The sequence below is a fragment of the Mustela putorius genome, unplaced genomic scaffold (assembly GCF_011764305.1).
Source record: "Mustela putorius furo isolate JIRA1106 unplaced genomic scaffold, ASM1176430v1.1 tig00003845_pilon_pilon_pilon, whole genome shotgun sequence".
NCBI classification, from domain to species: Eukaryota; Metazoa; Chordata; class Mammalia; order Carnivora; family Mustelidae; genus Mustela; species Mustela putorius.
The window spans coordinates 73,478,955-73,623,133 of record NW_025421998.1 but is presented as its reverse complement, the minus strand read 5'-3'; the positions used below and the strand labels follow the sequence as shown (position 1 = coordinate 73,623,133).

The 144,179-nt window shown below is 38.1% G+C and overlaps 2 protein-coding genes across 5 annotated transcripts; both read right to left on the bottom strand.

The window, feature by feature from the left end:
- Nucleotides 1-46,808: 46,808 nt before the first annotated feature.
- Nucleotides 46,809-82,734, bottom strand: CAV1 (caveolin 1). 2 transcript variants are annotated; one of them, XM_004741919.3, is made up of 3 exons: nt 82,579-82,734; nt 80,993-81,157; nt 46,809-49,041 (listed from the first exon to the last, which is right to left on the bottom strand). In XM_004741919.3, exons 1-3 carry the CDS (start codon nt 82,606-82,608, stop codon nt 48,700-48,702), a joined length of 537 nt encoding a protein of 178 aa, XP_004741976.1. In that variant the 5' UTR covers nt 82,609-82,734; the 3' UTR covers nt 46,809-48,699. The 2 variants fall into 2 exon arrangements, with proteins under 2 accessions (XP_004741976.1, XP_004741978.1); XM_004741921.3 differs by lacking the exon at nt 82,579-82,734 and adding an exon at nt 81,868-82,093.
- Nucleotides 82,735-98,833: 16,099 nt separating this feature from the next.
- On the bottom strand, nt 98,834-108,132 carry CAV2 (caveolin 2). Of its 3 annotated transcripts, XM_004741922.3 has the most exons (4): nt 108,004-108,132; nt 107,677-107,763; nt 106,242-106,429; nt 98,834-101,057 (listed from the first exon to the last, which is right to left on the bottom strand). In XM_004741922.3, exons 1-4 carry the CDS (start codon nt 108,115-108,117, stop codon nt 100,907-100,909), a joined length of 540 nt encoding a protein of 179 aa, XP_004741979.1. In that variant the 5' UTR covers nt 108,118-108,132; the 3' UTR covers nt 98,834-100,906. The 3 variants fall into 3 exon arrangements, with proteins under 3 accessions (XP_004741979.1, XP_004741980.1, XP_044918839.1); XM_004741923.3 differs by lacking the exons at nt 107,677-107,763; nt 108,004-108,132 and adding an exon at nt 106,748-107,058; XM_045062904.1 differs by lacking the exons at nt 106,242-106,429; nt 107,677-107,763; nt 108,004-108,132 and adding an exon at nt 106,748-107,297.
- Nucleotides 108,133-144,179: the final 36,047 nt, after the last annotated feature.

The following is a 144,179-nucleotide window of genomic DNA, read 5'->3' as shown; positions in this document are numbered from 1 at the left end:
ATTTGTCATGAGTTGTATTGACCAATAAAGAAAATGAAAAGTTTGTGGATTAATATTTTAAACTCATACCCTGAATTAGAATCCAGCAAATCAATGCCAGGAACCAGCAAATGTACTTAGCAATTAGCAGGAGGAAAAAAAAAATGTGAGCTAGTTAATCAGCTTTGGAACCTACGGTGGTTCAATTTTACATTCTGATTAAACAGTTTCAATCTAGTTGTCATTTACTTTTAAAGTGCTGGTACAAGGAATTTGCTGTAAATAGCAGTACTAATTGCACAGACTTGAGCCAAGCACACATACTGCATGCTGTGTATACTTATCCTTTGTTGTGCAGCTCTGCCAACAAACCTGCTCCTGCTGCTACTACCCTTTCCTTTCTTGGGCACAGCACACCCATGTACTAAGTTTTCAGGTGTGTACATAGGTGTGAATGTGTGAGTGTATATGTGTGTCTTTGTATGGTGTGTGTGTGGATGTTCTTCTAAATGAATAATAACATGAACATTCAAACATTCGAAACAATTCCTTTTCATTTATCCCTAGCTCTTGAAATCCTTTTTCCTGAAATGTGAAACCTACCATGCTAGCCTAATGAGCTGTTTATATCCTGTTCTGACTTTCCTTCTTTTATAGATGATTTTTGTTTCTCTTCAGTTTCATTATTTTCCCTAAAAGTATAAAAGGATTAGCCAATGCACTGCTGTGCATTTCCCCCTCACTCAGGCCGCTGCTTGTCACTGAATCACTGAGCTATAACTGAGAGAAGCCTTTATGTGAACTTGATGGAATTGCTGATAATTGAGAACTGGTATGTTAGGGCTCAGGTTGGGGCAAGACCAAAACTTGTGCTTAAAGTGAAACCTAACTGCATATATACTTCCAGGAAATTCTTGGAATGTGAATTCAGTAAGTTATGAAAAGAATTGTAAAGAAATAATAGTTTATACACATGATATAATGATTGGCAAGAAATGAGGTAACATTCTTTTCTTTTTTTCAAATCAAGCTTACTTAAAGTATTTTTATAATGTGGATGAATTGCAGCCCATCAAGGATGAACAAAGACACAGGTGAATTAACACCAAACCTCCTGACTATTGACAAGGAAGCTATCCGTACTTCCATTCCCCCATCAGGGGAAAGGTTAAACTTACAAAGCAAATGCATTAATTACTGTACTTTATTTTATTATGGTGTGCAGTATTCATCACCTAGACAACTAGGTCCTCAGGAAGGCCATGCCAATAAAAAAAAAGTCAAGATAAAGTACAGACATCAATACTGAGAGTACAACATTTAAATCAAATTAAGCAAACACTACTGAGGTTGCCAACATTTTGACTTGTCTTGTTGTGTAGGTCTCAGACACCAGAGAATATGACATAACAGAGATTTCTTTTTTATATACACATGGATCCTCCTTAAATGAACTGTCCATGCATTTGTTAGGTCCAGAATTGAGTTCTTTCCAATTATGAATAAGCTAAATTCTTTGACACTCCCTTCAATATCTTAATATATATATATTTATTCTTAGTCTATGAAGATCCTAGAGGACACTCCTAACAGTCCTGTCTGGGCACATAGGGAAAACGGGGCTCACATAGGACACTCTCCTGCTATTCTGCTCCCTGCTTGCCCTTAGTGAGTGGCTTGTACACCTGCAACCTCAGCTGAGGGGAGGACCATAGCCTTTCCCTATTCATTTGTTACTAACTGGCAGCCAAGGATTCACAGCTTTGCCACAAAGCCTGGGCAATGTGATAGGCTTAGACCTGAGATGGTCTCCTGAAAGTTTCAGGAGACCATCTCAGTCTTTCTTCCTTTTGTAGAACAGGTTTTATGCTGATATTCTTAAATGTACAAGCCCAGGCTGTTTATAATTGAATGGATTAATAACCTATACTTTAAAAAAGTCAAAGCACTTAATTTTACTTCTTTTTTTCAAAGCTTATAAATAATATTTTCCCCTAAATTTAACATCTTCATGCAGAAGCAGTTCTTCAATTGTTAGCCCCTAGCTTTTTCTCTTTGATATGACTTTTAGTCATTGCAGTATACTTATATAGAAAATGGTTCAAGTCTTTTCTCTTGTGTGGGTCCTACTACCTTGGTACTATTTGGCATAGTGAACATTTACCCTCTGCTCATTTAACTATAACATTCTCTGTCCTGTGGCCATACCATTCTTGGCTTTGTACTTACTCTTCCTTTATTAAAGTATTTGGCTATCTGCAGCGCTAACTTTCTTGTTGCAGAAGCCTAGAGCAGAGTTGAGCAGTGGGGTGGAAGGCACTGGATAGACATGGAGCCTTACCAAATCTTTACCATGGTGGAGAGACCATTGCTGAGAGCCAGCTTCCAAAATTGACTTAGCAAACCTTATCTCATGGAAAATTTTACCAGAAGTTGATGCTTAAAAACTCTATTAAATTAGGCTACAGTGAGATAGGGAAGGGCTGAGGGGCTGGGTGCTCCTGTCTTCTGGTCACTGCATTCTTTTTTTAAGGAAAAGTGTAAGGAAGCCAAGTTACCCTCATCAGGGTTGCATGGTGAATGTGGGGAAGGAAAATGAGGAGCAGATTATGTAATTGATCTTCACAATGGGGATGTTTTGGTCTGGATTTGGAAAGGATGAGTTCATGGATCAGTGTTCTTTCTCCCTGTGGATAGTACTTGAAGTTGGGATGAGCAGTGCTCTGTGCTCCTCTTTCATCTTTGCTTCATTAGCTAATTTTCATCATACCATGTCCCACTTTATGTTCTCTTCACATATTCTTTATGAATGGTCTTTCTTTAGAGTACAGTCATAGATATGAGAATCCCTTTATCCTCTGAGTTATTAAAAGCAGATTGTATCAAGGATCATTGATTCAATTTATAAAACTCTCATTTGCTATCTTATCTCTATGTTTCCCAAAGGAAATAATGATTGTCATAGGTGCCTCCTTCCCTTCTTTCTTTGTTTAGTCCCTCATGCAATGTTATTGTGTGGTCAAAGGAGCTTAGATTTTTGCAGTCATGAAATTTCAGAGACAGATATGGTCTATGCTAGTTGGGAGACTATAAGATATATAGCTATACATATGTAGCTGGCCAGCTATAGGATCTTGGGTAAATTATTTATATCAGGTGACCTTTAGGTTTTTAAAAAATTAGTAAAAATGTATTATAATATCTATCTTTTAATGACTTTAGCAATGTGGCTAATTTCCAAATTCTCATCTCTAGCCCACAGCATCCTCTTGATATCCAGAACCCTGTTACCAACTGCTTACTAGGAATCTCTACTTGGATGCCTCATTAGCAATTTATACTCAGTGTTCTGATGGTGAATTTTATCTCCCTTCAACCCACTGCTACTTCTTTGTAATAGGTTGTTTTAGATGCTGAGTGGGACTTAGCTCAAAACTGTGACTAAGGCCCAAAGTTAGAAATAGAAGATTCTAAATAGTCTGCATTCTAAATGCAGAGACTATACTGTTGTAGAAATCAGGCATTTTCCCTCAGTGCTTGATGAATGGTTTTTTCAGAGTCTGCTGTGTATCTAGCTAGGCCTCTCTGACTACTCAGTCTTTTATCGCCTCCATCTCTCTCTAACCTCTTTCTCCATCCTTCCCCTAGCAGCAATAGGAAATTGTAAAATTTGGTCTGGAGTTATCAAGTGAAGATACTTCTTCCATCTTTGTCCTTTCTTCCTATACTAAGAGCAGAGGAGAAGGATGGGTAATGCTGCGGGAGGGAGGGTGGTTTGAGCGGTGAGGGATGTATGTGAAAGAGTCCATGCCTCAGCCTCCACCCTGAGCTGCAGGTCTAACATGGCATGATGGGAAAAGAGTGTTCAAAGAAGAGCTATAAATCCATGTGATGTTGAGGTTTCTAAATTACCAGAACTTAATTTAGAGAAGTAGAATAAAAAGTATAGAGAGGTAGAGATGATACCGAGTGTTAGAATATAAAGCAATAATATCTTCAATATCTTAACTAGAGGGAGATAAGTTGTCAAATTACCTGGGAATTATCTTACGATGTTATAGATATAAATACCCCATGACTGACTAATTCTACTTCCAGGTATGTCTCTAAGATAAACTCATGAATATGTGCACCAGGACACAGATACAAAAATATTGCTAGTGGGGCGCCTGGGTGACTTAGTTTGTTAAGTGTCTGACTCTTGATCTCAGCTCAGGTCTTGATCTCAGAGTTGTGAGTACAAGCCCCACATTGGGTGAAGCCCACTTAAAAAAGAAAAAAAATATATAACACCACTGTTCATAGTAACAGAAACAGACAAAAATCTTTGGACAACTAAAATGTTCGTGGCAAAAACAAAAAAGCATTAAAAGAAGATAAATGACAGTTGTTTACATGATGGAATATTATACAACAGTTAAAATAAATTATATCTCTATTCAAAAATGGGATTGAATTCTAATAGTATAATGTTGAGTGAAAAAAAAAAACAACCCAGGCAGCCCTCCAAGATTATAAAGCTTTACCACTTTGTTCTAACCCAGTATTTATAGAAAATTATTTTTTAAAAATCAGGGAAATGAGGGGTACCTGGGTAGCTCAGTCAGTTAAGTGTCTGCCTTCAACTCATATCATAATCCTGGGGTCCTGGGGCTGAGTCCCACATCGGACTCCCTGCTTGGTGGGTAGTCTGGTTCTCCCTCTCCCTCTGCCTCTCCCCCTGCTCATGCTGTCTCTCTCTCTCTCTCAAATGTATAAATAAAATCTTTAAAAAAACTTCTAAAAAATGATAAACATAATTTAGTATAATGGTCATATTAGATAAGAATAGGCAAGAGATAGAATAAGATAGTGAACATATGTAGATGTAAGTTTTTGTCATTGTTCTAATTCTCCAGTTGGCTGAGTGATTTGTGGGTATTGATTATATCATTAATAAGTACTTAATACATAAGTAAAAAGGGGGCCATGAATGATGATAATATGTAATGAGCAAAACACTATGCTTCAGCCAATGTTATAGTCCTAAAATCCATTAGAAAAATAAATAGAAAAGTTGTGAAGCCAGGTGGGGATAAAGTGAGCAATGGAGCATAGCTAAGGCCATTACTGGAAAAAATTAAGTTGTCTTATGTTTATTCTCCAACAAGTTGAGACTTCTCAATAAGGTATTTTCAAATGCACAAAACCACCCTTCTCCCAACTGGCTGCATTTGAATCTGAGTTACCTTCATTGCTATCATTTAATGTAGTGTTTTTTTCAACCATAGTTCATGACCCAACAGATTACGGAATCAGTTTAGGGTTTATTCTTTGCTTTTAAGTAAAAAAAGAAAGAGAATAAACAATAGAAAATAATAGTGTGCCTTACACATAGTAAGGGCATGTTTTTGTGAAACTTCTGTTTCAGTTATTTATGCATATGTATCTGTGTTGAATTACAAAGTAATCAAAGGGTGCATAAAATAGTAGTTGGAAGCCAAGTTCTGTAGGTCCATTTGTAACAAACCTATTCCCTCCTTACATTTTCACTGACCCAAACTTTAGGCAGTTTCTCCATGACCTCCTTTGGGTTTAGTGGCCTTCTAATTGGAATCTTAATTCCAGGCTATCCTCTCTTCAATCTGTCACAAACTCTGGAAGGATCTAGTGAAAACGTAGTTCTGATCATCACATTCCTACTCAAAACCCTTCAGCGGCTTCCCTTTCATTATTTGCTGAAGTCGATAGAACGCTCTTCCCATGAAAAATTCTCTGAAGTATAGTCGAAACACACTTTCGTAGACTTATACACTGACACTCTCTCCTGAAACCTCTCCAGATACACTCAATTTCACGTTATTCTTGTGACACCTCTACTTTTTAGAGTAATAATTTATATACATGTTTTGTTCTACCACTGGGGTTTAAGCTTCTTGACATCAGTGTTTAAAGTAGCGCTTTGCATATAGTAAATGTATAATAAATAATCATATGAGGAATGCAACTTGCAATATAGTTTTGGATTACTTGTGTGTGTGTGTGTGTGTGTGTGTGTGTGTGATTATTATTATTTTTTTTAAATTTCTTTTCAGTGTAATGGTATTCATTGTTTTTATACCACACCTGGTGCTCCATGCAATACGTGCCCTCCCAATACCCACCACCTGGTTCCCCCAACCTCCCACCCCCTGCCCCTTCAAAATCCTCAGGTTGTTTGTTTCAGAGTCTATAGTCTGTCATGGTTCACCTCTCCTTCCAGTTTCCCTCAACTCCCTTCTCCTCTCCATCTCCCCATGTCTTCCATGGTATTTGTTATGCTCCACAAATAAGTGAAACCATATGATAATTGACTCTCTCTGCTTTACTTAGTTCACTCAGCATAATCTTTTCCCATCCCATCCAGGTTGCTACAAAAGTTGGGTATTCATCCTTTCTGATGGAGGCATAATAAAATACTCCATAGTGTATATGGACCACATCTTCCTTATTCATTCGTCCGTTGAAGGGCATCTTGCTTCTTTCCCCAGTTTGGCAACCATGGCCATTGCTGCTATAAACATTGGGGCACAGATGGCCCTACTTTTCACTAATCTGTATCTTTGGGGTAAATACCCAATAGTACAATTGCAGGGTCATAGGGAAGCACTATTTTTAATTTCTTGAGGAATCTCCACACTGTTCTCCAAAGAGGCTGCACCAACTTGCATTCCCACCAACCAAGTAAGAGGGTTGCCCTTTCTCCACATCCTCTCCAACACATGTTGTTTCCTGTCTTGCTAATTTTGGCCATTCTAACTGGTGTAAGGTGGTATCTCAATGTGGTTTTAATTTGAATCTCCCTGATGGCTAGTGATGATGAACATTTTTTCATGTGTCTGATAGCATTTGTATGTCTTGATTGGAGAATTGTCTGTTCATATCTTCTGCCCATTTTTTGATATGTTTGTCTGTTTCGTGTGTGTTGAGTTTCAGGAGTTCTTTATAGATCCTGGATATCAGCCTTTTGACTGTACTGTCATTTGCAAATATCTTCTCCCATTCCGTGGGTTGCCTCTTTGTTTTGTTGACTGTTTCCTTTGCTGTGCAGAAACTTTTGATCTTGATGAAGTCCCAAAAGTTCATTTTTGCTTTTGTTTCCTTTGCCTTTGGAGACATATCTTGAAAGAAGTTGCTGTGGCTGATATCGAAGAGGTTACTGCCTATGTTCTCCTTTAGGATTCTGATGGATTCCTGTCTCAGGTTGAGGTCTTTTTTTTTTGTTTAAAGATTTTATTTATTTATTTGACAGAGATCACAAGTAGGCAGAGAGAGAGAGAGAGAGGAGGAAGCAGGCTCCCTACAGAGCAGAGAGCCCGATGTGGGGCTCGATCCCAGGACCCTGGGATCATGACCTGAGCCGAAGGCAGAGGCTTTAACCCACTGAGCCACCCAGGCGCCCAACGTTGAGGTCTTTTATCATTTTGAGTTTATCTTTGTGTACGGTGTAAGAGAATGGTCGAATTTCATTCTTCTACATATAGCTTTCCAGTTTTCCTAGCACCATTTATTGAAGAGACTTTTTCCACTGTATATTTTTTCCTGCTTTGTCAAAGATTATTTGACCATAGAGTTGAGGGTCCATATGTGGGCTCTCTACTCTGTTCCACTGGTCTATGTGTCTGTTTTTATGCCAGTGCCATGCTGTCCTTGTGATCACAGCTTTGTAGTAAAGCTTGAAATCAGGTAACATGATGCCGCCAGTTTTATTTTTGTTTTCAACATTTCCTTAGCAATTTGGGGTCTCTTCTGATTCCATACAAATTTTAGGATTATTTGCTCCAGCTCATTGAAAAATACCAGCGGAATTTTGATTGGAATGGCATTAAAAGTATAGATGGCTCTAAGCAGTATAGACATTTTAACAATGTTTATTCTTCGATCCAAGAGCATGGAATAGTCTTCCATCTTTTTGTGTCTTCTTCAATTTCTTTCATGAGTGTTGTGTAGTTCCTCGAGTACAGATCCTTTACCTCTTTGGTTACGTTTATTCCCAGCTATCTTATGGTTCTTGGTGCTATAGTAAATAGAATCAATTCTCTAATTTCCCCCTTCTGTATTTTCATTGTTAGTATATAAAAAAGCCACTGATTTCTGTACATTGACTTTGTATCCTGCCACGTTGCTGAATTGCTGTATGACTTCTAGTAGTTTGGGGGTGGAGTCTTTTGGGTTTTCCATATAAAGAATCCTGTCATCTGCGAAGAGAGAGAGTTTGACTTCTTCATTGCCAATTTGGATACCTTTTATTTCTCTTTGTTATCTTATCGCTGTTGCTTGGATTTCTTTTTATTGATTGATTGGTCAATTGATTGATTTTTGATCTAGAATGTCCACAGCAGCTTTATTTATAATAGCTGAACACAACCCAGATATCTATCAGTAGGAGAATGTATAAACAATTTATGGTTTTTTCATACAAGTAGATGCTTCTTAATAGCAAAACAGGACAAGTGATATGCTCAACAACATGAATGAATCTCAAAAACATGCTGAGAAAACAAGCCATATACAAAAGAGTATATACTCTATGATTCCATATTTAGGAATTTCTTGAAGAAGCAAAACTAATTTTTGGAGGAAAATAAATCTTACTAGTGGTTGCTTCTGGTGGGATGAGACAAAGATTGAGAAGAAACATAGGAGAACTCTGGTTAATGTAAATGTGCTATTGATAAATTCTGCGCCACATGTATGCATTTGTCAAAACTCATTGAATGGAAGACAAAACTGTAGTGAGAGTAAAAAGATCAGTGGTTTCTGTGGGTTGGGGAGGGGAGAGAGATCAAGGGACAGAGCAGAGAAGATTTTAGGGCAGTGATAATACCATGTATGATACTGTAATGATGGATGCTTGTCATTAAACATTTGTCTGGACCCAAAGAATGCACAACACCAAGAGTGAACCATAATGTAAACTGTTGAATTTGGGTGATTATGATGTATTAATGTAAATTCATCAATTTGTAACAAATATACCATTCTGGTGAGGGACGTTGACAATGGGGGAGGCTATGCATGTGTGAGGGCAGGGGGTATATGGGAAATCCCTTACCTTTCTCTCCATTTTGCTGTGACCTTAAACTGCTCTAAAAAATGAAGTCTTAAGAAGCAACAGTAATAACAACAACAAAACAAAAACTTACGGAATGGTACACTTAATATTTGGGCATTTCATTGTATGAAATTTTCCTTAAAAAAGAGTTTTGAACAAATATTAAATTCTAATTAATGATATGCATGTTGAAGCACTTAGGAAGAAGGATATTATTGTCTGCAACTTATTTGATGGATGAGTAAAGAGATACGTGGATGGATAGATAACATGAAGTAAGTGTAATAAAAAGTTAATGGCAGAATCTAGGTTGTACAGTGTTTACTATAAAATTTTTCAAATTTTCTTTTTTTTTTATAGTTAAAAATTTTTTTAATGAAATGTTATGTAGGAGGAAGACAAGTAGAAAAGTTTAAAATGCCTTGTGGTTTATAGTTTCTTGTTAGTAATGGATTTCTCTCTCTCTCTCTATGATATGTCTACCTTTATGGTGCCAGGAGAGGTGGGTGGATGGGATATAAGGCAAGACTTTTCAGAGAGGAGTCTTAGAAAAAGGAGACTTTTCTGGGGAGGCTGGCAAGAGTGTTGAAGAGTGTTTCAGTCAGAGTTCTACTAGAGAAACAGAACCAGTAGGAGATACATATTCTTGTTTATCACAAGGAATTGACCTAATGCCACTGTGGGGCCTAGCTGACTAAGCCCCAAATCAGTAGGTCAGACCCTCAGGAAGAGCAGGCTGGAAATTCTCAGGCAGGAGCTGTTGCTGAAGTCCATGGACAGAATTTTTTCTTCAGTCTCAGAGTTTTTAATGGTCTAAAATTTGAGTTAAATTTAATTATTGAGAGCAGTGGGAAATCTTAAATGAATTTACCAGTGATAAATTCCCAAATTTGCTCTTTATACGATTATACTAAGTGGCTTGAATGCGAATGTCATCTGACTTTCCCAATTATTGATGATTTATAGTGCATGTAGCCAAAGTTATTAAAAATGAGAAAAACCCTAAAAAGTCTTACAGTGGATGTTGTATTTACATAGGTAAAATAAACTATAAAACTTAGACAAAATTACAGAAAAATGCAAGTACTAGAATATTTAAGGTAGAATAGCATTTGTATTGATGAATGTGTTTCTTTTTAACTTAACTTGATTGGCTGTTTGAAAGGCACTTTCATTCATTTTGTCTTAGTAGGAAAATATCTAAGATTTTCCACTGTAAAATTATTACAAATAACTTTAACATTTTTTTTTTCTTAACAAATAGTAGCAGAAGAAACCCATGTTAATCCATGGTTTGAAATTTTCCGGTCAAGTAACCAAGTTATCAGATAAAGACTGGTTTGGATATTTGGGCTAGACCTTCTCTTTCACTCCTTACCAAATGCAGTGGCTGAGACTGAAAGCAATTAAATGCCCAAAATGCAGCCAGGGAAAGAAAATTCTAGAAAAACAGGGTTCATAAAAAACCTGTGATTTGGATTATCAATTTCTAAATCACCAAGAATTGGGTGCACTTACATCCTATCAGTCAGGAGCTTTAAAAGAATTAGCTATGTAGTCTCCTAGCTTTTCTAAATCACTTTCAGTTCTGTTAAGTAAGATTTTACAGTTCATGTGGTAGCATTTCAAAGTTTTAAATTTTAATTTATATGAAAAATTTTTGAATGATTTCTGGGCACTAGGCTTTTCAATTGGATAAGAAATTATTTAGCTACACAATCTTCCTTTTGTCTTTTGAAGAAAAATAAACATTATTGAAAGGCCTTTGGCAGGTATTTTTATAGAGACATTAAAATTTTTTTCCAATTCTGTATTATAGGCCAGCTAGAAGTCAAGCTATTTCAGCTAATGAAATTTGCTTTGATCAGAGGAGGCCAATCATCCTTCAAAGCATTGTTGTGTTTTGAAATGCAAGCAAGTACCTAATAAATTGAGGGTTCTGCAGCAGCAACAGATCAAAATAGAGGCTGATGTTTCATTAGATCACATTAATACCTGACAAAAAGAATGACTGCAGATTAATGTGGGGGAAGGCAGACATTCTCCTCCCCCTCCTTCCCTGTCTCTCTCCCACCTTTCTTGTCTCTGTCTTCTTTTCTCCATTCCTTCATCTATTTCCTCCTTTTGCCAAAGTGATTTAGATTATAGAAGTATAGTGACTTAAGGCCAGGTATCCCTTATCTTTCACTAGATATTTAGAATGCTAAGTATTTCAGTGGGCATTTTAAAAAGAAGTATTATAATAAATTTTTATGATTATATGAAATCTTTTATAACCCACCTCTCCCTGATATATATATATCTGTTTTCTCCTGAGGAAAGAGTCTTTAAGTAAACTTTTCAAAAGATACAGATTCCTCATGGAAAATTTCAGATACAGCTTTTATTATAAATATATCTTCCCATTCAGAGTAGGGTCAGATGACCTTAGTGATTGGGGAAATTTTAATATTATGTAATAAGTAAGAATTTTCTGTTTATTTTTTCTAATTTCTAGAAATACAGGTTACTTTGCAATTTACAGAGTAACTTATACCACTCCATTTTAGAAATACCCATCTCTGTCCCTGAGCTTGATTTAGCCAATTAATTAGCCATTGGGAATATTCCCCCCCGCCCAAAACAACCAAATCTCCAATTCCCTAATGCCAGCTGGGTGTTCTGGAATTCAATTCAGTTTTTACATTAACTATGTGAAGTTAGTGAACCTCGAAACTTAAGGGCTCAGTCCCACAAGATTGCCCTTAGTTCAAATACCAGCTACAAATGGGGACACCAGACTACCCACATTTCTGCCTGGTCAACTGCATAGTCAGTGGTTCTCATAATTGCCCCTCAGGTTTAAGTTTGCTAGAACTACTCATGGAACTCAGGAAAATGCTATACTTACAGTTCTGTTTTCAAAGCTACAACTCAGAAACTGTTGAATGGAAGCGATGCCGAGGGCCAGGTATCTGGGTAGAGCTTCCACACCCTCTTTGGGTGTGCCACCCTTGCAACACCTTGATGTGTTCACCACTCAGGAAGCTCCCCAAATCTCATTGTTCAAGAGTTTTTAAATCAAGTTTCATTGTGTAAACGTGATTGATTAAATCATTGGCCATGGCAATTACACTCAATCCCCAGCCCCCAGTCCCTTCCCCTGAGATTGAATGGTGAGGCCAAGTTCCAACCCTCTAATCATGTGCTTGGACTTGCTCTAAGGGCCTCACGATGAGTCACCCCATTACCAATTCCTATGGTAGAAAGGGGCTAGCTATGAATAACAAAAGACACTCCTATCACTCAGGAAATTCCAAGGGTTTTGGGAGCTTTGCCAGAAACCAGGGGCAAACTCAAAATTATATGGTGTGGTGTTTTTTGTTTGTTTGTTTGTTTGTTTAACGCCACATATATACATCCTGCTTGTAGTGTCCTGGTGCTGTTTTCTGTGTTAGGTTTTAAGGCCTCTTCCCTTAGCTGGCACCACTTGAGATCAGCTCCATAATCTATAAGAGGTGAGGTTAAGCTGGCCTGACACCTAAGGCCACAAAAAGAAGGGCAGCTGATACCTGTACCTGTCTCATAGGATTGTCCTAATTGCTGAGAATAGTTCCTGGTAAGTAGTGAAGGCTGCCTAGTTGTTGGCTATTATTATTTTTTTTTTTGTTATTACTATCATTATTATTGTCCTCACTTCACACATGAGAACACTGAAGCTCAGAAGTTAAGTGATTTATGCCAGGCCCCCGTGGCCTTTCTGTACCTGGAGCCCAGGTATAAACTCTACTTCCTAGGTAAGAATTTGAAGTGGCTCTTTTAAGAGCTGGATTTCATTTGAGGGCCTCATTTTGGCCATATTCAAATGGCTACAGAAACTTAATGCTGTGTAGCGTTTACGAGGCACCACCTGCAGAGTGCTGTTCGTAATGGGGTTTTATGGCTGCTCTTGGTGTGTATGAGGCATTGAAGTAGCATAGTCACCATGTTTGGAGCTCTGTAGCGGAACAAGAATTTTCCTGCATTGCCTATTAGATGGCTTGTCGTAAAAGCCAGTAACTTGGACTGTGGTGGAAATGAGTCTGTGATGATAGTAATTTAATGGGAAAGTTACACTGGAAGCCAAGTTCCCTTTCAGCTGCTTTAAATTTTACCTTTATTGTCTCATTGCCTTTTGCATCTGAGCTTGGCAGTTAATGGCCTCTGTAGTAAATTCAAAGAAGAGAGTTTAAAACAATAGGGGCTGAATTTTCCTTTCTTGTGTCTACATAAGACCATCATGCCATTATTACTTAGGCTCTGTACTAGCAGTTTTCACCAACATGATCTTTCTGTGTAATTCTGTGTAATGTAAAGTGTAATTTATTAGTTATAATTTGAATTGTGATAGCAGATAGCAGATAGCTATCTATAGCAGGTAGCTGATAGCAAATAGCAATTTATATTTAATAATTTGAAATCTGTAAGCTTTGTTTCTTATTTTGTTGCTGTTTCCCCTTACTAACTTCTAAAGCTTCAAAATATACAAATTCAAGTTAAGAGAGATGCTCATATCTGCAACCTCTGATCTTGTGATTTTTTAAACTTACCTTCAAGCTCATGAGAAGTACTGAAAAATGGGAACTGCCTTAGAAACATTTTTGTCTGATGAGAAATGCTTTAAAGGAAACATTCTGCTTAAGAGGAACTGAAAAAGAGGTCTTATTAATGTGCTGAATGTCACATCTTAGCTATGTTCAGCCCATAAACCTTTACTCGTTGCCTCAGTCCTTCGCCTGATTTCTTTAATGCACAACAATACAGGAGCTGGAGTGATGTACCCAGTCTCCTTCTGGTTGCCTTGATTCTGGCTCCTGACCTACATAGATATGAGTAGCTTTGAATGCCCCTCCCACCATCCGGGCTCTTTACACTTTCTTTATCCTCTTTCTCTGTCAGTCTGGGATATGCGGGCAGACATTCCAGTTTCACCTCAAATATCAACAAATGTTTTTTTTCAATTAGAGAAAAAAGACTATAGGTCAACCACACAGACAGGCATAATAAAAACACAACTTACTGAAAATAAAGACAGTTGTAGCCTTTTTCTCAGGTTACCTTCAACTGACTCTATGGAAAAACCACCGTAATGTTTTGTCTTTGTTGGACTTCTATTTATAAATAATTGTCAGAAGTTTGTCTTGTGGGGCACCTGGGCAGCTCAGTCTCTTATGCGTCAGCCTTCAGCTCAGGTCATGATCCTAGATCCTGAGGGTCCTTGACTAAGCCCTGAGTGGGGCTCAGTAGGGAGTCTGCTTCTCCCTCTTCCTCTGCCCCTCTCCCACTCTGCACTCTCTCTCTCAAATAAATAAATAAAATCTAAAAAAAAAAAAAAGTATCTTGCATGCGTAAAATAATATGCTCAAACATTTACTACTCATTGGAAGAACGATGGTCTATAAATCAAATTAGTCACTACTGCTACTACAGGTAACAAAATTCTCAGACTGAAAGTTGGTCTTTCACTGAGGCACTTCCAGCACATCAGGAGACCACAGGGCCCTAATGGGCCACTGTGGATGATAGGAGAGAGTGTGAAGCATGACTTCTGCTCTGAAGGACCTAGCTAGGGAGATAAGGAAAGCTTTAATTATAACACATAAATCAAACCAGAATTAATGTGAGGATGCCAAAAATGTTCTCAGTAGGTATGTGATTTACTGGAGGCAGGAAGAGACTGGGACAAGTTACAGGGAAGAAAAGGCAAAAGATATTAGGCAAAAGATATAGAAGATACCACAGGTTTCAAAAACTACAGCTTTCCTGTGTCTGCTAGTTGCAGTCTCCTTTGTCCATTATGAGCAGAAGGAAGTTTGTTGGACTGATGTATAAGTCGAAATGGGTGGATTTTGTAAAATGTAATTTGTGCTTTTATGATGCTAATCTGTGTGATAGATCTAGGAGGAGCTGATGCAGCAGCTTGAGTCTAAAGGCAGTTTGCTGGCAGAATTCCCTCTTAGGGGGAGGTCAGTCTTTTTTCTTAAGGTCTTCCACTGACTGGATGAGGCACATCTCATATTATAGAGGGTAATCTGCTTTACTCTATCTATTAATTTAAATATTAATGTCATCTTAAAATACCTTCACAGAAATATCTAAAATAATGTTTGAACCAATATTTGGTTACCATAGCCTAGATAAGTTGACTAATCTGGCCTATCTAAAAAGAGGATCTTGCCATGCCAGATTAGCCTGCCACCATTGAGAGCAGTGAAGAATCTGGCAATCAAGAATCAAAGTCCTGGGGCGCCCGGGGTGGCTCAGTGGGTTAAAGCCTCTGTCTTCAGCTGGGGTCATGATTCCAGGGATCTGGGATCGAGCCCTGCATCGGGCTCTCTACTCGGTGGGGAGCCTGCTTCCTCCTCTCTCTCTGCCTGCTTCTCTGCCTACTTGTGATCTCTGTCTGTCAAATAATTAAAAAAAAAAAAATCTTAAAAAAAATCAAAGTCCTGTTTGGTCACATCTCAATCATATGCCCGTCTACCACTATAGCAGGGTGAGGAAAGGGAGGTTCTTACTCCTTCGTTTGCATTATGGGAGTGTGATATTACCTTTATCGAGATTTTACTTAAAGGGAGACCAAGCTATTCAAGGAAAAGGAGGTATACTATTTTGGACACTTGAAGAACAAACTTCTACTTCACTTCTTTGCTGTGTAAGCCCATATTTCAAAAGTTCATTGTTTCAAACTGTTTTTTTTCTTGAATCCTCAGAGACCATAGATCTTCTTATTTATTTACTTGTTTATCATTTAGCTCTCTCCCCTACAGAATGTAAGTTTAACTCTCTCCCCCACAGAATGTAAGTTTAAGAGGGGAGGGGTCTTGTTTCTTTTTTCCACCATTGTTATTTCCAGTACCTAGAACCATGTCTGACACATAGTTGGTGTTTAATAGATATTTTTTCAATAAATAAATGCATGAATAAATGTTTGACTATGGGAAATAGACAGTTTATGCTGTAGACTAAATGTATATTCCCAAAATTCATATGATGAAACCTAAACCCCAATGTGAAGCTATTTGGAGTTGGGGCCTTTGGAGAATCTAAATAGATCATTAATGTGGAAACCTCAGGAGTAGGATTAGTGCTCTTGTAAAAGTGACCCCCCAGACTCCCTTGCTTCTTACATCATGAGAGGACACAATGAAAAGATGGCCATCTATAAACTGGGAAGTGGGCTTCAGCAGTTACCAAATCTGTTGGAGCCTTTGTCTTTGACTTTCCAGCCTCCAGAGGAGTGAGAAATAATTTCTGTGGTTATAAGCTACACTTTTTATGGTATTGAACTTAGATAGTTTATAAACAAATGAATAGTTGATCTTTAAACAGCCTGGGTTTGAGCTATGCCAGTACATTTATACCTTTTTTATATAAATATAGTACATTACTCTAAATGAATTTTCCTTATGATTCTCTTAATAACATTTCCCTTTTTCTAAATTATACAAATATAGTATATAATACATATATATATACAAAATATGTGTGGATCGACTATTAATGTTACTGATAAGGTTTCCAGTCAACAATAGGTTATTAGTAAGTTTATGGGGAATCAAATTATATACACAGATTTTTGGCTGCACAGAGAGTTGGCATCCCTAATTCCTGTATTGTTAACTATATGGTTACAAGTCTGTAAATACATGCATAAGGTTATATGTTCTTCTTGACTTTAACTGCTTGCTACTATGATAGAAAAATGCTGATGGGACACCTGGGTGGCTCTGTGGGTTAAAGCCTCTGCTTTCGGCTTAGGTCATGATCCCAGGGTCCTGGGATCGAGCCCCACATCAGTCTCTCTGCTCTGTAGGGAGCCTGCTTCCTCCTCTCTCTCTCTCTCTCTCTCTGCCTGCCTCTCTGCCTACTTGTGATCTCTGTCTGTCAAATAAATAAATAAATAATCTTTAAAAAAATGCTGAAAATCAATAAAAAATTTTATCCTTATGTTTTAGTTCCACACAACCAACAGATTTACTAGATGTTTATATTGTTTATTTTGTTGTTTCATGGCCACAAATACACACACACACACACACATAACACATATATGGTATATGACACTGTGCATGTTAAAGAAATATGAAAACCTCATATTTATGAGTCTTTGTCTTATACTTCATAGATTTATCTAATCTTTTCCACAGTTTAGACAACTTCTCATTTCTTGTGCACTGTTATCTACATAATAGGGACCAGGGGACTATTTTTTAAAAGTTCTGAACATAGCCTAGACTTAAGAGAAACTGCTTTTGTCTCATAAGAAAATGAAAAGCATCAGTAAAATACTGATAAAGATTTTTCCAGATGATCAGTGTTTTTTACTAAAGAATGTTTTTTATATTTTCCATGGCAGTGAATTCCATATCCAAATGTTCCACTGTTGCCAGTAAAGGTTTTCCCGGCCCAACATGAACGATACTCGGTTAACAATAACCTAGTAATGTGTATATTGAGTCCCCCAGCTCAAGATTATTATGTGAGAGACATGCATTTAGATAAATTATGTGATAGAGTGTATTTTCTGGCATTTGAGGCTGTTTGTCTAGGATGGCCAAAAACTTTGCTTATGGAGTATTTGATCTCTTAGCCTTCTTGAGGAATTTCTAGAATTATCTGTTCCTGCATAACAAGTCACACCAAGTCTCAGGTGGTGAAACAACAGCCTTCATGTTCCGCTCCTGATTCTGTGGTCAGGAATTCAGCCAGGGCACAAGGAGGATGGATTCTTTTGTTCTTTCATGTCTGGGACCTCAGTTTGGAAGACTCAAACAGCTGAGGGTAATTGGAATGGTTTGGGTTGGAATCCTCTGGAGGGTCCATGCGGGTACCTGGGTTGGGATGACAGAGAGTTTGGGCTCAGCTGTGATTATGGACTATAGCACCTACCAGTGGCTTCTCTGGTGAGGCACTGGTTTCTCACAGCATGGTGACTAGGTTCCTGGGGTGAGTACCCCAATAATGAATATTCCACATTTTGAATCACAGTGAGTTGTGTGTGTGTGTGTGTGTGTGTATGTTGAGGCACATAGCATCATGGAGTTAGACATGGGTTTGAATCTTTGCTGTCTCACTAACTAGCTTAAAGAACTTAGGTGTGTTTTCTCCTTTCTCATCTTTCTTTGCTATGTTTCTGAGCTTTAATTTCTTTATCTGTGTATGGAGAATCTGGAAGGTGGGAAGCAAACCTGCAAACCTTTTTTCTTCCCCTGTGAGATGAATAAAGTTAGTAATTTTGGGAATAAAGTTAGTAATTTTGTAATTTTGCATAAGGAGCCCAGAAGACTTCTGGGAGAGAAGAGGCCAAGACTCTTCGCTGACCCTTTAATTCCAGTCTTTCTGTGATTCAGTCAGCAAGCCTACCAGAGTGGACTGGGATTGCCTTGATCAAGGCGCAAGGACAGGGATAGGTGATAGAACTCCTGAAATTAAATAATGATGAGTGTAGAAAGGGAGAACCACTGACCTGGTCACAGTCACTGTTTGGGAGAAGTGAAGGAGAACTTGCTTTTGCTTTGGTGGGATTTCTGTGTGAACCACTTGAAAGGGCTGCAAGGTTAGCCTGGGCTACTTTGGCTTGGAGTCTCCATGTCTGAACTTTTGCAGTAGGAGAGAGGAGGGCAGATACCTTCTTTTCCTTGGCAGAGCTCAGGGATGTGGAGCACAGTGGTGGCGGAAATCAACCCTGGACGAAACAGGAATGATGTCCTCTAGTGGTAGAGGAGAAGCTCTTCAGGCTGCGCATTTATACTGTGGCCTCCCGTTTTTGAGGTGAGCATTGGTGTACTTCAGGGCAAATGCTACAGATGCCAGTTATGAGATTCCTCATTCTTAACTCCACTCTTTTGAGTGAAGCTCAAGAGACACTAATAGGTCTGGGCCTTTGAGTATTTTATATACTGGCCCAAAACCTTGAATATATCAAGGAAAAGTCTAGAGTAGGTGAAAAGTGATAGGTGGGGATAAAAGGGGTTGTGGGACCCTCAAAGTCACACAAGAAATCACAGTTATAGATGTAAAGTAGAACAAAAATAGCAACTGTACCTATTGTTTTGAAGACTACATAAAATAAAAATAATAAAATAATAATAATAAAAATAAATAATAATAATAATAATAAAAATAAATGCATATATATATATATATACATATATATATATATATATGTATATATATATATATACATATATATATATATATATATATATATATAAATAAGCTAGATAGACAAACAAAAATAAATATATAAAGTGCCTAGCATAGAACTTGGTCTATGTTAGAAACTCAACATGTTTTCTTCTCATTCATATCCTTCTCTATTTTTTCTTCTTTCTTATGAAGGGAAAACATAGATTTGGGCATCAAACAACTTGACTTTTGAATTTTGACTCCTTTATTTGCTAGCTGTGACCGTGGGCTAGTCTCTTAACCTGAGACTTAGTTTTGTCATTAGTAAAATGGTTCAAAAATAATTATTTCAGAAGTTTAATAAAATTAAAATAAATAAAACTATGAATACTGAATAAAATGTTATTTCCATCACATTTCCAAATCTTTCTCTTATCTCCTCTTTACTACATACTCAACAAAAACTCATGGCTATTTTATAGCTCCAACTTCCAGGGGAATTTCAAATGCATTCCTCTCTACCTTTCCTGATTGGCACTGGCCTTGACAGGAATTTCTTTGGGACCACCCGAGTTTGCTAGACTGAATTTCCCTAAATCTCCCTGACTGAACACCCGAGGGGCCATACTCACTTCCTTTCCTTATCCAGGAGCAAGGTCACCTCCTGTAAACTTTGGAATGTGTCCATTTGGGCCTTCATGTTCATCATCCAACTACCACCTTGAAGGAGTTAGATAGGCCACAAGGTTAAGCTTGCGGGTTTTCTGATTTATTTTTGTTATTTCCCCTCAAAGTATTATTACCTTTGGGGACACTAAAACAATTAGGAGTCCCACAAGGAGCCCCCAGGTTCTCAGCATATGTCACAGTATATTGGGTGACCAGGAGCTGAAGGCCTCACTATAATCAAAGCACTTGAAGCCAACCTTAGATTTGACTGCCTCTAAATCCAGCATGCAAGTGTTTCCATGGGTGTCCTGGAATGGAGAGAAAACTTAACTCCAGTCCAGAATCAGTGCCTCATAATAGTAGAAAATCCACTCAATCTTTTGAATTTTCTCTCTGTAAATAGGCAGTTGTAGACCTTTCATAGCTACCTTATCACAGGACCAGATTTGTTAGATAGTGTGTGATCGATACTACTGGGAATTCAGCTCCTGTCCAGATGTGACTCCCCTGAGATAGTACAAATTGCTGACTTCCCTAGCAGTTACTCTGTCTTTTATTTTGGTGTTGATCCCAAAGAAGAGTCTTTTAAGTATTCCAGTGAAAGGTTGTGGTGCAGGAAATATGTTAGAATGACACGGTTGTGACAGATACTGCCTTGCATTGTGAACAGAGGATTTCATTATTTGGGGGCTATTATCTAGAATTCTCTTATAATTACAGAGCTCAAGTACCAGAAAGAACAGTTTAAAAACACACCCACACCCACACCCACTCACATACACACAACCTTAAACAAAAACCAGACCGCAAGAAACCTGTCTACTCTTCACAGTCCTTTCTTTTTCTGACACTAGGAATGCAAGAAGAGGGTCCCATAGGAATACAGGAAGACAAAGGCCCATGCTTTGAGGTCAGACCCTTTTGTGGGTTATTCTGGATCACTCATGTGCTAGTAATAATGATCACCTGAAGGACGTTTAGGAGCCCACAGTGAGGACTAAATTGAATCGTCATTTTTAACTTTCCAAAGGGGAATTGGAATAATGACACACAAATGATGTTGATAAATAGGTTGGTATCACCTGGAAGAATAGTTTTTTTAGGCAGTGGGTGCCACATGACTTGGTCTTTTGTCTGGATCTCAAGAAAGCAAATAGGGATATATTGGATGAGAGAATCAAGCTCAAAAAGGTACTGAAGGAGAGGAATAATTTCACAAGATTAAAGGAGATGATGATAAATACAAAAATCTGTGTTTGGGTTCAAGAATCCCCTTTGATTTTAAGGGGATTATTTCAGTTAGGCATGTTTTAACAATGGCATGTATGAGAAAGACTTTTGTGTCAAAAAGTTGACACTGTAGCGGCCATTAGGAAATAAGTAAGCAGAGGAGGTTGTTCCTGATTTACTCTGAACTGGTCACATGATGCCTAGGACACTCATCGCAAGCTTGGAGAAGCAGAGAGACAAGCAAGTTGAAGCAGGCTCAGAAGAGAGGGACTAGGATGGTGATTGGGCTTTGAAATCATGTCAGGAGAATACTCAAGGAAGCTAGGAGTGTTTGGACTGGAAAGAGAAAACTCATGGAAATGTTAATGTCCCAGCCAAGAGGCTGTTAATGTGAATTTAGTTTGATTTGTTCTGCTTGGTTTCATGTGGTTGATGATGAAAAATAGATATAGTGTCAAGGTGATAGATAGTTTACTCTAAGAAAGGGTATTTCATAACTAAAGATGTAACAGGTGATCTGAAAGGTAGTAAATTCTGTTATTGGGACATTTACTTATAAGTTGAAAGATCAATTACAGTAGGTATTTAAGCATAAGAAGCATGGTTGGACTAATAACCTCTAAGTTCCTAGTGAAGCTGGAAATCCTGAGTACGTGATTCTAACATTTCCATGTCTAATTGGAACATTCATTTGTTATAAAGCATTTGAATCATCATGATAAAGAAGGGTCTAAACTCAGGTTTTTTGTATGTGAGATTTAAACACTAATCTGGGTAATTTAGCCCAAGATTGTTAGTAGTTTGAAATGAGTGGTGGGACTGTATTTTGATGTGATGGTCCTGAGATCCAGTTTTGGTCTAGCTGCTAATGAGCTGTGCGGAAGTGTGCTGGAATCAGCTCACACTAGCTTGTGAGAGTTGACTGTATCATTTCTTCCCAGCTTTTGTATTCAGAGACTTCATGTTGGCAGGTTGAAATTGGCCCTAGTGGGAGTACTTACATTATGGCAACTGGCAAACACTGCAAGTCAGGGCTTTTTGCATGCTCTGGAGAGCTGGTTGTTAACATTTACCAGTAGAACCATTAATTTTTTTTTAAAATATGAACTCTCCAGTATATAACATAGATAAAAGAAGAATGAAGCTAAGGGATTGAGGCCTTAAGCCACATCTACCTAGCTTCTCCCTTGACTGAGCATGTCTTTCTCCCATAAAAAATTCTAAGGTACCTCTGTGGCACCCTATAACTTTAAAAAGCTCTGGAAAATAGTCTTTTCTGCCCATGCTATGACTATATTCTTTGAACCATTATTTTGCTTTTCCTCAATCTAAAATACAGACATAAAACAGCAGGGTTTCCCTCAGTTTTACGTGATTGTTTTTAAAATCTGTGCCAAAGGGATCAGTTTGAGAACATTGGAAATGTGATTCCTATAAACACAAGAAGAAATGAACATAGGAAATAGTGAGTTTCCTCACTTTGTAAATGTTCCTAATGGGATTGTGAGTTTTCTTTTGGGATATATGCCCAGCCCTATGTGTATTCATAAGTTTTACATGTTGTAAAGCACCCCAAACCTTTCATGTTAACTTTTTTGTTCTTGTTGTTAGATATAATACCCTGAGAATAAGATTTGGTGGAATGTTGTAATCTGTGGAGGGTAGAAGCTATGGAAAGGCAAGTTTATATGATCAATAGATCATTGGATGGGCTCCTAAAAAATGTGAACAGGCTTTAAAAGGATAACTCGTCAAGGGCAAGTTTTGTCCACTTATTCTTTTGGGCTGTCTGGCCTATTCCCTGTAGTACCTGAAAATGGCCTTAGGAGGATCATGAAGGTTGTCAGGGACCTGGAACAGAAGTCCAGGTATCTTGTGGGACATGCTTGAAGCTAACTGATGTTTCTAGGGAGTCCACAAATCAGAGAATAGGATCTGTCACAAAATTTACCAAACCAAACTGCCTTTATCACTGGTTGTGGAATCCTTTTCTTTTCACATGCCAAAGTGAGGTCATAAGCACAAATTTTGGGTTGAATATTTTCATTTGAATTTCTCTTGTGCTCTGAACTCTGATTTCTTTAATCTCACCCTTCCCATTTTCCCCAGAATTATAGTGGGTTCACTTTCCTTTCAAGGTCTTCTAATTCTCTCACTTCTAATTCCCCACATTGCCCCTCATTTCCCTTATAACAAATTCTCATCTTCTGAGGGACCAGCAGAGTCATGGCTAGCTAGATTATAGCCGTTATCTCTACCCACACTCCTTCCTGTTCCCTTCTCTTGTCAAACTTCCCTCTTTACTCTGCCCTTCACTCCCTGAGCTGGTTTTGGACTCAGAGCCTCTTCTGCCACATGCCCCTCATGTTAGAACCCATCTTCTAATCTGCTTTACCATGAACTCTCCCCTTCCTCTCCCGAGATCCTTCCTGTAGGTCCCTAGTCTTCAACCTGCTATATTTTCTTCTGTCAAAGGGATTAACTCGGTTTCTTGCCTTACATTTGTGTTGTTTTCTTAACTTATCTGAAGGAAAGACTTTTACATTTGCATTGTAGCTATGTTACCTTTCAGGTATTAAGTACATATCATAATGATGAAGTACAGTGCCACTTTATGTCTCTTTATTGTTAAGCATTGAATATTCTGATTTCTTCTCAAACACAGAGAAGAACAATTAAAATGTCCCTGAATAATTAACAGAAGCATTTTAGACTTATGAAATGTAAGTATTATCATTCTCTTCTTAGAACAAAGATCAGAAGTAGGGAGTGACTGACTATATTGCTCCATTCTTCAGGGACAACCAAATCAAGCAAAGCTATCTTACCATCCTATAGAATTTTGTAATGAATTTGGGAAGATAGGTAAGTTTTGATCAAATACATAAAAATTCTGTTCATCAGGCTTTACTTTTTCAAATCTGATGATCTGACACCTAGTGTTAATTTTGAGTACTGCTAAATATTTCACAAATATAGTTAGTTTCTTTACATACCTTGTAGGATTTATTCGGGTTACCACACCTATGCAAGGTAGATAGAGTTTACTCTTTGGTATTCAAATTATAAAATAGGACTTGAAGTCATGAAGCTGGGGTCTAGTCTTTGAGCTGACTAGCTCCTGTGACCTTGTGCAAGTAATTTTCCTCTCAGAGTCCGCCGGAGTGCCCTCATTGGTAAAATGAGAGTCATAGAGTATCTTGTTTATCTCTAGTTTCTTCCTAACTCTAGCATCTTATGAGATATCTTTTTAAAGCAATGGATATATACGCCAACTCTCTTTTTGAACCTTGGAATATGTTCACACAGTAAACTAGCAAATAAAACTGCTGTTAATTGGAGAAGTGTAGTTATTCTTTTGCTAAAAAAATCTTATAACAAAGAACCAAAGTAGGATTTTAATGATTTATAGTACCACTGTGTAGGAGAGCTTCTGGATGATGGAAATGTTCTATATCTGCATGGTCCAGTATTGTGGCACTTGAAATGTAGCCAGTAAGACTAAGGAACTTAATTAATTTATTAATTAATTTATTTATTTATTTGAGAGAGAGAGAGAGAGCGAGAGCATAATCGGCCAGGGGGAGAGGGGAAACCAGAGTTCCCACTGAGCAGGGAGCCCACTGCAGGACCCCAGGACCCCAGGATCATGACCTGAGCTGAAGGCAGAGGCTTAACTGACTGAGTCACCCAGGTACCTCTAAAGAATTAAATTTTAATTTTATTTGATGTAATATTGATTCAAATTTAAATAGCCACATGTGGTCAGTGGCTGTCATCATGAACAATACAGATTTGTGGTGCATGGAAACACGGGAATTTCTTGATGAATTTGGGGTTGTATTCACCAATATACTCAGTGTGCTTTCTGTGCTGATTGGCCCTATATTATTCTTACTATTCCACATTCATGATACTTTACCATACAAGTGCTTTAGGATTTATTCCATAATTGTGTTTTCTCTCTTGGTTTCGGTTATGTACTCTGGTTTAGTTAAGTTTAGGTAAAACAAAGATTTTTTTTTTTCTGGTTCATAAAGGATTAAAACATGCAAGAACATAGAGAACCACTTTGTAATGCTTAGTAAGGGTAAGTTTCAAAGCCAAACCCCTATAACTATTTTTTAAGCTAATTATCTGGATTTGAGAATTCAGGTTTTAAAAAAAAGCTAGCAACAACGTGTCTTGGAACACTGGGAAAAAAAAGCTAGCAATGTCAAAATATACTATTTTCTATTACTCTATTTATTATATTCTACTTATTATATCTCTAAAAATAGATAAATACTTAGACAACTTTTAAAAATTTTATTTAACTTAAATTTTACCTTTTTAAAAAATCTATCCTGCAAACACTCATAGAAACTTCATCCCATTTTTACTCATTGCAGATTACTTATCATTAGGTATACTTTCTTTTGTGCTCTTTCAGTTATAATTGAATCCACTCTTCTATCCATCTCATTAGCTATATAGTGGACCGTTGAGCAACATGGGTTTGAACTGTGTATGTCCACCTATAGGCCAATTGTTTTTGATAAATAACGTACAGTACTGTAAGTGTATTTTCTTTTCCTTATCATTTTCTTAATAACATTTTCTGTTTTCTAACTTACTTTATTCTAAGAATACAGTATATATTACATATGCAAAATCTTTGTGAATTGACCATGTTGTTGGTAAGGTTTCCTGTTAACAGCAGACTATTAGTAGTTAAGTTTTGGGGGGAATTAAGTGGATTCTCAACTGTGGAGTGAGTTGGTATCCCTAAATGCCTGTGTCATGCAAGATTCAACTGTAATCAGCCTTGATTTCTGTTATTGGCATCATAGAAAACACTTTAATTTAATCCCTACTGCCAGATAAACAATTCTTCCAACAACAGCATACACACACACATACACATAGACATAAATTATACATACATATTTTTACCTCACACATATACACATTCACACACACAAATATACATACATCTTTTCAGATTTATAGTGACTGGGAGCAATTTATTTTATGCTGTTGAAAGAGCCTTGCTGACAAGGTGCATATGTGTGGGAGGTCTGGACTAAGATTAATAGAAAAATGACATATGACTCATAAGGATTGGTTCTGATATCTATTATGATTTTTGTCTCTTCCACACCTAAGCTTTTCCTGGCCCAAATATTTGCTTTATAATAAATTTACTATGAAAAAATATCCTTATAATTCCAACATGTATGTCAAATATCTAAACTAGTTACTTTGTACTTTTTAAAATGCTAAACCCAGGCGCCTGGGTGGTTCAGTGGGTTAAACCACTGCCTTCGGCTCAGGTCATGATCTCAGCGTGCTGGGATCAAGTCCCACATTGGGCTCTCTGCTCAGCAGGGAGCCTGCTTCCTCCTCTCTCTCTGCCCGCCTCTCTGCCTATTTGTGATCTCTCTCTGTCAAATAAATAAAATGCTAAACCTATGTATGTATTTATTTATTTAGGCCATACAATCAAAGGATAGCATTTATCTATCCAAAATAACAACAGATCAAAGCTCAACTAAGTGTATTTTTTACGATATTATAAGAAAATAATTGATGTTTTCAATAATGACCACAAGGCCCTACAAAACCGCAAGCTGCTTTCTGAAATGAAGATTGAACTTTATGAGAAGGTCACCATTGTGTGATCTAGTTCAATTCCTTAAAAATTGGTCTACTTTAAGTGTACATAATTGTATATGCACTTGTAATGTGTGTTTTCAGAATGTGTGATTAGACAGAATGTCCTATTTGGCAATAATCTTAGAAAGAAAGGAATTTCCGCATACCTACTTTTACTCTACCATATGAAGCATAGTATGAGTTACTTCTGTTCTGTAGCCATTTCAAGGAAGCACAATTTGAAAATCATTTTATTATCATGAATGCAGTGATTCTGTGTTCACCAGAGTGGCAAACAAACATTACAATGTAGATAGAAATGAAAATTCCTTAGTAATATTTCAACACAGAATATTGCTGGGACCACATGTTCTACTTACTTATTCCATGCAGCCATCGAGATACTTACCTTGGTTATAAGAATTAACAGTTGTAATGTACTTTTCTTCTTCATATTCTGCTTCAGTTATTAAATACCCTCGGTTCTAGAGCAGCTTAATTAATTTTATATTATAAATATCCAGTAGATGGCAGTCTATGCACTAGGATTCACAGATATCATCTGAAACTCTAAGACCAGGTTTTTTTTAAAACCTGCATTTTGGAAGCTGAAGTTTCACACATAAGGTTGAAAGTCAATTTCAGGACACATGAGGTTGACAGTCAATTTCACGCTGTATCTTTATTTTTAGCTTTAAAGTTTATAAATAAAACATATATCTGCTTTTTCATTTTGCTTAAAAAATTTGACATAATAAAACAAATTATTCATTTATTAATATCTATAAGCACTGGAATAATGAAGTCTATAAGCTAATTTTCAGTAAGTTTTCTTAATTTTTTAAAGAGGAACAGACTGGGGGATGTGAGTCTTGGCCAATGTGCTGCTCTATAAATGTGTCTGGCAACATACAAGATGATTCCTTGTTCTTCTACAAAGTTTCCTCTATCTGTTGAAAGACACAATTTATGGGTAATTGTAGAAAATTTTATTAATGTTAAATACTGCAAAGTGGTTTTTGTACAGACTGCCAGTCTGATTTTTCAAAGGGGAAAGTTTGGGGGGATAAAAAAGAGATAGAAAATGATAATGGAACATTTTCTCTTGAGGGACAGGAGTTTCCACGGTGAGTTTGCCCTTGCCTACGTCCAAAGACTTGGGCAGGATAAAGAACTTATCCCACTCCATTGGAGAGCAAAGAGGAAAAATAATTGTTTCCAGGAGTCAGTGCATTCAGAACAGTCATTGTGAGTTTGTCAGGAATAAGCCAAGTGTGAGGCTGCTGGAAGTAGGGAGGTGGCTGCTGCTGGTGTTGAGATTGTCAAGGTCAGAAGAAGGTCAAGGAGAGAACTTTCTTGGTGAGAGCATCAGGAATATGCCAGGTGAAGTCATTGACCATTTGAAGCCAAGAGAAATGGGCCAAATGTTGAAGAAAGAGCACATAGTAAGAAAATCAGGCAAGGTGAGAGGAAATGAACTAAGTATAAGTCTTCACATATGCCATTTGCTTGATTCTGAAGCAAATTTCAGAATTTGCTTTTCACCAGGCCATTGTCTTCTCATTCTTTACATCTTAACCTCATGTTAAGTGCTACTTCAGTAAATGAATGAAAGTAAATATTCTAAGCCTAAGAGAGTGAAGGCACTAAAGAGGCAGTAACTACAACCCTGGTAGTGGTGGCAGGGGAAAGCTCTTCTGGGGGAAGGGTAGCAAGTTCTTGCCACCCTGCAGAAAGTCACAGAATCTCTCTGTGTCCACTATAAGGATATATGAAGGTCAAGACGAGAGCTTAAGAAGATCTCAAGACAATTCTACTTCTGGGTATTTTTTTTTTTAAAGATTTTATTTATTTATTTGACAGATAGAGATCACAAGTAGGCAGAGAAGCAGGCAGAGAGAGAGAGAGGGAGAGAGGGAAGCAGGCTTCCCACTGAGCAGAGAGCCTGATGTGGGGCTCGATTCCAGGACCCTGGAATCATGACCCAAGCCAAAGGCAAAGGCTTTAACCCACTGAGCCACCCAGGCGCCCCTATTTGTGGGTATTTATCCAAAAGAATCAAAAGCAGGTTTTAAAGAGATATTTGTACACTTACGTTCATAGCAACATGATTCATAATAGCCAAAAAGTAGAAGTGATCCAAATGTCCACTGATGCATGAACAGATAAGCAACATGTGTTACATACAAACAATAGACCATTATTCAGCCTTAAAAAGGAAGGAAATTCCGACACATGCTGCAACATGGATGAAACTTGAGGACGTTGTGTGAGTAAAATAAGCCAGTTGCAAAACACGCGGTATTATTCCACTTACATGACTTATCTAGAGTAGTCAAACTCAAAGAAACAGCAAGTAGAATGGTGGTTGCCAGGGCTGATGGAGGTGGATATGAGGAGTTGTTGTTTAGTGGGTATAGAATTTCAGTTTTAGAGATCAAAAGGTTCTAGAGATTGGTTGTACAACAATATGAATACACTTAACACTGAAGAAGCTAAATTTTATATGATGTGTATTTTACCAGAATTAAAAATAAGGTAAAAAGAAAAAACAAAATGAAATGAAGAGGTCAAGAATGGGAAGGTTCAGGGCAGAGTGCTTTAGCCAGCATCTATATCTGTCTTTTCCTTGGACCTGAAATCTCCATGTATTTGTTCAAATCTTAGGAATTTGAGCATTTTTAGCTCAACACGCATGCCACTTATGGTCTGGTTGGGCCGTGGCCTCATACTATTGCCTTCTTGAATTCCAGTTTTGTGAACTGGGTCCTTGCATCCCTGTACTGGCCTGTTGATGTCTCTAGGATTGGGGTCCTGCTTTGCTCTGTTATAGTTCCATCTCTTCTGAAACCTCATCCTTGTCCAGGAGTGGAACCTAATGTTGAGACTCTGATTTCCTGCTAACTGAATTCCTTAAAGATGACTCCTGTCTGCATTGATTTCTTGGGTGACCAACTGTGCCGAGTTGCCCAAGACTGTCCTGGTTTTGCACTGAAATTCCTTGATCCTGGAAAATTCCTCTGCCCTAAGCAAACTAGAACAGGTGGTCACTCTACATGTAAGTGTCCTCTGTTGATATGTTCTTCAGTGTTGGACCTTCTAGTGCTTGTCCAGTAGCACTTGGTGAGGGTATGGGCCAACTGGAGGCCAACTATACAACCTGGGGTTAGAGTCATACCTAAAATGACCCGATACGAGAGGACACAGAAGATGAGGAAAAGCTAAATATTTGGAACGCACTGAAATTCAAAACTTGTAAGCCAAGAAGAGGAAATTAAATGCTACAAGCTAATGTTTCAGAATGGTGCTAAGATTTTGACACAGATCAATTCATTTAATCCTTATAACCTTATATCACACACTCTGATTACTACCATTTTACAGATGAGGAAACTGAGACTTAGAATAATGTGTAATTGGTTTTGCCAGATTTTGAACTTAGGCCATCGATTTTAAACCAGTTGCCAGGGAGCTTTAAAACAAACTGATACCTGGCTTTACACCTAGAAATCCTCATTTAGTTGGTCTGAGGCATGGCCTCAGCACTGGGGTTTTTACAAACTTCCCAGGGGTTTTGATGTACATCCAGGATTTAGAACCACTGCACTAAAACCCAGTATTCTAATAGCTACTCAGTTCTATCTTTAATGAAGGTGAAGTTTCAGAAGATGGGCAGAGCTGGGGCAGCTGGACTGAGAGCTAGGAAGGAGTTATGAGAAGACTTCTCAGGCAGGTACCATAGACATAGCCACATGCTGTTGCTTCCTTCTGTTGGCTCCTGCCGATAGGTAAATCAGACAGTCTTAGACATGGGTGGTGAAGACAAGTGCCACAGTTCTGTGTATTCTCTTGACATCTTACCCTGATGTCATGTCCTTTTTGCACTAGAGGCTGGGTGTGCCCAGCTTGGTACATGCCCTTTACAACTGACTGGATCGAAATGAGGTCCTAGTTTCTTCCAGAATTCATGTCTTATAAAAGTTATCCTCACTTAAAAAACAAACAAACAAACAAACAAAACGGATCATCCTAATTTCTCATCCAAGGCCATGATTTTTGCCTTGGAAAAGATATAGAACCAGGAGATAGATTTTGAGATTTCACTTGGTATGGTAAGAGTTTACCATTTCTTTGGGGCAAGTATATGACTTACACATGTCTAAATAAGTTATTTATAAGCCTAATTCTTTAATTCTTTTTAATTCTTTTATTTTATTTTAGTTTTTAATTTAATTAATTTAATTTAATTCTTTTTGTCATTTTTCCTCCCCCCTCTTTTGTTATTTTTCTAGGTACTATGAAATCAGAAATGTTCACAGTTTAGGTGGATATCCATTAATATTGGTGCTTAGACATAAATCAATTGGGTCTACCAGGCCCCTAGCCTCAAAAACACTACTCATAATTTCTGGGTGTTAGTGGTTCCTGGACATCAACTCTTGTATAATGGTCCCAGAACATGGTTAATCTATAATCACAAAAGCTAGCTTGTAAAAAAGCCCAACTGCAGCTAAGTTGGTTAAGTGTCCAGTTGTTTTTGGTGGATGCAGGAGTTTCCAGAAACTTCATTTTTCCTTCAGGTTCATATCTAAAAGAGTATGCAGTCATTTTCCATTTTCTCATAACTTTCTGTTGCCTACAAAGTTAGAGTTTGAGTTGATAATCCTGTGGAGCTGATAGAAACATAGAGATAGAGTCACCCTCCCTTGCTTGGTCTTCCTTGGCCCAGAAAGGTTTTTGAAATGCCTTCTGGGGTGGGGGTCAGGGGACATTTCTGGCGCTTGGACAGGGTGAAGCCCTGGGTCGTGGTTGAGAGCCTGGCCTCATTAACACTGGCTTTGACCACTAAGTCAGGGATCGGCAAACTATGGCCATAGGACAAATTGAGCCTGGCTCCCCTTTTTGTCCAATGAAATGGAGTTTTGTTGAAACACAGCCAAAGTGTGGGAATGACAAGATTGACTAGTTGTGTCAAAGACCATATGTCCTGCAAAGTTAAAAATACTATCTGGTCCAGGGGCACCTGGGTGGCTCAGTGGTTTGGGCTGCTGCCTTCGGCTCAGGTCATGATCTCAAGGTCCTGGGATCGAGCCCCGCATCGGGCTCTCTGCTCCGCAGGAAGCCTGCTTCCCTCTCTCTCTCTCTCTCTCTCTGCCTGCCTCTCTGCCTACTTGTGATCTCTGTCTGTCAAATAAATAAATAAAATCTTTAAAAAAAAAAACTATCTGGTCTAGAAAAATTTTGCAGTAAGTTATTCACAGATTTAGAGGAGAATTGGTTAAAATTATTCATTCTGTCTCTAACCTCTTCTAGGGGTCACCACCAAACCAAAACAGGACCCCTCTTGGCTTAAATATGGTACTTCTGCAGATTGGAGTCAGGTTGCAATGCTGGTCTGTATTTGGTGCTAACAGTTTTTCATTTTGCAAACACCCATTATAAAAAGACGCTTGTGTTTTTCAGAACTCATTGGAAATTATAAACTAGTACTTGGTGCAATTTGGATTTGTGCTGTAACAACAACAACAAAAAAACCCAAAAACAAAAAAACTTTTTGGAGGCTGCTTGGAAAAGTTTTACAGGACCATCATTTTTTATTCAGCCTACAAGAATGCTTAACTATTTATTTTTTTATTATTATTTTTTGGAACTCTCTTGTCCCCTTGGGTCTTATTGTTCTCATATATTTTTTTTAACTCATGAGTCAGAACCCTGCTACAATGAGAAAAACGTTTGGTCTCACAGGCCTTTGCTAGCGTGAGAGATGGCGATGAGGTGCAAAGATGTCACTGAACGAACTAAATATAGGCTCAGCAAGGCGCTCTCAGGCCAAGCCATTTGGCTTTAGATGGAGCTCTGCTACATGTCACAAGCCTCCTCCCCCTTTCTCTACCCTGTGTCTTTTGCACCACTCTGAGGAATCTTTCTCCTCAGGGTAGGGCTGATGAAATGTTCCTAAATTCCCTGAGGATACACGAAACTTCAGCTGCATGAACTCTTTCCTGGAGGAAGCAAGCTGGTTATGGTGACCAGGCATAGGGTCAGGACCCTCAAATTACCCTGTTAGAGCATGTTTTCTTCCTAGTTCTTAAGCTAATTTGCTATGCATTTGAGTGGCAACACTTAGCTAAGTGTGGATTTCAATTTGCTTCTTTGTACCTATGAATCAAACAGTATAGTTTACAGATTGAACAAAGGCATGTGCATTTTTAAGGACAAGAAAATAATAACAGGACAGAGTCACTTGGGAGAGGGAGTGAACATTACTATATTTAAACCAAAAAGGAATTGGCCAGCTGATTTTAAACTTCCTTAGTTGTCTGAGGCTGGCTGGCTTAAATCTCCTTAATGGTCTATGTCAGAAGGTAACCTAATTTCATGACCTTCTTGTGATTGATTCCCCACGTTCCTAAGCACAGAACCTAAATCCCATTCTGTAGGAGGAGAGATACCCCAGCAGAAGGGGAACATGAATCCTTGTTTTTCCTCTGACTCACTGAGTGACTGGAAAATTCTGATTATAAAACATGGAAAAGCAAAGTTTTCCCTTGAGAAACATCTCCTTGACAGTGTCTCTACCCATCCACACAACCTGTATGTGTTAACACTGCCTCCTTAAGAGGTAAAGAAGGTTGGGACCTCTACAACTCTGAGGGTAAGGGGAGCAGGCTGCAGACAGCTGGGGTAACCAACTTGGCTGTGAGCCTAACCTTTGTCATGGGTGACTGTATCGGTTAATCTGAGTGCAGCTGCTCTACCAGATAAACCTTGAAATCTCAGTAGCTCAGCTTTTACTCATGTAAGAACCCATTAGTGCTGGAAAGAGGGGTGGGGTGGGGAGTGGCATTTTTCTCTATGTAGTCTTTGGAGGACCCAAAAGAAGAGATGTTCTGCCATTTCAACACATGGTTTTCATAGATGTCCTTGATCTAGACATCCGGCCTACAGATGGAAGGACACGTGGGAGGTTTTTATGGCTCAGGCCTAGAAAGAGAGCACATAATTTCTGCCCCAAATCCAGTGCCAGATCTGAGTCACATGGCCTTGCAAGAAGTTCTGGGAAATGTAGTTTAGCTGTGTGCCCAGGAAAAAAGGCAAAACAATTTTGTGCACAAGTAACTAGTCTCTGTCACAGAGGCCAAGGCCTACTTCCCAGCATGGCTGGTAGTGATGCTAGGGTCTTGAAGTCAGATGATAAGTTATACCTATATCTAAGAGAGTCTGCTTACTTTGAAGAGGCCAGTGGCAGGGACATGGAGAATTTCGTTTAGTCCCCTCAGGGATGGGAAGACAAGGCTTAGAAGAAGCAAGCAGGGTTTCATGGTGGAAGACCATAGCCACATGATCTGGGCCCAGACAGGCTTCAGTCCTGGGAGAAATCAGAATGATCTCAAGGAAACCCAAGATGGAAACTCAGTCATGATTCCTTAGCCAATGCAACAAAATAGAAGTTGTAGCCCAGGCTTTGGGTGGGTGCTCAGGGCCTGATACAAATGTATTGGGCATGCTATGGAAAATACAATTCTGGGCGCCTGGGTGGCTCAGTGGGTTAAGCCGCTGCCTTCGGCTCAGGTCATGATCTCAGGGTCCTGGGATCGAGTCCCGCATCGGGCTCTCTGCTCAGCAGAGCCTGCTTCCTCCTCTCTCTCTGCCTGCCTCTCTGCCTACTTGTGTTCTCTCTCTGTCAAATAAATAAATAAAAAATCTTTTAAAAAAAAAAAAAAAAAGGAAAATACAATTTTAGACCATACCATCTGGTGGAGGGGGGGGGGTGTCTTTAGAGCTCTGCCAGACTCAGAGGAACGAACTCTGGAGGTGAGCAGGATAAAGGTCTTGTATTTCTTCAATTGGTTGCGGTTGAGGAATGTAGTTCCACACACCATTTCTCTCTTTGAATCTTGTGGAAATTGTGGTTGAGGCTCCAAGGTCTATTTCACTACGGCTCTAAACTCATCTTGGTTATTTCGTTCATTTTCCTAGCCAGGCTGTTTGACAGAGCCGAGAACCCCCATGTGAATCTGCAATTGCATAATTGATGAGAAAATATGAAATTACCAATCCCTTTGGTAGCCCTTGGGACCCACTCTGCACCTATGAGTAACACCCCTCTTAGCTGGGGCATTTCCCAGCACAGGATATGGAGATGCCTTGGATCTGTCCATTCCAGCTCAGTGACTGAGCTGGGTGACTATAGAATTTTAGCAAATCCCCCTCCCACTCAGTATGCCAGAGGCCCAGGAAGAATTGTTACAAGTAGGACATCAGTGTTAAGGCAAAAGTGGGAGGGATGGGCTAAGAGTCTGAGTACTATAGTTGCCTACCACCCTCCTTTCAGGTGGCTAGAGACAATGAAGCCAGAAGAGTGGGCTACTTCAGAAACCATGGAGGAGTTCATGCCCAGAATTTCGGACTGCATACTAATTTTTGGAGGGATGGATCTGCAGCAGGCAAAGCTAGAGTATGTGGCTGATGGTTGAGAGCCAGCAGAGTTAGCTAGCATAAGTGGTTTAAAAATCTGCTAGAACTAAGGGCTTTCCTTTTAGGTTTCTGTAAGCTTTGTTCTCTACACAAAAGTGGTAGAAAGGACAATCAAAAAGGTTTTACTTACACCTCATTTACTGCCAAACACTAGAGCCAAAACAATACTTGACATTACTTATACAGCCTTCCACCCTCAGTTACGCCATGGTGGTCAGCTCAGGACTAGCACTGCCCCCAAGTTGGTGTAGTAGAAAAGATGGAGATTTTACCATAGCCTTTCAGGTGAGTCTCTGCAGGATCAGGCCACCTGAGCAGATGTTAGCACCACTCTACCCACAACGCTTGGGCCTTTCAGTATCTGCGTCTCAGGGTCCAAGGGCTTTTTTAGAGAGCAGGGAAGGGAAACCTCTTTGTCTCACTCTACCCAGGCATAGGGCAGGCTGGAAGTACCAGGGAATTGACATCTGTCACTTCCACCCTGAGCCCTGGCAGCAGGCTTCAGACAACTTGGGAACTGGTTATAAATGCCTTCTCTCTTGCCCCTTGGATGTGCATTGTTCCTCTGGTTTTATGTGTGCGTAAGCTAACCACAGTAGCTGACTCTTATAGCTGTCTTTCCTTCCCTGTATCACTTAGTATTTCCTGTTCTTCTTAAATAAATGATTTGCATGTGAATCTTTGTCTTAGGGTCTGCTTTGGGGAGAATGCAAAGACTCCAGTTTCCAGAAAATAGCCCGGGCTGCATGCAGGGGTAATTCCTATACTTCAAATAATGTTTTCTCAGGCAGATACTTTGAGATCATGTTGGAATTTAATCTCAAACTTTCCCCTTAGGTATCTCCCCCCCACCCTAGGTAATCTTGATTGACACAAGGTGATTCCCATTAGAATTTTCTTTTACTTTTTTGAGATCCAAAGAAGATTTATCTCCACATAAGTTACAGTAGTAGCCTAAAACTTTTGGTATTATCCTCAGTAAGAAATGTGCTCTATATTGCAACTCACTGCACACACATTCATAAAAGTAAACCAAGTCTTACTAAATTCATCCTATTACTTTTGCTGTGATCTACTTTAATATTTCTATCTTATCCTATCATCACCCATCCCATCCTATTAATCAGATTTTATTCTATTCTCATTAAAAAAGGAAAGCTATTACCCACTAAAACAACTTTATAATTCTGTAATAGGTCAGCACTCACAGTTTGAGAAACACTAGCTGAAGGAGACATATATTTTAAAACAGAGACTGACAAAACAGTATTCTTAAAGGAAGAAAGTTCAAGAAGGGTATTTACAGGCTATTATTCATTGTCCTTTAAGTTAACTATGTGGCCAACTTTGCTATTAGAACCCACAGTTTATTAACATCCTCTATCCCTAGAAGAAAGAAAAAAAAATAAATTGTAGACACCAGGCTATTTGGCAAGAGGTGGAAATTTTTTCAGATATCCCCAGTTGAGTGAGAAGATACTCTGTTTCAAATGGAACAAATAGATGTTTGGAGGAAGTATCAGTTGAATATTGAGAGGAAATTGGGAGGCTCCTGAAGGTTTGGAACAGCACTACTGGGTTTGCACTTATTTTTAAGAATGGCTCTAGTGGGGCACCTGGGTGGCTCAGTTGGTTAAGCGACTGCCTTTGGCTTAGGTCATGATCCTGGAATCCCGGGATCAAGTGCTGCATTGGGTTCCCAGCTCCATGAGGAGTCTTCTTCTCCCTCTGACCTTCTCCCTTGTCATCCTCACTCTCATTCTCTCTATCAAATAAATAAATAAAATATTAAGGAAAAAAAAAAGAATGACTCTAGTGTGTTGACTGGATGGAAGAACCAGCAGCTGGGCACATGCAAGCTGTGTGCTCACTGTGATCTTATACATGTGTGGTTATTTCCAGATAGCTCCATGGGCTTACCAGAGGCTTATTTGGATGGGGACTCAGAATAAAGACAGTGAGGGGAAACACTGAACTCGAAGGTTAAGCCCTATGAGTGGGAGAAGGAAGAGTTCAAACCCCTCAACCATTCAGGGGAAGAATTCTGAAGGGAGAACAGTATTGTTATATTCTCTGTAAATTATAATTCTGTAGCACAAACAGAAGAATGTGTGTGCACATGTCTGTGTGCACATTTTTACCTTAGCAATGGGTAGTTAACTTTTGAAATACTGGGCTGAGAAATTCATACTTTGTGAATGCTCAGCTAGCACTTGAAAGAATATAACCAGCAATACTATTTTAACTTCATCTCCAATGAGCACAAGAAAGTTTGCTAGCTATCATAAGGGATGATACACTATTTTTTCATTGGTCAAATGAGTGGTAATCGGATTAGCTAGAAATATTGTATAGGCACCACTGTCCTTGTATAAACAATAGGAAGTAAGACTCTAGAAAGAGCTCGGCTGTCTACCCCCTTCAAAGGGGTCTTCTGGAACCAGGGCTTTACCCAGGCTTTGCTTAACATCTCAACAGAGGATCTTGTGGCCTGACTTCTGACTACAACTTCAGATGAATTCTTCACCAGAGCACTGATACATGTTTGAGTGACCCTTTTATATCTGGTGTTGCTTAGGACTTCATTGTACTTATTGTCTCAGGTTATCTAGTAGTTTCTAGTAGTCTGCTTGTTGTGAGTATTTGAACACGTGGCTCCTTTGGTTTGAAATGTACTTTTAGTAAAACCCTTGGTAATAAGGTTGTGGGGGGGATTATAATTCTCACTTGTTTATAGTCACTGGAAGTAACTGATATCTGCCAGAATAATCTAAAACTCATGAACAACCAAATTAGCTTACGTCAGTTCCCTAGATACATTCATTTGATCTAAGAAGCTTGTTTGAGGGTTGGAGAAAAACACTGGTTTTTGAACACTGCCTGGCAAGTGTCATTGGATTTGTCTCCAGCTCAGTCTTCATAGTTCTGTGGATATGGGGTTGTGACAAAGGATGAATCCAAAAGCCATGTCGCTATGTCCCCTATAAAAAATGTGGCATGGAAGGCAGCCCTGCTTCTTTGAGGCATAGTCATAAAGTGGGTAGCAGTATGATTTTTCTTCAAAACACAGGATGTGAGTAATATTACATTTCTTTTCTTCCTGTAAATAAATTTAATATGCTCCAGTCCCCCATTTGACCTGACTGGTGGAAAGGCCAAGCTCTGCCATGATGGGATGCTTCTTAGTATCATGTGAATGCCCAAAGCGTCTCTTGTATTTGGTCCCCAAAGAGGATGTGGTAGTGTTTAGAGAACTACTGTTCCTCAAGGATGGGGACTCTCCTGGGGCACTGGGGTCATTGCCAGGCTAGGAGCCCAGTACTGAGGATCCAGCCTCCTTAGGAACCCGAAGTAGCCATTCTCTTCTGAGGTTGTTACATTTTAGGCCAGTGCATAGGGTCAGGGTAGAGGCTTCCAGTGCTTGTGGAGCCTACACACTTCTGTGCTGTCTCCCCTGTCTTGAAGGACACTCCCTAGATCACTTTCTGGTGTAGCTCCTTCTATTCCTTTTATTTCTGAGAGGATCCCATATAGCCATTCTTCAGGGGACCTTTAGAAACACAGTGTGTGAAATCTCTTTCTTGGAAGTGTGGCTGGGAAATAATATGTCAGTATAGGGTTTTTCCTACAAACTTAGATCCTACAGTGTAACCCTTCTGTGCTGAGAGCCACATCCAATAATGTTGAAAAATGGGTGAGAGGAATAAGTACAGAATTGTCACTTGAATCAACCCAGGAAGCAAGATATAACCTTATAAGATATGAAACAGCAGAGAAAAAGTAGAAATAAAAGTGGAAGAATGTAATTTTTGATTTTTTGGGGGGGCACATATGTATATCTTTACTATGCAAGGAAATGTATATTTAATTATTTGTTAATAACACAAGCATCATAGCTATGACAATCATTATTTAAAATACCACTTAATTCGGGGGATGCCTGAGTGGCTCAGTGGGTTAAAGCCTCTGCCTTCAGCTCAGGTCATGATCCCGGAGTCCTGGGATCGAGCCCCACATTGGGCTTTCTGCTTGGCCGGGAGACTGCTTCCCCCTTTCTCTCCGCCTGCCTCTCTGCCTACTTGTGATCTTTGCCTGTCAAATAAACAAATTAAAAAAAAATCTTAAAAAAATAAAAAAATACCACTTAATTCAAGATGAATAACATATTTTAATAATAATCTGTATTTGCTTAGCATTATATATTTTCATGCGTGTGATCTCATTTGCTGTTAACTGCATTCTGGGAAGGTGACACAACAGATAGGAATTCCCCTTTTTTGTACCTAAGAAAAGTCAAGTGGTTTCCATGGTACTTGAGCTCCAAAGTCAGTCTGGTAGATAGTTGAGTAGGACTAGAACAGAGGTAGATTGCTTTTCTACTTAAGCACTCTGCCCTAAGCTATAAAACTAGGAGTAAAAATATGGTTTATAGATGACTTATTCATGGCTGAGCAACATTCCATTGTATATGTGTATTATCTTCTTTATCCATTCATCTAAAAATGGACAGAGGTTGCTTCCATATTTTGGCTATTGTAGATAACACAATAAACACAGAGGTGCATATATCTTTTTGAATTAGTGTTTTCATATTTTTTGGGTAAATAGCCAGTAGTGGAATTATTGGATCATATGTTAATTCTGTTTTTATTTTTTTGAGGGACCTCCATACTGTTTTCCACAGTGGCTGCACCAGTTTGCATTCCTACCAATAGTGTATGAGATTTCCTTTTTCTCTACATCCTGTCAACACTTGTTGTTTCTTGTGTTTTTTATTTTCTCCATTCTAACAGGTGTGAAATGATATCTCTTTGTGGTTTTGATTTGCATTTCCCTGATGATGAGTGATGTCAAGCATCTCTTCATGTGGCTATTGGTCATCTCTATGGGGTCACTTGAAGAAATGTCTATTCATGTCTTCTACCCAATTTTAAATTGATTATTTTGAGTTGAGTTGTGTAAGTTCTTTAATATATTTTGGATATTAACTCTTTATCAGATATATCATTTGTAAATATCTTCTCCAATTCAGTAGGTTGCCTTTTTGTTTTGTTGTCTCCTTTGCTGTTCAGAAGCTTGTTATTTTGATGTAATACCAATAGTTATTTTTGGTTTTATTTCCCTTGCCTCAGGAGACATATCTAGAAAAATTGTTGGTAAGGCTGATGTCAGAGAAATTACTGCCTATGTTCCAGTTCCTTCCTTCCTTCCTTTCTTTCTTTCTTTTGCATGTAGCTGTCTAGTTTTCCCAACATCTTTTGTTGAAGAGAATCTCTTTTTCCCATTGCATATTCTTGCCTCCTTTGTCAAAGATTAATTGACCATATAATTGTGGGTTTATTTCTGGGCTCTCTGTTCTACTCTATTGATTTATGCATTTGTTTTTGTGCCAGTAGCATACAGTTTTGATTACTATAGCTTTCTAGTATATCTTGAAATCAGGGATTGTGATACCACCAGTTTTGTTCTTTTTCAAGATTGATTTGGTTATTTGAGTTTTTCTGTGGTTCTAAACAAATTTTAGGATTATTTGTTCTAGTTCTGTGAAAAGGGCTGTTGCTATTTCGGTAGGGATTGCATTAAGTCTGTAGATTGCTTTGGGGAGTATTGAGTGCATCAGTGACAATGAAGCATATCTTTGAAATTAGCCACAAAAGGCTTTCCTCACAAAATCCATGAATGACTAAATTCTCTCTTTCTTAACACCACATACTTAACCCAGCTGAGCCAAGAGGTATTAAATGCTCCTGGAATTCTGAAGATGAGAGCTTTTGGAAGAATGTAGGTTTATGGAGAGTTCATTTAGGTATGTTTCATTCAGAAATATTTAAATTGTAGCTACTATTTAAACTACCACCTGTGGTTCAAATTGAAATTAAATGTAATTAAAAATTTTTGATCCTGGTCACAATAGCCACATTTCAAAATAGCCACATATGACTGATGGCTGTTACTGGACAGTGCAGATACAGTTTCTTAAAGGAATAATATTTCTTTAAGAGCTTTCCACTCATTATAATAGAAATAGAACATTTCTATAATCACAGAAAGTTCTGTTGGACAACACTGCTTCATAGTTACAAAGATGTAAAGGGATCAGACTTGGCCCCTCTATTTTTAAGAACTTATAATTATTATATGCCTATAGCAAAACTTAGAATATATCACAGCAAATTCTACAACAGAGTTATCAGTTCAGTTGAGCAGATATTTATTGTGATAGTCACTATGCTAAACTCTGTGGACACAGTGGTGGCTAAAAATTGGTCTCTGCCCCATAGTATTTTACAGTTCAGTGAAGATATGAGTAAAATGTCTCAAGTCCTTGAGGACCAGAGCAGCTCTCTCTGCCTGGGAAAGTTTGAGAGAGGAAAACACAATTATGTTTATTTATTCTGTCTTTCTTATCCATGTAGATGAATAACACAGAAAATACTTTAACAACTGTATTATGTAATAAGCAATTATTATAATTTTGCATTGACATTCCAAAACACTGAGCTCTCTTTGCTCTATTCTACAAATGAGCTTGGACCATACAGTGGGAACCATGACAACTCCCAAATTTGCTGGCAACATTATTCGTAATGCAGGAAGTTAGACCTCATGCCAGTGATACTTCTCCTTGCCTTCTCCTGTTCCCTCCCCATCACCATGGGTCAGGTGCAATAGATATTTGTATTTAATAATAATCTCACAGTTCTAAGTGGTCAGCAGTGATCTTTTATTGAAACTTTCAGCAGCAGCTGTTTTATGTCTCTTCCCCCTTTATTATGTCTTATTTAAATTCCATAAATAATGAAATAGTTGTGTCATTTACAGTAAGATAACTCCTCATTTAATTTGTGGGTAGTGGCTAAATATTAACTGTATTTTCCAAGACTCATGTGAAAGAGGCATCTATTCATTGGCTGAATTCTGGAAGGGGGTGAAGGGAAGTTCTTCATTGCCATCTAGGACTGGCGCCAAGGATTTAACCCTCAAGTTCTTTTCTCACAGGCATTAATGTTACTTTATAGAGAGAAAGTTGGGAAGAGAGGGGAAGCACATTGCTGTGAAGATAGAAGTATATTTCAAGCTGATTTATTCCCTTATTTTAGTGACTTTGGGTAGTTACTTCTTTTTATCCATGCCTGTATTTCTGCCTCTACAGTTGATACTGATACAGCTTTTGTTGTACTTGCTGTTTGTTTTGAAATCCTTGTAATCTTAATTGCTAAAGAGAGATCTGGCAGCCTGAACTTTCAGAAAATCTGGATTTATATCTTGCTCCACCGGTCACTAACCAAGTGATCCTAGGTAAGTCATTTATCCTTGGTGTTTCATTCTTTGTATATATAAAATGGGGTTATGAGTACACTTCTTTTCTTATATCATGGGAGTACAGGAAGACAGAGATGTGAAAGAGTTTGGAAGATTAGAGTTTTATGGAGATTGACATTATAATGGACATGTTTGCCAGTTTGCCATTCACATCCCTATTGCTGATTAGCTTCTCTTTCCTTCCACAATTCCTTGAATTGACAGCCTTTGAAACCAAGCTACTACCCCTGACTGGGCCAGAGTGGACATCAAATGTAGGAGGAGCCATTGTATTATCTAGTCTGAGCAAATCAGATGCCTCTCTTGAGTCTACAGAGATACAGAAATGGAAGTCTGATGGTGATTGATCTTTAAGTAAATGGTCAGGTAGACTTTGGGCATTTTGACTCAGTCCATATTGATGAGCACCAGAAGAGATATGGTTGGATGAAGACAGGCAAAAGAATGGCTTAAATGCATTAAGAAAAGCAGGTAGATGACCCTGAGGCACTAGAAAGAATGAAATAAGATAATGGAATGAGGGGTTGCCTGAAACTTTCTAATTTCCATGAGATCTGGGTCTGTTTTAGTCATTTTCACATTTTTATTTGCATTATAGTCTAATGAAGTAGGAAACAACAAAGCTTCTAGCTCGAGAGTTGAGTCAGTTATAAGACTTATCCATACTCACAGCTGGTTCTAAGATTGATTGAGGATTTGATTATAGGTTCCTGTTTCTAAATTCAAAGTTTTTTCTGTTGCAGGCATGGCTTATTATTTGCATTCATTATTGTTTAAGGTTGAAATAAGGAAATCTAAAGAAATTGTTCTAGTCCAGTATAGATACTGAAGACTGATATTTTATTTGTAAATTGCCTGGACAATATTTGACATCATCCTAGATATGTGTTCTAATGCCAAAAACCTCACTGTTAAATTTATTTTCTCCTCTGGAATATAGATGACACTACTAGTTTTTTCCTAGTCAGAACCATTCTGGTTCTGTTAGAACCAGAGTGTGAGAGTTTGCAAGGCAATCATATATTTAATTGGTGTGTACTCATGGTTTTGACAGACATTTTCTGACTGGTCAACCCCTCAGTTGAGCCTGCATCTTCAAAAAATATTATTAGAACATATTTAGTGATAATCACAAAAGCAAGCATCATTTCATTTAAGATCTAAGTTTGTATATAAAAATGTATTATTTCATCAACAAGTCATTCAATGGTTTTCAAATTTTCTTAGTGATGGATTATTTTATCAAACAAAATATGCTAAAAACTGATATGAAAAGAAATCACAGAGGAGTTTGCCTGTCTGAAGACAGTGGTGGATGTTATTCTTCTCATCTCTACCACTAACCTCTGTCATCTTAGAGAACCCAGTCAAACACTTCTAGATTCTATAGAGCACAGTTTCAAAGCCATCATATTAAACCATTAAATTTATTGTCAATAATTTTAATTTTTACAAAAAAGCTATTTTCTTAGCATAAAAATGGCAAAATATTAATTCCATTTTGGAGTTTCCTTCATTATTGCTTTTAATGAGATTCCCTGAAGACAAAGGCCTTCATCTCACCATTCTTTGTCTTATCTTTCTATTCCCTGTTTCACCAAATAGTTGTTCCATAAATGCCTATTGAAGGAACAATGTGAACTATTATGTGAATAGAATCATGGGTTAGGAAACACATTATCTTCATGACTTCTAACCATTTAGTGTTCTTTTTTTCTTTCCCTTTAATAACACATAATGCTATTGTAATACTGCCAAATGGTATTATACTTTTTGAATTTCTCCCAAGGATGGAGTGGATTTCTACATAAAGAAGAGCTTTGGAAATAATATCATGGGTGTTAAACTTGCTGAGTAACCTTGAGTAAGTTATTTAACTCCAATGAGCTTCTATATTCTGATCTCAAAGACAGAGCAATTGTATCCTTTTGACCTAGATTGTAGCACATAAGCCATATGGCTATTGTAGGGGTACCATTTGTGAAATGCTTAGTACATTGCTTGGCATATTTTATATGTTCAATATATGGAAGCTATTTTTATTTTGAGGTCAATATAAGAAACAATGAAGTAAAGAAGAAAACCACTGTGAAAACGTAAAGTCAATATCAAGCCAAATTACATCCATCAATGTGAGCATTGTGCTGTACATTTCACAGTGCTCACTTGTGTTATAGAGTTGATAGAACTTTCTATTCAGAGTTGGCAGGTAACTAAATCTCACCTTTTCGAGGTGGTTATGCAATGTGATGAAGGATTAAAGAAATAACCTCTTAAAAAGGACTTTGACTAATGGCTGGAATAGTTACTATCTCATTAAAAGTTGGCAAGATATTAATAAAAATGAAGAAGAGGGGGGTGCCTGGGTGGCTCAGTGGGTTAAGCTGCTGCCTTAGGCTCAGGTCATGATCTCGGGGTCCTGGGATCAAGTCCCGAGTCGGCTCTCTGCTCAGTGGGGAGCCTGCTTCCCTCTCTCTCTCTTTCTCTCTCTCTGCCTGCTTTTCTGCCTACTTGTGATCTCTCTCTGTCAAATAAGTAAATAATAGCTTAAAAAAAAAATGAAGAAGAGTAGATTTCACTCCAAAATGTGTTTGCCCATTCATAAGTGGCTCAGGTGGGCAGATGTTGTCTTTTTTATTTTTTTGATTGCCTTCTACCTGTTGCAAGCACCTCATACTTTATGCTAGTTTTCATATGTTTTTCAGTTGTTCTTTTGAAGTACTAGTTAGGTATAGAATAAACAGTTCAACATTCTGTAGCATCAAATCACTCATTCAACTTAATTTTATTTGCTTCCCCATGTCTCAAGTCTCCCTATTCCTCTCTCATCACACACACACACACACACACACATACCCACACACACACTCCCTCTTCCTCACTTGTAGCTTCCTAGCTCTGTGGAATTTTGTGTGACTCATCACATAGTGAAATTGATGAAGTCAACAGCTGCTGGAAAGTCAACTTTTTCCTTAGTAACTGTCAACATGTGTTTGCTATTATTCAATTAAGAAAAATACATATTTCAAATATCCATGATAGTTTTTTGCTAAAATTTTCCTTGGTGAAACTCATATTTTGACATATCAAAATGTATAAATGGGTACAGTAGGGAAAGTTTTGATGGGAAGAAAAAATCATGGAGAAATAAAGTGGAAGAGAAGAACAAATGATGTGTATGTTGTTGGTAATGCTGTAATTTATATCAGAATGTGTTTAGTGACTTTCTTCATGACACTATTTTTTTAAAAAATAATTTATTTAGTTATTTGAGAGAGATCACAAGTAGGCAGAGAGGCGCAGGCAGAGAGAGAGGGGGAAGCAGGCTCCCCTCCTCCTGTTTGACTGCCTTCAAACTGAGACATTAGTTTCTTCACTGCCTTTGGACGTGAACTAAAACATCAGCTTTTCCTGGGTCTTGAGCTTGCCAGCAGCTTTAAAACAGGAATCACACCATTGACACTCTCCTGGGTCTCCAGCTTGTCAACTCACCCTGCATATTCAAGACTTGTTAGTCCCCATAAATCATGTGAACCAATTTCTTAAAATAAATCTCCTTATCTATATGTATATGTCTTTATATAGCTTTTAATATTATTTATATATACCAGTATATTTTCAAATATGAAGAATCAATATATTTCTTATTGGTTCTGCTTCTCTCTAGAACCCTGACTAATACAGAAGTTCTGAATGTAAGCTTAGCCAAGGCCAAAAATAAACTGTGACTGAAATACACCTCTTAAAAAAAAAAATCCCAGTTAAGACATAGCAAATTTCAAAGCATTAGCCCCTGGATGTGTCCCTTACCAAATGAGAATATTAATATCCATCACACAAAGTTGTTGGGGGCTCAAATTAGATGACACATAGGGTGGTTGGGGAAATAGATTATATAGATGATGGAGATTAAGGAGTGCACTTGTTGTGATTAACACTGGGTGTTATATGCAGGTGTAAATCACTGTGCCATACACCTGAAACTAAAATTACATTGTATATTAACTTATTGGAATTTAAATAAAAACTTAAATAAAGCATTGGGTAAACTGTTAAATAAATTCTTATTAATTATAACTTTTATCTGAGGTAACATGCATGGTGATGGCCTTAGAACAAAGATCACACCTAATCCCACTTTGCAATAACTGACAAGTGTAAGACCATTACCTCCCACAACCGCATACACACACTATGTACGTGCTTACCACACACAAACACAGACACTGACATACACACCAGTTCTGGGGTAAAATAATGAAGCTGACTGTTGAACTGTTAAACATTTTTATTGTGCAGGGTTGTAACCTTTACAGGACATGCAAGATAAAAAAGTGTAAAATATATCAGTAAGCGTATAAAATTTCAGCAATCTTTTGGACCAGCAATTGATTTGCATGAGGGAATAGAACAGACATGTCTTGGGATACACAGTTTACAGATTGAATCACACAGCAATTTCCCAAGTGATTTTCCTCATATAAAGATAAAAATATCTTTACACTTATGAAGTATGCAAATATACTATATTTTCAGTTATGTACACAGTTTAAAAGTAAAACTATGTCCATGCCAGTGTCTGTTTTAAATGCAAAACTTAAACGTAGGTAACAGGTTGATAATTAAAGTGTCAGGAAATCTAGAAGAGATGAAAAATAAAATCAAGCAGAGTTCCAATAGGTGTATGAAAATAAAAATAAAAGCATATAACTGAAGGTTAAAAGTAATGTCCCCAAGGTCAGACTCTTAATATGAGCAGGAGGAATAAAAAGCTTTTAGATGTACCAGGCAGCTTTCTGTATGACTCAGGTTTACAGGTGAAATTCCTCAGTTTGAGTTCAGAAGAATTTGAATTTATTCCAGCAAAATCACCTCAATCTTTTATTACTGCCTCCTCCCCATCTTCTTTCTGAGCAAAGTGATGCTTGGATTAGGTCCAAAGCTCCTGGCAGGGGGAGGGGCTGTGTATCACAGCATAACAGACAGTTACAAGTGCTTTACTTTGAAGGGGGTCACATTTGCAACAACTCTGACAGTCTCACAATGGCCTCCATTTTATGAGCCCTTCCCCGGAGGCCCACTGATCAGCTGAAAAGGGAACACAATGTTCAGCCACTAAACCACCCCAGTGATGGATTAGTTTGGAGTCAGGAAAGCGTGATTATTCTTGAAAATAAACGAAGCTGAATAGACATGCTGACCTCATTCAGCTGATGAGAGGCAGGGAAAGTTGGCTTCCACTCCTGCCAGCCCAGAGAGGGCTCAGTCCCATTTGTCCACCTTAATTTGTTTCATGGGGTTGATGTACACCATACTTGATATAGATAAAGATGCTGCGTAATCAAGTGCAGACGTGAACTTCATCCAACTCTGTTTCTGAGAGTTAGAAAGGAGCATGGAGAATGGGTTTTCTAATTTTGGTCTTCAGGAAGGCTGCTGGACCTAATGAAAGTTGATGAGTTGGACCCTATTTGAAAAGGAAAATGTGAAGAACAGGAAGGCACTTAGGTCTCATTATCTATATAACAAATATTCAGGCACATAAAGAATCACAGGTTAAAATTTCAAGAAGTGTAAGGCATTAGTTGGAATACGTGAATGCAGATTATATTTTCTAACCTGATAAAGATCACTAGATCCAGTTGGATCATTAAAGTGAATGGCAATGGTCTATTAATGCTTCAGATGGTGGGGGAAGAGTTTGCTTAAAACCTGCCCACATACCTGTACACTTAATGGCCTTAGCCAGGAATTCTTCCCTTACCATAAAATGATCAACATTTTAGAATAGGCACTTGAGGTTGTTTGTTCTTTTTTTTTTTTTTCCTCCTCAGTTCTTCATATTTCTCTCAAGTTACCTTTCAACAATAGGTCCATATCTCAGCCAATAAAACAATGGTCCACATGCAAATAAGAATGTAAGGAAAAGAATTTTAAATGGGTTTAAAAAATCAAGACCACCAAAAAAAAAAAATAGATGAAATAGCTCAGAAGACACAAATAATGTTATGAAAACTGAGTGATTTCTTTGTTCTGAACCAAGAAAATTCATTCATATACTGTTGCTGTACCAGCAACTTGAAACTTGAAATTGGCACCAAGAAAATTGAAAGGAAAAAAAAAAAAAAGAATCAGGCATACTTCTATCCTTAAAATGTCATTTATATTTCTTTCTGCATGTTGATGCGAATACTGCTGAATATTTTGCCAACAGCCTCAAAGAACGGGTCACAGAAGGTGTGGACGTAGATGGAATACACACGGCTGACGCACTGAATCTCAATCAGGAAACTCTTAATGCACGGTACAACTGCCCAGATGTGCAGAAAAGAAAGAATGGCAAAGTAAATGCCCCAGATGAGTGCCATTGGGATGCCAAAGAGGGCAGACAGCAAGCGGTAAAACCAGTATTTTGTCACAGTGAAGGTGGTGAAGCTGGCCTTCCAGATGCCATCAAAACTGTGTGTTCCTTCTGGTTCTGCTATCACATCTTCAAAATCAATCTAAAAGGAAGAAGAGACAGAATGTGAGCTTACAATAGAAGAAAAGAGGAAAAACCACTACTGAGTATCCATAAATACATATTAGCTTTAATGTACGAGTTCTGTGTGAGATGCTTGAAAGTACTCAGCAGCATCAACATCACTCTGAACTTGCTGGAAACAGGTATTTGGGCTTCACCTGGACCTTCCTTACAGCATCTCTGGGGGTGGAATCCAGGAGAATTTCTAACATGTTCTCCACATGTTTCTTTAAACTTCCTGTATTTAACGGGCTCTCTGCTCAGCAGGGAGCCTGCTTCCTCCTCTCTCTCTCTGCCTGCCTCTCTGCCTACTTGTAATCTCTCTGTCAAATAAATAAATAAAATCTTTAAAAAAAAAAAAAAACTTCCTGAATTTAAGTAAAACCTGGCAACATGGATAAATAGATGAGGCGCTCAGTGAAATGCAAATGACATGGCCTAAGCTAATTGTATTCCAACACAACTACACAAACAGTGTTGAGGGGTAGTTAGTGCATAGTTGATTGCTGACTCTTCAAACACTCCACTGGTAGATTTTCTTCAGCAAATTAGATCACTGTGAGCTGTGAGGACTCAAGAAGTCTTCATGGGGTGGTGGAACTTGGGCAGGGCTTGGAAAATGGGGTATGATTTGGAGAAGAAGAAAGAGGGTACTTTGGAAATGGTGTAAGCAAGATCCCAGGAACAAGGAAGGGTGATACAGTGAGTCTCACAGGCAGCGAGACCTGTGTGGGCACAGCTAGTAAGACTGATTGAAGCCAGTCTCAATTTTATTTTGCATACAGTGGAAGGTCTATTGAAGATAGTAGAGTGGGGGAATGCAGCCACACTCAATGTGGTCATTTATTAAGCTGAATTTGACAGCAGTGTATAGGCTGGAGAAAAGAAACTCAAGGCAAAGAGACTGTTGTTATATCCCAGGTTTGGTGCCGGGCCCAAACTGGAATTGTGGCCAGGAAAAAGAAAATGAAAGAATGAATTTCAGGGATGTTAAAGGAAGACCCCACAGGATTTGGTTACTTCAAGATTAGAGAGAGAGAAAAGCCTAAGATGAGCTTTGAGATTCTGATTTGCTAGCTAAGGAAAGCCGAGGTGACATTAACAGCAAGAAGGAAGTTAGAAAGGAAGGCAGTTAAAAACATGTTAAAGAAGAGCTTCATTTTTGAATTAAACGAACAGAGTAAAGTTTTGAATAAAGACAGATACAAATATCAGTGGTCCACACCAGTGAATCCTGTAGTAGTCCCTTTGGGTGGCCATAAGGAAGTAATCAAATAAATGAATTTGCAGTACAAAGCAGTTAACAGTAACCAAGTGCTTCTCCATGCATTGTCTCTATATGATCTGGGGTTTCAAACCAATCTGAGAAGGTGGGTTGTTATCCCTTTACAAAAGAAGATACAGAAGTTCAGAGAGGTGAAGGTGACTTGCTAACAGGAAGCAAACAGCAGTGGTGGGACCAGAATGCAAACTTGACACATTTCCCTAGAGCATTCTCTTACGCAGTACCTGCTACCTAAACAATGAATTCGCAGGAGCTTTTATCTCTCTAGAAGGATTTATACAATCTCAACAGAAGCACGGGATTAAAAAAATTACCAATAGAACAGTAGGACAGAACCAGCTCATCTGCTTGGCAAAGGCAGCTATATGAAGGGATATAATGTAGTTTGAAATCCAGACAAGTTGATGACTGCCAACATCATCAGGAATCCAGGCAAGCTCAGGATTAGGGGATGAGGTCTTGGGTGACTGTGGAGCTTCTCAGTGCCAGGATGCCACCTTTGATTCAACACAATAAAACCTCTTTTGGAAAAAGTACATGATGCTTACTAATAATTAAAAGTTTATTTTCTAGAACATTCTGTTTCTTGACCTATTGTCCAATGCCTTAATAAGGTAATATGTAAAAAATGGTATTTCTGCTATTATGTTTCATTTGCATGATGATTGTAATTTTATTTACATATGCTTTATTTACATAATTAACTTCATTTTTTAAACAGATTATTGTCATTCCAACTCTTTTCTTTGCCTATTTAGATCTAGACTCAGAGAAAAACATTTACTTGTGTGTTTTAAAAGGTTGCATGAAATATGTGGCAAGTCAGATCAATCCTTTAATGATATTTCTGTGCACTTTACTTAATTGTCCACTATGGGGTTTTGTACTGACACTGTATTTTCCCAAAGCTATTAAGAATAAAAGCCTGTGGTTTTTCTTCATCCAATTTCAAGATACCCAATAGTGTGTTTTTTTTTTTTATAAGATGACCTTATTTTGTAAAAATATTTGGTGAAGCCAAAAGTAATACACTAGAGCAGACAAAAGAAGAGCAGTCATGGTCCATGAATGCCCTTTAATGGGAACATTCAGAGTGCACAATGGGAGAGGGTACCTCACTTTTATTAAAAAATAAAGGTAGTCTACTATCAAAGGAGGGCAGGGAGCACATTATTGGAGTTAGGGTATTCCTACCTCTTTACAAAGCAGAACGTGAATTATGCCTGCCTTGAGATGCATTTCCTAGGGAGGGATAGTTACTAACATTTGTTGACTTGCTATTATGATCAGACACTGTTCTCATTTAACTCACATCAACTCTTCATAGATTATTCCCACTTTACAGGAAAAATTCAAGGTTCAGAAATGTTAATAAATTGTCCAGATAGATAAGAGGTGGATTTGAGTTTTGAATCTGGTCTGAAAGATACTGACTCTTTCTTCAATACCACATCACTTTAGAAAAATATTTTTCAAATTTTCTCCAAGACAATTTTACTATTTCAGAATTAAAAACCATATTAACAAAAAAGAATTTGCTGAATTTTATTTTTCTTATAATAGTAAGAATTCTCAAAACATGGTCTCTAAGGACAATGTTGCAATGAGGTTATGTATATCACATATACAATTTGGTCCTTAATGAAGATTTGTGGACATATGGATGTGGGTGAGATTTCTTGATAACAACTTTATTTTTTTAAGCATAACTATAAATGCATTTTTTCAACGAACATATTGGAAATTCTTAACTGCCTTCAAGTAAATTTAGAGCAGGTCTCTAGGGGTGGACAAAACATGACGAAAATAACATGTTACATAAATATATTCAGTTAGTTGGTTGCTGTTTTAGTCCTGAAAATTTAAGATGGCTAGAGATTACTAAAAGTATAGCCCTTTAGATGCAGCTGAGCAAAAGAAAGTAAGGCATGTAAAGGAAACACATTGGAACCAGAAATAAAGCTTACTTTCTCCTTCCATTTCTGTAACAGTAATAGTAGTAGGTTTTTATGAATAGTATAGGACATAATTTATATAAAGTGCTTAACAAGGGTATAAAGCATTACAATATAGTAAATGCTCAATAAATAGTAGCATTAAAAATTCCTTGCTGTGGATGACTAAGCTTTTTAATTGAGAATTTTAATAGAAACTATCAACCACAAAGCACCAATGGCTCAAAAGAACTAATTTCCATCTGTAACAATCTTCACCACAATTCTCTGAGATGCATGACATTATTTCTATTTTATAGATGAGGGTGGTGTTTGAAGTTAAAAAATTGCTCAAGGCTATACAAATGCTAAGTGGCAAAGCTGAAACTTGTTCAACCTGAAGCGTGAGCTCATTTTGTTTTTGTATACCTGGGGTTATAAGCCCCTATAATAGCCATACTTGCTTAATTTTGACCCACATAGATATGCTTCCTAAAACATTCCCATTTTAATTATTAAAGGAATTACTGTTGGTAGGATTTCCATTTTAAGTTAGGACATCTAGTAACTAGGATGTTTTGGATTTTTGGTACTGATTGTATTTTCTTGGCTCTGCACCGTGTGTTCTCACAATCCTGGGCACTCAGCCAAGAACTCTCACTCTAACTGGCAGATAAGGAAACTGAGGCACAGAAGGTTTAGAATGGGCCAGACATTCTCAAGGTCCCAAATGAACCAGTGGAAAAGCTGAAATTAGAACTCTAACTTTTTGATTCACAGGCCTAGGTCTAGCTCTGTGCTCAACACTGTATCTTTAGGAGCTTATATCTTTCTTACCATATCCCTTCTCCATTTACCCCAATCATATCTTCAGGTCTCCTGTAAGTCTCTCATTACCTTCTAAGGCATTGACTTGAAGGTTATTCCTACTTGAAGTTAGAAGAAATGTCCTTTTTATAGTATGAACATGAACATTTCTGAATATCTACCTGGGGTGAAGAAAACAGGAAGGAATATTCTAAAAAAAAAATCTTCATTTCACATTTTGATATATATCGGTAATGCACTGAACTCAACAGAGTTCTGCTAGATAATCAGTCATTCCATATAGCGTTAGGTCAGAATTCCCCATCACCTAAAGCACAGTTGATTCAGCATTTTCGTAGATGTTTAAAGCTAAAGGAATCTTTAGAAATTAATGGCCAAGGTTGTCAGATGACTGGATCTAAGGGTACCTTCCCAGGTATGGCAGACACAGGATTAGAATTCAGGCTTAGGAACTCTACTGGGCTCTTCTGCTCCTGTCTGCTACACATCCCCTGTCAGTCTAGCTGCTGTAGCTGCTGCAAAAGACAGACAGGTTTGCATTGGAACTTGAACATCATCTTGCTCTCAAGAGGTCCCATAGGGCTATTGCTGAGTAAGTGATGGTGCCTCTCTCTGACAATCCCCAGTGTGTTCATTGTTCACGTCCATCATTGGCTGATTTATCCCTCATTAAAACTATCACTCTGGAGTCCCATTTCTTCAGGAACTTATTCCTCCTACTCCTTAATGAGTATGTCTTACCTAGACAGGAACTTTATCTGCTCACTTAGATTTGGAGCAGAAGAAGAATTAGAGATTTGATTTAAAACAAAAACAAAAACCAAGAGACGCAGGTGTCATTTATTTTCTTAAAATAAGATGCCTCAGAGGAGGTTGACCTGTGTCTGCAAGAATTGATTTTCTGTTCTGTAATCCATGGAACAAGTTGCCCTTCTGGCAAGAATCCTTATGCAGACCTCAAGATCAAAGGCATGAATGTATTTCAGTGATATTTCTATGTCTTAATAGATGCTTTATAAGGAATCAACAATTTATATTACTAGATTTTTATAAATGACATTAAATTCCTTTATGCAGCATTGACTTATGATGCTATAATTTCAGAAACATAAATCAACAAAAATCTAGCAACAGACATCAAGAAAAGCAATCTGTCTTGTGTTTTGATAATACTTTACTAAGGTAATAAATCTAAGAAGGTTTCGTCTTGTTTAAAGTATGCCATAACCATATTTAAAACATTTTTTATATGTGCACAGGATTAATAAAATACAGTGTCATTTTTTTGTTTGTTTGTTTTTGTTTTTGGGGCTTTTTGTTTGTTTTCAGGGTCATTTTTTTTGTCCTAAAATCTGGACATTTTATTTCTGAAGTAGAAAATTTAAAGTACATTTAGAATCTCAAAGAATATGAAGCTTGAATATTCTGTTTATATGTGGTAATATCTTCTTAGACTCTTAGTAGAAATTGTGAATGTATTAGATATATAGAACACATAACTAACAATATACAAGGTGTTTACTGAAACCTTGTGTGTTGTCTGCCCAGCATCCACAGAATCCTGATTTATTCAGGTAATGGAAATAATCCTTTGATCTCACAGATAAGTTAGGTTGGTTTACACTTGCTAGGATAGTGTTAGTCTCCTTGGCAAGAGATTTGTTTAAGGAAGACATGTGGCTCAGTTCTCCCTAAATGGAAGTCGGCTGGGTGGGACTTCTAGGAAAACTTTATCTTCCTTATGAAAAGAGACAGAGGTGCTTGATTTAGCCCTTTTCCCTTTTATCCTGCTTAAATTATGAATACATAATTTAATTATGAATACATAATTATGAATACATAATCCCTTGATGTAGGGAAGTCATCATGTGACAAGGAGGTGACATGCATGTTTTAAAGGCCAAGAATATAAAAGATATTGCTTTTGCCATTGTCAACCTATAAAAACAATGCCAAAGGGGAAGGCTCCATAGCTCAGGGGTTAGAGCACTGGTCTTGTATAAAAACAATGCCAGTAGCTGGCCATCTCTGGGCTTCTTGGGTAACACATATATACACTTATTTTTAAGCCACAGCTATTCAAATTTTCAGTTACCTATAGCAGAAAACATTCCTAAGTGATATAGTAACTAGTAGTCTTTTCTGTTGGTTGACATAGTAGTTGTATATCTCCACATTTAGAGATCTGAGTTCAATTTCTAACATCAATGTATCTTTTTAGCACTAGTAGACTCTATTCCCAGAATATGCTCCTAACCTGTATCACAAAATGTTTGCTTTACATTAACATTTAATTTTAGTAAAGCGTAACTAGGATGATAAATTAACTATGAAAGAGACAAACATATTTGTGATAAGTAACATCTAAGATGGCTCCCAGTGATTCCTTCTCCCCTATTTCCTAGTATTCTTGCCCCATGTAATATATTCCCCTTCACTGTGGGCTGGAGTTAGAGATGTGGTTCTAAATAATAAAACATGGCAAGAGTGATGGGGTGTCACTTCCAAAATTAGGTTACAAAAGAGTGTGGCATCTGCTTTGCTCCCTTTCTTACTCTCACGTTTCCTTACCCTGCTAGAAGCCAGTGCCATATTGTGAGTTGCCTTATGGAGAGGTCTCTGTATAAGAAACTGAGCGGGGCAGGGCACTGGCCAACAATCATTGAGAAATTGAGGCCCTTGGTCCAACAGCTTGGGAGGAACTGAATTCTGCTACCAGCCATGTGAGTGTGCTTGGAAGTAGGTCCTTTTCCGGTTGAGCCTTGAAGTGATTCTAGCTCTGATACCTTGGTTGCAGCCTTGAGAGGCCCTGAGCCAGAATTACTAAGCTAAGCCACACTTGGAATTCTGACATACCACAAGATAATAAACGTTTGTTGTTACAGGCCACTGAATTTTGGGGTAATTTGTTAATGCCACCAGGAATAATTAAAACAATCCCCAAACAAATCACCTTTATTTTGATTATCATTTCTTATTTTCTTTTCTTTTTTCAAGGTATTGAAAAAAGGTATTTTTTTCAAGGTATTTTTCAAGGTATTTTTTTCTTGTGTTCTATTTCATTTCTCTTCTCTGTTAGATCATTCAATTCTCATTTATAGAAAATTATATACAATGGATGTATATAAATATTTTGGTCAATCTCTATTACAAAACTATAATCCTCGGGACTGCACAAAAACAGACACATAGATCAATAGAATAGAATAGAGAACCCAGAATAGGACCCTCAAATCTATGGTCAACTAATCTTTGACAAAGCAGGAAAGAATATCCAATGGAAAAAAAGATAGTTTCTTCAACAAATGGTGTTGGGAAAATTGGACATCCACATGCAGAAAAATGAAACTGGACCATTTCTTTACATCATACTCAAAAATAGACTCAAAATGGATGAAAGACCTCAGTGTGAGACAGGAATCCATCAAAATCCTAGAGGAGAACACAGCCAGCAAACTTTGTGACCTCAACCACAACAACTTCTTATTGCACATGTCTCCAAAGACAAGGGAAACAAAGGCAAAAATGAACTATTGGGACTTCATTTCTCACAGCAAAGGAAACAGTTGACAAAACCAAAAGACAACCAAAAGAATGGGAGAAGACATTTGCAGATGTCTTATCAGATAAAGGGCTAGTATCAAAAATCTATAAAGAACTTATCAAACTCAAACCCAAAGAACAAATAATCCAATCAAGAAATGGTCAGAAGACATGAACTGACATTTCTCCAGAGAAGACGTACAAACGGCCAGTAGACACATGAAAAAATACTCAGCATCACTCAGCATCAGGGAAATACAAATCAAAATCACCATGGGATACTATCTCACACCCATTAGATGACAGATGTTGGTAAAAATGTCGAGAAAGTGGAACCCTCATACAGTTGGTGGGAATGCAAGCTGGTGCAGCCACTCTGGAAAACAGTATGGAGTTTCCTCCAAAAGTTGAAAATAGAGCAACCCTATGACCCAGCAATTGTACTACTGGGTATTTACCCCAAAGATACAAATATAGTGATCTGAAGGGTCATGTGCACCCCAACTTTATAGCAGCAATGTCCACAATAGTCAAACTAAGGAATGAGCCCAGATGTCCATTGACAGATGAATGGATAAAGAAGTGGTGTGTTGTGTATATAAAGGAATATTACTCAGCCATCAAAAGGATGAAATATTGCCATTTGCGATGACATGGATGGAACTAGAGGGTGTTATGCTAAGTGAAATCAATCAGAGAAAGACAATTATGATCTCACTCACATGTGGAATTTGAGGATCAAAACAAGATCATAGGAAAAGGGAGGGAAAAATAAAATAAGATGAAATCAGGGAGGGAGACAAACTGTAAGAGACTCTTAATCATAGGAAACAAACTGAAGTTGCTGGAGGGGAGGGAGGTGATGGGATGGGGTGACTGGGTGTTGGACATTAAGGAGGGAATGTGATGTAATGAGCACTGGGTATTATATAAGACTGATGAATCACTGACCTCTACCTCAAAAACTAAGAATATATTAGATGTTAATTCATTGAATTTATATAAACAACAACAACAACAAAATAAATATCCTAGACTTCAGTCTTGGGGAAAAATTCAGAAATATATGAAAAGTAAAGAGCATTTTCAACTTTCTTCAATTCACGTCAAACAGAATGTTAGAAAAGTTTTAGGCTACTTATGGTGCAATCATTCATTTACCTTAAAGTGGCTTGGATTTATAATATTACCAAAGACTAAGGGCCAGCTCCATATAGAAGGCCCATCACCAATTATGGACTCTTGCACTTAATACTTATGAGTGAACTACACAGGGGTCCCAGTTCCTAGGGGTTCTCAGAATGGACCATGTGGCAAAGGAATCAGCTGGGGAGGGTGCTTGTTAAAATGCAAAACTCAGCCCCATTTTATTCTCAGATCAGATTCTCTGGGACAGGATCTGGGGAATCTGTATTTTAATTTTATTTTTATTTTTACTTTTTAAATATTTTATTTATTTATTTGACAGACAGAGATCACAAGTAGACAGAGAGGCAAGCAGAGAGAGGAGGAAGCAGGCTCCCTGCTGAGCAGAGAGCCTGATGTGGGGCTTGATCCCAGGACCCTGGGATCATGACCTGAGCTGAAGGCAGAGGCTTTAACCCACTGAGCCACCCAGGTGCCCCGAATCTGTATTTTTAACAAGATTTCTCCTCTTTTCTCATGCAAAAGACTAAATCAGAGTTATGCCTGCACCTTTGGATCTAGTAAGAACTCCTTTTTGTCTGTGCTACTCTTTTCCCTCCATGCCTTGAGGCCCTGGTTTGCTTCCTGCTTCTCTCTGGAAGCTCCTCATATGCTGGATGGCATCTGGATGTTGGTGGATAATGAATGGAAATTCCCTCTGAAAAGCTTTTCCTAATTTAAACCTATTAAATATGTATTATTGGACAAGGATGAATGACTTATTTATTATGAAAACACACTAACTGGCAATAGAAATCCTGATTTATTTTCAATTCTAAACCCAGTATAAGCAAAAGTATATTTAAAAATATCAAATATGTACTTCTAAAATGTTCACATATGTACCAAACCCAGTCATCCAGAAAGAAAGTTTAGACTAATTGCAAGCTCCCTTCACTGTTCTCACACATATTTCCAACATGTTGAGTAGCTTTTGAAGTCAACAGAATAAATGTGCATGAATGTGTGGGCGTAGAGAGGGTTGAGAACTAGCACAATTAAATGTTACCAGAACACAGGAACTTTTCCCTAATGTCAGTGTGTTTTCTCAGGGGCAAGGGCCAATACCCATGTGTTTACTGGGCCAAATTAGCACCACTGAGGGAAAATACTGCAGTGTTCTTGCAGCACCAACTAAAAAGAGGAGGCCTGGATTGTGTGAATGCCTGCAATTACTTGGATTCCCAGAGGATCCCTACGTAGCCCTAAGAAAAATGTAAACCTGGAGCGGGAACACTGAGGTGATTTGGGCTGCCTTGGGGTGGGAGGTACTAGGCAACTTCACCTTGCATAAGAACACAGGTTTGCTTCCTGGGGGAGGAGGGGAGATAGATGTCTGTTACTAATGCGGGTTTCAAGCTGGAAGAGGATAAAATGGGGGTATTTATCTACCTCTCTGAGTGAGAGGAGAGGGTTGGGGTGCAAGGGGAGGAATTCAGAGGAAATCTGCCATCTCTGACCTGGGCTCTAGCTGGGACCCTTGAGTCTCTTCCTTTAGACTGACCTTCCTCTTTCTGCCTTCCAAACATTACAGAAGCCTCAGAATAATGATACTTCACATTTATAGTGCCCAACTTCACGCATCTACTTCTCTTTATAAACTTGTAAAGTTCTAAGTTATCTTCATAATAAGAATGGAAAGTTGTCTTTCATTTTCCCACTAAGAAGAGGTCACTTTACTATAAATGCCTGGATCAAACTAGGACTTAAGGGAGGTCTGGGTCTGTTGCACCCATCTTGGTATCTTCCATGATACCTAATAGTACTATGCACACATTAATTAGAAATAAATATTTCTTCAGTAAGTATACTTTTTTAAAGGAGCTATAAATGTATATCAGAAGGATATAGGCATATATATATAACATTTCACTAACCATCATATTATCTCCTATGAATTCTCTACCTGCTATCACAAGTGCATTTTTATTTATCTGGTTTTTTTTGTATCCCGTTCAAAATGATGTTCTTATTTACCAAAGCCCTACAATGCCATGACCATTCTGATCAAAATGAAGTGGAGGGTTGGTTATTGTTTAAGTGACTTGGGCACCACAGAAAGGGGCAATTCAAGCTCAGAAGTCTTCACCTTTAAGGAGAGATGATTTAGAAAATATTGATTAAAGGACTCTTTTGCTTGGTTGGGTTTTGCCCTCAGTGATCTGAATACAATTGTGTAATCCTGACCTAAAAGGAGGGTGAGATGAACTCTCAGAAAGGAAGCAGGGGATCCGCAGAACACTCCAGTGGGGAATGGACAGGGTGAGGGAATAAACTTGTTTTTTCCCCCCAACGTTTTCCTGGGGTGTGTGTGTGTGTGTGTGTGTGTATGTATGTATGTGTGTGTGTTTTCCCAGTGCAGGAAAGGAGGCTTACGAGTAATATGTAGTTCAGAATGAATATAGCTGACTGCTTTTTCTTTCCTGGAGGGAGCATAAGAAGAGGTGGAGAAAAAGGCAGAGTATTAGGGTGGTAGATACAGTTGACCCTTCAGCAGCATGGGTTTGAATTGTGTGGGCCCAGTTATACACAGATTTTTCTGATAAATACAGTACGGTACTGTAAATATATTTAAATATGTTTTCTCTTCCTTATGGTTTTCTTCTTTTTTTTTAAGATTTTGTTTATTTATTTGACAGACAGAGATCACAAGCAGGCAGAGAGGCAGGCAGAGAGAGCAGAGAACCTGATGTGGGGCCCGATCCCAAGACTCTGGGATCATGACCTGAGCTGAAGGCAGAGGCTTTAACCCACTGAGCCACCCAGGCACCCCCCTTATGGTTTTCTTAATAGCATTGTCTTTTCTCTAGCTTACTTTATTTTAAGAATATAGTGCATAATACATATAACAATCAACATATGTGTTAATCGACTACTTGTGTTATCGGTAAAGCTCCTGGTCAACAGTAGGCTCTTAGTAGTTAAGTTTTGGGGGAGACAAAAGTTAAACATGGATTTTTGACTGCATAAGGGTGCCATTAGTTCAAGGGTCAACTGTATATTCTGAGGCAGCAGACTTTCACAGAGACCTTGTAATAACGATAGTGTTTTGGAACACTATATGCCTCACTGGGTTGACATCACATCCTGTATGTGTATGAGGAGTGGCAAGACAGGAGTTGTCTTCCCTATTTTACAGACTAGGAGACTGAACCTCAGGGAGGTTGTAATCCATGACTGGACCAAATACAGGATTTGTGTCTCTCAGATCTTCATTCACTTCACCCTCTATTACATCTCTTTAACCTCACACCAAAATTCTCGTTCTGTTTATGCAACCCTGCTCATTCAGACGGAGTCACACGGGAATTTCTGAATCCACACACTCTGGTTGCTCTTTCTTGCCTGCACCCATGCTTCCCATTCAGACTGATAGAACATGCCTTCCTGACTCAACAAGTAATGACGTTCACCAGGACAGAGCAAATGATCCAAGTCAGAGGATGTGGCTGTCCTGCTGTCAAACCTCCATGCTCAGCATTACTCTCATTCCCCAGCAACCAAGCTCCTCTATAGCCAGGATCCCTGGGTCATTTGACTGACCATTGGTTACCAGGTCCCCATTACCTTGTCATCTCTCTCTGGTTTTCCTGGATTTACCATAACATTATATCTTACTCCATTTCTGTAGGGCCAGTAGTTATCCAACATTAGTCTACTCAAGAAGTTTCTGGGGATGCTTGTTAAAATGCAGATTCTTGGGCCTTTGGATTCTGAATCAGTGGTTCAAGGATAGGGTTCAGATATCTGTACCCCCTCCCCACTCATCTTGATGCAAGCAGTCTGGGAGAAGACTTTGAGAAACAAAGGCTGCCTTAGGCTTCATTCTATGCTAGGTGAGAGGCTCTGAAAAATCTGACATTCATTTCTGAGTGGGCATAATAGTAGTTTAGTTACTGTGTTGCCCCCTACTTTTGAGAGGCAGTACTGTCCTCTGGTTGATAGCACCAGGGCTTGGTTTGACTCTCAACTCTGCTATGCTATCTCACATAAGCTACTAAGCCGCTCAGTCTTAGTTTCTCATCTGTAAATTACTGGTAAAATAGTACTTACTTCACAGGATTGTTCCATGTACTAAAACATTTAAATTATGCAAAATGTTTGGGGCAGTTCCTGGGCAATGGTGAGTGCTAAACCAGGAGCTTCTGGCCCAGCCACTCCAACCAGGAGAAGAGGGAAGTGTCAGGGATTTCAGTAATAGTGTTGGGAGAATGGAGGAGATATATTGGAAAAGGAGAGCCTCTTGGTATTTCTGAAATCATTTCAGGCAGGTGAGTGCTTATTTTGCATTCTGCCATTATGCAAACAAGAAGGAGTAGGTCATCTCTATCAAATGCATCAACCTTCTAGAGTCTATTATAAACATGAGGCACACGGCAACCAAATAGGCCCTTGGGATAAAAATGTCCCAGCTGACTGAGCTCCTGGATTTGTCAGAAAGTGACACTAACATGAAGTAATGGGACTCTCTTTGCTTTAGATTAATTCCTTTTTGCCTTCTTTTTCTTTTTCATTCATTTGAAAGTAACCAACAGGTTTCTCCATCTTTTATTCTTAGGAGAGAGTTTGAATTACCCTAGGGTTTGTACTACAGTTTGAAAATTTAAGTTAAATTTCCCTATTTTGATAACAAAGATATATATTCCTAGTTTACATCCTGTTGTGCATTGAATTGTGTCCCTTCAAAAAGATATGTTGAAATTTTAATCCCTAGTACTTCAGAATGTGACCGTATTTGGAGACAGGGTCTTATGGATGTAACTAGGATGAGATCATACTGGAATGGGGTGAGCCCTTCATCCAATATGGTTAGCATCCTTATAAGAAGATGGTAATGAGGAGACACACAGGGAGAAGGCCCCATGATTGGGGTGATGCAGCTGCAAGCCAAGGAATGCCAAAGATTGCTAGCAAACCACCATAAACTAAGGGACAAAGAAGGAGTCCCATACAGGTTTCAGAGGGAGCATGGCCCTGGTGACATCTTAATTTTGGGCATCTAGCCTCCAGAACTATGAGACTATAAAGTTCTATTGTTTTAAGCCACCCAGTTTGTGATACATGCTAAGGTAGCTCCAGGAAATGATTATACATCCTTTTGAAAAATTGCTAAAAACTATCCTTCATGATGAGATGATTTCCGGGTTCCAGAGCATTTTCATATTTCCTTGAGTAGGCTGTCCACCCTTTTTTTTTCTGAGATCCCAAGTAGAAATCTAAAGCCACCTTCAGTGTCCCTGCAACCAGCTGGTTTTGAGGCTTCTTCAGTAACCCGGAACCATCTCTTCAGTCCACGTGGCCTCACATTTTTATGATCACAAAAGGTGCCTAGCTGCAGATAGCTCAGTACAAAGCAGGTTGCATATTTTTTGATTCCTTATTTAAATCTCCAGCCTTCTGGTATCGATTTGGTGGCAGTTGTTGATGTTGAGTGTCACCAAATGAATGACATGCAACAGTGAACAGCATAAAAATGGGCCACGCTAGGGCTAGTGATAGCCTTGAGACTGAAACACTGAACTTGAACAGGAAGGAGTAATACCTTGGGGGCGGTATGTGTGTGTGTGCGCCATCCTTGAGGAGAAGTAACTTCAGCCCTTGGAAGTGTTGGAAATTCTCTTTCCTAATAGAAAAATCCTGCATTGGTTAATGCATGGAAATCCTATTCTATCCAAACAGGCAATTATAAGGATTCACTCACTTTAGTGAGCAAGCCTCACTTGCTCACTAAATTCTGTGTTTACACTTTTGGGAGTTTGTTATTCTTTTAAACTTCTGGGTGTGTCATGGGACAAATATGAATGATTACTACACTAAAGAAAACAAAAGCTCTTTCCATTCTAACAAAGACATAAGAAACGGAAATGTCTTCACCATTTTCAAACTACCCATTGGTTTGCATAGACATTTGTTTGAACCAGAGCTTTTTAAACAGTCTCAACTTCTTTTCAGTTTCTTTAATTCACTTCCTGATGGCAGAGGTTTTTTCCTACCATTCAGTCAAGTCAAACTAGGGTTACTAATAGCTTTCATCTTACCTCACTGCTGGAATATTTTTCCCTCCAGTGCTTGGAGTCTGTTTATTAAACAAATAGAAAATGGATGAAATAAATCTCTGCAGGCAAGTGAAGAAAAGGATCTAAACTAGAGTTCTTGGGGCGCCTGGGTGGCTCAGTGGTTTGGGCTGCTGCCTTCGGCTCGGGTCATGATCTCAGGGTCCTGGGATCGAGCCCCGCATCGGGCTCTCTGCTCCACAGGAAGCCTGCTTCTCTCTCTCTCTCTCTGCCTGCCTCTCTGCCTACTTGTGATCTCTGTCTGTCAAATAAATAAATAAAATCTTTAAAAAAAAAATAAAAAAAAATAAACTAGAGTTCTTGTCAGGTCTAAGCAAGGATAATCATAGCCCATATGTGGCTCCCAAGACACACTGAGCACTGTCGGCGTTTTGGACTGGATAATCCTTTGTTGTTGGGGTGAAGGTAGACGTGCTGTCCTGTGCACTGTAGAGTGATTATCAGTATCCCTGTCCTCTACCCATTAGATGCCAGAGTAGTACTCCCTAAGCTGTGACAACTGAAAATAACTGCAAACATTGCCAAATGTCCCCTAGCAGTGGGTGGGTGGGGAATTATTCCTGGTTGAAAACCTCTGCTCTAGAAAATCAGAATTGATGTGATGAGATAGGGCTCGAATTTTGGAAATATTTATAAGCTAGAATGCTTGTGTATTTATTGCAGGAACCTTTTGGTTTATAGTACTGTGGCCTTGTGAGTTCATCCATTTGTTCAATATTTATGAAGCACCTACCTTTTGAGGATGGAAAAAGTTAAACAAGGAAACAGAGCCAGAATAGGGTTGATGAGCTGGTTATGGGTCACCGAAAAGGGAGCAGTGCAAATGAAATGGAGATGACCTCTGGTTACTCGAGCTCCTCAGGAATCATTAAGAAGGAGAGGTGCTATCCTTCTGTGGTACACTACCTTAACTATTGAAGAAGAGGAACTAATTTTCTTGCCCTTTCCCAAATCAGTAATCATTGAGTGTACACTGGAATTTTGAATACTTTCTTTCAGGACAATGATCCAAGCCCGTCCCTGCTTCACAGCCTTTCCACCTGCTGTTGGTTTTACTTGGAAAATTCCTTCCATCAATTTTCACCTGACTAACTAAGTTATTGGTCATGTGTTAACCTAAATGTTCTTTCTTTGGAGACTTCTTTCTGGTCCCCATGCCTTTTCTCACCCGATGTTTTTATCATCCAGCATATCTGACATTTATTTAATGGTTTGTGTGTGTGTGTGTGTGTGAGAGAGAGAGAGAGAGAGAGGCAGGGTGGGGAGAGGTTATTTCTGTTACTAGACTATAAGCTCCCTGGAATATAATAAGTACTAAGTTAATATTTGCTCCATTACTTAATGAATTAGTGAATGCTGATATTTGCTACATTATGTTTCTCTCTTTCTTCTATTTACAAGAGCAATAATTTGATATAATCTCCTTTAGGAAAGAAGTTCTGAATGCCTTATCCTGTCCAAGGGTTAGTAATCGCATTAATTTATTCTAACCCAGTCACAGTAACTTTGATAAAAGAGTGATCAAAGGTGACTAATGACAGTGAAATAAAATCAATTTAGCTTTTGCTTCTCGCGAAATTTGGGTTCAAACCTACAGATGCAGACATAGCTTTGCTTAGGGAGATGATGAATTCTTGACAACACGTTTATCAACATGTTTATCTTCGGAATCATACAGCTTGGGTGCTAAGTGATGGGATTAAAATCACACAGGGCCCTAAATTTGAAATTTTTTATGGATCAAAAAGAAATAAACTATAGTTGGCTAATGCGAAAATCTGACTCAAAGTAATAGTGCTTCTGCTCTGTAGTTCTTAGTCATCTGATCTAATTCCTCAGAGATAGGCTGTTAAAAGATCTTCAGAAATGTAGCTACATGAACTCGGCAATTTGACAACTGTCAGCACTTGGACAGTCTGAGCATTTTTTATTTAGCTAGACCTTTTTAAGACCATTGCTCTAACTAAAGTTGTAAGTAATGATGCACTCTGTTATGTGAATGAAGAGGAATTTATTGGTTACAAAAAAGATTCCTGAATGTTTGTAACCTACTTTAGAAATGATTTTCTGGTCTATCTTGGAACACAAAAATCCGATTTTTGAGGCAAGGGCAATAAAAGGTACCACACAGTTCTGAGCACAGTTGAGAAGGGGAAATGAACTCCAGCTCTTGATCTCATTTCATATTTGCATGCTATCCGTTGATAGCTCAGTATTTCAGACTCAGCTAAATCCCACAGCCTGAATATTAAGAATGATATTGACCATTGGTAAAATCTAGGAGGAAGGTAGTAAACCTAGTATAGATGAGAGATCTTCCACCATTCTCTCTGAATGGACTTAGTGCATCTTTACAGGATTCTACTCTTTAATGAATAATGGTTAAACAGATCACAGAATTTTAGAAATGGAAGCAACTTAGGGACCATCTAGTCACTTCTTGATTGCTATAGGTGAAGAAGCTGCTGTCCATCGGTCCAAGTGACTTTTCTGAAGCCCAAGTACCACTTGAGCTGAATGTCCAAAAGAGGGCTAGAATTCAGATTTCTTTTGAGGTTCAGTTTCCCCATCTGCTTCGAAGAGTGATTGGCATCAGTAAAGCACTTCTTAGTGACTTGAGGTCTCTTCTCTGTGCCAGGCACTGGACAAATGAAGGAGACCTGCCTGTCCCTAGGTCCACTGCAGCTTCCTGTGGCCTCTGCACCATTAGGAGAAAAACTAGTGCATGTCATTATCTCCATTCTTAGTATGTCTGAGCCATGAACCCATGTAGAAAAAGGGGGGATAGGGATGACACTCTCCCTCTTGGGGATAATAGAAAGAACAAGCAAAAGAAAGGGGAAACAATAGGGCTGGATTACATAAATCACGTGAGTTTTATCCCACATACAGAGTCTGTCTTTTGCAGTTGCTATAGTAGAGTTCCAGAAAGTATTTTTTTATAATAGGAATTTGAGAGACAATATCATATTCCAATCAAATGCTAAGACTCCCCAAATGAGGACCTAAAGAAGTAATAATTTCCCCACTGTGGCCCTTATGGTCCTGAAAGTTTTATCACACTACATGTTTTTATTATTAAGAAATTCTAACTGAGTGTCTAAACTAGATTCAATTCAAGCTCTTACATTACAAAACAAAACAAAGCACAGTACATAGGCCTGGGTCCCATCATGATCAGTTCAATTAGAATTTTTAGGGATGGGATAGATACAACAGTATTTCAAAATGTTCCCCAGATAATCTACAGCTTGGGTAAAGAACTTCTGGTCAAAAGTCACAAAACAGACACCCTTTGCAGAATCCATTCTCTCTCATGAGTTTAAATCACAATAGGGGTTTATACAAGCTGAGAAATTGTATGAATATACAATGTGTAGGAGGGAGTGGATGGGCAGGCTTGCCATAAAGATAATGTTTCATACTGACCTTTTGGTACAGACAATGCATGCATTTTGCAGTGGTCTATTTTTAGATGTTTACCACTTGCATTCTCAACCACTGTTTAAAACAATGCCATACTGACCCCTCTTTGCCTCCAAATACACCAGGTATCCTGGAATAGAGGAAAGTGTTTGTATGTATGCTAGCGCTTAATTATGAGATTGATTGTATGTCAGTGTTATTATACACCTAATAGTAATTGTAGAGGTAGAGGTGTTTGAGAAGTTACATAGACAAGGAATTTAACACACAATCATTTTAAAACAACTGTGATACCCTCAGATTAACCACTCTTATTACTTGGAATTCTTTCTCCCAGGTAACCTAATATATATATATATATATATTTTTTTTTTTTTTTAAATGAAGGGTACAGCCCTTTCCCCTTTTCCCTTGTCCTGAATGGTGATTGTGTCCAAGCAGTATTTTTCTTGTAAGTCTCTTAATATCCTGGCACACCTAAAGACGACTGTCATTCCATGTTCCTTCAGCTCTTCTAACAGATTTTCCAGACAAAGCAGCCCTCCTCAGCCAAACTTGAGGGTGTCTCTTCATCCCTTATCTCTTTCCTTTTGTTCCTCCTTAGGATCTTTGTAGCATCACTACTTCCCTCAAAAGATCAAAAGAGGAACCCATTTTTAATAAGTCTGACAAACAGCAAGTGAGGCAGAGAATCTTATAGGTGACATTTCTTCTGATTACATTGTCCTTTTGTTTCCATCCTTTATACTTCCTTTATTTTTAAAAAGATTCTATTTATTTATTGAGAGAGAGAAAGAGAGAGAACTTGAGAGAGAGAGAGATCACAAGGAGCAGGGGACGGTAGAAGGAGGAGACTCCCTGCTGAGTGGGGAACCTGATGTGGGACTCAATCCCAGGACCCTTGGGTCATGACCTGAGCCAAAGGCAGACACTTACCAGACTGAGCCACCCACCCCCATTATATTTCCTTTAAACTATCATTAAATTATTGAGATGTTTAATGTTTATGAACAACTGGTAGCCTTAGTTTCTATCCCCTATTGCCCAAGGGGAATGGAGCATGGTAAATTCATTTAAGGGCACATTTACAATAGTGATTATCACCCTGGAGATCTTTGTCCTGTGGGGACTGTGGTATTATGAGCTGATCCATTATACTCACCAACCATCTTGGGTTTCCATATCACAAGCTCCCACAAAAATGATAATCTTTTCCTAGTATTTTCTTATTTTTCATAAATTTACCCACTTTTTCCTACTTAATATCTATGTTCATTATTTCTAGTCATTTTGCATTATCTCACTTTGTATATAGGTCTTAATCTTATTTTTGTGGGTGATTGGTATTTGTCAAAAGCACTTTGATGTTATTTTTATCACAGATGTTAACAGGTCATTGTGATTGGTGTCATTTTTAAGTTGTGAGTCCTCTTAACCTATTCATTCCAGTCATTGATAAAATACTGAATGTGCTAGGGCTGTGGTCCTGGCTGTATGTTAGATACCAGTCACACCTAAAATTCTCATCACACATCGTCACCCTTTTTTGATGGTTACTTCCTAGTCCTATTTATTCTGAACTGATAATGATCCTGATTTTCTATATTTAGCTTGTTGATAGGGAAACTATTTGGAGTCAAATTGAAAAGTCTTACTTTTTACATGTTACAGTAAATCCACCTTCTCTCACAAGAGGTGAGAGAAAGTAGCACATTTGGAAAAGGAGCTAGCATTTGTTTGACTTGGTACAGACATCAACAATGAAATGAATGATGTCCGATCCTTTCTAGAGACATCTGTGTGTTTTGTCTATTTTTTTTTTCCTTCTGAGAAGGGTTCTGAAATTCATAAAAGACCACTTCCGAGGTACAAAGAAATTTCTATGCTGTTGGAATGGTGGATATTAATGGTCACTCCTTCCCAGCTAGTAAAATCTCTGAGCTCTGTGTACTTAAGAAATCTAGAAATAAGAAAGCCAAAGAGAAGAAAAAAGAGGCTCTGGCTTCTTATAGCTGTTGTCTCCCTCAGGTATGGAAGGTTTGGATTTTTCTTCAGGGCTGTCTGCTGACCTAGTCATTTCTTTGATGTTTGCCATTGTCCGTTGGCATATGGTCTGACAGGGAGTCCTTCCACCCCTCTCTTTGCAAGGAATTTCTCATGTGGCCTGAGATCCACTTGTCAGTCTTCAAATTTCTGTCCCAGTGGGCAATGCCAACCACTTGCAATAGCATCTCTTGGCATTCTGGGAATTTGCTTGTCCTGCCTGACAGATACTTAGGAGTTTAGCCTTACCCTCCATGCCCCAGAAGGTCATCCAGGTGCCATGGCCTGTTTACTGAAGGCTCAGGAGAGATTCATCTGTGTCTTCCTCAAACAGATAAAAATAAAACTCTTAATAATAAATATATACACAGAACATATTTTTTCTTTACTTTGTTAAATAGAGTGAAAGTTTCTGGATTTCTTTATTCATTATTTGGATATGCTTTTTCTTAGAAGGTTTAAAATGTGGCTGCCATTGGAGAAAGGGGCCAAGAAAGACATTCAGAAATGTAATCCTATTGTCTTTTTACTCACAGGAGACATTCAGTTACTTAAAGAAGAATTTCAGATTTTTTTCAGCAGATTCAATTTGATATCCATTTGCTGATGACAGACTCAGTGTGGAGCCCTGAGATGGGTACAGGGAAGCCATAGTCCTGGGGCCACCAGGGTGCCATTGTCCTACCCTGAAGGCAGGCATGCAATAGGAAGGAAAGTTGGGGAGAGAGGGATGGAGATAGAGAAGCAGAATACTCAGAGGGCTTCGATATATGCCAAAATAGAATAAAAAGAAGATGTGGTGGAAGCAAAGTGAAGAGATGACCAGTTCCAAGAGGGTGGTCAGCAAAGGCTAATAGAAGCCCGGGTGTTTCAGGTGAGCCCTGGCAGATGGCTGTAGTGTGTCAGGTGGACACTCATGCAGTAGGACTCATGACATGCTCTGTGCTTGGTGTGGAGCAGGTGCTTCCTAAGTATTTGTTGAATGACCTTCCTCAGGGAGCATAATATCTGAGAATGAGAATCATTCTATAATTATAACTAGAGTAGTGGAGGGGTTTACTCAAAATAAATTGGTGAATTGGTGGTTATTAACTATTTTAGACAAACAGTTTCTCTCCCTACTAAAAACCATGATGCTCAGGGTCGGTTGAGGAAGAGATCTGTTGACGTAACCAAAATAATTGGGGGTGAAATCCAGAGAATGCAATTCCACTGCCTTGACAGATTTTGGTATACCCATTTCCAGCTATCTATTATTACTGCTAATCGTATAGACAAGGCCAACAAGTGAGCCATGATTGATGGAACATTTCAATTGTTCTTCTGAGAGATTAATGGTGCCTTGTAAAATGTCCTATGAAGTCTGTTCCTTACTTCTGGCATTTGTTTTTGAGAACAAATACATAATTACCAGGGAGGAAGTCTCAGAGAAACTACTTTCAGGATTAAAGAGGCATTTCTCCCACTAGCATACAATTCAGGTTTTTCTCAATTGTTTCTGTTTTCACAATGTATTACTGTAACAGCGTAAGTATCTGGAATTCAAACAGACAAATCGAGAACTTTAAATGAAGCTGTTAAATTCAGAGTGCCTGTCAGGACCTGCTTTATTCTCTCACACTTGCTCCTCCCCACATATCCAGGCAGGATCAGCCACACCCCAGGCTCTTCCCTTGGCAGTCAAGGTGCTTTAAAGACTCAGGTGATTCAGCACAAGCCGGCATTGCTGCGTGTCTGGTTCTGGGCATGTGCTGTACTTCTAATCATTGACACTACACCCCCACTTTGTACCCCTAATCTGGTCTTTAAGACTTGATCCTCCATCGCTTGTTGGGAACTCACCCAGCATCCAGATTTCTTGAGGTCTGAGGTTTTACGTTAGTCTTCACATTGGTCCTTCCCCCTCCTTCCCCAGCATACCTGCCAGGATCTAGAGACTGACCTTAGAGCTACAAGCCTGTATTCCCAATTCAGAGGACTTCTGGAATCCCCCTTGCCAAATGCTGCCCACCCACTCTAAGAACACAGCCATCTCTTTCTGCACTATGCAGATACTGCCATCTGCTTGGATTATGATCTATTGCTGGAGAGAGAGAGAGGCACTGGAGTGTCCTGGGTGACAACCTGATTCTAGTCTCTCACTGTTTAGGTTGAAACTCTGACTACTTCTTACCTTTGTAATTCTGAGTGAATGGCTAAGCCTGAGTTTCCTTATCTGCAAACTGAATGTGATGGTGATAATAATAGTCTTCCATTAGTCATTGGAGGAGGAATTGTGCCACGGAGCTAGCCTGTAGGAATGTTGGAGGAAGCCTCCCATCGCCTATTTCACTCTCGCCTGCACCTCCAGCACTTTTTGGTTGAAGTTAATCCTTTCTATTAGTGAAGGCCGTATCTCATGAGTTCACTTCCTGGCCTAATAATGCCTCTGTGCAATGCTGTGGCCTATAAAGGGACAAACGCCTTGGCTGGGCATGGGAGGCCCTGCTGATCTGGGAACTGCTTGCTCTGGCCACACTGTGTCATCAGACACGGAAGCATTGTGGGGACCCCCACAAAGAAATGGATGTGGGGATCCTGGAGTTGATGTGTGCAAAGCTCAGTCCAGCACAGAGTGGGTGGCAGGACAGAGAGAAGGGGCCTTGTGGTTCTCTTTATCTCTGTTTCTTTTTTCTCCCAGTCTTCTACATTCTCACAACTTGTGTCCAGATATCAGCATCTTTTCTAGTCACTCATTATAAATGAAAAAATGTAATTGTGTTTGATACCTGCAACAAACAGGAGATGATGCAGTGCAATCTTTATGCACAATTTATCTTTTTACATAAGATTCTATCAATGCCCGTTGGTACTGTAATGTCTTTAATGGGTTCAGGAATTGAAAATTGAATACAATTTTTAAAAACTTCACTTTTAAATTGCTATAAGATAGAATATTAAGCACATACACACAGCATCACAATTTATTTAAGCCTCCCCCAAATTAAAAATGCCTGGCTCTTAATTAACTAAACAGCTGATAATGACTAAAGGGGAAGCTTGGTTGTGCCTTTAGGAATATGTATTTCCCCTGCCATGAAATCATGACCAATGAGAGGACATCTTCTCAAGGTTCAATAAAGGAAACAAGATGTATTTTATATCTGAAACATCAACATAGTTCCCATGAAAGGCAGGAAATAGGTATTCCTTGCAGGTGTAAATCTGTTCTACCAATTAGTTCCCCTGGTAGTTGCAAAGTACATGGATCATGCAGATTTCCTTTAAGACAAAATTAAAAACACTTCCCCTGCCCTAAACAATGGTTCATGTGAAAGCATGCCATTTTATGTTTCCTGGACTAACTGAAAAAATAGTTAAAACTATTTTAAACATTTTAATCTTTGATGGAGGAGCTGACAAAAAATGTGATGGAAGGATGTCAGTTTCATTAACCCTCTGTTGCAGGGAAAGAAACTAAGGTTTGAGGGTGGAGTAGATTGGCATTAGAGCTCCTCCTATATATAGTGCGGCTCAATGGCTGTGATGATGGGCAGGAGTGGGGTCATGCAGGAGAGCAGAGAGGAAAGAAAGGCATGTCATGATTGGCATATGAAAATTTTGCCCATTTTGCTAAAAATTAGTGTGTGTTGGGGTTTTGAATGTATTCCAGGTTATAGGAATCGGCTATAGGCCATTACCAATCTATCTGTGACCTTATAATTTTTCTTCCAAGCTAGGACGCTTCTAAATATGGAAGGGGCACTATTAGTAGTTACTCAGGGTTGATCAGTACTAAATTGTCTGTATGCAACAACCGAAAGCATATGGCTACCCCACTCCTCAGTGACTCTACAATGCTAAGCTTATGGTTGTCCATAGCCTAAGTGGCCTCAAGAGATGGAGAACCACTGAGCAAAGTTGATCTGGGAGCCCTTCATGGTGTTTCAAAACTCTCTGGCAGGGTTTAAACTGGCCTGACCTTCAAATATTCTTCTGGCAGGGAGAACATCTAGAATTATGTAGTGTTACTGTTCTGGCAGGGAGAACATCTAGAATTATGTAGTGTTACTGTATAGTTCTCTGTTGTCTTAGGATAGACCCATCCAGAGTGTATGTCTTTAAACCACCTTTCTAAACCTGACTTCACAATGTAATTATATAGGGAACTTTGAAAAATACCCATCCTTAGACTCTAGCCCTAGATATTCTAAATTTAATAGATCTATAGTAAGTTCAAGCAACTGTGTTTTCAAAAATTCCTCTGGTGATTCTGATGCCTAGTTATATTTGAAAACACTCTTAGGTTTGTAAAGAGGCTATAGGGTTTTTAAAGAGCTAAAAATTTCAATTTTTTAATATGAATATTAGAAGTTGAGAGCCAATACAAGAAGAGAAAATATGAAAGAACATAAATATTTTCCATAATTTAATTATATTTTGTGTAGGACAAGAACAGAGGCAAATTGTTTTAAAAATATATATATTCCTTATTTTTCTTATGCCTTGTTTACTGGCTCAGAATTTAAGACATTATAGATGAATCATTTTTTGAACTAAGCCCTGAAGATTATAAAATTTTAACAGACAGTGGAATGTGGTAAAGGAATTCCAGAAAAGTTTACAAAGAAAACTATATAAACAGAGGCAAGGAAATAGCTATAAACTCTGTGTGAGTAGTGTTCATATCTAATTCCATATGGTAGCCACTGGCATAGTGCATAATAATTATTTATAGAAAGAAGGATGGCTTTTGGAGGGAATGCTATTATATGAGAATGACTCTCATTCTTTATAGTTAGAGAAATTGAAGCATAGAAACAAAATAGCTTGCCCCCAATACTTTTAGGGTTGGTGTTTATTAGCTTTTATTAGCCAAACAAGTTCAATCCTATTTATAAACCTAATTCTTAGGAACTACAGAGGGAAAGAAATCGATTGGCTCTGACATTCTTTACTCCTTCCTCAGTCCCACAGTAACGGGACTAGATGCTTTCTAGTTGAAAGAGATCATGAAAGCAATAGGCCATTATGTTGAAACCAAAACTGATCTGATTACTATGTACATGTTTTCCCTTGACTGTTAAAGAAGAAGAATTTTGTGTGTGTATTTAAGAATGATTACATTCAACTTTTAGAGAAGAAAGTTACAAAAATATTTTTTCTTATCTTGGCACAATACTCTTTCCACTCTATCAGGATATATGTCAGGCATTGGTCTAGGGGCTGAGGGTTTCTTTTTTTAGGAATTTCTTTTAAAAGAAATATAGTAGGCAAATCTTTTTTTCCATGGCCTTAGGGTACTATAAAGGAGATAATATACAAGGTCCACAGTATGGAAGAAGAAATGGTGTGTGTTTCTTGGCATAAACCGTCTTTATATGAAAACAGCAGCCTTGCCCTTTCCCCACACAAACCAAGTCAGAAGGATCACGAAAGGGCCCAGCATCCCACAGGTCAGTGCACACAGCCCCATTCTTGTAGGGACTAATTCTCTGTGGGCATTTCGTCATAGAGATCTTATGTTGAAAAGTAGGGCAAACTAAAAAGCAGTTTCATTCAAAATATGAAAATGTCTATTATTTTATGGACTTGAGTGGGCAGGACACATAAAGCAGGTGGTTCTTCAAATTACTGGACTTCCCAGATGCTGCTTACTATTGCAGCTGTTCTTACTTTAAGCCCTTTTAAAATGTAGCCAGCACTGCTATTAATTGGAAGAATAAGCCACATCTTGAGCTTTTCCATAATTCAAAGATATTTGGTCTATCTGGTCTTAAACTTTAATAAATAATTATGAAATTTTATTCGGCTAAAAACAAGTTATTTTTTGATAGTGGGAGATGGAGAAGAGAAAGAGACTTTCTTTTAATAATCATTTAAAATGTATATCATTGTTGGCTGAATTTGAAAGTGTTTTCAGCTGCTTAAGAATGAATAATATCCCCCATTTAGTATCGCTCAGTGATGTGAGAATAATTTCCTCAAAAAAATGACCATAACACTCCTTTACAAGCTGGAGATTCTGAATTGCGTGCATGATCTCTTATGTGGCAGAATATCAATCACCATTGTGTGGAGCTATCTCCTAAACAAATAAACAAACAAAACCAATACCAATTCTAACAGAAGATAATATTAACAGGGTGCTGAGTGCTCTGAGACAATCTGATCTTTTAAATCTTATGCTTTGATTATATATCAAATAAATATAGAATTTGAAATTACCATTTATTGAGGTTAATCAATAATCACTCTAGAATGCTTTCCAGCTGAAAAGGATTAGGGAGGCATGGGGACATTATTGTGAAATCAAAACCAATCTGATTACCATGTTATGACTTTTTTTGACTGCTAAAGAAAATTTGTGTCTGAGCATATTTAAGAATTATTACATTCAAGTTTTTGGATAGAAAGTTATAAATGTATATTTTTATTTTCCAACGAAAGCCTTCTCTCAGATGTTCTGATTTTTCTCAGGACTAATCTTAGAATCATCTTCAAGTCATTTATCGCCTCATAGCAACAGTCTATAAGAATCACGTAATCTTGTCTATTCTTCCCTTATTTTAAAATACCTGTTTTGGACAGTAACCATTTGAAAACGTGGATAAAATTTTAAACTTCTATAGTGTTTGTGCTTCTCTTAAGGAATTGGAAATTGGGCCGGTAACCATTATGTTCTCTTCCAGTTCTCAGAATCTGTCATCTTATGCCTATGTGATTTTATCCCCAGTGCCACTGCATACTGTCCTCATTTCATGTCTAGATGATGATGCAGTTACATCTTAACTGTTCTATGTTCAACCACACTGACTATCTTTCATTACATTCAATAGCTTAACCAGTCATCTTTGAGAAAGCCCACCGTCATCATGCCATACTCAAACGTTAAGTCTTCCTGAGATGATAAAGTCCAAATTTACCATGAGAACTGGGTGAAGTAAAGTACTCTGCCATTGGGCCATGATCAGTCTGTTCACTTTTATGATCTACCACTCTGCCACATGATTCTCTAGTCCCACTCAAAATGGACTACTAAACCTTCCATCATGCCCTCTATGAGACATTCCCATCTCCGTGTCTGACTTGTTTAGAACACCCTCCTATATTCTTCTCAGCTATTTGCATTCTTTTTGTCCTTCATGATCCAACTCAGATTGTACTCCTCAGGCCCTACTCTATTAAACTATCTGTAACCCATCTTCTTTCCTTTACCCTGTTGACCCCATCCACAGGGTCTCCCTGATACTTAAATATCAATACCATTCACTTTTAAAAAAACTTTATTGAAGAATAGTTGACAAATATAATTGTATGTATTCAAAGTATACAATGTGATGATCTGATATACATCTATACTGATTACCAAGATCAATGTAATTAATGTCATTCACTTTTTAAAAACCTTTGTATTATTCAATACTCAATGCTGCTTACTTTTGATTTATTTATAGTATATATCTGATCTATTTCCAAAATGATGATGAGAAGGTTTACAGTAGAGACCACATAAAACAGCATATCAGTTAAAAAAGAAAGTGAAAATACAAAACAAAAAGTGGGAGAGAGGAGTAACATGTATTAATGAAACTTAAAATCTAACTATATGTTTCCTGGTAGTCAAAGCAAAAAAGAACCCATTAGTTACCATTTGGCAGTGACTTACTATTGTGATATGGTATGTGTATTTTTAAAAACTTTTTATCTATATGCATCTTGTCTCTCTAACTCTAATCTTTGTGATTGCTAGGACTTATTTTAGGAATTATCCTTTGTAGTATGTGGCACAGTGTGTAGTCTAACATATGATGAGTTTAATAAATTAATTGGTGATAATTATAAGATTCATAAATTTGAAGCTGTTTTATTTATATAGAAATTCCAAATAGGGGCATAGTGAACATACAAATGAAAACGTGAACATAAAAAGAAGACATAGAAATCTCAGAGGAAGGATGAAGGTCTGAAGTTGTGATCACTTTAATCAGAGGAAATTTTAAAAAGCATTCATAGCCTACTGTTTTGGGATAAATGACCACACGGATGTAATATAGTACAGCAAACCTTTAATAAGATTAAGAAACCAATTTTATTGGAACTAAATTGTATAGACTAATTTCCTGATTCGTCTTTCCCTCCCTAAGGAGCTGTTTTATGAAACTGAAAGGTTACTGTGCAGATACACCATGCTTTTCCTCACACTGTACACCAGGGTTTCATTTCTTCTCCATCTAATCCTATTTTTCTAAACTTGGTATAAGAGCCTTTTTAAAATAAAGGGAACTAGTCTGGCACTGTCCAGAAGCGATTTCCATGATGATGGAAATCTATACCTGTGCTGTCCAATTTGGGAGCCAGTAACCTCATGTATTGAGAGTTCAGAATGTGGCTAGTATTGACTGAGGAACTGAATTTTAAATTATACTTGATGTTAATTACTTGAAATTTAAATGGAAAGAGCCACAAGTGGCTGGTGACTATAGAGTTGGCAGAGGCAGCTTTTACAGAGCTACTTGCCTTTAAACAGAACTTTCCATATCTGATTGGGTAACTTGACCACTGTTTCTTCATTATCACATGAAGTTTTAAGGTACCATGTATTAACAGTAAAACTTTGTGTGTTTTTGTTATTTTAAGAAGTCTATGTGGTCGGCATCAGGGAAATACAAATCAAAACCACAATGAGATACCACCTCACACGGGTCAGAATGGCTAAAATTAACAAGTCAGGAAATGACAGATGTTGGTGAGGATGCGCAGAAAGGGGAACCCTCCTACACTGTTGGTGGGAATGAAAGCTGGTGCAACCACTCTGGAAAATAGCATGGAGGTTCCTCAAAAAGTTGAAAATAGAGCTACCCTACGACCCAGCAGTTGAACTACTGGGTATTTACCCCAAAGATACAAATGTAGTGATCTGAAGGGGCACGTGCACCGGAATGTTTATAGCAGCAATGTCCACAATAGTCAAACTATGGAAAGAACCTAGTTGTCCATCAACAGATCAATGGATAAAGAAGATACGGTATATGTATATAATGGAATACTATGCAGCCATCAAAAGAAATGAAACCTTGCCATTTGTGACGACGTGGATGGAACTAGAAGGTATTATGCTTAGCGAAATGAGTCAATCGAAGAAAGACAACTATTATATGATCTCCCTGATATGAGGAAATGGAGATGCAACATGGGGGGTTTGGGGGGTAGAAAAGAATAAATGAAACAAGATGCGATAGGGAGGGAGACAAGCCATAAGAGAATCTTAATCTCACAAAACAAACTGAGGGGTGCCGGGGAGGGGGAAGGGGAGAGGGCCAGGGTGGTGGGGTTATGGACATTGGGGAGGGTATGTGCTATGGTGAGTGCTGTGAAGTGTGTAAACCTGGCAATTCACAGACCTATACCCCTGGGGCTAATAATACATTATATGTTTATTAAAAAAATAAAAAAATATATAAAAACAAAATGAAACAAAAAAAATCGAAAAAAAAAGTCTATGTGGTCAAAAGTAAAATTTAGAGAAATTTATGATTTACTGCCTTGTAACATGGAGAGGAAAATCATCCCTGTTTCTGCATTATGTTTGTTCGTGGACTTAAAGAAAAGCATTTCTAAAATAGGAGTCTCCATAGGGTATAGGCCACTTTTCCTGGGCTACTGGAAGATGATACCCTTTGGGCAGAATTTATACTTGTAGCCTGAGTGTCCCTCTGTGTGACATTCTCTAAAATCCTCTCTCAACTGGGCATCTGAGCAGGTGGGTCTACCAAATTCTTCTCCAGGTGGGCTTTTCTCTCTTATTTTGCTCATAGGAGCAAATGGGAGGGGTTTGTTTTCTTTAGGCCCGGAGGAGCTTGTTCTAACTCTTCCTTTTAATTGTTTTTTGTTTTTTTTTTAAATATGAGGATCCCCACACTTGCTTCTGTTAACTGTTATTTCCTTTAAGCCTGTTATGCCTTTTTTCCATCTGAGTTGAAGTCTCTTTTCCCAGTGGAGCCTTTCTTTCTCAGCTTAGTCATGCTATGTGTGGAGACCCACATCCACACTGCTGGCTTCTCTGACTCATCCTAGGAGGCTTGCTTGCTCCAGAAACCCCACTCACACTGCAGTGGAACAACAGGGAGGCTCCAATAAAGCCAGCCCTTTCTGAAATCTGGCTCTTTTCCTGGCATCTCTTCTTCTTGTCTATAGCTACATGAGAAGGGAAAAAAGCAAAAATGTCCTCCCCTCACTTTAAGGTAACACTTTTAGTAAGTTGTTTCTAGCAACCCTAATTTCCAGTTTATAAGCTACTTCTGTTATTGCTGAAGCTTTTAAATATTCCATAATCTGGCTAGTAGAAAAACCCACTAATGGTCCAATTTTCCTTTTTCCTCTACCAGCAAGCCAAGAGAGTCAATTCTGACAGTTACATTTTCCTTCCAGTTACAGGTTAAATTGTTTCCCTTTTTGAAATATATTATTCATAAATGTGAACAGTCTCTGAACGATAGCTCCTCCCATCCACAGATAGAAGACTAGGTAGCTGGAAATTGCTCATCTGCCCCATTGGCTGTTCTGGAGTTGTACGGAGCTGGGTCTTCACACTTCCATGCCAGGATTTTCCTTGGCCCTCCCTACCCCTCAAAGTAAACCCTCTGCCAAGAATGGCTCAGGCCCATGATTTCCCAACCCAGATGGGCTCAGACAATAAATTTCTCTAACTTGATTTGCTAAAAGGGTCAAAGTTGAATAATATAATGATAATAAAAAACTGATCACTGACTCAAATCTAAGTTTGGCCAGTAACTCATTCAATTGATTTATTTATTTTTTTTTTAAACCACTAAACACATTCTGAAAGTATTAAAAAGAACTCCAACCTGAGTGTCCCATTAACTCAGGGAAGCCTGACCCAGGCAGTTACTAAAGAAGAAACTTTATATACCTAACTAGAGATGTCTATGGGAGAAATCAAGAGGTGCACATTATTTTTGATTGTGTAAATTAGCTTGGTTGTGCACAAGTACCACTTTTTCCCAGTTAAAATTCTCTCTCTCTCTCTCTCTCTATATATATATATAATATATGTTATATGTACTCTTTGCCTTTACTCTGAAGCATTTTACTCACCTTATTATTTTTAAGAAAATAACTTTGGGTTATCTTGATTTGAGCTGGGAGACCTGCCCACTCTGTATTACTTTTCTCATCTCGGCACAAGACCTTACACAATGACCTTACTGCTTTAATTTTGTGTGCAATGGGGCACCACCCTTTGCTAGCTTTTAAGCCTGGGAATACACAGAGGGTGAACTGCAAGGCAACTGTCTGTCTCCCAAGGAGTACGGGTCAATCTGTTGCAGAGATCTGGAGGTTCATTTGCCAGGAGAAAAGTGCAGTTATATGAAACTCAAGTTAGCTAAATTCCACCTGAACTAACCAGCAGGAGGTCGGAGGGAATATGTGACATTTTTGACAACCGTGGAAGCTCCCACATTATCAAGCCTAGAAAACAGTATGTGTGGCAAAGGTACGGAAGGATACACAGACTGCTTGCCAGAGAGAGATGTCCCAACCCTGAAAGCATCCCTGGGGCAGGGGGCACGGAGGGGCGGCGGCCTTTACACGCTGGCCGCCTCACCTTACCTTGACCACATCGTCGTTGAGATGCTTGGGGTCGCGGTTAACCAGGTCGATTTCCTTGGTGTGCGCGTCGTACACTTGCTTCTCGTTTATCTCTTCTGCCATGGCCTTGTTGTTGGGTTTGTAGATGTTGCCCTGTTCCCGGATGGGAACAGTGTAGAGATGTCCCTGTGCAGGGCAGACGTCCAGGAAGGGGAGGGTGGCCGGGGAGATGGGAAGAAAATTTCAAAAACAAAAACAAAAACAAGCGATCAGAAGTCAGCCTGGTGGCGGGGCAACCTCGAGTTTCAAAATCGAACTAACGGCCTCGGCAGTGGTGGCTCCGCGCACAGTAAACTCCTTGGCGCCGCAAGCTTTTTAAGAGGATCGAGGAGAGGACACCACACCCCTCGGTACCAGGCAGGGAGCTCCGGTCTCCCCAGCCCGCCGCCAGGGGTCAGGGCAAACCCCGCAGCGTCCGCCTAGGCCCCCGCCCCGTGCACACCCGGCCCCCTGTACCCTGCGGAGACCCCAGCAGGAGAGGGGACCCGATCTCTGACTTCCGTCCAACCACTCTTGCTGCTACGCCATCCTCGCCCCGAACGATTCACCTGCTTTATTTTTCCTGTCCCCCTAGCCCCAATTCCTCCTCTCAATAAGCTCTTCAAGCTTATCTTTCAGATTCAGGTTGAGCCCCCGACCCACGGAGTGTCCCCATTTTTATTGCTTTCTGGTCACATCTCCCTCGCACTTGTTCGCGTCCCCGACCCTCTCTCAGCCTTCTTTGTCCCTACATTGCTCTCCCCACCCCCGTAGTGGTCACAGTGTCGAAAGCTCCCATCTCTGGAGTAAACCAGGTGTCAGCCCCCCCTAAACTCCTTAGAACAACGATCTCTCACCTGCACAGCGCCCTCGACCCACCCTCAGGTCACTCTTAGGCTGCTGGCCGGTGGCTGAGCCGCGGCCGCGCTTGAGAAAACGAGGTCTCCACACCCGGGCGGAGCCCGAGCACAGGAGGGTGGTTGGAAAGGGTGGTGGTAGTTGGGGGGAGGAGAGGTCCATCCCTCTCCAAACACCCCCACCAGGCGCCAAGATGCAGGAAGAGTTCTTGAGATGGCCCAAGAGCTTTGGAAAGTGCAAACAGGACGCTCTCCGCCCAAGCCAACCCGTCCAGGAGCCTGGCAGGGAGCCGCGGGGACTGTCCCCAGGATTGCGGGTGAATGACTTCCCACCCTGCGTTCCATCTCGCTGCCTCTCAGCAAGCAGGGGCTGGACCGTGGGAGTCCCGAAATAAAGCAGCAAGCAGCACCCCAGATCCACCTAGAAATGCGTCCTCAGTGCTAATTTCAGGACCCGACCCTCCTTTCCGCCTCCCTCTAGTCTATGGGGCACCCGGCCCCTTTTCTAAATAGGAAAATAGAAAACATTCCTGCCTCCTCTTCACCTCTCTGCCCAGGCCCATTCCGCAGAGGTGCCAGCGCGAGAGAAGTGTTCCGAAGTCGAGAGAGGGCTGGGGCAGGGAAAGCAGTCGGAATATTTGGAGTGGGAGATAGCAGAAGGAGGCACTCCTTGCGCTTGGCAGGGTTCGGCGCGTACCCACACAAGCCTACCTCGGAGTCTACGTATTTGCCCCCAGACATGCTGGCCGGTGGCTGGATGAAGGCTCTGAGATTTCCCTGGGCTGTTATTTAAGGGAACTGAGGAAGGAAGATCTTGTATTGTAAGGGGGAGAAAAAGGCGCTGGCGGGGGGCGGTGGCTGGGAGGGAGCCTCCTGGCCGTCCTCCAAGGGTTTGTTCTGCAGCGGTTGGCCGGGACTTGCGCGGTGCCGGGTCTAGGCACATCCCCAAGGTTCTGGCAGCAGAGGGCGGGGAGCGCCCGCAGGGAGCAAAGAGCAATGAGAAAGCGTTTCACCAGCGCTGAGTTGCTTGGGCAAATATTTTAAACCTGGGGCAAGATTTTCCCAGTTATGAACCACTCAGAGGCGTCCTGCGGAGAGCGAATGTTTTCGAAGTGTTATCATTCTCACAGGGGTGGGGAGTGAAGGAACCCGCGCGCAAGCAGAGATGCCCGTGTGGGCACCGGAGCTTCAGAAAGAATTCAGCTTTGTTCTGAGCCGTTTCTCATCGCCCACGTTCCAGCGCTGCCCAGGACACAGCTATCTTCCAGTTTTACAGAGGAAGGGAGGAAAAATGACCCAAAGCCTTTAGGTGCATTTCACATGTAAACACAGGGAAGGAATTTGTGTGAGTTCCTGTGTATGGTGTGCTTTTGGTGACACTCCTTTACCTCCAGTTGATGGGGATGGAAACTGGAAGAAGCAGACATGTAGAATTTAACATTTCCCAACCAATTCTGAAATTCTCTACAACGCTTTGAAATAAATGAAAATGTTAAATTTTACTGATCTTTTTTGGAAAAAGGAAATTCATGCCAACACGTTCTGTCATATTTACAAATATGTAAACTATTTACAGTTGTAGAAATATTTAATTAGAACTTCAAGTTTGTCATAGAGTTTTTTTCTAATGTACTCGCCTGTGAGTTAGAGGAGACCCGGTTTTTCTAATTGATTAGAAGTTTAAGAAATTGTTTGCAGTTAAAATAGTTTATCTATTCCTCAATTTGGGGATGCTGAATTTGGGAATTATTATTATAAAGCAACACAAGATAATTAAACAATAAGCAGTAATTTTCCATTTGCGATATAATAAGTCAAGAAATTCACTGTCTGGAAAGGACATTTTACCAGGTTCCACATACAATCAAAAGTAAAATTATGACTTGAAATTAAAAACAAACAAACAAACCCGAGAATATACATGAAGGGGCATAGATTACATTAAAAAATACTGGCAGTCTGACATGGAGGTGGGGACACAAAAGGGGGAGGAGAGGTGGAATAGAGGATGGAAACTTGGAGTTGATTATCTAGTTGGGGAGAAGATACAAAAATATAAAAGAACTATAAAGGACAAGCTATTGTTTATAGTAAAAAAGCAATACAATTTTTAAAAAAGATCAGCTTTAATTATATGGCAGGGAAAATGTCACAGGTGTTGGCATTAATTATGGTGGCTAGTCATTATTAGAATACTAAAGATTGGGGCGCCTGGGTGGCTCAGTGGGTTAATCCTCTGCCTTCGGCTCAGATCATGATCTCAGGGTCCTGGGATCGAGCCCCCACATCGGGCTCTCTGCTCAGCAGGGAACCTGCTTCCCCCTCTCTCTCTGCCTACTTCTGATTTCTGTCTGTCAAATAAATAAATAAAATCTTTAAAAAAAAATACTAAAGATCTTCTAAAAATTGGGTTTTTAATTTTTTATTTCTGCCAAAATCCATTTCTAAATATTTTGAACAAATTGTGGCTTAACTAACATGATATACTACAGAAGAGTGGTGTCAGAGTCAGTGTGTTGTGTGGTGCCCAGTCTACCTCTAAGTGATTGCTGAAGGGTTGCTTTTCATCTAATTCTTCCTTCATAAGTTGGTTGCAAAGCAGTTGTGGTTATGGTCTCTGGAAAAATGTGGAAGCTGTTTCCCATCAATTGTTATTCAGTTTTCAGCTGTGATGAGTAATCTTGACTGTGAAAAAAGTCAACAGGAACAGGGAGAGTGTGTGTCCTGCATTCCAGCAAGGAATGGACTTTCTGGGGAAGCCTGTGAGTGAATGCTTAACTAGCACTCAACCTAGGGAAGTCCATGGCAAAGCCAAATCAACACAGCACAGGGAATCATAATGATCACTGAACCGTTGTCAATGCCAAAATGAATTCCTAATGAGAGGAAAAACCACAAAGTTTTCATTAACCTGCCTCAACAAGAAGCTAGAACCAAAAAGAAACAGATTGTATTCTGGTTATAACAGCTGAATTAAACTATTGGCTCCAACTTCATGAGAAATAAAAATGAAGAACATTGTTAGCATGGGTATAAGATTTGAAACGAACAGATGATATAAAAAGCAATATATCTTTTCCTTTGATACTCCCACAGATAACTTTAGGCTTGGAGGCAAGTTAATAAATTTCTCTAAATCATTTACTAAAAAATGAGTAAATGGCAACTTATTTGCGTTCTTTTTTTTTTTTTTTAAAGAAGCAGCCTTAAAGGTCACCTCATGCATTATATGTTAACAAAAATATAGAGCTAAAAGGGATACCATTCATCCAAATCAGTCGCATTAGAGATGTGGAAATTGATGTCTAAATATATAAAAATGATTTGTTCTTAAGGAATTTTGCAGGTAACGAAACATTTTAAAGTTGATAAATAACTAGAGCACCTATTAACAATTTCTGGGACATAAGATTCTTAAATAGTCTGGCGAGGATCTACGCGTGGTAAAATTGTGAAGTTAGTTGCCCTTTGTATTCTCTTATCTTACCAACTGCCACCCCCCCACCCCAACCTCTCCAGTCCCCACCAGCCTAGAATCCTCTTATGCTACACTGGCTTCATCTAATTTCCACTCTAGGATTAGGAGTCCAAGGTTTGACTGCTTACAGTGAGTGATATCAGTGGTTTTAAGAAGCAAGCAGCTTTCCAACATTTGTCAATATTCAGAAGCCCAAGATTTCCCAAATATGATTTTGTCAGTGAGTTCAGAAAAGTGATTACAGTTTGGATTATAATAGTGGCCATCACTAGGTGTGATATAAAAAGAATAATAACCAGCAAGGCAGAGCTACCCAGCAGTCATTCCCAACTTGGATCACAGCTCTGGAGCTATATCTTGGAGTCCTGCTGGCTAGTTGTTGGCTCACTAGGATTAGGGGCGTTTAGGGGAAGGTCAGAAGGGGAAGGGGGAACATTTCAGAGGGTGACTATTTACATGCATAAATATCAATATTTTTACAAGCTGTATGTTCAGCTGAATATTTATCCTGTTTTTCAGCATCACCACCTTACATACCTTCTACTGAATTCCATTCAGGCCTTCCCACACCTGCCTTACCTTGTTCTATAACTTCCATTTTATATATGGAAAGAAACAGCTTTCTAGATGAAGATCTGCCTCATCATCTGATCCTGTTCTATCCCTCTTGTGGCTTGAAGGCCCCCATTAGACTCTTCCTTGTTGTGGGCCTTTCCATCTTGAGTATTTTAAATGTCTTTTTTTCTGTTTATTTATTTTTCTTTTTTTTAGATTTTATTTATTTGACAGAGAGAGAGAGAGAGAGGGAACACAAGCAGGGGGAGTGGGAGAGGGAGAAGCAGGCTCCCCTCTGAGCAGGGAGCCAATGTGGGGCTTGATTTCAGGACCCTGGGATCATGACCTGAGCTAAAGGCAGATGCTTAACAACTGAGCCACCCAGGCGCCCCATCTATTTATTTTCTTAAAATAATAAACAAACACCTATTTCTACATTCAAAAATCTTCCTGATCACAATGGATGAGAAAATATTCTTTTCATATTGTTTCTTTAAATTAACCCCACTCTGCTTATTTGTAAAATGGAAAACATTGACATCTACCTAATAGTGATGCCATGAACATTTAATGAGGTGATGCATTTAAAGCACAAAGGATACTGCCTAAATCATAACAGATGTCAGGGTTAGGGACAAATTTCAGCCTACAGATCCAGAATTGAAATAAAAGTATTTATTTATTGTAAAGTAGTTTAATCCCCCAAGTTGTAGTAAATAGCGTAATGAACTCCCACCATCAAGCCTGACCAAATAATACCGTTTTGTCTTATTTGTTTTAGATTTTTTTTTTAAGATTTTTATTTATTTGACACAGAGAGAGATCACAAGTAGGCAGAGAGGCAGGCATAGTGGGGCAGAGGGAAGCAGGCTCCCCGCTGAGCAGTGAGCCCAATGCAGGGCTTGATCCCAAGACCCTGAGATCATGACTTGAGCTGAAGGCAGAGGCTAAACCCTCTGAGCCACCTAGGTGCCCCTGTTATAGATTTTTTAAAAATGGAAAACATGTGTATTACTAAAGTCCCTTGTGAGGTGTAACTTCCTCTCTTTTGGTAACTGAGCTTAATTTCTTTCACAAACTTCACCCTTTCAGGTGACAGAAACTTCAGGTCAGTCCATTTCTAGTTTCTGCCATGTCATCGGGATTGCACCTAAATTCCAGGGGCTTATGAATTGCCAAGGAATCTCGAGGTGGGTCTGTGGAGGAATCTCTTCCTTGACTGTCCGTCTTGGATCTGCTGATAGGTACATCATCATCCTCAGTTATTGGTCCATTCAGAGCACTGCTACTCTGTCCCTTCGTGTTCCTTCAATATACCCTTCAAGGCTCGAGGCACTTTTTTGCTACTTCTGTTTTTTTCTTGGGCTCTAGTTGTATCTACTGAATCTGGGTGGGCAGGCCTTACGTAGCAGCACAGATCCACCCACGGTAAAGCTGCTTTGGAGAAGAGAAGAAATGCCCTGCTGTGGTACAGAGAAACTCTAGGGGGTTGCCATCTCCATGAGCCCTACTCAGAAACAGGAGGCACAAATATCTCAGCTATTAGATTCTCTTAATTTATCTGGGCCTCAGCTAAAGACACATATAGGTCAAAAATCATTTTGCTTATTTCCCCAATTTCTTTTCCCTTGTGTAGGAAGCCATGCTTATATATCACCCAAGAATTTTTCTGTGCCTTGAATTCCCCCAGGACATTCACCAAGGCTTTTGGAATCAAGAAAAGTCTTATCTCTGCTTTTCTGCTGTAATGATCCTTCCCTAGGCATGGGGGTGGGTAGGGAGGGGAGGGCTCCAGGGGCATCTAGAGAAGAACAGAAGTTAACATTTCAGAAGTGTCATCATTCAGTTTTCTTTTTCCCCTTCAACCAAATCCTGCCAAGTTTTGCCAGTAACATCTTTCTTAAGTTCTATCTGGTATTTCTGAATGATAAAAAACCCTTAAATTCAAATTTTAAATATAGGAGAACTTCTGTCAGTATTTGTATTTCATTGATAGCCTTACATTAAGGCTTCCATCCTTCTAAATAACTCAAAATATTGATAGTGGAATAATATATCTGGCCTTTAGCTATCATATCAGTTTACTTTACAATTTTTTTTATTAAATATTTTGTTACTAAGACCAAAGCAATCTGACTGGTTATTTAATATGATTGAAATAAGATTAATTATTGAGAAAAAATTTTGGATACAAATCATGTGTAGAAAAGTGCAGTTCTTTTCAGTGTCCTAACTAAACTTGGTAAAAGTACAGTTGTATGTTCTTAAATCAGTACAGATGAAGCTTTATGGCTATGTCTGAGTGATATCACAATAGCTAGTTAAAAGTGAAAGATGGTGTGAACCAACACTTCTTTTTCTTCATCTATCCATTGCATATATATTTTTTAAAGATTTTATTCATCTATTTGACAGACAGAGATCACAAGTACCCAGAGAGGCAGGCGGGGCGGGGCAGGGGTTGGGGTAGGGGAAGCAGGCTCCCTGCTGAGCAGAGAGCCAGGGATTTGATGTGGGACTCCATCCCAAGACCCTGAGATCATGACCTGAGCCAAAGGCAAAGGTCCACTTAATCCACTGAGCCACCCAGCTTCCCCTATCCATTGCACATTTTAAACTGAATTTTAGGGTGTATCAATAAGTTATTGTTATAATATTTTGGCATAAATAAACTACTACAAAACTCCATAGCTCATTTGTTCACACAGTTCTATGGACTGGGTGGGCTGGGGCTTGGCTGATGTAGGCTAGGATGGCTGGGGCAGCTCTGCTTTACACTGCAAGTCTGTGCTGGCTCTGTTCCATGTCTCTGTCCTCCTTGGACCAGCAAGCTATTGGGGAAGATTCTTTTCATGATACAAGAAATAGCAGCTACAAAAAAGGAAGAGAAAAAATATGTCATAGGCTCTCGGCAGCCTGGACCTGGAAATGACACACTTAACTTCTGCCCCATTCTGTGGGCCAAGGCAAGTCACATGACCTAGGCCAAGGTCAAGAGTTGCGGAGTGAATTTCATCAATGGTGAGACCAGGGCAGAGTGTGAATACAGGAAGATGTGAAGTTCCCAAATATGCATTAAATGCATTAGTTGTTAGGGACTGGTTCTTGGTTTCAGTTTTCTGTGTCTTAACCTAGTTTGTTAGATATAACCTTTTGCTATCTTTTTTTTAATTCTCGTAAAGCTTTATATAGTATATTTAAAATCTTCCCATTAAATAGTTGGTAACAAAAAAATCTCTTAATCTTAAATGCCAACTTCTGTATGAAGATTCTCACATATGATGCTTGACAGAGGACTTCAGCAAGAGGGGTCTAGACAGGTGATAAGATGGATGCACTTTCTTGGGATGCCTGGGTGGCTCAGTCAGTTAAGTGGTTAAGTGGTTAAGCATTTGCCTTCTGCTCAGGTCATGATCTCTGGGTCCTGGGATTGAGTCCTCCTTGGGGAAATTCTTGCTCAGATAGGAACCTGCTTCTCCCTGTGCCTGCTTCTTCCTCTGCCTGCAATTCCTCCTCTTATTCTCTCTCTCTGACAAAAAAAGAAATAAAATCCTTAAAAAAATGCATATAAAAAAAGATGCACTCTCTTGCTTTAAGCAGAATGTGATTTTCCAGACAGTTGACAATTTATCTTACTTTCAAAACATTAGGCCATTATCTTATCATTGTCATCTCCATTATTATTATTCTGGATTATTGTTCTGGATTACTATTATTGTTGTTGTGATGAAAGTTGTGGCTTTCTTTGAAAATGTAGCAAAATATTGTCTCTAAAAGTAGGCGCTCAAAACTCATGGCTTTACATTTTTTTTTACCTATAAAATTTTTCTTTGAGATACTGTATTTTACATATTATATTAAAAGCAAAACTATAAAAACAGTCTGGTTTGTCATCTTATATAAACTTAAATATTGAGCAAATGCTCAACGAGAAGCAAACACAAATCACATTGAGTTCTTTTTAATTTGTGCTTAGATCCTTGCAAAATTCCAGGTTCAATTTATCATCTCATTATGATGACATAAGAAATCAAACTAACTACTATGAAATTGGGTTATCTACCTACCTTGATTATTTTAATAACTAGATTATAATAGCCCTAACAAAATAACCGGTCCATCTTTATTTATTTATTTGTAGATTTGATTTCTTTCTTTCTCTCTCTTTTCCTTCCTTTCTTCCCTCCCTTCCTTCCTTTCCTGCCCAGAAAGAGAGAGAGTCCCAAGACAGAGACAGAATCCCAAGCAAACTCCTAGCTGAGAGGGGTGCACAGTGGTGAGCTGGATCTCATGATCTCATACCCTGCGATCATGACCTGAGATGAAATCAAGAGTCAGATGCTTTAACCCATCCAGGAGCCCCTGGTCTAGCATTCTTTAATAGAGAAAATCTGAGTCTGAGTCTAAACTTAGAGTCACATAATAATATAACCTAGGGATAGTGCATTCAGAAAGCATGAAATGAGAGGTAAATAAATGTTTGGCTCATTTTATCATCTAGATAAGTTTATATCAATAATAGAAGTTATAATTACAGTCTTATCTAATCCAAGTTTGAAAATATTTAATATAAGTCTTGGGCATAGCAATTTTCAGAACCAGATTACTACATCACATCTATCTAATTGAGAGAAGTAGAATAGACATGTGGACAATGACTGCATTTCCTCCTACCCAAGCAAAACAAAATTATGACTACATTTAGAACTATGAAAACTCCATAAGTCTTATTCAAACTATGACTAACTCTTAGAAAACCTAAAAGGGCAACAAATGTCATATGTATGATATAATGTAATGTAACATATCTGCAATATTTACCATTTTATAATATACTAGTAGAATGATTTTTTTTTTAACTAGAAGAGTGTTTTAACAGGATATTAGGAAAAAAAAAAAACCCACAGCATATTAGAACATCTCATCTTTCACCTTAACAAATAATTAATTTTCAAATTCCATTTTAACTATAATGAAATGATAAAGAATAAAATAACATCCCCTGAATATCAGCAAAAATTACGAGGAGATACAGACTTCCACCTTTTTCTTAACTTAATGTAAATATTTGGGAGGAGTCCTCTACAAAAGCTCTTTGTTTTGTAACAGACCCACCTGGCTTTAAGTCAGAGCTCCATTATATAACAAAGGAAACTCTCTTTTCCTTTTGGCCCTTTCCCTAGTAAATAAACTATTTCCCAGGAGTTGCTTTTACCTAGAGAAATTTATCTCTTTAGCCACTCCCTTTAAGGCCATGATGCTTAGTCTTCACTCTTCAAAAATATATGTAAGTTCATACTGATAATTTATTAAGTGATTTTATCTTTATAGAGAGCTCTGCTTTCTTATAATCATTTGATGAGTTTGTTTTTTCACTAATTTCAGAGAAAATCTGTGATTGCCACATTAGCTTTTGTAGATACTAGAGGATGGGCTTAATTCTGCACTCCTGGTTTTACCTTCAATCAATTCAGCTTACATCAGAGGAGATGTGAATGTGTTTTAAAAGCATGTATCACGAATTATGGTTATGAGACAGATGGTAGAATCCTTTCATAGGACCAAACAAATATATCTGTCAGTTTCATCTTTTCTCTGTCTGCAGCTGCTTCATTGCCATCTCTCTCCATGTCCTATTCAAGCTTTACTAGGGCTTGAATACTTTACTCAAAGTGCGGTCCAGGGAGATACAGCATCAGCATCACCAGAGAGCTTGTTACAATTCAGAATTTCAGGTCCAGTGCCTGATTTACTGAATCCAATTCTGCTCTTTAACAAGAGCTCTAGGTTATTGGTATGCACATTATACTTTAAGAGCTGTGATCTCGGGGAAACTTGAGAATGCACATTTTCTGAAGCATTTTCAAAGTCAGGAGTTATGCCAGCGAATACTACTTCCCAATGTAAGAACTATAAATGAAGACTTCCCTCCCCCACCCCACATATAATTACATGCAAAAAGATCCTTTACATGATGGGAAGAGCAGTAGAACTGAAGCCTGGATGACTTAACAGGGAATCCCAGCTCCACAAGAGGAAGTAACAAACATACTATTAAGGAAATATTTGTAAACAAAGTGAAGGAACCATCATTTAAGGGGGAATCCTACAGGCAAAGTTGGCCAAGTTGCTTGCAGGGAACTGGCAGTTCTTTTCATTTCTATAAACTGAAGGCTTCTTGGAATGTGAAATCAAGAATTACAAACTGGGAAGCTGCCAAGGTTTTTTTTTTTTTTTTTTTTTTTTTTTTTTTTTTTTTTTTTTTTTTTTTTTTTTTTTTTTTTTTTTTTTTTTTTTTTTGGTATGAAAGGTCCTGAGCTATATTAAACTAACCCATTAGCCACACCCAAAAAAGTATTGGCCTGTAGCAAGATTTGAGACACCACTGGCTTGTTAACTATTAAGAACACGGAACAGTTTTTTAGGGACTGCTTAAAGTAGCCAAAACCCATCTTGCACCATGAAGTGTTTCATGCTGGGCAGACTTCACTGCAGATTTTAAGGCTGGGGAAATTTTCCTTAACAATTCTGAATATTTCTTCAACTCTAAGTATTATAAAATCATGAAAACCTTTAAATGAATCCCTAGTTCAATATGCAGCATAGAACCTACCTGCATTTAATCTGTCCCAGATAGATTAATGCTTATCATTCCCAAAGTTCTTCTAGGAAAAATATTTTATAATCTTTTTGTCGTTTCCTTTTGTTTGAATATATTTATGATCACAATCTTATTGTGTGTATTTACTCTAATGAAATTTTCACGTAAGAGAATTCCACTTTGACTTTCTCCCTCTCAGAAAAAAAGAATAGTTTTAATAAAATCGTTTCTTTGTACAAAATCTTTCATGTTTCACATGGCCCTTCAATCATCTTTAGAATAAATAATACCAAAACTGGCTCTTTTTTTTAGGGGTCTATTTCAAATTTTTAATTATGATAGGATTCTTCCTCTCATCTAAATAAAATGTATATAAATAATTCAGTTGGTTGCTCACCTGTTTCTTTCACATAGTAAAAAAGGAAATTTTGGTGTTTTATTTCCAGTGCTTTGGTTATGCCCCTTTCATCCCCCTTCTACCCCCGGCATGGCCCTGATACAAGGAGCCCATGAAATTGATTGAGTGTGCTAAACACTCAGTGGAGATTTTCATTTTGCTTATATTATTTAACCCCAAATAATGTGGACTATTCCTGCGACAGCCTCAAGTAGGTCATATCGAAACTGGAGAGGAGGGTTTGGTTTATCTTATGCTTCATTTTATATATTCCAGTGCTGCAACATCTCATTTTCAATATTGGTCCCTATTTTAATATTGATTAGTTTGTGGCTATCACTTTATGAGAAAATATGTATATAAAAGTATTTGTCATTGCAGACATGTCCATTTGGTAACTTCTTTACTTGGGTGCATTGTAGTTTACAAAGTTTTAATCAGAAAGAATATTAAACTTTGTTAGATCATCTAAGACAGAGTTCTGAAGACATCAAGATTATATTTTGTGGGCATTTAGTTTTTCTTTGTCTCAAAAGAAAACTTTGTAATACTTTATCTTACACAGCCATCTAAAGTGTTCAGTTCATTGGACTGCAAAAGGGGAGGAGGAGAAAGAAGAAAGGAAGAGAATGGATGGATCAGTCCTAGCCCAACACTGGGCCAACACTGGGAAATAGAAAGTCCGTGCCCTATGATAGGGTCTAGCATTATTATTATTATTATTGCAAAGCACAGATAGCATTACTATTTTAGATGTGGGTGAAGAATCGGGAGGAGATGAGTATGGGGATAACAATAGTGGTTATCACTATAAAAAATGTTTATTACATTTTTATATGTAAAAATGAAATATTATAATGTTGTTCTGCAATAACACCTAATACCTTAGTAAAAATTACAAATATATGTATAACTTTTTACTAACAGAAATGCCGTCACACACTGTGATTGCAATTTTAAATTGTATAAGCCCATTGAAAAGCAGTATGACAATATACAAACACCATTAATATGATTGCATACTTCAATCCAGTTTTTCTGCTTTTGAAAACTTATCATGAGCAGGGCGCCTGGGTGGCTCAGTCGTTAAGCATCTACCTTCAGCTCAGGTCATGATCCCAGGGTCCTGGGATCAAGTCCCAGTTGGGTGCCCTGCTCATCAGGAAGCCTGCTTCTCCCCTACCTGCCACCCCCCCACACACTTGTATTCTCCCTCTTGCTATGTCTCTCTCTCAAATAAATAAATAAAATATTTAAAAAAAAGAAAAAGTTATGAGCAAATTACCTTATAAGAGAAAGAAAAATCTAGATATGGTTTTCCCTGGGATTTCCAAGATTAAACAACTGTTAATCAGACTGGATAACATATTAAAAGATGTACAAACTGACAAGAAATTTCCAACCAAGTGAGAAAGATACAAAATATGGCCTCTGTTTAGAAAAATACATGCTTAGTATCAATAGAAGTTATTACTATAAATATTAATATTTTACATGTCAAACTGTCAGGTACTGAAGATAAATATCATCATGTTTTTGATATATGTTAAGGATGTCTATGTTAAAGATAGTGAAATTTTATAAAATTTACAACGGATAGGAATAATGGTATTTGAAAAATATTTTTCTGCCCTGAACTAGAATATAGGGCCTAGAGCACAGATCATAAAGGTCAGGAAAGAGTGTGCTCAGGAGAGTAGGGTATGAGGCTCAGGGAGGGTTTAGGGATCAGAAGGGGACAGAGTGAGGAGGGTACCTGGAACTCAGTTACTAACTTGAGGGGAGCTCTTAGCACTGAGTACTTGGAACTGACTCCATTGATCGGAGTAGCTTCTCCAGCTTCTCAGGGCAGGAATGTGGCATGACTGAATGACGAATGAAAAAGAATTTGTCTGGAAGGGAGAACAAATCATTACAATAGCTGTGCACACATGCTAGAAATAGCAAATCACCTCTATAGTGATTAAGACCCTAGGCTCTGGTGTCAGGTTCTCTTGGTTCAAATCCTGATTCCCATTGTGATCTTGGCAAAATCCCTCAACTGCAGGGCATCAGTTTACTCTTCTGAAAAATGGGGATAATGATACAACACATGTCATAGTGTTATCATGGAGATTAAATAAATGCCTAACAGGTAATAAATGATCACCAAATATCAGTGTTAGTTTTTGTACCAGAGATCAGAATTCTCCTGCTGAGATTATGCATGAAGGAGTCCAACTAATTTCCCCCTCAGCAAAAGGAGTATGTTAATCCTTGCTACTTGCCTCACTGGGAAATTGTGTGTTTATCCCTGCAGCTTTCCAAAGGACTTCTTGTTTCACTGTCCCAGTTAGCTGAGCCAGCAGCTGGCTGGAACCCGTATGCCATTCAGCTAGAGAAGCAGGTCCTGCTTACTGCCCTTCCCTTCCCTTTTGTTACTGGCAGGTGCTGGATGACAAGCTACCGGGAGGCTGGGAAAGAAAAGAATGCTCCACAGATGACCTTTTGCTCCAGTCTTTTCCTGATGCATTTATGTCTGGGAGAAATATTTGCCCTTGCTTACGTGCTGTTTCCCACTCTGAGTCATGTCTCTTCCTTTCTCTCATCATTTTCCACCCTACCTTTTCCTATAATGGCAAAAACCACTTCTCCAGCCGTGCAGCCAAGCTGAGTGACCTAACACGTCCACGTGCAGACTGATAGGTGTCTCTGTCCTATTTTTGGATAATTGTTGAAGTGGTGTCCTCTGATTTCTCTGACTGCTGCATGGTCTTCTTTCTTTGCTACAGACACATGGCAACAGTCAACAGCACAGAGAGGCAAGGTGGGAGAGAGACAGATAGTCAGAAATTATAGTTCCATTTTTTCTTCAACTTTTGCTTTTCAGCATTGTCTTTAGGGCACATGGTGGTAGAAGAGCCCTCATGCCCCCTTCCAGGGCCCTTTTCCTTCAATAAGACATAAGTAACACTTCTTATAGAAAAAAGAGAAGTCCGTAGATAACTTCAACGCCCTTTATCCCTATTCATTTTCCATTGTCCCCTTCACTAGAGGTTTGGGGGCAGGAATGTCCAAAAGCAGAGCTGTGATGGGTGAAGATCATGGTCTTTGGAGGAGGCTCCTATTTTCCCTTTTTCTGTCCCAACTTCCTCTTTGGTACTCTCATGTGGAACTCAGGTTAAGGTCCTCACTTTCAGATCCCTTATGTAGTTTTCAGTATCCCCTTCTCAGGTCCTTCATTCACATAAAGTAATGGATCATGATTGAGGTGTTACCTCATGATTGAAATGTTACCCCACCCAAGGACATCTTTTACTTAAACAAACATCCAAGTGTAAGGTTTCATTATTGGTATTTCAGATATAGTCCAAAGAAAAAGGCTGAGGAGGAGGTACAAAAATGTCTTCAAAATATAACAAAGGGTCTTTGCTCATTTTGCCCTTTGGGGGTGAACAGGGAGAGGAAACTGGGATGATTAAATTATGGGAACCTAAATTGTTTTTATTCCTAAAAATTATTGCCTGAATATCTAGTATATCTTTATCTTCTGCTTCCTCCTCCTTTAATTCTTTCTCTTGTCCTTCCCCATACACATAGATATACCTTGAAGGAAAGAAATATACCAAATCCTGGTTTATGATAAATTGCATTAGTGGTGGTAATTTTTTACTACCTACATTTTTTTTTTTTTGGTTTCTTAATGTATAGCTTTTTTAACATTCTTTAAGCTCTTGTTATCTTAAATAAACATTCTAAAATGACAAATCTGCAAGCTAAAGAAACTAAGCCACTATTTTATATGATTTCTCTACTATGCTATTTAATTTGTCCTGGGATTCAAATGAGATGAAGTAGGGATTGTGTTTTCGACAATGTAAAACTCCATAAAACAATCTTTTCGTATTATAGATTTCAAAATGGAAAATCTGATAGTAAAAGGAATAGCAATATTTTAAACATACCAGAAAATATGTTTCCAGATGAGCTTTTAAGTGCTGGTATTTCCTACCCCTGAGATGCGAAAATACATTTCATTTAGGTAAGAGAATTGAGAGTAAAGACAAGCATTATTCCAAAGGATGAAATACACCTAATATGTTTTACATACATTTTTGTTTTCCCAACTTGATGATTCATGAGTGTGAAAATGGTGAGAAAGGAAATCTTACTAGAATCAGTACATTTCAAACATCTCTTGAAAATAAAGAAAATCATGAAGTTGAAATGTGATTCCCATCTCAGCTCTGCAGTCATTTCTAGTTTTCTTCAATTATTTAGTCACATTGTCATTCATTCAAAAAATACTGATTGCTGGGCACCATTTCAGAATCTTAGGAAACAAAGATGATGTCTTTGGTTCTCAAAGACCATGTAGTAGTCTAGAAGGGTTTAACAGGGTTGCTTTTACCATGTGGGAAGTGGTAACAGGGGTGTGCACAAGATTTTATCTGAAGACGTGGAAGAGGCACTTGATGTGGAGGAGTTTTAGAAGTGGGGGTGGGGCAGGCCTCCCAGAGGGATGTTGGCATGGGAACAGAGGAGAGGGTGGGGCACACAAGAGCAGAATGGCACTTCAGTGAGGGCTAGAATAGGCACTGGCTGAAGACAGCAATGGGTTGAGAGTGAGTATCTTATATCCCTAGCTCAAGAGTTTAGATTTTGGTCTAAGGGTAATCACATACAACTGATCATTTTATGCAGGAGAATGTCAGGAGAGTTTTGATAAGATCACTCTATTTTTTGAAAAGGAAGATGGATTGGAGATCTTTGAAGGCTGGAAGTGAGGCCCCTTAGGAGGCTGTGGCAACTAGCTAGGCAAAAGATGAAAATGGCAACAATCTTACAGCAGTGATTTTGGTAGAAATATCTTCAAATAAAATATATTTTAATTAATTAAAAAGATCGAATAACACATTATTTTCAGAGAAAATATAACAACAATAAAGAATCAGAATTGTTAAAGACCTTGAAGTCCCCGTCATGGAGAATCAAAGCCACATTACTCATTTTCACAATCAGCTGAAGATTGAAAAGTAAATGCATTCATTATTATCTTTATAGCACACAGGACCTCTAATTGCTAGAAAGTTTGTGATTTTTAGAAAATTCTTGGTCTGAACAGCTAGAGTGGCTTGCATATATATAGGCAAGTCTTCATCTTACTGAAGTCACAGAAAGCAATTAAATGGCAAGCTCCTGAGATCCTTTAGTTCAATTCTTTCATTAAAGGGGTAAGAAAACTGAGACCCTGAAATTAAACCCCTTGCAGGTGACACAGTAATGACAGATCTGAGACTGGAATCCAGATGCCTAATCAGGAGGGCAGGGCCCTTTTCACTGCACTCTAACAGCTTCCCAGGAAAGACATCTAAGTAAATCAATGGGATGTGGATGACTATTTGAAAAGAGGAGATTTTTAAGTTCTTCAAAACTATAAAAAGCATTTTAGAAAGCCAAACACCTGCTTTATTATTAGGGGCTGTTCATTTTTCCAGATTAGCTGATGGGAAAATCCGTGCCAATATCAGCAACTACTCATCACATACTCACTTTCCAAAAATAATTTTGGACTCTAGTCTGGCTTCGTGGTACCAGTATCCAAGTACATGTGATTTATATTGTTTTACTTTCTTATTTAAAAAATTGAAAACAGAAATATCAGTTTATTTAGAATCAGTAAGAGACTTTCATTTCATGAGGAAGATGAAGTATGATGGGCTTCTGAGCAATTCATTGTGTATACTATTCATCAAATGATAGGAAAATTTACAGGGAACCTGTTTATATGCTGGGAAAAGAAATAATTAAATTACCAATCCCATAATTTTTCATAAGTACATCCCTGAGTGAGCAGTAACTCATGTATTTTTTTCTCTTATGGGTTTTTAACAAGGTTTAAAAAGGTTCTTTATTGAACAATTTCATATCTAATGTAATAAAAACAATGAGCAAGTTTATGGGTTTTTAGAACGTTTATTATAGATACTCATCATCTATTTGTCCCACCCCCAAATAAAAGAACCAACATATTTGCACATGAAACCTGGATCCACTTGGTACAAAATTTCAGTCTTTGAAATAAAATAGTTAATGGTAAATCTCAATAAAAATTCATTTTGGTGAATAATCAATGCAATTCAGAAATAAGGAAATCAAACGTCTCACTTGTTAAAAGTTAAAAGGTTTGCTATATATTTTGGCTTTAAAACTTATCCACAGCTATTTGAAAAGATATGATTTATTTAAACTTATAACTTATTTAAGTGCATATTTTATTAATCAAATACTTTTGTCAATCAGCATATCCACATATTTTAAAAAACACTTTAAATACAACTATACAGTTGTATAGTTTATAGTATAACTATAAAGTAATGAGATTGATCTTTTTCACTAACATAATAAAATCTATGTAGTCAAATGAGTGGTAATGTTTTAAGGTAATGATCATGAGAATCTTTTCTAAGAATGCTACAGTGTCCTAGTGGCAATTTTGAAATCTCTTCTGTAGTTATCTTCAAACTGATAGGAGTTTCATAATTTAATCATTTGTTTACTTTGGCCCCCAATAGTATTCCAGTTAAATCATCCTTCATCTACGAAGATAGATACTCAAAGGAATGTTAATTCAGGTTCTGATAATAATTCTTAAAATTTGAGCATTTACGCACTTAAGATATGTAAATTATAGTAACCACTTATATCATAGACATCTTTCATATATGCCTATCATTTTGGAATAATGAGATTTTTAAAATAACAGTGACTCATAACATTGAAATAGGACTCTACAATTCAAAAGTGGTAAGAATAATTTTATACTGTAAAACAAATCCCGTATCAAATGACATCATGAAAGTCTGTATCTGTTAGTCTCTTACATATATATATGTAGCTAAGTAGCATGGGCCCAGCAAATTGACAACTTTCCTATAAGTGTATCTCCATGAATCACTGTAGTTGAAATAGTACTTGAGTGTCAGAAATAGCCTTTAGGTAAAATGTTATTAATTAGCACCAGTATTACTTGAAGGTAAAGTGAGACATTAACAGGAATGCAGAATGCAAGTTAAATTTCTAACTATAAGAGAGAAAAGCATCTCCCAGATGAAATACCAATTAGATTTGAATTATTTTTAAGGTCACAGCCAGGAAAAGTTCAGTCATAAACCATTTCAGGATTTTGCCTGGAAAAGTTAGAAAAGCTTTGTATATTGCTCTTTTACATTCTATTCCCAAACAAGATATATATGCTTACATTATCAAGACAGTGCAATCTCACCAATGAAGTTCCCCGTGAAAGAGACATTTACTCATTCTATATATTAGTTCAAAAAGATAACAAATACAATAAAAGTACTTAAAAGCAATCTGATTAGAGCAAAATTTACATTAAGTACAAAATATACAGTAAAATGAAACATCTTATTAAATAGATCTGTAGGTTAACAATATCTTATTTAAAGGTACACATGTTCATGAATCTATTTTCACATTTATTTGTCCTATTATATTTCATAGCTCCCATCACCACTGCATGCTTTTGTTACTATAATTTCTAGGATCTTTGTATATTTTTTCTGTAAGTATTCCCATGACTTTATCTGCAAAGGTAATTTTAAAAGTATTACTTTAAGAGTAAAAAAAAAAGAAATTCCATATTTTTACAGGCAGTTGTGCAAAAAAATTAAAGTGTTTGAGAAATGTCTCTTGATCTTTATAAATTCATCATTATAAAATGTATACTTTTGTACTAAAGTAAAAACTGTCTGCCTTTAAAATTAAGTGTTGCCAACCTACTGTATAATTCTGGCTCTAAAGTTATATATTAAACCCTTGACTATTAATTAGAAAAGCATTATTTGAAAAGATCTGCCAATAAACATTTCTACATGTGGTTGCCCAATCTTAAAAATTTTCTTAATTAGAACAGTTGGGAATGCTTAGAACAGAACAGTAGTGTTTTTACATTATGACAGTCAAGAAGTATTACAGTATCCAAATCTCCAGACTGGGGTCCAAGTGTTTAGTCGTGACTCAGTTGCAAGCTGATAGAAGAGAAGCTGCGTCCTACACTTGTACACAATGGGGCAATGACAACATCTGTTATAGTCTTCCATATTGTCTGCACCGAAGGCAGGACCATTAGGCAGGTCTTTACAAAAGGCATTATAATCCTAGAATGGAGGAAGAGATTTGTGTAAGGATTATTGGTGTAGCCAAATAAGGCCACTGACTCTTGTACATGCAGGAAAAGATATAATAATGGCCTAATTCACCTAAATCTGAACATCTGAAACAAATAAATAGTGACCCACATAGTGATAAGATGCATAGAGATATGTTGCTTAAAAAAATAAATAGGCATATAGATAACACCAGTATTCTTTCTATAGATGGCATGCTATCTGAAACTGTAAAACAAAAAAATAAATGAAATGGTAAATGGATCTACCTGATCTCTGCCCCTAAACATTAACCTGCTTAATTCTTCATAATTCCCTGGAGTTCTACTTGATGGTAGCCTTTTCCTGTTGCCTCATTCCACTTCCCCACCCCTTGGGCCAGGCTGGGTTGGACACTCCTTTTTTGTGCTATAGTACTAAATTTCTTAATCCTTAAATTTACCAAGGGGTATCATAAATACATGGCTATACTTCTGTCTTTCCTACTTGCATAAAAGCCCCCCCCCCCTTTTAAGGATTTTATTTCAGAGCATGAGCAGGGGGAGGGGCAGAGGGAGAGGGTAAAGCAGACTCCCAGTGAGCAGGGAGCCCCATGCAGGGCTCGATCCCAGGACCCTGAGATCATAAGCGGAGCTGAAGGCAGACGCTTAACCAACTGAGCCACCCAGATGCCCCTAGAGTGGAAGCTGTTTAAGTAAGGACAATCTTGACCTTTATTAAAGGTTTGGGGGAAGTGAATTTAGCATTTTCATGCTTAATATTACTAATCTTTCATGGTAATTACATACACTGCAAAGAGCTGTGTGGTAGAGTTAAAAGAACCCTGAATTATGTCAGAACTCCTAGACAAAACAAAACAACCTAGACTATCCTGAAATTATTTTTTCATTTTGTCTTGTTGTAAGATAACTGCAAATCTTTATATCCTCAGCCTGATTAATTTTCTGTATAATCTTCTGTATAATGCTCTCTGTTGTAGTAGTGCTATTTGAGCACAGAAGTATCTTTGAATTCTCAGGAATTATTGGTAGCCTCAAAGGGATTTTTATTATTATCTGGATGGGCACAAGAAGTAAGGTTGATTTTCTTGGTTTGTTATTAAAATGTGACTTAAATATCAGTCTGTTGTACTTAGCTAAGGGAAGTGGAAGATCAGGTAACTGTCTGATTGATTGAGATATTTTCAGAATACTGAATATTCATAGGGACTGTGTACACATTTATATTTATCTCATATTTTGTTCCAACTACTAAAGACTTAAAAGAAATTTTTTTTTTTAAATATTTTATTTATTTATTCGACAGAGAGATTACAAGTAGGCAGAGAGGCAGGCAGAGAGAGAGGAAGAGAAGCAGGCCCCCTGCGGAGCAGAGAGCCTGATGCGGGGCTTGATCCCAGGACCCTGGGATCATGACCTGAGCCGAAGGCAGAGGCTTCAACCCACTGAGCCACCCAGGTGCCCCAGACTTAAAAGAAATTTTTAAAGAAAATTAATTACTAGGTGTTTCAAAGCTAAATAGCTGAATAGAAACCCGAATGATGACAGCTTCTGATTTCTCATCACATTACGTTTCTCACTTGATATGCGGCCTTGGGCATATCACTACAAATGAAAGCAGAACAGGAGTTCGTAAGATTGGCTATAAGGCTAACACTTACTGTGCACCCTTGAAATGTCTATATGATGCTGTCATTAAAATGTATATATGGTATCATCATTTATAAGTAGAACAATTTGAAGTCAGAATATATAGTATAAAGAAAACGATCTCAAACTGATGTACTCTAAGACTAAAGTTTAAATCAGAAAGCTTCCTAACCAAATCTACTTCACTGAGAATATAATATACTTTCCACTCTTCCCTAGGTTGAGACATTTTCTTTCTCATAATTTCTTAGATTTCTATATCCTAAAAGGGAATGAAGCACAGGACAAATGTGGACTTTCCAGTGCAGCTAAGTGTGGTTGTTTACATGTGAAAGCTCAGTTGATAGGATGTGGTAAACTGGTAAACTCATTTTCTTTAAGTTGTTGTCCTCTCACTGTGGGTCAGAGGATCCATGACTCAAATACTTCTTTTTTTTTTTTTTTTTTTAAGGTTTTATATATTTATTTGAGAGAGAGAGAAAGGGCGAGAGAAAAGGAGAGAGAAAGGGAGCACAAGGCGGGGAAGCAGACACCCTCCTGAGCAGGGAGCCTGATGCAGAACTTGGTCCAGGGATTCCTGGATCATGACCTGAGCTGAAGGCAGGCACTTAACCCACTTAGCCCCCAGGCACCTGATCTAAACACTTCTTAAAGAAATCTTATAATTTGTAAGATTATATATCCCTCCACTGGACAAAGCCCTTGGGACAGAGACTTTTACTTAGCTTTGTATTAACTATAGTGTCATATAGGTTGCATTGTCATAGCAATTTGCTGTATAAAAATTTCTTCTAGAAGTGAAATTGCTACTACTGTATTTCTGTAAGTTGGACTATCTATTTGAATTGCATCCCAGCAAACACAAAAGGTAAGGGTGCTCCAGACATATTTCTTTGATATGATCCCCTTATGGCCAATAATCTGCTGTTGCCAAATGGTGGTTATCTCAGTCGGAATGTGGCATGGTAGCAAAACAATCCACTGGTCCCTCATGACCTGTACTTCTGACCTAGGATCCAACAACACCAGACTGAGTTCTGGATGTTTTGTTGTTGTTTGTTGGTTTGTTTAAAGAATCTAAAATCAGATCCATTGTAATGATGTGATGTGGGTTGAATATCTATTACTGCATAGTTTCATACTTTGGTTCTCAAACTCTTGGTAATAACAACCCCTACTTCCTGCCAAAAGGGGGAAAAAAAAAAAAGAAAGAAGGGGAAGTGAAACAATGGGGAAGAAAGGTTTACTCAAATAGGTTTTATTTGTTATAGGGCCTCTCCTTGATCTGGTCTTATCATGTCCAGGGAATGTAATCCATTAATGATAAATCTATTTTATCAAGATACACACTAACTTTTAAGCATTTTTTTGTTTGAAGTAACTCCTCTACTTGCAATCACAGCTGCCTGATGATGAATAGATGACTGTTAAACATTAATGACCCACATGAATGTAATCTGAAAAACAAGCTGAGGTTAAATAATACATTTTATGTGTCTGAAAAAGAAATGGTTTGATGATTCACCATTGGAAGCACTGCACACAAAAAAACATCTCTGTTTTTAGGCGACCCAGGTTAAGAGAAGCATCATTGGGTAATTGTAGCTTTACTTGTATCTTTCCACCATTTAGTAAATGAAAACCATTTTGTCTTTAATTCCTCAGCCAGTGCTTTAGGAAGCCCAGCTTTGTTGATTATAAATGCAGCACTCTGTATTTCCAAACAGCTTAATAGCCAACATTTCACAACATGCTATGTGGTTACTCAGTTTTTCACATTTTTGAAAGAGGTTACACGATTGGTTTTGGTTAATTAGGAATCCAAAATTTTATATGCTGGCTTGTGCCTCTTTTAAAAAAATCCATGTGCTAATAATGTCAGATTATAAGCAAACTATACATCTGGCCTTAGTGAATTTGCTTATGTATAAAGGCAAAGATTTTCATTCCTCCAACAGTCTTTTGACACTTTCAATATATTTTAGTTGTTTCCATCTTTAGTGACCAAATTAAATTGGTGTTGTCCTTTACTGATTTGGTGAATTTTTATTTATCTTTTTTAAAAAAGATTTATTTATTTATTTTTGAGAGACAGCCTACGAGCAGGGGAAAGGACAAAAGAAGAGGGAGAGAAAGAATCCTCAAGCAGACTCCATGCTGAGTGCCAAGGCTGATGCAAGATTTGATCTCTTGACCCTGAGATCATGGCCTGAGCTGAAATCAACAGTTGGTCACTTAACCAATTGAGCCACACAGGCATCCAGAATTTTTATTTACCCTTTAAGAGATATTTTAGATTCCTTTTTCTCTATGAAGGCTTCCTAGTGCCTCCCTCTTCCTTAATAGATTTAGCAGAGTTTTCCTCAACATCTACTTCTGTACCTAGTCTGCTACCCTGATATGCTGAATAGACTGAAGACAGATTCTACATCTTACTCATCCTTGGTCCAGTGCCCAGCACAAACTAAGCACTCAATAAATTTATCAGGTTGAGCTAACTAGCTAAGTAACTAAAAGAAATTGAATTGATTTACAAGGTAAAGGGGAATTGAGAATAATTCTGTAACTTCTAACAATGAACACAACATGTGTTAGGGTGTGGCAATACCATAAGAAGTGACTAAGAAAGACATGGAGGCATTGAGGATTATACATTTTGCCAGGACTGGCCTAAAGCACAGTCTTGACAACTGTTGCAATACAGGGGATGATCAGAATGTTCTTTCCCTCAACACAAGGTGGATATCTTTTTAAACAATGTAACATTTTCTTTTAAAAATTTTTAATGCTTAAAATGTTCTCCAAAGTTTTATGATGCACTTTGAGTGTGAATAAAGTTACTCAAAACAGCCTATTAATGCCCAGGAGGTTTCATACCTCCCTATGTTGTCTCATAGGTGAAAAAGTAATTTGGAGGCCTTCTCATTTCATTATCCTGCAGCTTGACTTTTCATTCATTTCTGCTGGGGGCCCCTCACCTTAATTGCACACACTCAGGGTCACATTCTTGCCATCTGCTACTGTCAGGATTGGACAGCCCCTCCATAGCATTTCTTAACCAGGCCTGATACCCCTGTTCAATTATACTATCACTGGCAGTCTGCTCAGAGATCACTTTTGTTTAGCTCAAGCACAGGTGGTGACTGAATAAATGGTGATGATAGAAGTAAGAGCCTAGCCCAGAACCACTGACACAAGTCCTAACTTGTTCTATAAGAGAACAGTCTGTGGCAGGAAGCATGACCTCCAGGTCTCTACCTCCATAGTCAGCGGGGCCTTATTAACATCAGAAGGAAAATCACACCCAAGGGCAGAGGGACGTTACTTCTGTTTAAACTCCTAACCTAACCTATGATTCTCGAAAAAGCACACTGCCCTTCAAGGCCTCCCATTTCTTGCTACTGTGGCGAGCTGATGCGTGTTCTTCTTGCAAGCAGGCCTTGGGAGAAGGGGAGTGCAGGGGGCAGGTGGCAAAGAACATTTCTACGTTTCAGAAAGTCGGTCCACCCCGGTGTGCCCTTCTCACCAGATGTGCAGACAGCTGAGGATGGCAAAGAGAATTCCTGCAGCGAAGGCCATGGGGATAGCCAGGAAAAATGTCAGGAACTTGTAGATCACGTATTTGCTGATTTCAAAGAGGGCATGGCTGCAAATCCACACTTTGTCAAAGGAGTGTGTAGTCACCGGCTCTGCAATCACATCCTCGAAGCCCACCTGCAAGACACAGGAACACCCTACTGTCACCCAACCCACAGCCCCCGGAACCAGGAGTGCTGGGATAGAAGAAGCGACAAGGAAGGAGCTGGCTGGGTCGCCTACCTTCTCTTAGGGTGAGGTTGAACATACAAGAATTTGGCTAAGAATTCCAAGTTACACAGGTGGCCCCAAGGCCTGTGAATTCCGGGTCTCGGACCCCGCGGGGCTGACCCAGTGTTGAGGGTGGGGGTTGGGGTGCGGGCAGGGGTAGAGGAGGCACCCATGCCCCCAAGCCTTGGCGGGGCCCAGGTTACGGCCCGCCCCAGGCTTCTTCACCTTGAGATGCGAGTTGAGCCGGTGGGGATCCCGATCGGAGCCCGAGTCCGCGAACTTATCCAGGTCCGCGTAGTCGACGCCGCTATGGCGGCTGTAGGCATCGTCGTCCATGAAGAGCTGGACGTCTGCTTTCTCGGTCTCCAGCCCCATCGTGGCGCTCAGTGCGCGGCGGCGGCGGCGGCGGCGGCGGCTGCAACCCGGCCTGCGCTGCCTCCCCTTCCCGTCGCGCCCGGCTCCGCCCCGCCTCGCCTCTACCCTCGCGGCCCGGGCGGCGGCTGCTTCCCGCGGCGGGCTACCACTCCCGGTGGGGGCCCAACCCGACCCGAGCCCCGCCTCGCTGCCCGGGCTGAGGGGCGGGAACAGGACGCAGCCAGAGAGGTGGCTCCCACCCAGAGTCCCGCCGCCGCGTTTCGGCCTGCTCCATGTCTGCCTCCCGGTTGGGAATCACCCCAGCAGGCACGTTCCGGCCCTGCCCAGGCGGGCGAAGCGTGCCCTGGGGACGAGGACCCGTTTCCTGGGGCCACTGAGGAACCGGAGAGCCCCCTGGGTCTTATCGCTTGAAGCTCAGAACTGAGACTTTTAAGAGCTGCCCAGGAATGATGGACTTAGTGCAGGGACGCCGCTAGGTGTTTAAGGGCGCAGGTATAGAATCACAACGTTTGCCTTAACCTCCCTGCTGTACCCTTGACTTGTGTGCTCGGGACCTCAGCTACCTCCGTGTAAAATGGGAGCAACTGGGAACGCCCGGGTGGCTCTGGTCATGATCCCAGGGTTCTGCTCAGCAGAGAGCCTGCTTCGCTCTCTGTCCCTAACCCCTGTTCGTGCACCCACTCTCTCCCGTCTCCCCCAAATAAATACATAAAAGTCTTTTTAAGGACTCGGAGCAATTGTTCCTGCTTCACAGAGTGGTCTTAACACACAGGACATACCTGACTGCCAGGCAATCCCACAAGTGCTTGAAGATCCAGGAAGCATGTCAGCGCTTCAGCTTTCTCTGCGCCCACAGATGTGGGAGCCTGCTGGAGGCAAGGTGAGGAAATAGAGTCGGTTTGGTGAGCTCCCTGTCCAGGAGTCTGCACTCTCAGAGCAGAAAGGAGGTCTCTCTCTTTTTTTCCTTTCTAAATTAAAATTTTGATTTGCCTTTGAATCAAGCCCTGTTGAAAGATGTCAGGTATCTCCAAGATGTCAGGTGTCTTATCTGCAAGATACAGTCACAGCCGCAACTACCTGTAGCAAACATGTGAACAGACCCCTACCGTAAAGCCACTCTGCAGGAGAAGAGCCAGACTGCAGAGTGCGCACTCAAAAGCTTTCAGAAGGGAGGGGTTTGCATGTTTATAAAGGTTTAAAAGTCGTGGATTTAGATACATGTTTGGGGAGGGAAAGTACTTAGTGAAAATTTGCCAAAAGCGAAATTGGGAGTGCCTGCTGCTTGCTCAGGGCCTGAGATGCAGTAGAACATACTTAAGTATTGCTGAACTACAGTGCATTTGGAACTTGTTGCATTCAAATCCTGGTGTGGGAACTGGATTTGAAGAATTGCTTTTTCTGAAAGAGAAAAAAAAAAAAAGATGACTTTTGAAACAATAAAAATTACACACAAAGAGCAGGATTTGAATAGGAAAAATATTTTGGAGCCCAAACTCAGTATTTCTAATAATTAAATGGATGTCAGTGTTATAACCCCCTGGTTGAATCTCATGCCTGTCATCGTGTGCCTCCCCACCAAGCAGGTGGCCCTGCTTGCCTATTCTCTTCTTTTCTGACTTTACTTTCCCCATTTTATTTATGTTTAGTCATTCCAAAGTGCTGACTTAGACATTTTGCTTATTGCTTTTGCCATCCTTCTTTACCTCCTCCTTTCCCCTAAACAGACTGATTCTCTTCTAGAGAGTCTTGGGGTTCTCCTAGAGTTGTTGTCCAAAAAACATTTTTCAAAGTGAAATAGTGAATGGAATAGAAGACATTAATACCTCATGAAATTCATAATAATGATTACCAGGAAGCAGAAAAGAAATGCGTTTACAGCTAAATAGCATTTTGTAAAAGTTTATTTTCCTTACAATAATCCCAGAGTTTAAGATATTGTTGAAGATGAAAGTCATTCCCATAGTGCTGGAGTGAGTTTAAGCAGTGACTGAAAATCTGGCTAAGCTTCTTTCCTTTCTTTGTCCTCTGATCACGTTTACATGGCCAGGGGGACTAGTAAGACATTTGCAATAGTTATCAAAAGTAATTGACTCATTTTTCAGGCAGCAGGGCCAGGGGGCCAAAAGGCAGAAGAAATTAACATTGTCTTAATGGGACAACTTAGATTATAAATTCATTTGTAAAATGATAGGTATTTATGAAAATGTTACTCTGAAACCTAAACTAAAAGAAACCCATCTAGGTTTGTTGTATTTCCCATAGAGCTTAAAAAAAGAAGGATTCACTCACCCATTTGCTAACAGATTTTTACTGAGCACCTCCCCCATGGTTTGATCTGTGTGAGGTTCTTATGTTGATGAAATTCTGGCTCATTTCATCATTTTAATACCAAAGATTTTTTGAGAGGAGCTATAAAAATGATTTTACTTATCTTATTAGTAGATACTTAGGAAATGTTAGCTACTGTTCTGAAGGACTTTAAACGAGTGATTACCAAGGCAAATGGTCCCTACTAACTGGAAGGGAAATCTAACAGGAAATGGAGAAGACAAGAAGTGGGTTAGAGCTAAATGGCTGAGCACACTCTAGTATCTCCCAGACCACAGGGTTACTCCTTCCATAGCTTTCTTTTTTTTTTTTTTTTTAATTGCCGTATAACCAAGGGAACTAAAAAATTTCATAATAAATACATACTGTTATACTCCTTTCCTAGCTGTTAACAGCTTCTGATAAGAGAGCTGATTTTCAGATGGCATATTAATATATTTAAGGAATAATGAATTGGTAATTGATTAATTTTTATGAGTAGCTTGATAATTGATTAGTAGGATAGTTTATAATTATTTTGTTCCTTACTTTTCTCAGTGTATTGTCTAAGAAAGATAATTTTTCTGGTTCATTGAAAATTGTATCTGAATATCTTTATGAATAAAAATAGCCATTCCTCCCCCCTTTCTTTCCTCCCTTCCTCCCTCCCTCCCTCTTTATTTCTCTTTCTTTCTCTCACAAATCACAAAGGCGTCATCTTTTCCTTCTGTATAGCTTACATATAACTTTAGGGCAGGGTCTGTTTTTCAAACTGCCATGGTGAAATTGGTTCCTAATGAAAATAATAAAGACTCCTTAAACTCACCATATAGTATTATGAGTTAATAATATTTAAAACATTTGGAGTAGACCAGGTTTTCTCAACCTCAACAGTATTGATATTTCGGGTTGCATCCTTCTTTGTTGTGAGGAGCTGTCTTGTGCTTTGCTGGATGTTTAGCAGTATCTCTGCCCTCTGTCCACTAGTTGCCAATAGCACTCTCCAGTTATGACAACCAAAAACATTTCCAGACATTGCCAAATGTCCCTTGGGGGCCAACATCATCTTTCCCCTCCTTTCCCAGGCTGAGAACCCTTAGATAGGACATTGTTGAAACAGTTCTTCATGTGAATAGGAAAAATTAAGCTCCAGCTGTCCGTTTACAAACCCACGTTGAGGATAAATCTCAGAATTATAACACCAATTTATCAGAAATTCCAGGGATTTTTGAAATTAAACTTAAGGATACTTGTTTGCTCTCTTAAGTTTTCAGAATAACCCCTTGTCATTGTTTAGTTACAGATTTTCAATACAATGCTGGTAGTATTTGAGGGATACCTATACCTCATTTAGAGACCAACAAGAAGCAACTGCCAAGCCCTGTCAACCTTGCAAACTCCTGCCCTTCCCTCATATGGGCCAGAATGGTTTTATTAATTATAGCTAGATAAATGGAAATTTGGGACTTCTTGATTCCCTCAGCTGGTAAGGTTTAGTAATTTTTGAGGCTTTTCAGCAACTGGATAGCTTTTCAAATTTTATATGCCCTTAACAGAGAAGTCCATGGATCTGTTAGTGAATAGCCAGACAATTGCTTAAGCATCTCTAACCAGCCTTGCTTACTAACAGCGAAGACTAAGCCTGAGAATTTGGAAAGATCTCCAGAGTCCTGTACGACCTATTCTCTCTGTAGATAGTGGCCTTCCCATAAACTCTTTCTGGCCTAGCTCCCTGTCCCCCAGACCTTCTTCATCAGTGTATCTTTTCATCTACTCCTCTCTCCTTCTCCACCCTCCAGTTATCCCCTCCTCAATACATAGGACAGCCTCCCACAAAACAATTTAAAGGAACAGATTAAAAAAATACCTGTTGTTAAAGTTATTCAATAACTTGTTATTGAATAACGTTATTCAGTAACTTGTGGGGTGGTGCCAGGTAGTTGTATGGCATTTAATGAACTCTTGTTAAATTTTTTTTCTTACCTATCGCTTGTCTTTATGTCTACATTCTGAGTAAAATTAGCCTTGTACCAGCAAACCAGGGAAATTTTAGTTTAGTATTAAGACATAGTCATTTGTTTGTAATTAGTGCCAACTTAATCTGTCTGTTTCAAATAGTACCTCCTCTGGCCAAAAACCTCTCTTCAGACACAAGAATTTCCAGAATTAACTTTTGTTTGGAAATACTTAACTATTAGACATAGGGAAAAATGAACTCTTAAAAAGTCTATATCCATGATTAGAGCTGAGAGGATAGGTCATTCTGTTCTTATTCAAAACAATGTCTGACAATTAATTTCAGATTTATTTTATCCTGTTTTCCATAAGTAAAGGATGTTCCTGTTTAATCTTTTAAGTATCCCATTCATTTCTGGAATACTGTATACATAAATAAGACATGTGCATAGGACTTTGATATTTTATCTTTCTAGAACATGAAATAGGTGCTAATTAGCTTTTGGTGAGCACTAACTTTCAAGTTAACCTCTTAATAAATACAGCTTCCTCTATATTGAAATGGGGACGTATTTCTGTAAAGATGAATGGTTACATGTTTTCCAAATACGAACTGAAATGTGTACAGTAAGAATTGAAATACTGACTATTAAAACAGCAGATCTGGAGGTTGTTTTCTTGACTTGGGGTTTTATTTTAGACAGAAAAAGTATAGCTTAATTTGAAGACTTTGTTTTATTCTCTAATTCTTTTTACAAATGTTATTTCATTTTCATTTGGAGTAAATGCCAATTTAAAATATAGCTTATCTACATTAGTCAAGAGAAAAAAGGAAGGAAATTTGGTTTTGTTTTGTTTCATATTAGTGCATATTTCCAATATAAGAATAAAGACAAATACACAGAATACCTTTTACCTGATTCTTGTAAAGTAGCATTTTAGTGTCTGCGAGGTGACCTTTAATGAGCTCGAGAGTCATCTGGGAATCAAGAGCGAGGGGAATCCAACAGCACGGTACAGATGGAAGACTGGCAGGCTGCCAAGGGGTTGGGCAGGAGAATTTTTAGATTATATTTTTCTATCAAATATGTGGGAAGAATTTTGTTTCTACCGAGTTTACTAAAATAATATTTGTCTATTTCTGTTCTATGGTTACACAAAACTATAAGGCAGATTTTTATACTACTTAAAGGCACAAAATAAATTAAGCAATTTAGGTATCTTTTTCCACTCTCTCTGGGCTGCTGAAGCCCAGACAGACCTTCTGTCTGCCAATTGCTTTTTAACTTTTAGGTTCCTTGTTTAGAGCAGTGAGAGGACTGCATTTAAAGGTAGATATTAAAGAAGTTACTTTATTTATTTATTTTTTAAAGAAGCTACTCTACTAAATACATCATATATAGGACCATTGGCATTCTTGTGTGTCTGAATAAGGTAATTTTTCTCTAGTTAAACAATTAGTAAGTGAATAAATGTCTGATTTCAAAAGCAATTTTAATGGATGTTTGCATTTTCTTAAAAAGATAGGAATCCTTCAGAGCATTCAGAACATTCTCATCATGCTAATCTCAAGAGAAACAATAAACTTTTCATTGAAATATGCACTGTTTCCTATAACATCTGTATTTATGTCACCATCTCACTTTTGGTACCTGATAACGATTATTTCTCAAATAGAATGACATTTTCTCTTTAATAATAGTGAATGAATGTAAGATTCTGCTTGTCACTTATCAGTCTACATACATTCACATAATTACAAATTTTACCAACAAGTATGCCTTTTCCTTTTTAAAAATTATTGTGGTCATTGGAAGCTCTTGGATAAACATGTCACTGAAAATAAACTTAGATAGTAAAACACTGTGGCCCTGAAAAACTGCACACTACTTTATTTGGAAATAGTAGAATTTCCAGAATGTTGCTGTAAAGGGCATGTTACTCAAATTACTTGGTTCTGGAGACTCTTACTATGAAAGCAAAGTATTTTCTGAAGGAGTAGAACACAAATAGCTAAATGTTTGGGCCAAAAAATGGAGTTATTATTTTATCACTTTGGAAAAGCTTATCCAAGTTCACCATGTATGTATTGTAAGTCTTTTTAATTAAAAAACAAAACAAAACAGCATAATACAAGACACAAGAGGTGACAAATGAATGCTAAGTTTAAATTGTTTATAATTATAGGATTCTGATTATCTGTCAGAGTTCAACTATCTGTTAGGAGCAGAATAAAATGCAGGAAGTTCCTTTTAGGTGTAGGGAGATGTTTAAGGATATTAGAACGTCCTTTAGAGGCCTATACTTGTGCCATGGATCTTACCTTCTAATAAGTTTCTTTGGTGTTTTCTTGTTGGTTTGTTTTTTCCTACCATGATGGAATGGTTTCTTTTTTCCTCCTCTCTTTCTTGCTTTCTTGCTCTCTTCTTTTCCAAAATGTTATTTTCCCAGTCACACAGTCTTGCTCATTAATCTCAGGGTTGGAAAAAACTTATAGGTTCTAGACCAATGTTCACCTATTAATGAATCTTCATAATTGATCTTACAGATTGTAAGCAATGGTGCTAAATATGGTTGCTATAAAATTCTTCATTATTTGTTCCAGAATCATCTATCTGAAATTCTTCCTTCTTTTCTACTTATCTTTCTCCTTCCTTCCAACTGTCCATCCAACCATATCATTTTCTGCCTTCTACAGTTAAAACAATAGTATGAAATGTCAGCTCTTGAAGTGTTTGAAAGTAGTTTTTAAACACCAGCCCCTGTTGCTATTAAATCTCCTTTCTAAGTGAACAGATTCACTTCCTGCAATTGTTCTTTACGTGTCACTGTTCCCAAATGTTTCTTCTAATTTTTTTTCTCTGATCCTGTTTCTTTTCTTTCTTTTTTTTATTAATTTCTTTTCAGCGTAACAGTATTCATTATTTATGCACCACACCCAGTGCTCCATGCCATATGTGCCCTCCATAATACCCACCACCTGGCTCCCCCAATGTCCCACCCTCTGCCCCTTCAAAACCCTCAGATTGTTTTTCAGAGTCCATAGTCTATCATGGTTCACCTCCCCTTCTAATTTCCCTCAACTCCCTTCTCCTCTCCATCTCCCCATGTCCTCCATGGTATTTGTTATGCTCCACAAATGAGTGAAACCATATGATAATTGACTCTCTCTGCTTGACTTATTTCACTCAGCATAATCTCTTCCAGTCCCGTCCATGTTGCTACAAAAGTTGGGTATTCATTCTTTCTGATGGAGGCATAATACTCCATAGTGTATATGGACCACATCTTCCTTATCCATTCGTCTGTTGAAAGGCATCTTGGTTCTTTCCACAGTTTGGCAACCGTGGCCATTGCTGCTATAAACATTGGGGTACAGATGGCCCTTCTTTTCACGACATCTGTATCTTTGGGGTAAATACCCAGTAGTGCAATAGCAGGGTCATAGGGAAGCTCTATTTTTAATTTCTTGAGGAATCTCCACACTGTTCTCCAAGGTGGCTGCACCAACTTGCATTCCCACCAACTGTGTAAGAGGGTTCCCCTTTCTCCACATCCTCTCCAACACATGTTGTTTCCTGTCTTGCTAATTTTGGCCATTCTAACGGGTGTAAGGTGGTATCTCAATGTGGTTTTAATTTGAATCTCCCTGAGGGCTAGTGATGATGAACATTTTTTCATGTGTCTGATAGACATTTGTATGTCTTCATTGGAGAAGTGTCTGTTCATGTCTTCTGCCCATTTTTTGATATGATTATCTGTTTTGTGTGTGTTGAGTTTGAGAAGTTCTTTATAGATCCTGGATATTAGCCTTTTGTCTGTACTGTCATTTGCAAATATCTTCTCCCATTCCCTGGGTTGCCTCTTTGTTTTGTTGACTGTTTCCTTTGCTGTGCAGAAGCTTTTGATCTTGATGAAGTCCCAAAAGTTCATTTTTGCTTTTGTTTCCTTTGCCTTTGGAGACATATCTTGAAAGAAGTTGCTGTGGCTGATATCGAAGAGGTTACTGCCTATGTTCTCCTCTAGGATTCTGATGGATTCCTGTCTCACGTTGAGGTCTTTTATCCATTTCGAGTTTATCTTTGTGTACGGTGTAAGAGAATGGTCGAGTTTCATTCTTCTACATATAGCTGTCCAGTTTTCCGAGTACCCTTTTTTGAAGAGACTGTCTTTTTTCCACTGTATATTTTTTCTGATCCTGTTTCTTACTCAGAATTACACATAAAGCGTAACACTTGGTCTGGGGTCTCAGCAGTATGTGGTAAAGCAAGCATGCTATATTGCCTTCTGTGTATTGATCTCTAGACTGATTCTTTGAGTGCTGTATCCTGTTGCTGATTCAGACTAATACCATTGGATAGTAAACTTTCTAAGTCCTTTGTATTCCTTTGTATTTTGGTTAGGTCATCTGCTCATATGAAATAGTTGATTATTTGACCTTAACAGGATGACTATATTATTCCTATTAAAATTTATCAGGCTTTGAGTTTCTTTTCTTGTTTTTGACAGTTTTCAATGTATTGCTTTATTGTTAGTCTGTGTTTTTGTTTAGATCTTTACTCATAGTCACCAGTAGAATTTTGAATAAGGCATGTTGAGAACTGAGTTAGTTGTAAGGCATTTCAGTGTAATGGCTATCAATATCATCTATATGCTGATGATTGGAAGCCTGTTCCTAAACTTCAAGTTTATATGACCTGCTCATAACTTAGACATCTCAAACTTTTTATGTCCAAAACTTAGCTCTTGATTTCTACCATTGGTCATTCTCATCACATAGTTGGTCAAACTCAAAGCCTAAGAGTCAACTTGAATTCTTCCATTTCCCTCATTGCTTCTTTCCCAATCAAACTGGTTAGTTCTACCTCCAAACCCAGTGCTTTCACCTTCTTTCATTTTTATTTCCTCTCCTTGGTCTAAATTAACATCTCAACATGAATCATCTCAGTAGGCTCCATGTTTGACTCTGCTTCCATTCTTCTCCCCAAAATTATTTTCTCCACACAAAGCCAAAGAATATATATATTTTTGTTAAAGTGTTATATTATATATATACATATATATATGTATATATGTATACACATTAATATTAATATTAAATTCGTGGGAATATACATATATATGTATATATAAACACACATATATCATATATATGTATAAACATATATACACATATCAAAGTGAACAAATTATAAGCATCAGCTCAACTTATCACAAGGAAAACACACCCTATAACTTCTACTCAGATCAATAAATAGATTATCAGACCTCAGAAATCTGTCACATGCCAGTCTCTGTATCACCCTCATCTCCTCCCCCAAAGTAATTATGATTCTGAATGCTAACATAATATATTAATTAGACTTGCTTGTTATAAATTTCATATAAAAGGCATAATACATAATACTTTTTAAAAGTCTAATTCATCTCATTAAACATGACTATGAGATACATCCATTTGTAGGGAGGAATAGTTCTGTCATTTTCATTTCATCTCTTCATTGCTGGGTGGTGTTTCATTGTATGAATAAACCACAATTCATTTATCTACTCCAATGTTGATGAGTATGTGGGTTGTTTCCTTTGAGGGGTTCTATGAATAATACTGCTATGAACATTTCTGAATAAGTCTTTTGGTGCATATATATGCATATTTCTGTTGGGTTTATAGCTAAGAGATTATTCCCTGAGTTAAAGGGTAAATGTGTGTTCACTTATAGTAGTTATTTCCATTTTATAAAGTGATTTTACTAATTTACATGTTCAACAGCAGCAAGTGAAAATTCTAATTGCTCTACATCCTTTCCACGAATTTGTTAATTCAATAGGAATATAAGAAAATATTAAGGTTGGCAATGTCAAGAGTGAAAGGTGACAGACCCTGTTGGCTTTCTACATTCAGGAGGGGGGTGAAAAGGAAAATCGAGTACTGGTTTGAGACTGCTATTTTACCCAAAAGGTGTATCACTGGAAGACACACTCATAGGAACACAAAATGGTCAACAAAATCAATCTAGCTCTTCAGAGAGTAGAAAATACATTCTTCTTCATTCTGCTTGCTTTCTGGGAATGGATATATCAAGTGTTACAGGTTACATCTTGCTTTACAAGCTGTCTTTTAAAATATCTGATTAGGAATGAGTGAATTTTTTTTTTCTGAATATTATGATATATTCAGTATGGCAGTTCTTTTATATGCTGATGACTTCTCTTTTTCTCTTATCTTTTCTGTCCTTTTAACTGCATACAACTTTATATATATATATATATATATATAAATTTATTTTAATACATTTTAATATCTATAATTTTGATATCTAGTGATGACAGTTGAGAAGTACTGATCTATTTCCTTGATGATTCTGATTAACCTAACATTGTATAGCCAATGTTAACATCTCAGGTCCAAACTAAAACATTTCAGGGAGTACAACTAGGGCACTGTTGATAATTACATTAGGATAACCAGTGTAGACAGAGACTGTTCCAGGGAAATTAAAACCTATTGTCACTGAGCTTGACAACAGTCTTCAGACCATCTTTCTCCATTTCCAGGGCTATGGATGGGGTAATTTGTAATTTGGGATGTCTTAAAGTTGATTAGAGCTGTTCAAGAAGTTGGGGAAAAGAGAATTTTCCATGAAAGTATCATGTAGTAGAAAAAAACATGAGTTTAAAGTTAAGTTTTTAATTCCTTTCCTAAAAATCATTAGTTGTATAACTTTGGTTGTTACTTGACCTCTCTTATTCTTGGGTTCTTCATTGTAAAATGGTAATGACATAAGCATGAAACAAAATGCCTCAGGAAGTGTTAAATTCTGCCATACCAGAAATGCTACTTAATATCTCTTCAGAGGGTCAATGCTTGCAGAAAACAAGGTAACCAAAGGGAAGGGAGGTGACTTCATACTGAATAAGTTTAATTCTCTCACCCAACTCATTATTCTTAATATTGTGTATGTGGTTTACATTTTTCTCCAAATACATTTTACATTTGCTGCTAAGAACTGTCCTGTGAGGGGCGCCTGGGTGGCTCAGTGGGTTGAGCCTCTGCCTTCGGCTCTGGTCATGATCTCAGGGTCCTGGGATCGAGCCCCGCATCAGGGTCTCTGCTCAGCAGGGAGGCTTCTTCCCCCTCTCTCCTTGTCTGCCTCTCTGCCCACTTGTGCTCTCTCTCAATCTCTCTAATAAATAAAAATAACTAAATAAATATTAAAAAAAAAAAATAACTGTCCTGTGAGTTAGGCAAACCAATTATTATTAGAGACGAAGAAACTGAGGTTTGAAGTATATAGAGTTGAGAGTTTCCACTGTTATTAAATGTTAGGTCCAGGACATAAACTTGTTTCTTCAGTTTTGGTCCAGGACTTTTTCCAGCATGTCCACGTTCTTCCTGCCTTTTTCAAGGAAATGGGTGGAGAATTAATTAACTTTGGCCTTAGGCTTGAGATAGATATTACATTGGTTTGGAAAAAACCTTTCAGTAAAACATTTAAGGTGTGTTTGTTTGTAGAATATGCTCATTATTATTTTTTTTTTTGAAGATTTTTTTTATTTATTTGACAGACAGAGATCACAAGTAGGCAGAGAGGCAGGCAGAGAAAAAGAGGGAGGAAGCAGGCTTCCCGCTAAGCAGAGAGCCTGAGGTGGGGCTCGATCCCAGGGCCCTGGGATCATGACCTGAGCTGAAGGCAGAGGCTTTAACCCACTGAGCCACCCAGGCGCCCCTCATTATTTTTTTGATACAAATATCAATTATAGTTCTGGAATCAGCTAAAGAATAAAATCATCAACCTCATAATCTGCATATGTATTAAATAGTTTTTGGTTATTCTAAAACAAAGGTTTAATTCTGCAGTGGCTTTTCCCTGAATGCTAGAAATGCCTCAGATAGCTTTCTTTAAACTCCTTATTCAGTGAGAGCATTATGTTCTGGGAGTGCTGATAGTATATCCAAAATGAAATAGATAATTTCAGTTTGTGAAAAAAGCACATAAATTATTTTGAAGGCAAATTAAAAGGAAATCATGGGCCAACTATTATTGAGAATTATTTTCCACTGCCTTCTTTGATTAATAGCGTGAGGGAACTAGAACTAATCCTAAAACATTTGGAGCTTAAAAGTTAGGGCTTTGCTAGTTCTTCAACAACAAAGGAAAGAAGGGAAAGCAGGTGGACAATGTTCCAAGTCAATGGGAGTGGCTCATGCCTTTCCAAAGGGGGATGAGCCAGTGGACTGACCCTGAGCACTGGCAAGGGAAGGGGCCACCCACATGGCTGCTGGTTTGGTCCCTAATAGCTCTGAAGTACATCAGAAAGCACTGCACTAAAAGAGTAGAAAGAAATGTGTGTACTTTGCTGTCTTTGGAAGAATGGTCTAAATGGAAGATGGAACCATACGGAAAAAAATTCAGGTTATTTTTGGGTTTCTTTCTTTTTCTTTTTTAAACAACAGATTTACTGAGCTATAATTCACATACCATACAATTTACAAATTTTAAATGCACAATTCATTGGTTTTTGGTGTATTCACAGAACATGCAGTCATCTCCACAATCAATTTTAGAACATTTTCATCACCCTCAAAAGAAACTACACATTAGCTATTATCTCTTAATCCCTCCATTCCCCCCACCCCACTTCCCCAGGCAACCACTGATCTATTTTTTATCTCTGTAGATTTGCCTGTCCTGAGCATTTCATATAAATGAATGCATGCAATATCTTGTCTTTTGTGATTGCTTCTGTCAGCACACTATTTCTTTTTTCATATACTTCTTAAATTATTAGATTTTATTTTATTTTTTATTTAAATTCAAGTAGCCAGTGTATATTACATCATTAGTTTTTGACCTAGTGTTCAATGATTTGTGAGTTGAATATAACACTCAGTGCTCATCACATCACGTGCCCTCTTTAATGCCCATCACCCAATTACCCATCCCCCCACCCACCTCCCTTCTGCAACCCTCAGTGTGTTTCCCAAAATTGAGAGTCTCTCATGGTTTATCTCCTTCTCTGATTTCTTCCCATTCAGTTTTCCCTCCCTTCCCTTATGATTCTTTGGGCTATTACTTATATTCCACACATGAATGAAATCATGTGATAATTGTTTTTCTCTGATTGACTTATTTCACTTAGCATAATACCCTCCAGTTCCGTATGTGTTAATGTAAATGGTAGGTATTCATCCTTTCTGATGGCTGAGTAATATTCCATTGTATATATGAACAACATCTTCTTTATCCATTCATCTGTTGATGGACATCTTGGCTCATTCCACAGTTTGGCTCTCGTGGACATTGCTGCTCTGAACACTGTGGTGCATGTTCCCCTTCCTTTCACTACATCTGTATCTTTGGGTAGATACCCAGTAGTGCAATTGCTGAGCTGTAGGGTAGCTCTATTTTTAATTTCTTGAGGAACCTCCATACTGCTTTCCAGAGTAGCTGTACCAGCTTGCATTCTGACCAACAGTGTAAGAGGGTTCCCGTTTCTCCACATCTTTGCCAACATTTGTTGTCCCCTGTCTTGTTAATTTTAGCCATTCTAACTGGTGTGAGGTGGTATCTTATTGTGGTTTTGATTTGTATTTCCCTGATGGCAAGTGACGTGGAGTATTTTTTCATGTCAGCACAGTACTTCTAAGGTTATCAGTATTGCATTATGAATCGTACTTCATTCCTTTTGGTGGATGAGTAATATTTCCTTTTAATAATGTTATCTCTCGAACTTTAGTAGTTGGACTTTTGGGTTGTTTCTACTTTTTGGTTTTGGTGAATAATGCTCCTGTGAACATTTGTCTATAGGTCTTTTTAGAGACATGTTTTCATTTCTCTTGAATCCTAGAGGTGGAATTGCTGGGTCATTTTGTACTTCTATGTTTAGTCTTTAGAGGAGCTGCCAAAATGTATCCTAAAGTGATTGCACCATTTTATACTTCTACCAGCAGTTTATGAGGGTTCCAGTTTTCCACATTCTCATCATTGCTTGTTATTAGTTATCTTTTTGAATATAGTCATGTGAGTGATGGTAAGTGGTATCTCATTTGGGAAAGTATAAAAAAAATACCATAGAATGGGGTGGCTTATAAAAACAAACATTTATTTCTCACAGTTCCAGAGGCTGGGAAATCCAGGATCATGGTACCAGCAGATTCAGTGTTTGGTGAAGTCTTCATGGTTCATAGACAGCATAAAAAACGAAAAAGCAAAAAATTACCTCAAAATCTTATTCTGTAGATAGTATAGAGGAAGTCACTTGGAATAACTGTTTCAAGAAGATAAAGGACTAAGTCAGATTTTTGACAATTAAAGAGAAGCTTGTATTTGCTCATACGTTAAAATTGCTAATACATTAAAATGTATTTGCTCATACATTAAAAAAATAACATGATGGTATCAAATTGATGTGATATTTCTATTCCATTGGCTATATTTAAACCAGTAATGTTAATATTTATAATATTCTGGAAATTACATTCTTTGGAGTAGGGAGGACATTTTATATATCAACCTGGAAATGTACAAAAGGGTGCATACTTTTTTCAAACTTTTTCAGGGGATATTGTAGAAAAAAATAATGAAGTGAAGAACATTGTTATGGACCAAGTAAGGATATTTTCCAATTGCACAGGCTTTGCTTTTGTAAATGACTTTCCTCTCTGATGCTATCCATTAGATTAATTTTGATTCTGATTTTATCTGAAAAATATGGTATTGGGGGATGGTGGGAAAGCAAATGAACAGCAGCTGTCCAGTCTCTGAGCACATTCTGCTTCTGGAATTCATCCCAGAAGAGGCTCCTGAATGATTCCAGTGAGATGTGAACCAAGCCTGCTTTTCAAGACCTTCACAAAAGGCCTTTGATCTTTCCCCTCAGAGTGGTTATCATCATTTTTTAAGATTTGGATTAGGATTTTTAGGATTAGGATTTTGTTTGTTTGGTTGTTTTTTGATCAATATATTGAAAGAATTTAAAAATACTGTCAGGTTAAAAGAAAAACCTAGTTATATCTAAATTATAGTAGATAAAATTTCAGAAAAGTGGTTACATTTAAATATTATAAGAGGGTTACAAGTTGGTAAGTGTATTGCAGTGTTTGATTTGGCAGTGAGAAGTACAGTGTTAACTGAAGGTAAGATTTTCTCTTTTCAAGCCAAATATGGTCAATTTTTTACTCTTGACAATGTCCATCCATATATAGGTTTCTGTTTATAGTGTGACTTGGGTTTATCACTCATACAACTTCTCCATGTTGCAGAATGGGTTTTTCCTGCCTTTAAACTTCTCATAGTTTGGCACTTAACCATGCTCCCTCTGAGGTCCAAGCTCATGAAAAATTAGGCTAATAGGAGGGGATCTTTGATAAAATGGAGAAAGGAGACAGGTAATCTGTACGAATTTTGAGGGACTGTTTTCAAGGGTATGAGGTGAGGAAGGGGAACCTTACCAACAGTGGGTGCCATTGCCAAACAGCCCTGAAGGGTGGGAAGAAAGGGTTACTAACCAGAACCCAGAAGCCATTGGATAGTGTAGACTTTGGAAGACAAATATAGCTGTTGGTAGGTTTTGGGGGGGAAAAGCCCAGGTTCATTCTCCTCCCATCCTTTGATCTTCTACAAGTGCCTCCAACTGGCCAAACTGAGCTAGAAAACAAAAGGCAGGGGCACTCTAGGTGCAGTCCATAAGGCCAGCTTTCTGGGACACAGGCCAGGGCAGGGGAGAATAGAGAGCCTATCTGAAGAGCACGTGGAGAATATCCAGCATGCTGAGAAAAACAATATACTAGTGCTATAAGAGGTTGTCAGGGCAAGAGAAAGTTATGTCTTATAGCTCAATCGCTTATAGATTTCTAAAAGAATTGAAGGGTGTGGTGAACTGAATGTTTGTGTTTTCCTTCAAAATTCTTGTTGAAATCTTAATCACCAATGAGATGGTATTAGGAGATAAGGCCTTTGGGGTAGGTAACTGTATTTAGACAGGGTCATGAGGGTGGAGCCCCCATGATGGGATTAATACCCTTATAAAAAGAGGAAGAAACTCCAAGAAGAGACACCTTGCTAAGTGAGGGTACAGTGAGAAGGCTGCTATCTGCAAGCCAAGACCAGTGCCTTTATCATGAACTTGACAATGCTAGAACTCTATCCTTGGGCTTCCCAGCCTCTTAAACTGTGAGAAAATAAATGTCTATTGTTAAGGTTCCCCAGTCTATGGTGTTTTGTTATGGTAGCCCAGACTGACTAAGACAAGGGGTCTACAGGTCCTAAAGTTACTGCCCTCCACACAACATATACACATTTCTTATCTGGGAGCTAGGACCCTGGGAAGTTACAGGGGCAATAAACCTTTTAAGGAAGACATAGCATGAACTGATAAGAGGATTGACAGAAAAGGAAATGAATCATTCTGTTTCATTCTCTGGGAACTCTGCTGTTTTCACTGAATAGCAAAATTTCTTTCTTCTAATGGACTTTTCCTCTCCATCTTTTCAAACATTAGTGACACACCTAAGAAATTATTTATGGGGATGCCTGGGTGGCTCAGTTGGTTGGGCAGCTGCCTTCAGCTCAGGTCATGATCCTAGCGTCCTGGGATCGAGTCCCACATCGGGCTCCTTGCTCCGCAGGGAGCCTGCTTCTCCCTCTGACTTTGCCTTCCACTCTGTCTGCCTATGCTCGCTCTCGCTCTGACAAATAAATAAATAAAATCTTAAAAAAAAAAAAAGAAAAGAAATTATTTATGTATATGTATATATATTTATATGTGTTTATACATTCATACATACATACACATAAGCATATTAATAGATTATATAAATACAATTCTCAATATCGGTTGTTAATTTTAATTTAAAAAGATAGGCTTTATTTCAAAGTGATTAGAAACAGATCCTGTATCTATATTACTTCCAAGTTTTATGCCATAGTGTCAAAACTATATAATTCAAAACTATATTTAACTTGATTCAGAACCTGTATAACTCCATAGATGTTTAACACTATTCTAGCATTTAAACAGTTACAAATAGTTAGTTTTAAAAGAAATAAAAAGTAGGGAAACATGATTTCTATAGATATCCTTCAAATAGGGACAGTGATTACATGATAAATTTATTTGCTGTTGAATAAATGTATGGTACTTTCTAACATTTTCTTTAGAAGAAAATGATTTAAGAGAAGTGAAAGAAACTGAGTGTTAAGAAATCTCTTCAGTTATGTGAATATTGGCATATTCTCTCCCCATAGAAGGAAAGGGAAGCAAATGGTAAGTGTGTAAGGATGTATATTCCAGCTCTCTTGTTCAGTGGGAAGAAGTAAATAATTGTGACATTGAGGCAAGATATAGTTGAGAAGCAGGAGCATTAATTGTTTGGACAAGTTGTGTAAGAGTCTGTTAAAAACAGAGTATCTCCTAAATTTCTCACTTTTCAGAAGAGAGTATACATATTGAGGGAAATACCTTTCTGGTCTTATTTCAAACTAAGCTTGTAATCTGGAATAAGGGGGGACCTTAATGCACACCTTGGATCATTAAAGGCAAAGCAGCTGTTTACTTGGAAGGCAGGTTATAGGAAGAAGCTAAGTATGACTAATTGAGTAGAAATAGCTAGACACAATGAAATGTCATGGTTGGAATGGAAAGGAGGAAAAACCTAAATAAACCAATGTTTGTTGCCCATTGAACTGTGGTACTAAGCAAGCATGTCTGTGTCAAATGGAACAACAAAAAAGGTGTAATTAAAGAGAAATGAAACAAGTGTTATAAAAGTTAGAGACAAAAACAAAACAAAGCTTTTGAAAATGGTTAGAGGCAAAATATAAATGTAGTGAAGGGCATGGACGGCTTAAAGCTCAATTTGATGCAAGATGATCAACAAAAGTGACATTATCTGCCTTCTAGTGGGAGAATGTAGGCCAGTTAACCATTGCAAGAGGGGAGGCTAAATTGCTAGGATTCTGTTTTACTTCTGTCTTACCTGTCAAAGAGGGAAAAAAAATAGGTAGAAGCCTTTGGAGCTCTTAATAAATGATGAGAAAGTGTGATTATGAAAGTAGGAGTTTGCAGAATCATTTATTTTTTTTTCAGACATAATTACATGTGATAAGATGCACAGATCTCAATTGTGGAGTTTGATGGATCCTGACACATGTGTACACTTGGGTAATCATCACTCTAATCATGACGAAGAACATTGCTATTATTATAGAATGTTCCCCTGTGCCCCTTTTCAGTTAGTCTCTATTCACCCCCACCCACCCTGATGAGGAAATGACAGTTCCAATTTCTATCGCCATAGATTAGTTTGGCTGATTTTTTAAAAATTCTTTTTAATTTGGCCAATACTTGAACCTTATATAAATGGAATCCTATTAGGATATGCTCTTTTCGTATGGCTTCTTCTGCTCAGCATATTTTAGAGAGCTATCCATGGTGTTATAAGAAGAGCTGTGTTTGAGTCCCAGCTCAAATACTCTAGTTCTGTGAGTTCCACACAGAATTCAAGGTCTACAAGGGCAGGGATTTTTATCTACTTTGTTCAATGTCCCGTCCTCAGGAACTAGAATAGAACCTGAAACACAGTAAGTGTTCCACTTCTCAACTATGACATGAAAATAAAGGTAGTAATCTTTTATTATGTTAAAAGGAATTCATGAGGCACAAGTAAGGAAAATATCTAAATTGCTTTGTAAACTTTATAGCACATTCTAAAGGTTATCTTTTTTTTTTCTTTTAAAAACCTATTTATCTGACACAGAGAGAGAGAGAGAGAGAGAGAGATCACAAGTAGGCAGAGAGGCAGGCAGAGAGAGAGGAGGAGGAAGCAGGCTCCTCGCTGAGCAGAGAGCCCAACGTGGGACTCAATCCCAGGACCCTGAGATCACGACCTGAGCTGAAGGCAGTGGCTTAGCCCACTGAGCCACCCAGGCGCCCCTAAAGGTAATCTTTTATTACAAACAAGCCATGAATTCCTTGACGACAGCAACCATACCTTATTGATCTTCAAATTTTTCAAATCTAGCATAGGGTTAAATACTCAGTGTGAAGTCATTAATGTTCCTTGAATAAATTTCAGTTTGTTCTGAGAATCTCAGGTTAGTGTGTGCAGCTTTGGGAGGCAAGTGAATAGAATCCACGTTCTTCGAGTATCTACTATACACACTTTTTAATGTTAGGGTACTTCATGTGTGTAAAGTGTGTAAATTGCTTGTGTTCCTTATGTCATAATCACTTGGTAATAAGAAACTCTGCGAGTTCACACACTGGGCTTATTTTGGGCCCACTTGATGGAGAGGAACTCAGAGAGATAGCCTGACTATGGAGCTGGAGGTGCACCAAATTCAGTCTTCTGCAGAACAGACACCAAAATGGGATTATATAATGGATGTGCTGGAGATTTCTTGGGGGAACACCTGGTAAGAGGAAAAGGGAAGGAAGCCTATAGGTGGTTGGGAGAATCATCAGATCATGGTGCAATGTAAAATAAAGAGGAAAGGAAGAAGAGTTGGTTAGAAAGAGGCTCAGACTGCAGTGAAGTTAGAAGAAATTTTGGGTTGGCTTCAGCATCTCCATGCTCAGTTACTGGCTGTGGACAACCAGTGGGAAAGTGTGGTATCAGCAGGAATAGGGTATGGATAGAGAGAGCAGCAGCTAGGGCCACCTGTCAATTATGCTCCTTGGGACAGGAGATCTGAGTGGTGCATTTTGGTGAATGTATTCCAAATTCCATTGTCAATGGGATGAGGCAAACCGGGTTTAATCTAGCCAACTGATCTTGAGAAGTGGATAGAGAAATAGTAAATTAGTAAGGAAGAATGATAATCTGGAAGCATGTGCCAAGGAGAAGCCAGTCTTCTGGGGTTGAAATAAGTGAAGTAGAGAATGATAGGAAGAGGTGCTCATATGGTTTATGCTGAGTGAAGTTACTTAAGCAATGGATACAGAATATTCTTAATTATATAGACTTTGAATCTTTAGATTCTTTTCAGTGTGGAAATGTGCACTTAAGAATGGTTGATGGGGGCACCTGGGTGGGTCAGAGGGTTAAGCTGCTGCCTTCGGCTCAGGTCATGATCCCAGGGTCCTGGGATCGAGTCCCGCATCGGACTCTCTGCTCAGCAGGGAGCCTGCTCCCCTCCCCCCCGCCTGCCTCTCTGCCTGCTTGTGATCTATCTCTGTGTCAAGTAAATAAATAAAAATATTTAAAAAAAAAGAATGTTTGATGGTATGTGCTATTAGAATTTGGAGAAGGGGCATCAAAGAGAATTAAAAGAACAGATCACTGATCTACCCCAGTAGTAGGAGAAAAGAGATAGGTGGAGACTTGGTAAAGAAAATTCTGAAAAGTTAATGGAACTATTTTGTTTTCTGTATATTTTTTAAAAGACCTGTTAACATTCACTTGTCCTTACTCAGTTATAGTCTAAAAATCAATATATATCTTATATATTTTGTTGACATATATGCATATCTCACACCACCCCTGCCCCCTACCCTCCACACAAAAGAGTAACTTCAAACAATTTGCAAAAGCAGTTTTGATCACGTAACTTTGTGGCAATTATATACTCTAGGGTTGTGATAAATGGATTTTTAAAAATTAAAGTACAGTTGACACAAAATCTTTCATTGGTTTCAGGGCTACAACATCGTGATTTGACCTTGTGATAAATGATTTTATAAGACAAATTCATGCCCCAGAATTTGCGTGGTGGTCTCCCAGATCTGCAGTGATCTTAGAGTAATTGTGTAATGACTTTTTCTGTTATAACCTGATCTTACCAATTAAATTAAATTTTTTTTAGTGTGAATATATTAAGCTTACTTACATTTAGGAGAAAATGTATTATTATATATTTTCATTTTCTTGATTTATTTAAATCTGTGGAATGCATGGGAGTTACTATTTACCAAATCATGACTAACATTAACAGGAGGTTTATTAAGAATCTTCTTAGGGGGGCACCTGGGTGGCTCAGTAGTTAAAGCCTCTGCCTTCAGCTCAGGTCATGATCCCAGGGTCCTGGGATTGAGCCTCACATCAGTCTCTCTGCTCAGCAGGGAGCCTGCCTCCTCCTCCTCTCTCTCTCTGCCTGCCTCTCTGCCTACTTGTGATCTGTCAAATAAATAAAAATATTAAAAAAAAAAGAATCTTCTTAGGGATTGTAAATTTTTTGTAAGCAGTGTAAGTGCTTTGCAAAAAAGATATTATATGTTTTTCATATTTTACATAGCATGATAGATTTTGGTATTTATGTACCTTAATTATAAACATTAGAATTTGCTGTCTATAATGCCAATAATTAAAGTAGAGAAGTATTTAACATATTTAACACATAAAGTGGATAACATTTAACATATTTAACACATACCTAACATATTCTAACATATTTTCTACATTTTTGTTGATTTCTAAACTTATGCGTTCTGTAACTCATTATAATTACTGTATTAAAATATTAAATAAACATCTAAATTGCTAACTCTAATGATTAAAATGGTAATCGTTTTAGGATATTTTAGAACCCTTGGAGTTTTGACAATTTTAAAGGGATTTAAAAGAGGAAATTTTAAAGGGATTTAAAAGAGGAAATACATTATGAAATGTAAAATATATAGGCACCATTTTGATGCCCTCTGAAATTTCATTGAGTGTTTAATGCCCTATAAAAGGGTGGTTTTCACTGTTTTTGGATTGGGATGCAAGTATTTTGGAATATAAAACATCAATAGCTCCCCTCCCACTTCCCATTCAACACACACACACACACACACACACACACACACACACACATCAGTGTGTCTATAATCTGTTGTATGCATGAAGCTTCTTTTTTGCTGCCAGACTCTGAGTTTCATTTTAGGAAGGTATCATAGGGAATGGGGCAAGCTAGAGAATGGAAAGGATGGCATGGCATATGTTCCTAGCCTGGCTTTTTGGACTGGAGTGGGGCCTTTGGATTAGAAGAGAAAGGCTAGAAGTTGGAAGAACTATTTTCTTAAAAGACCTTGTAAAATTCTGTAACTACTGGAGCAACTTTAGGACCCATTCTTCTTGATTCTTTATGGATTGCAGTCTTGCTTTGACACCCTTAAGTTTAATGGCTTTGACAGCTTCAGGATTCAGCACACTTGACATAGATTTTGGGTTGGTAGGCACCATCAGTGGGGACAATTATAGGTTTCTTCAGTGAGACTCAGTGAAATGGGGGAGAGAGGATATTGGATGGCATTAGGTGACTATAGCTAAAGAAGATTGTTCAAATGGAAATATGAGTGGTAACCATTTGGGAGCATTAGAAATAATTGGAGAACACTTTGAATAGGTTAACATTCAATTTGGGTATGTATGTATGTAGAGATGCATCCTGGTGAAACAAAATGATAATTTGTTTAATATTAATAAGAACTTTATGTGTATGTTTAAAACCTACACATTATTAATTTCTTTAGAATAATGCATGTATTATAAAATGACTTTTAAACTAATTAGATTAATTTTAAATTGTTCTATTTGTTGCCTGGGATGTATGGGGCTTTTGAGCTGACTTTTTGAGTCAGGACAGAGGTGACTGTCCACAACCAGTTCTAACATGATGGTGAATGTCTTTGTTGAAACATTGAATTACAACACACTGCTTCAGGTAGCAATTTCTAAAAGAAGTTGCCATATAAACTCCATTTAGTCTGTGGACTAAATCATTATATAATGACTATACTCATTGTATGGTCCCACCCAGGAATAAATCTTGTGCCAGCACTCTGTTAAAAAACATTGTCAAAGACCAGCTTTAATTTCCCATAGTAAACAATTAGACAACTGAACAAAAGAATGAAATAGATGTTTTTAGTGATTGGGGAATAAGCAGCATGAGACTGTGATCCTTGTGAGAAAGAAAGTAACTATGAACCCTGCAATCTTCCTGGCTTTCTGCCTAGAGTTGATTTCTAACCCTGGACACACAAAGGAAAACCCCAACAAATTCTGGAGGCCCACTGACTTGCGAAGATGAAGATCCAAGTCTGGGGAGACTGGAGCAGCTGGAAGTAAAGGGTGGAATTTTAGGAAGGGGGATACTCTATACTAAAGGAGCTCCATAAATCTGCATAGCATCTCTCTGGTATTTTTATAATACTGGGCTCCCCCTGTGTAGAATAAAGCTTCACAAAGATGGACAAAGAATCACCATGGAACTGTAAATGCAAATATTCCCAAAGGCCACATAGGGCAGGAAGATACTTGAACGCTAATCATCCACAATGGAGATTCCTTGTTGGTCATCTGGGAAATTTGATGGAGATCCCAGGAGTCCTGACTCAGAGGTAGGAGTGAACTAACACTGGAGTGAAGGCTATTGTAGACCCACCCTAGCAAAATGTAAAAATAGGGTTCAAAGTGATAAAAATGGATCTGTAAGTTATTTAACACTATAAAGGAAGCAAACACATCCAAACCCTTAAGAACATAACATTCACAACACCCAGCATCCAACAAAAAATTAATAAACAAGATAAGAAGAAGGAAAATGTAACCCATAGCCAAGAAACAAATTAGTCAACAGAAAAAGCACAGAAGTAACAGAATTGTGTGAATTAGCAAAGATGTTAACAACATGAACATAATAGGGAGAGAAATGTAAACTATTAAAATAGACCAAATAGAATTTATAGGAATAAAAATACTATGTGTGAAAAAAAGAAATGATGACCCTCAGTTTTCCATGTTTGATGAAAGTTATAAACCCACAGATCCCTACAGCACAATGGGCCCAAAGCAGGGTGAACACACACATGCTAACACAGTTGCATCAAAGCATACTGTAATCAAATTTGTGAAAACCACTGAAAAAGAATATTTTAAAAGAAAGGAAAAAGGCACATGATTTACAGAGAAACAAAGGTAAAAATTACAGCAGATTTATTATCTCATAATATAAGCAGACAATGGAATGATGTTTTTAAAGTACTGAAAAGAAAAAGAAGTTATCAATCTAAAAGTCAATGAACAGCAGCATTGCTCTCCCCTCCCAATAAAGCTAAATGAAGACGTTTTTTCAGGAAAGAAAATGAAAAAATTGTTTAAAAAAGACTGAACTGTAAGAAAAGTTGAAGTTCTTTAGGTGGAGATGAAACCAGATGGAAGTGTGAAGCAATACAAAGGAATGAAAAGCACTGGTAATGCTAAATATATAGTTAAATATAAAGACCATTACCTTTAATTTTTAGTACTTTTAAAAAGTATGTAATTGCTTAAAGTAAAAATAATGCAATGTATTTTGAGAGTTTATAACATACGTAGAAATAAAATGTATAATAACAGCACAAGGGAGAGGAGGGAGAAGTAAAAGAAGATACATAAATGATATAAGCTTAAAAATATGCTCAATATTATTAGTCATTAGGGAAATGTGAATTAAAACCACTGTGGAGTGTCTGGGTGGTGCAGTGAGTTAAATGTCTGACTCTTGGTTTTGGCTTAGATCATGATCTCAAGACTCATGAGATTGAGCCCTGTGTCAGGCTCTGAGCTCAGTGCAGTCTGCTTGAGGTTCTTTCCCTGTTCCTCTGCCCCTCCTGCTCACGCTTTCTCTCTATCTCAAATAAATAAATAAATCTTAAAAAAATACTGATTATCTAATTTTATTTTATTCCTTTTAAAAAAGATTTTAGTGAGAGAGAGTGATCAAGAGGTAGAAAGAGAGAGAGTACAAGTGGGAGCAGGGAGAGGGAGAAGCAGACTCCCCACTGAGCAAGGAGCTCTACTTGGCACTCAATCCCAGGATCCTGACTGAGATCATGACCTAAGCCAAAGGCAGATGATTAATGAACTGAGCCATCCAGGCCTCCCCGCCCTCCCAACATTGTCTAATTTTAAAAAGACTGGCCATACCAAGTACTGGCCAGGATGTAGAACAATTAGAAACATTATACATTGATTTTGACACTATAAATGGTATAGTTTGAGAGTTTCTTTTATTTTTTTAAAATTTATTTATTTTTAATAAACATATAACGTATTTTTATCCCCAGGGGTACATGTCTGTGATTCGCCAGGTTTACACATTTCACAGTAGAGTTTCTTTTAAAGTTAAACATATATTGGAGCACCTGGGTGACTCAATCAGTTAAGCGTCTATTGATTTCAGTTCAGGTCATGATTTCTGGATCATGAGATGGAGACCCCCATCTGGCTCCATACTCAGTGGGGAATATTTATTCTTCTTTCCCTTTCCCTCTGCCCCTCCTCCACAGCATGCATGAGCACACTCTCTTTCTAAAATAAAAAAGTAAATCTTTAAAAATAAAATTAAATGTAAAACTACCATGTGATTTAGAAATCCCCCACCCCATTTTTATCTAAGAGAAATGAAAAGTTAAGTTCACATAGACTTATACACGAATCTTCATTGCAACTTTATTTATAGCAGCCAGAAAATGAAAATAACCCAGGTGTCCATCAAGAGATGATGGATAATACAGACGATGGTACATTTATAGCATAGAATGTTACTTACAAGTAAAAAGGAATGAAATACTGGTGCATGCAGCAACACGGATGAAACTCAAAACTATTACAGTGAGTACAAGGAACCAGATTCCCAAGAGTATATAGTGTGTGATTCCATTTATATGAAACTATGGAGAAGACAACATTTATTTAGAATGACAGAATAAAGATCAGTGGTTACCAGGGAACAAGGCACATGGGGCTTGGCTATTTATTGACTTAGAAGGGACACTAGGTACTTTTAGAGGCCATGGACATATACTATATTCTGACTGCTGTGGTTATATGATATATATACTTGTAAAAACTCATTGAAATGTATACCTAAAAAGGATGTGTTTTACATATGTAAATTATACCTCAATAAAGTTGATTAAAAATGTGTCATCACTAGAACAAAAAGGAAATTAATTCTATTTGGCTGAAGAGTAGACACACTTTGAGGAGTCCTGTGTCCTATAAGTCCTGCAGTTAGCTTGTTTACTGCAAGAAACAGAATACAACAATATGTAACTATAGCAAGAAAATAATTGCATCCATTTGCTAATTTGTATCTTTGATCCTATATATGATATTAGTGCTTGTTTCTAGTTCAAAGTGAAGGTATCTTTGAATTATTTTAGCATTATCATTCTTGCTCATCTTAGAAACAAGTCCAGTCTCTTGTAGGGTGTGGTAACTTAAGTATCTACTGTAACTTAATTATTCTGTGAAAAACAAAACAAAACAAAACAAAACAAAAACAAACCAGGGGCACTTGGGTGGCTCTGTTGGTGAGCATCTGACTCTTGTTTTCTGCTCAGGTCATGATCTTGAGGTATGGGATTGAGCCCCGAGTTGGGCCCTGTGCTCAGGGCAGAGTCTGTTTAAGAGTGTCTCTTCTCTTCCCTCTCACTCATTCTGTCTCTCAAATAAATAAATAAAATCTTCAAAGAATGAAATAAAAATGATATATGAACATAAGCATAGATATAATAGAATAAATAATAAAATTTTAGAATGGTAAACACCTAGAAATTTTTCCAATATCTGAGGGCAGGGAAGATGAAATTACTACCCAACACCATAAAACTAGCAAGTGGCAAAGTCTTGATTTTTAACTGAAAATTTTTTTAATTGATACTGAATTTTATTTTATTTTATTTGGTATTGAATTTTAAAATAGAGTCCTTTCTTCCTGCTTTTTCTTACTCTGTCCTTGTCCATTCTGCCTTATATCTGCCTAGATGGGGGTTTTCACCTTTCCCAAGCTTGTTTTTCCTGTTCCCATTTCTGTGTCATTGCTTATATTACTCACTTATCTGGAATGTCCTTTTGATTTTCAGCAAATAAAGATGGTCAGGGAAATGGCCATGATGTTAGTGTATCTCAATGTGTTTGTTTCTTAAGAAAAATATAATAATATACTTAATAATATACATTCACTTGTATTATTTTTACCACAATCTTTATGTCTATTATTCATATCATGGACTAAATTGTCTCCTCCCAAAATATACAGTTTGGGTCAAAGCCCTGATATTCCAGTTGATTATTTTTGGAGATAGGACCTTGAAAGAACTGATTAATGTTAAATGAAGTTGTAAGAGTGGGGCCCTAATTCAGTAGGACTGGTGTGCTTATAAGAAGGGAAGAGACACCGAGAATGCACGTGCATGGAGAAAAAGTCATGTGAGGATACAGTAGGAAGCCAGCCACCTGCCATCCAAGGAAGGGAGGCCTCAGGAGAGGATAACCCTGCCAGGACTTTGATCTTTGACTTTCAGACCTCAGATCTGGGAGAAAATAAATTCTGTTTAAGCCACCCAGTCTGTGGTATTTTGCTATGGTGGTCCTTCCAGACTAATAGAGTTTCCTTTGAATATCTTCCTAGATCCATCTACTCCACAGAAGTATTTCTAACCCATAGTTGGTGTTTCCTCTATCCTTATTATCTATTTTGTAATTTGTTATGTTTTATTTGCTTTAGTTATTTTTATAGGCAGTTATATCATAAGGTATACATAAAATAACACTTTTAGAAAATTCATTATTTAGTGCCTGTGGGTTCTTCTGTAGCAAACTAGAGTTATTTGTTGGTTTGACCTGATGTCTTACGAGTCCTGCTTATAGGCATTTAACTATGATGATAAGAAAAATGCCCTTAAATTAAATAGCCATCCTCGAATTGTATACTTGATTTGCTTATCAAAGACTCATCCTCAGTCAATAATTTTTTAAAAAGACTTATTTATTTATTAGAGAGACAGAGGGAGCATGAGCGGGGAAGTGTAGAGGGAGAGAATCTCAAGCTGACTCCCTGCTAAGTGTGGGGAACCCCACACCAGGCTTGATTCCACAACCCTGAAATCATGACCTGAGCCAAAATCAAGAGTCAGATGCTTAACTGACTGAGCCTCCCAGGTGCCCCAATCAATACTTCTGTAAAAAAATTATACTATAAAACACAAGGTCTTAATTAACAAGTTGCTATTTTTCATAGCACAATGAAAACCAGATCTTAATTAGTACATTTTTTTTCTACTTTAGATGACTTTTGTACACAAATTAATACAGAGTTCTTTAGACTTACATAGGTATGTCTCATCTCCTGTGAAGGTACATAGCACATCTTTTATTTCTTTTGTATTGTATTACTTTTAGAGGAGAAGAGGGAGGGAAGGAGGAGGGAGTGGAAGAAAGGAGGAAATGACAGTTCCATACATCTCCATACATTCTTTGTGGCTTCTTCATTAGAAGGAAAACATTCCAAGTTCAAAAGTATGAGTCAGTGAAAGATGCAGTAATATGCAGTATTAAGTAGAGGGTGAGTTGTTCAAATTCAAGGTTGTGGGTTAGTGGGAGTAAAATTGTTCTTTATGGGAGATGCTGAGAGAGAGAAAATTACTGAAATAAAAGAAAATAGCAGGGAGGTGGTAGACTGGTGGGAGGAATGAATGGAGAGAGAGGGCAGACAAGTGACTGGGAGAGTGGGGAGCTGAGGCTGGGAGAAGTGCTAGCTGCCGACAGTTGAAGAGCATGGAAAAGAGATATGACTAACAAGTAATATTTGAATTGCTGTGTATTTTCTGTCTGAACTATTCACTAAAATGTACATTACCATCTGAAGATTTTCTCATCAAATTTTGTTACGTATTGAAGAGGAGGACGTGAGGAAAATCTTCTGTGTTACATAAGTAAAAAGAATGTTTAAATCTACACATCTCCACAGTGTTCCTCATTGCAATTAAAATCAAGAGCTATTGGGGCCCCTGGGTGGCTCAGTTGGTTAAGCGTCTGACTCTTGGCTCAGATCATGATCTCAGGGTTGTGAGATCAAGACCCATGTTGGGCTCTTTGCTGGGTGTGGAGCCTGCTTAAAATTCTCTCTCTCCCTCTCCCTTCACTCTTCCTCCCTCTCTAAAAACAAAAAAGAAAATCAAGACCTATTTAAAATATTTTAAATATCCATAATAATATGAGGGTGTTGTCATATATAGTATATTTTCACTCTTCACTCTCTTGAGAAATGTGGCTTTAAGTCTGGGAATAAGTTTATATAAGTCTTTTAACTTTATTCTCAGAAAATTTTGCTCCATTCTCATCCTTTGTACATATATATGTATAAATATGTATGTATATTAGAGTCTAAGTGTTTGCATATTAGGATCAGCTTGTCAGTTTCTGTTAAAAATCCTCTGGGACTTGAATGCAACTGTGTTGAACTTATAGATCAACTTATGGAGAATGAGTATCTTAATAATGTAGTCTTCCAAACAAGACAAATGACATATCTTTCCACTTACTTAGGTCTTTATATGTTCTCATCAGTATTTTGCAGTTTCGAATATATAGCACATCTTTTGTTAAATTAATTCCTAATATTTTAATGTTCTTGATGCTTACACATGGTAATGTTAAAACTTTTATTTTCCAATTATTTAAGTCTATAGAAATACAATTAATTTTTTTAATTGACCTTGAATTCTAAGACTTTGATAAATAGAGCTTTACTTCTAGAATTGTTTTATTGATTCCTTTAGGATATTTTATGTACTCAAACATGACATCTGCAAATAACAACAGTCTAGTCCTTTCTTTACAATCTGTATATCTTTTATTTTTGTTTTGTTTTATTGCCATTTAGTACTTGCAGTACTGTGTTAATAGAAGTGGTGAAAGTGGTCATCTTTGCCATGTTCTCTATCTTAAAGGGAGCTATTCAATATTTTACTATTAACTATAATGTTAGCTGTGGGTTTTCCTTAGATGCACTTTATTAAATTGAGGAAATTCCCTTCTATTCCTAGTTTGCTGAGTGTTTTTATCATGAATCACATTTAATTTTTGTCAAACATTTTTTCTTCATCTATTGAAATAATCCTTTGGTTTTTCTTTATTCTATTAGTGTGGTTATTTTCCATTAACCTTTGATCTTTTTATTTTTTTTTTAAATTTTTTTTAAGATTTTATTTTTATTTATTTGACAGAGATCACAAGTAGGCAGAGAGGCAGGCAGAGAGAGAGAGGAGGAAGCAGGCTCTCTGCAGAGCAGACAGCCCGATTCGGGGCTTGATCCCAGGACACTGGGATCATGACCTGAGCCGAAGGCAGAGGCTTTAACCCACTGAGCCACCCAGGCGCCGCTGATCTTTTTTTTTTTTTTTTTTTTTTGAGAGAGAGAGAGAGCGTGCACAGGCATGCATGCACACATGTACACATGCGCAAGAGGGAGGGGTGGGAAGGGTAGAGGGAGAGTGTGAGAGAGAGAGGTACTTAAAGCTGGCTGCACACCTAGCATGGAGCCCACATGGGGCTCCATCTCATAACCCTGAGACCATGACTTCAGCAGAAACCAAGAGTTGGACACTTAACGAGCTGAGCCACCCAGGCACCCTTGACCTTTGAATTTTGAGTCAACCTTGCATTCCTGGAATAAACCACACTTGGTCATAATGTGATAGCTTTATTGTATTTATTTCATTATATCCACAGTTTATATCAATGTATTTACTCTAAGTTTATAGTAAGAATAAAGATCTTCACATAAATCATTCTCTGTAACTTTGAACTGTGATTTCTTAAGATATATTATACATAGTAACATTTATATAAAGTACCAGATATTTTCTTTTCTTTTCATACAGGATATTTTAACTTGGACTGTTACACAAATGCCTTCACTGTATTCCTCTCTTTCCTCAGACCCAATCATCTTCTCTAGTATTTTCTGCTATTGACAACTCTGTACATTTTATCATCCAAATCAGAAAAACATGGTTCTTCCTCTGTTATTATCTATCTTTGATCCATAATCAAATATTGTGAACTCCATATCCTAAAAATTAATCAGTGCCACCGCCTTTTCTGTATCCTATCATTTCCTAGATGCTCACCATATCTCTCTTGGCTTATCAAGAGAAAACATACTCTAACTGGCTACTATTGCCATTACCAGCCTGTCTTTTACATTGCTACTAGCTTAACCTCTCTGAAAAATAAATTACCCTTTTCTTTTTTTTTTTTTTAAAGATTTTATTTATTTATTTGACAGAGAGAAATCACAAGCAGGCAGAGAGGGAGAGAGGAGCAAGCAGGCTCCCCGCTGAGCAGAGAGCCCGATGTGGAACTCCATCCCAGGACCCTGAGATCATGACCTGAGCCGAAGGCAGCGGCTTAACCCACTGAGCCACCTAGGCGCCCCAAATTACCCTTTTCTGCTTAAAATTACTTAATGTCTCCTTTTTTTTTGTTTTTAGCACATGAACACATTAATGCAGTTCTTGAACTTCAAGATCTGTTCCCAGTTAAAGAAATGTCCAGAAAGGATTTGAGTTAAAAATGAATTCCACATAACTTAGCAAGGTGAAAAATTATCACAACTTCTGTGCAATAACCATAGTCAACATTTCCCTAACTAGAATAACAAAGAATTAAATACTTGATTATAGCACAGCCAGGATGATGGGAACTGTCTTATTCCTGGTATTGGGTGGGCCAATAGTTACATACTCAATTAAAAAAATTGTCAAGTTATTCACATTTATTTGGCTCTAAATCTATTTCAATTTGTGGGAGGCATAAAGGCCCATGACCCTAATGGAAAACTCATCTTAATCCTATTCGTATGGAAAATTAGGCTGCATTTGGTGAAATACCAATGATTGAAATTGAACATTTTAGCGTACATGTCTCTTCATTCCTAATTCTTTACCCTAGTTCTAAAGTCAGAAATTATCCATTCTTTTCTTATGTTCTGAGAGCCCCTTTAAACTCATATTGCCTTGCTTTGCAGTTAGTATTGAATGTTGAAGTTTTTGAGGCAAGAACATAATAATCCCTCATATGGAGTCTGGCTCAAAGATGTGACATAATAAATATGAATCAAATTATATCAAGACTAAAATTATAAGAGTATAGACACGGAACTATTACAACATGAATCTTATACAAAGCCAGCTTTGGAAACTCTGGCTTTTATCTTCTTCCCTGCTCCCCAAATCCAGAGTTTCATAGAAATACAAATGTAAGAATATAAAAAACAGCTTCTTATATTTGTATTAATTAGACATTGGTACTTGTTTCTTCTTAAATATTTTTTTTTGCTGAAGTTTTATGAGGTAATACTCATGTCCTGCCAACAAGGCCAATATATCTTTTGGCTTTCCTATCCCCTTAGACTTCAGGTATTTGGTTTTGGTATGCTATTATTTTTTATTTTTTGCCATTATCCACTTAATTTTAATGAAATAAAATATTTTATTTTTTTTTCTTATTTTTTATTTTGTTTTACAATAACTGTATGAAGTAAATTAAATCAAGGTTTTAAATACGGGTGGTGAAAAATTTTAATGAGCAATCTGATGTACGTTTTGCATATGGTCAACATATTTAAAAATTTCATTTGTTTTTTACTTTAATCTTGGATATAAGAAAAGCATCATAAAAGCAGAATGTTAGCAAATGCTTGATCTTCACATGTGGCTTATGAGCACAGATCACTAATGACTAATGCCAACTTGTTTATTATTTCCATTCCTTGTGGAAACTTTGATGAATAGAAAGTTAGATCATGAGCAAATTATAGCTTTCCAAAAAAGAAAAAAAAGCAATTTGTATCATGGTACAAAAAAAATAAATATGCAAATTCATTTAAGATATATTCCTATATTAAATTTACTTTGAAAATTTTTCTATCTACATCAAAATCCTCTTTGAAAAATTTGGTTGTTAAAACCAGTAAAAATGGAGCCCCTAACATGTATCATTCTGGCAAATTAATTCAGAGTATGAGCAAACAATTTCAGTAGGTTTTTATCCAACACCAGGATGAAACTACAAGGTTTGAAATATCTGGTAAATGTAGAGAACAGAGACACTTCTGTCATATTTGGGAAATTGTGCTTTTTCATCTTTTCTTTTTTTTTTTTGGATACACTTATTAATTAGATGATTTGGGACAAGTCTATGCTGTCTCTGAGCCTGCATTTTTACCTATGACAAGTAAAAACATGTCTGCCTCACCTCCCTTAGATAGTACAATAAAAATTTCTTAAGTTCCTCTTATGGGACATAATGACTATTCTAGATATTTATGTTACATGGCAGAAGAGACAGAAATAAGTAGGAAGATCCACAATAACCACAATAAATCAATAAACCATATAGCAAATTAGAAGATGGGAAGTGATGTGGAAATAAATAAAGCAGGTTAAAGGCAGAAAGTTTCTGGTGGGAGGGATGGGCTCACTGCTATTTAAAATAGAATTGTTGGACACCTAGGTGGCTCAGTGGGTTAAGCCTCTGCCTTGGTCTCAGGTCATGATCTCAGGGTCCTGGGATCCAGACCTGTACCAGGCTCTCTGCTCAGCAGGGAGCCAGCTTCCCCACCCCACCCCCGCCTGCCTCTCTGCCTATTTGTGATCCCTCTCTTTCTCTGTCAAATAAATAAATAAATAAAATCTTAAAATCTTAAAAAAAAAAAAAAGAATTGTCAGGGTAGACTGCATTGAGAAGGTGGCATCTGAGAAAAGACTCAAGATATATAAAGGAGACAGACACCAAGGAACATTCCAGCCTTAGAGATTCACTAGGGCAAAGGCCCAAGGCATGTTTGGTGAGTCGGCAGTCAGAAAGGAGGCCAGTGTGACTAAAATGGAGTGAGCAGAAAAGTAGTAGAAATCAGAGAGATAAGGAGGACAGGAGTACAAGTTGATCATGTAAAGTTTTATAAGCCATAGTAAGCAGTTTGCTTTGATTCTGGGGGAGATGAGAAAAATTATGAGGGTTTGATTAGGAGTGATATGATTTGAATTGGGTGTTAAAAGTACCACTCTAACTATTATTTTGAGAATATATTCAAGAGAAAAGAGTGGGAGAAAGGAGACCTTTGGGAGGCTGTAGAGCTCTGAGAAAGACGATGTTGGCCAATGGACCAGGCTGCTAGGCCTGGAGGTGGGGTGAAGTGCTTGATTTGTAGATATCTTTTTTAAAATTATTTTTATTAACATTTAATGTATTATTTGCCCCAGGGCTACAGGTCTATGAATCATCAGGCTTACACACTTCACAGCACTCACTGTATCACATACCCTCCCCAATGTTCATAACAGAGCCACGCTCTCCATACCTCCTCTCCCCGCAGCAATCCTCAGTTTGTTTCGTGAGATTAAGTCTCTTATGGTTTGTCTCCCTTCCAATCCCATCTGTTTTATTTTTTCCTTCTCTTTCCCCCAAACCCCCCACTCTCCCTCTCAAATTCCTCATATCAGGGAGATAATATGATAATTGTCTTTCTCTGACTTATTTCACTCAGTGTAACACCCTCTAGATCCATCCACGTCATTGCAAATGGCAAGATTTCATTTCTTTTGATGGCTGCATAGTATTCCATTGTATATACATACCACATCTTCTTTATCCATTCATCTGTTGATGGACATCTAGGTTCTTTGAATAATTGGGCTATTGTAGACATTGCTGCTATATACATTCGGGAGCATGTGCCCCTTTGGATCATTACATTTGTATATTTAAGGTAAATACCCAGTAGTGTGATTGCGGAGTCTTGGGTTGCTCTATTTTCAACTTTTTGAGGAACCTCCATGCTGTTTTCCAGAGTGGCTGCACCAGCTTGCATTCCGACCAACAGTGTAGGAGGGTTCCCCTTCCTCTGCATCTTCTCCAACATCTGTCCTTTCCTGACTTGTGTGAGGTGGTATCTCATTGTGGTTTTGATTTGTATTTCCCTGATACCGAGTGATATGGATCACTTTCTCATGTGTCTGTTGGCCATCTGGATGTCTTCTTAGCAGAAATGTCTGTTCATGTCCTCTGCCCATTCCTTGATTGGATTATTTGTTCTTTGGGTATTGAGTTTGGTAAGTTCTTTACAGATTTTGGATACTAGCCCTTTATCTGATATGTTATTTGCAAATATCTTCTCCCATTCTGTCAGTTGTCTTTTGGTTTTGTTGACTATTTCCTTTGCTGTGCAAAAGCTTTTGACTTGAGGAAGTCCCAATAGTGCATTTTAGCCCTTGCTTTCCTTACCTTTCGCAATGTTTCTAGGAAGAAGTTGCTGTGGCTGCGGTCAAAGAGGTTGCTGCCTGTGTTCTCTTCAAGGATTTTGATGGATTTCTGTCTCACATTGAGGTCTTTCATCCATTTTGAGTCTATTTGTGTGTGCAGTATAAGGAAATGGTCCAATTTCATTTTTCTGCATGTGGCTGTCCAATTTTCCCAACACCATTTGTTGAAGAGACTGTCTTTTTTCCATTGGACATTCTTTCCTGCTTTGTTGAAGATTAGTTGACCATAGAGTAGAGGGTCTATTTCTGGGCTCTCTATTCTGTTCAATTGACCTGTGTGTCTGTTTTTGTGCCAATACCATACTGTCTTGATGATGACAGCTTTGTAATAGAACTTGAAGTCTGGAATTGTGATGCCACCAACTTTGGCTTTCCTTTTCAACATTCCTCAGGCTATTTGGGGTCTTATCTGGTTCCATATAAATTTTAGGATTATTTGTTTTATTTCTCTGAAAAAAAGTTGATGGTATTTTGATAGGGATTGCATTAAATGTATAGATTGCTTTAGGTAGCATAGACATTTTCACAATATTTGTTCTTCCAATCCAGGAGCATGGAACACTTTTCCATTTCTTTGTGTCTTCCTCAATTTCTTTCATGAGTACTTTATAGTTTTCTGAGTACAGATTCTTTGCCACTTTGGTTATGTTTATTCCTAGGTGTCTTATGGTTTTGGGTGCAGTTGTAAATGGGATTGACTCCTTCATTTCGCTTTCTTCTCTCCTGCTGTTGGTGTATAGACATGCAACTGATTTCTGTGCATTGATTTTATATCCTGACACTTTACTGAATTCTTGTATGAGTTGTAGAAGTTTTAGAGTGTTTTGGGTTTTGGGTTTTCTACATAAAGTATTATATCATCTGCAAAGAGTGAGCATTTGACTTCTTCTTTGCTGATTTGGATGCCTTTTATTTCTTTTTGTTGTTTGACTGCTGGGGCTAGGACTTCTAGTACTATGTTGAATAGCAGTGGTGATAGTGGACATCCCTGCTGTATTCCTGATCTTAGCGGAAAAGCTCTCAGTTTTTCCCCATTGAGAATGATATTCGCTGTGGGTTTTTCATAGATGGCTTTGATGATATTGAGGAATGTACCTTATATCCCTACACTGTGAAGAGTTTTGATCAAGAAAGGATGCTGTACCTTGTCAAATGCTTTTTCAGCATGTATTGAGACTATCATATGATTCTTGTTCTTTCTTTTGTTAATGTCTTGTATCACATTGATTGATTTGCAGATGTTGAACCAACCTGGCAAGACTGGGAATAAATCCCATTTGGTCATGGTGAATAATCCTTTTAATACTATTGGCTAGTATTTTGGTGAGCATAATCCTTTTAATCCTATTGACTAGTATTTTGGTGAGAATTTTTGCATCTGTGTTCAGCAAGGATATTGGTCTGTAATTCTCTTTTTTGATGGGGTCTTTGTCATGTTTGGAGATCAAAGTAATGCTGGCCTCATAAAATGAGTTTGAAAGTTTTCCTTCCATTTCTATTTTTTTGGAACAATTTCAGAAAAATAGGTATTGATTCTTATTTAAATGTTTGGTGGAATTCCCCTGAGAAGCTGTCTGGCCCTGGGCTCTTGTTTGTTGGGAGATTTTTGATGACTGTTTCAATCTCCTTACTGGTTATGGGTCTGTTCAGGTTTTCTATTTCTTCCTGGTTCAGTTGTGGTACTTTATATGTCTCTAGGAATGCCTTCCAGATTGTCAAATTTGCTGGTGTAGAGTTGCTCATAATGTGTTTTTATAATTATTTGTATTTCTTTGGTGTTGGTTGTGATCTCTCCTCTTTCATTCATGATTTTATTTATTTGGGTCCTTTCTCTTTTCTTTTTCACAAGTCTGGCCAGGGGTTTATCAATCTTATTAATCCTTTCAAAGAACTAGCTCCTAGTTTTGTTGATTTATTCTAGTGTTCTTTTGGTTTCTGTTTG

Excerpts from the sequence above, each read along its gene's own strand:
- CAV1 (XM_004741919.3), bottom strand. The coding sequence starts at position 82,608 with ATGTCTGGGGGCAAATACGTAGACTCCGAG. Across the intron at positions 81,158-82,578 it reads GCAAATACGTAGACTCCGAG|GGACATCTCTACACTGTTCC; the intron begins GTAGGCTTGTGT and ends TGCCCTGCACAG. Across the intron at positions 49,042-80,992 it reads TCAACGACGATGTGGTCAAG|ATTGATTTTGAAGATGTGAT; the intron begins GTAAGGTGAGGC and ends TCTTCCTTTTAG.
- CAV2 (XM_004741922.3), bottom strand. The coding sequence starts at position 108,117 with ATGTATCTAAATCCACGACTTTTAAACCTTTATAAACATGCAAACCCC. Across the intron at positions 106,430-107,676 it reads TGGGATTGCCTGGCAGTCAG|GTGGGCTTCGAGGATGTGAT; the intron begins GTATGTCCTGTG and ends TGTGTCTTGCAG. Across the intron at positions 101,058-106,241 it reads CTCAGCTGTCTGCACATCTG|GATTATAATGCCTTTTGTAA; the intron begins GTGAGAAGGGCA and ends CCTCCATTCTAG.